Genomic DNA, 103,694 nt, shown 5'->3' on the forward strand with positions numbered 1-103,694 from the left:
TTTATTTTCTAATTAATAAAAATAATTCAAGTGTAAATTTTAGAAAAATAATAATAATAATAAAAGGAATTTAGGATCAATGTTCAAAACTGGTCTACATTATGGAACATCACAATATTGCTGAGAATATTCCATTATTTGTATTTCTATACATATTGATTTTGGATATTTGATTAATTTGGAATTTAAAATTAAATAAATAAAAGAAAATGTAGTGAGTCTTCCTTGGTGGGTCCCAACTAGAACTTATGATATTAGTTTTTTTTTTTTTTTTTTTTTTTTTTTTATAATTGAAGGAGTGAAATATGCAAATAATCACATACACTAAAAGGTTAAAAACACTTATTTTTTTAGGAAAAAAATTATTATCTCGACTTAGTCCACCAAATAAATTTATGATTGACTAATAGTAATCTACTGTATTAATTAATAAATTATTATATATCTTACAAATGAATTGTAAATTACTGAATACACCTTATATTATAATTATTATTATAATGTTGTAACCGATTTAACGATTTCGGCGATTATTATTAATTTTTTTCAATACGATGAATTATTATTGATTAGTCAATATAACACTGGGTAAATTAAATACACCTATAATTCTAAGCATTTTTCAGTGTCATTCACTAGTAAATTAAAATAATTATTTAATTAAGGGTCCCACAAGAAAGAACAATTAGGTTAAGCAAAATATTTGATTTAATAATATGGACCCATCAATTGTGATCTAAGTGAAGGTTACGTGTACAGCTAAGATGATAAGGTGCATGATTGAAGCCATGTGCTACACCACAGGAGGGTATATATGTATATATCTTTCTTTAGTTTAGATGGAGAAAAAATAAAAACAGAAGAAAAGCCGTCTCTAATAGGTAAGAACAAAAAAACCTAATCTGTACGTTATAACCAATAAACACTTAATCAACTATTTTAAAGGAATTGACATTAAAATGTCTAAAATGCCCCTAACCATTTTAACCTTATTTATTTATTTATCAAAGTTTGATTTGAAATCCTAAAAAATAATTCCTTATCATCAACTACAAATAATAACTATTTACTATAGTGGTTCTTTAATTTTGAGTATTAGTGTTTACTGTTGTGGTGTCATTAGGATTAGACATTGAGATAAAATATACAAATATGCCTTTTTAAGAGGGGGAAATGCATCTCCACCATATGTGGTGTAGTGCACACATGTTTATTTTTCTAATTTTCCTTATGGATTTAGCAATATTTGGGAGATTTTTTATTTTCTATGACCAATGGTATTCGAAAAGTCTATTGAGCTCTAATTATGTTCGATCCGAATATTGACAGATCCATATAAGGAGATGATTATCTCAATGTGATAATTTTCATACTCAAAGCTCAAATTTAATACTTGTAATTGTCGGAGAAATAATCTCAATCACTCTAGCCAGATAGTAAATTTAGTACTATTTAAGAGGTAACGTGTTCCAACCAACGATATGTGGGTTAATATAGTAAGCGGTCTCGATCCCTGTAGAATCTGTGAATTGTAAAACTATTGGAATTTCACATTTCATTGTTTAGTAGGAAAATGGAAGTCAAAGATTTGAAAAATATTTTTGAAATAGAGTTAATTGTGTTAAGTTCCACCATCAATAAAAAACGATGGAATTGAAAAAATTCCATCTCTGAGATGTGAATTATTTTTTTTCTAAAATGATGGAATTGAGACCATCATAAAATTCATCAAGTCTACAGATTATTATCTATTTTTTTCTTAATCAAAATAAAAGAATTTGATAAATTTACGGTATATTTAAATTTCATCACTCAAATTCCATTAATCCAAACAATCTCTATATTCTACGATTGGGAGAGGATTAATCCACATCATACCTCCTAATTCTATTTTAAAAAATTAAAAAAAGCAAAGTTTTGGAATTTCACTATTAAAAATTTCTATATAAGTTCTCTTATTGGACACATAAGACACTTTTTTTTTTTTTCTGCTTTCAGTTAAGCTTCTTTATTTTTTCTAATAATTAAATTATTATAAAACATTCTTTTAGTGAACATTTTTTTTATTATGATAATGAAAAAAAAAATCAAATTATCACTATTTTTTTTAACTTGTTTTTTTGAGTGCAGTATACCTCAAAGAGTAGTACGATTTCCCCTACCAAGTGGGGTCCTCCCTTCACTACCCCATGGGGTGGGCTACATAAGCTTTTCAATTTTTATTAATGTAGGAAAAATATTTAGCTCCTTCAATTTCATATTTATTTATTAACAATCTTATATGATATATTAATTAATATTCACTCACAAAATTATAAAATAATAGTGTAATACCGTGATATAAAAATAATGAATAACTAATTTACGTAAAATAAAAATGTATTGCATCCTTAACTTTTATTTGTAAAATTAGAGGTCGGAAATTTGAAATCGTCATTATTAAAATTTTTTATCTTAATACTATCAAGACCCGAATGTCGAAATGCAACGCAGTATATTAGGAAAAAAAAATCTATATATTAGTGGATATACAGATATATTATGTTCAATTTTGGGTTCCACATGTTAAATTTTTTTTTTTTTATTTTAACAGTAAATTCAGAATTGATCTTTTTCCTTTTCTATCTTCATTTATCTTAATTAATTAAAAACTAATGTTCTTTAAACTAACAAAAAGATTAAGAGATGAAGAGAGACAAAGAAAGACAGAGTGTAGTAGGAAAATAAGTGATGTTTCAACATGTTTACAAGTGCACATGAGTGATTAGGACTAAACCCTATTTTTATAACAAACTGTTAAGATATGGATCTCTCACTAATTAAGAGTGGGATTAGCTAAACCAATATCCTTCTTTTAGGTATGATCTTATATTAATTAATATCATACATAAATTCAATTATGGTGTACAAGGTTAACTGACTTGCAAATTATAGTTTAATTTTAAATGTGGAAAAAAATATAAATTTATTTGACATTGAAAGCAAATTATTGGTGGAAACTACTTTAAGTAAAATGTATTTTTTAATAATTTCTTTTATTTTTTTTATAGCAATATATATATATATATTGATGTTTGGAGCACAACAAGTAATAATTTTATTTCTCATAAAGAAATGGAAAAAAGGAACATACAAGAAGATTTCTTTTTTTTTTTTTTCTGAAAAGAAGAAGAATAATTTTTTGTTTTGATTGTTAATTGGTTGATAGTTTGTATCTCTCTTGAGGTTTCTATCATTAATTCTATGAGGTTTCAATCATACAGCAGGACTCGTTAAGATAATAGTGTGAGCATCAAACAATATGAAATTAATGGAGATAAAGTCCCTTTCACAGAAAAATTAAGATGAAGTCATTTCTGATTACAATGATGAATATAAAAAAAAATATTAAATTAAATTATTGAATTATGTATTGATGTTGAGACAATGAGGGAAATGTTCAAAATCTCATATATTTCTTTCATAATTTCTCAAGAAAAGTGTTTTTTTTAAACAAATTATACATTAAGTATCTTTAAATTAAATGATTATATAATTCGAAAAAACTTTACAGAATTCATACAAAAATTGAATTGAAATATAAAAGTTTTTATACATGTTATTCTTAATTATTATTGAAAAAAAAAAAAAACAATGCAGTAGCAACATATATTTAACGAACAAAATCTTAATTGCAAGTAAATTTATTTTACAAATATTTTTTTGAGTAATTATTCAAACCAGATGATGGTGGCGGTTTAATTAGTTTTAAGAACAACTATGAGTAATTTATCATTATTTTCTTGAATATTTTTGGATTTACTATTCCAATAGGCATTAGACTTGCTCTGACCCGAAATTTTTATTCTTAGCTAATGTTTGCAAGATAGGTCTACAGTTTAGCCTTCACCAGTTTGCCTTCCTTGAATTAAATTATAAATACTTTGTCCATATTAATTTAAGTTGCTAATTTCGCGTTGCATGAAATCACGTTTGTATAAAATGCAGTTGGTTTAGTTTTAATTTTTTACATTGAAATTTTTGGTTTGATTTTTATATTTTAAATTGATTATTTATAAATTTATGATATTAATGTAGCATTATATTATTCAAATGAATTATTTCAACAAAATAAATTTCATTTCACATTTCATGCAAGTTCAAGAAAACAAATCAACGTATAAAATAAAAGCTTACTCATTCTAATAGCATAATTTATATGATATGTTACTGAGAGATAAAAACTTGATATTACTAAGAATTAGCAATAATACCATTTGATCCATAAAATCGTTGTGACCATCTATAAATATTCATTAACATTTTTATAATTATTTTCCTATGGTATTATATATATATATATATATAACCTAATGATTATTGCAGCATTAGTTTTATAACAAATCACATGAGTTAATTATTTTGTAATGGATTTAGAACACGTAACACGACACGTTTAATTAAATGAATTGTAATGCATCGCGAATCAACACATTATACAGTAAATTTTAACTTCTGATATAAATGAATCAATCCGTTTATGACACCAACCATCCATGATACAAATAGTTAAAATTCATCAACTATATATGACACAGACAGTTAAAATTTAATCCTTGTCTAGTAATTTTATTTATTTGGCAAATTACGTTGGCAAATTATGACCCATTTTGATAGGGTTGCCTTTAGGTGTGGTTGATGCACAAGAGGGAGAGTAAGGTGGCCAAATTTTGGTTTTTGAAATCACAGCTATCAGTTCAAAACCGATTAGAATCGGAATCAAAATCGTACGGAACCGGAATCGGTTAGAACCATAATAATAACTTGAAGGTTGCTGTTAGATTCTGGTTCTAAGCTTTTTGGAATAATGAATCAACGATTTTGGAAACCGATCTGAACTGAGTTTTGCAGTCGGATCCAACACTTTTTTTTTTAATTTTTATCAAAATCTTCAAACCAATTCTCCTAACAACTATAAATGATTATATAATGTCTAGTTATGTTAAGGGTAATTGTGTAAGATTTTTTAGTTTTAAATCATGCGATTCGTTCAAAAAATTGATTGGAGAATCATCCGAACCATCAGTTTTGAAACAGTTAAGAAACCAAAACCGAAATCAAAATCTGCAGTTCCGGACCTATGGCCACCTCAGAGAGCTATAATATAGGCCATATACCGTAATTAAAAGGTGTTGGTATTGGGATTGTAATTGGTGGGAATAGAAAGATAGGTTGTAGAGAGATTGTTGTGTGTTGAGGCACTAGGTGTGAATGCCACCAGCCACCCACCTCACCCTATTGACTCCACTTTGTTGCATCATGGTTCATGCCACTCCACACCTACCCATAAGGATTTGTCCCTATAAATTACATTTTATGTACATTTAATAAAGAAAGGATCTTTTTTTTAACCAACTTCTTTAAGTGAGGGAAATGAAGATATGTGAAAATTTTACTTTTTTAATTAAAGATGCAAGAAGAAGAAATTAATCTAGCAGGCTCCCACTCTTCCTTTTCTTATTTCATTTTTTAAAAAAATGTCTAATTTACACTAAAAGAAAGAAATATATATATGTAAACTGAGTCTAATTTTTTGTTAGGTACATCTATTTTTATTTTCTTATAATTTCTAGCTAAAATTTACTCTCTGTTTGGTATTGAAATCAAAACGTAGAATTAGTGATGGATAATTTTATTATAAAATTTTGGATCGTTTAAGTTTATAGAATTCATTTCGAAATTTCACATTTTTTTTTAGAATTTAGTTTAGTTATATTCAAATCCATAGATTTGAATTCATAAAATTTAATTTTTATTTTTTATACCAAACGCAGAAAATTTAAATTTATAAATAAAATCTAAAAAATAATTTTATGGAATTCATTTATTCCAAATAAGGGTTAATCAAGTTGGTTGGCATTTATACGTGGTTTGTTTTCTCTTATCTTGTTGGAATCTCCAATATAGCAAGCTTGTTAATGTTGCTTGGCTTTTCATAGAAAGGAGTAATGACTTTCAAAACTCCTTACCAATACAAAAATTGTTGAATGATTCTAAAGTCAATACCAATCTTCTTGTAGATATATCTCTCTATATATGTCCAACTAAACTATTTCTAATACCTTTACCCATCATTTTAGCTATGAAAAATGAGTTATGATTCATTTAATTACTTTTTTTTTTTCAAAAAAAATGCAGAAAATGTTCTTTCCATTTATTTTAAAAATATTTATGATGGAGGAAAAAAAAAAATCACATATCACATAGGGACCAAAATGCTTTCTTAAACCCACATTGGGACCATTAATTCATTTTAATTGGGGCACACATAATTTCTTTTTGTTATTATAATAAAACAATATATATTTTCTTTAAAAAAAAAAAGGAAAGAAGAAGAAAAATTCACTCCATTTAGGTCAATTTTTTTAAAACTAAAGATATGTATATATTTATATATTTTTACTCAAGTACAAACAACAACTAAACAATAACATTTGATTAAGTCTCAATAGATAGGAGACAAAATTAGCACTATAATAACCACCAATTAAACCTAAAAGGAAGTGATTTGAGTAGATAATAGAAGCTTTAACCATATAAAATAAGAATCCTAAAGAAAGAAACATATATATATATATACCACAAAAAAAAAAAAAAAAAAATGCAAAGTAGAGGTGGGCTGTGATCAGGATTTGCAATTTTAGAGACACATGTCAATGGGGCCAAAGAATAAGTTAGGATTCTAATGAAAGAAAAGAAAAAAAAAAAAAATCATAAAGAAAGCTTTGAAATCCTAACTTTAAGATCATGCACTATATATTATTACTATTAATTAAATTATGTTTTTGGATTAACCTATCCTAGTTAATTTGAGACTAATCAATTACTTTCTATAAAGAAAGCAATTTAATTCACAAGTTTTCCATTAAGCCAAAGCCACAGAAGTAAAATCACAATTTCTCTCTTCACAATTTAGACCCACTGAGAGAAAAAAGAGTCCCATTTGATTAACAAAGTTTTGTTTTTTAGTCATTCCACTTAAAGAAGATTACAAAGGAATCCATTACTGAAATATACTTTTTTTTTTTTTTCCCTTTCCTTTCCTTTTTTTTTTTTTTTTTTTTTTTTTTTTTTTTTTGTTGGATAGTGTTGACATGTTGTTTGGGCCTACCTATAATGGTTTAGGCCTTTTTTTGACCCAGCCCAATAATTGTGGGCTCTTACTTTGTTGAATGTAATTAATGACTAATTAATTAGTTCATTGAGTCTGCATATTTTATTTGTCTGATAATATGATTCAGTCTCAAATTGCCTAATCCTGTTCATGTTGTAATGCCTAATTCTATTTATGTTGTGTCAGATTCATATTTAGCTGAGATTTTCTCCGTCACAAGGATCGAACATTTAACTTTTTATTTAACAGATTCGAGTCATTTCTATTCAAATTCGTGAGTACATTTACCATCGATATATCTTAACTTATTTTAATATAATTTTAAATATAAAAATTGACAAGTTGGTTGAATTTATAACATCTAAAATACATAAACTTCCGTAACAAGCCAACGAAGCTTGCACCTTGGAATTTGGCTATGGTGTAAACAGAAAGAGATATCATAATCACAACTTTTATTGAGGTTTGGGTCCGTCTGAAATGTGATGAGTACTAAGCATAGTATAAAATCCGACATCATAATGTACAAAAAAATGTATACTATGATTTGTTGTCTATTACATAGAAATTTCAAAATTTTACATTCATTCATTTATTTATTTTGTATTATTTGAGAGAGTATTAGGAATTTAAACTTTGAAGATTCTTTTTTTTTTTTTTTTTTGACAATTTAGGTTACATTATTATGAAATTTCTAGAATTTGATTGAAATTATTACTCTATCTTACTATTGAGAAACTATTACGAAATTTTTGAAATTTGGTTCCATAAAACAGCTTAATCCTTTTTGACCAAAAATGCTATTGTCACTGTTAAATACCTTTTGACTATTTAATCATTAATATATATAATAATATATTGTTATTATTTAATTTACTACATTACTATCAAATTATTATTTACTGCTTCACTTTATTTGAATAAATAACAAAAAGGACTCTTGTTGTGTAATTCGTATTGTTATTTCGGCTCATAAAAACTTTCAATAAATTAAAAAAATAAAATAAAATAAACCAATTAGTTTAATGGTATCAGATTTTATGGACTTTGCGGTAAATTTTGATAACGATAATATCAAAGTAGTAATTTTAGTCAAATAGTTTAATGGTACCAAATTTGAGAAACTTCGTGATAGTTTACCCAATGATTTATTGTTAACTAATAATAACTAATCATGTACCTCTGCGTTACGTTAGTACAACATATTGCTCTATTATATTTAAAATCAATTTATTCCTATAAAATAAAGAGAATTTACATTATTGTTACTATAATAAAAAAAATTATATTTAGTTTTTTTTATACTTACACAAGATATCCAGATTTGTATCCATTTCAACAGTCCACAAATCTAACTAATCATTGCTCGCTTTCGGAGGCAAAAGGGCTAGTCTAAGGGGAGTTTGCATTGTAAAGTATCGAATCCATAACCTAAATCATGATAATCAATCCCATAATTGCTATTTGCTACTAAGCTACCTCATTTAAGTTATGATTATTATTATTATTATTATTATAAGTAACCCACTGCGTTCGAATATCAACTATATATATATTGAGTTTAACAATTTAAAACATATAAAAGAACTAAGCAGGAAAACTTATTATTTTCTCCATTTCAAAACAAGTGTCTTTTTTTTTTTTTCAAAATAAATGTCGTTTTTATAATTTCAAGACTATTAATTTTTTCTTTCCTAATATACTCTTACTTATTTAGTATTAATTATTTAAATTTATGAGTGCACTTAATTTATTTATGATGTGATCATTTATTAAAAAAATAAAGACTTTTATCGTTTTAGAATGGGAATAGTCAATGATTTTATTAATTTTTTACTTCAATTCCATTGAAAAATATAAAAAATCAAAATAAAAAATAAAGTGTTTTATATATTTGTATGGATATAAACATTATGCCATTAAAGATTCTTCCCATTTGTACCTAAAAAAAAAAAAATCAAAATCTTGATTATATTTAGATATGTTATGTAATTGATGAGAGGAATAATTTCATTGTGAGTGGAAATTAGAATAAATGTCATATTATAAACTATTTTCTTCTCATTACTTGACAAATTGCATCTACACCATTAGTGTTTGAAAATTTTTCCCCCCAACTTCTAAATAAGGCTTGCTATAGAACTATAATGAAACCATATTATCCAAAGAGAAAAATTCTTGTTGTCTCAATAAAACTTTTTGTCAATAATTTATAATAATTGATATGAGAAAGTGGTTGCACACTTGCATTAGTTGCTTGCCTAACACTTAGAAATTAGAATGATTGTTGGAGTTGGAGATCACAATTCACAAATACATATCCTAATAGTTTCATTCTCTTAAATAAATTCTAATATTCTAGAAAAAATATATATGAACTAACTCCAATATTAAAAAAAAAAAAAAATACATATATCGAATTGATGGTTTGATCAAATTTTAACTGAATTGAATTGACTAATCGAAAAAATTGAATTATAAAAAAGTAGAAATAAAATTGAATCCGTTTTGTTAAGAATCAAATCAAATTGAAATATTTTGATTTTATTGTAAGAAAACTGAATTGTTCTAAAGAGAAAATGGCTCAAGATAGCCTTCCACTTGACTACTCAAATTACTGAAAACTTTTATGGTTAAGATGATTCAAACTCGAGATTTCTCACTCTTCACATCAGTAAGAAGACCAACCAGACCACATCTAATTAGCTGATTTGATTTATTTTTTTATTTGAACCAAAATTTGTAAAAATCAATTACTTCCATCTATTAAATTTTCTTCCCTAAAAACAAAACCAAGCTTATTGGTTTATATTAATTGTATAGAATATGATTTTATTAAGATGCTCATGAAAATTTAAACTATCAAAGAAAAAATTACAAGCCAATATGAAAATAAATAGCATAGGTCATTTAAAATATTCATAAATAAAATGTGATATGATGTTTGGACGGCTGAGAATATTGTACAGATAAAACCTAATGAATAGAATTTGAATAATTAGATTAGATGATTTATTTATTTATTATACGGACATAAAAACACAATGGCTGTAGTCACCAACAAGGTTACATAAGCTAAATGTAATTCCCCTATTAAAATATAGCTTACGCATCAAGACAATAAATGATGAATCAGCCAATGGATAGAGTTGCTAAATTTTCAAGTAAACTTCAATTTTCTTTCCTTGTCTGTTTATGGTAGGGTGACATAATCTTAAGTAGAACAAAATATTATATGAATCCTCAATTTATAAGAGCCAAATAGCACTAAATTTCTAAATCAATAATGATAATTTTAAAAACAAGTACAAAATTTGCTGGTGGTTAAAAAATTTACAAAAATAAAAATTCGAATTAGCTTTAATTTTTTTGCTTACAGGGTAATTTAACACTCGAAATATCTCACGTTTACAGGTTTTAAAAAGGTTAACATATGTTGTTTTTTTCTAATGGCTTTCATAACTAGAACAAAAATATATTTTTTTGAAAAAAAAGAGGAGGCTCATGTTATTAGTCGTATAGGGCCACTTGAAAAGGCAATAGCTAGTTGAAACTAAAACAGCATTGTCTTTGGTGAAAATGACAATAAGGTTAGAGGATTTCTATGGAATAAGATAATTAAAAAGTAGAAAAGGAACTAAATTATTGGATATAAAGGAGATTTTGCAATAAAGCTATTCCAAGAACAGGAAAAAAAGAGAGTTGGACAGTAGACAATGCTATTCTATCTATACTTAGGTCGGTTTGAATACGGAGTTGAAATTGGAGCTAATTTTGGAGATTGAGATTAATATGGGTGGGACCATTCCACATTTTTAGGTCTCTGATGCATCTGATTAATTTACATCTGGGGAGATAAGGCAAAGCCAATCTGCTCAATCGGAGTAGCTTCGGACCTACTGATTTGAAACCTTCTTTTGACCTTCTCATCGTGGATGAACAGAGAGATAGACATGTGTGTTTTAATTTTCAAATTGACATATAGAGCCACACAAAACATATTAATCCAATGGCATACTACAGTAATTCTAGCAATTGCAGTTATTTTTTTAAATCATTCTCTTATGTTAGAATTCAAAATTTCATTCACCAGAGATCCTTATATCATTGAACTCTTTCGTGATTCACTAAAGAATGCTTATATCACTCAGTTAAAACTTATTAGTAAATTTATTTAGATTTAGTTTCTAAGGTTTGATTTTAATTATTAATTTTGATTAAATAACTATACCATCTTAATATTGAATCTTTATATTAAATCCTCTCGTACAAGAATATTATTTTTTTTATCATTAAGTGAAAAATTAAATAGTAACATTATATCAAATGTTAATGATTAACAGTTAAAATGATAGAACTTAACTTTTTGGATTGAAAATTTTTCCAAACAACAAAAGATGAAAAAGCAATTTTAGTCAAATTTCAGGGACTTCATAATAATTTATCATTTATATTATATTAACACATATTAAATGCTGATGATTGAAACCATCTGATGAAACCCCCCCCCCCCCCCCCCCAAAAAAAAAAAAAAAAAAAAAAAGTGGCTAAAATCTAACTTCTTGGCATTTTAAGGAATTGTCAATGGCAACCTATCAGTTCAGATCCAGATTTCCAGCGGTCGATGGGATAGGTGTGAAGGGCAATCATTCCAGTTATCTGAGTTTCCCTCGACAATGCTGGAGAGGTTCTCAGATGCTCTTAGATCGGGGGTTGAGGTGTTCTAATCAAGTCACAATATGCAATATAACATTCCTGACTTATACCATTATCTCTGCAATCAGAGCAAATAATTTTCGACAATATATAGAGAAAACTTCTTATCTAAATTTCACAGAGCTGTTTCAACTTATTCAAACTGTTTAAGTGGATTATAGGACCCTATTAGATCTCAGAAAGCATATCCCAAAAAATAAAGCCAAAGGGAGAGATACACTCTTGCAAAGCTAGTTCTACTCTTTTTAAGTAAAGTCACTGCCAAATTCATCTCATCTGAGAATGCTGCTTGGTGGGGGAATCTGTCTCCTGGATTTGTTGTTTTCCATCAAAATTATGTGCCTTTGCGGTTCTTTCAGCTTCAGCTTTTTCAAGCATAGCCTGTATTTGTGCATTTGCGGTTTTTTCAGCTTCAGCTTTTTCAAGCGTAGCTTGCGTTTGCATAGCCTTCATCATCTCCTTCATCGACTTATCTTCCCCTTCAAGCTGCATCTTCATTATAATTTCAGCTTCCTTGTCAATTGGCTTAAAGTACTCTTCAATGGCTGCCTCCTACACATCAAGATCATCACATTTCAACATTAGATAGAATCAGAATCAATATATTATTGACAATTCACTTGCTTTTGCTGTTAATTGCATTTGAAACAGAATATATATATATATATATATATATATATATATATATTAGATTCTACGATCAGCAAGATATTTACACTTTTAAAAAGAATAAAATGAGAAGAAAAAAATAGGGAACAAATTGTGCAATAAATCAGTCTTTGAGGCATTGATTTCTTGTCTTTGGTATCAGGGTTCTGGGAGACCTAAGCTCATCCTTATCAAACCCATATGACGGTTGACAGGAGCAAACACTTGAGCCTTGTTTAAATGAATTACACAAAGAATTTGTAAAATTCATTTCTCATTCATATTTTCATGTTTGGTATGAAAGAAGATATTAATTTACCTTCTGAATTCAGCAAAACTAAATCAAACTCGATCATTCATAAATGAATTGTATACTTTAAATTCATTTATACAAAACAAAGAGCTACTGGGAGCAAAATTAGTTGAAATAATTAATAGCTTCCTCCTTGGGAAAAAAAACCTGACCTACGCTACCTATTCTAATGCACTATATACATGAGGAAGGCAAGAAACCCTGCCTGTCAGGTTGCAAAGTGGATGTTGCCTATGCTGTTATTAGGATGTAAAAACAAAGTGATTAAGGTGAGGAGTCCCTACGTCCATCGATTTGGGAGAAATTCCTAGAGAAGAAGTGATTAAAAATTGTGAAAACAGTAAAAAATCATATTTAAATTAAATAAACCACATTCCAGATTATGCCAACGAATGTTCCACCGAACCCAAAAATGGGGGAATGACCAAGGCATATGCTCTTTGCATAACATGCACATAAAACTATTTTTCATTTGAAATAAAATGTTATTGGATTCATATAAATCTCCAAAGAAGTGAACTAAGTAAAACTTAACGATTTTGATCCAATGATGCTGAAGCAATGTGGCTTATTAAATACAACTAAGAATTTTGTTCTCTCTTTCTGTAGTTGGGAGTTATGATGAAGAAAACAGATCAATAAAAAATTTGAATTAGGAAATCTTCTCCACAGAACGGACATAACCTTATTTAAAGACCCTTCCCTCAATCACATACCAATTCACTAATTTTTCAATACTTACAGTTTCTTCTAGCTTCTTGTTTAAAGTTTGCATCTCCTCAACCATACGGCGAACCTCTGATAATATAGCCTGCTCAGGGATCTTTCTCAAGGCAGCCTTTCTTTCTTCTGCCTGTACAGAGACTAAGAGCTCATAAAGATGGAAAGTATTTGGAAATAAAGTCATCAGGATTTTCAGAACCAAATTTCCACAGCAAATGCATATGATAAGCTGGGAACTGTAGATTTCAGAAAAGTTAAACGACAAAGAATAGGATGAATAGTCTGTTAAACAAAAAAAGAACAGTCACTTCAGTGTCTTTGGTTTTTTGAACATTTTGGTTTGATTCTGTCATATATCTAATTATTTTATTCTTCCAGTTTGGCTGAAAATACCTATACTAAAAGACTGAACCAACTGATTGCTAACACCAACCTTAAATGAACAAAAAGAACAGTACAGCTTCTCATTCTGTTAGACCAATAAAGCATGCTTAAACGTGATTATCATAATATCATTTCTGTTATACACAAAGATCTGGTCTGCCGACATAAAATAACTTAACTTCAGATTAGCAAAAATTTGGTTCAAATTAGTCAAGTCCTGGACCACTTGGTGTATTTCAACATTTTCCCTTTAATAGTCCCCAGAACAAGGCAAACGGTTATTGTTTGTTTAAAAGCAGCTTCAGAGTTGAAAACTCCTATTAGTTCCTATTAAAAGTTTAAACAATGTAATAATATTATATTGTTCAAATTATTGCCAAATGAAAACAAAGTTTAGTGCTATTAAAAACTGGCTCACAGAGAATGAATACATTGACTAAACAAGAAGCCTAGCATCTTTTATAGCTCCAAACACAGCGCAGACCACTATAATATCTCCTTAATAATGCATCGGCACTTACCATTGTTTCTAATGCAAGTGGATTTACCGCATGCAACACGCTGGAGTAACTAAATCAAAAGAATAAATATTAACAACATCTAAAAGACAAACAAATTCATCATAGCAACACAGCAAAGTAGATGAGGATAATTAAACTGACCTGTTGGAGACGCCTCTCAAGCTGTAATCTAAAATTTCGAATTCGACGTTCTTCATAACCAGAAAGAACCCTCACATAGAAAAGTGCTTTCCTCCCAAACTCCAATAACTTATTCATATTATAATTCAGCTACAAACATTAAATGTTACCTACAAACACATCTGCAAAGTTCAGTAACATTAGAATCATATCTTTCAGGTGTTAACAGTAGTACTATTATTTAAGGATAAGGAAAAAGGGTAGAACATCTCACAGTCCTCATTGCAAAATCAGTAATTTGGATTCTAAGAAAAAATATATATTTTGAAGACAACCGATCCCCAGAAAACCCCCTCTACCCTTCTCTCCCCAACATTACACCACAAATTTCTACAGTGATCCTTAGATATAGCCACCTGATTGCGGAAGAGGTCAATAGAAGCCAATAAAACTAGTAATGGAGAAAAAAAAAAAAGCCTGATACAGCAACACCTAAGCCTTTGGGCCGCCCGGGGGGGGGGGGGGGGGGGGGGGGGGGGGTTGAATACAATAGAATCACCAAAGAGCTCTATGAAGATTTTTATATATATCCATTCCCAACACTCCAAGATGTGCCACTTGCGACATTTGAGGGGAATTGACATAATTTTGCAAAAATTATTTGCATGGAGTGTAAGCTGAGTAAGAAATCATTTAAACATCTAGTTGTATGATAGGCATATTCTAACCCATTGCTGTTATGCTCCTAGGATAGTGCATCCTTCAAAATTTAATTCTGGCACCAAGCTTACAAATACTCGTGTTGTTACCCTAACTAAGATCCATTTTATTCCAAGGAAAAACCTTGGATCATCACTGTTTCCTCAATTCAATAACACTGGTCAAACGACTGCGTTAAAGTCAAATACAGAAAATGAAGGATAAACTGCCAGATTTTCATTTTTAATAATTTACACCAGCGAAAAGGTTCAAATGGTGGTATCCAGAGATAAATCAATAGAGATCAAGTTACTTCTTCATTAAGAGGCGATTAACATATTATCCAGGTAACTTAAACAGTGTTGCAACAGTAAATAAGATTAAAGAAAAAAGAAAATAATATCCAATGGACAGGTGGATTAGAAGAAGCTTGCGATTCACCATGCTTATTATCCCATTCAGCGGAAATATTAGCTTAAAACCAAGCTCAAGAAACCTGTTATTAAACTCAAACCCTAATGACCAATAATTTTATCCTTTAACTGTAATGTCAGACCAAGAGTATTACTAGTATGATAAAAGAAATTAGAATTTCATCTGTCATTTCGCTTTTCCCTGATTTTCAAGGCAACCAAACAGACAAGATGTGATTGAGATAAGCAAAAGAGAAAAAAACCTGGATCTGGACAGAAACTTCAAAAGGACTACAGAAACAGCTCCGCTGATAGAGGAGAGTAACCAGCAATCAGGATTGGAGAGAGGAACTTGGATTACTGGCTTGCTAATGGGTGAAGAACGACAAGAACCGAAGACAAAGGGGACCGGGAAACTGAGAGGGGATAAACGACAGCGTTGATCAATTGCCAACATATTCGTTTGGGTAGTACCTTCAAGAACCCAAAATACTACTCACGGCCCACGGCCCGCAGCAATATGCAATTCTTAATTAGTAAATAATACTCAATCCGCTTCATTAAATTTCACAGTTTTTTTTATTTTTTCCCATTTAAATTAAGTAGTGTTGATCATTTTATTTTAATTTTTTATTTAGATATCTGTGCTAAACTTTATCTCAATTAAACAAGCATTAATTAAAAGGTAATTAGATTACTTTTTTTTATATATATAGTTAAGGTGATTCAATCTTTTTTTTCTTTAATTCTTGTAAAAGGTCAAAAACTGTCATATTTAACAACGGAGTGGAAACTAAATTTAATGCAACTTTTTATTTGAAATGAATAAATAAATTGGCACCTAATAGTTTTTGTGTCAAAACGTTAGTATTGCTTTTGTTATCAGCTTCAATTTATTGCATGACATTAGGTGACTAACAAATTAGCAAGGACCAAAAAATTTTATGAATTAAACAAGTTCGGTTGTTTTTGGTTTTTTTAACTCTTTTGTCCAATTTTAACTTTTTAGCAACCTTGACTATAACTCACTACCATTAATATGCCTAATCTCAGTTTAGTTTCGATTCCTATTTTTATAATCAATTAATTTATGTGACTTTATTATTCTTTGTTTCTTTCCGCGGTTTCTATAGCCTTCGCACCACTATTCCTCGTTTATTCTGGAACCAATCCCCATCGTATACTTGTGATGGGTTGAGCGGAGAGATGTCAATTTATCAAGAAAAGAATGTGATGGAGCGACAAAACTGAAATGATCTGAATCAAGTCATTCCATATAACCAATGGGCCAGTGGCTATGGCTCATCGCCACAGACCCACAGCCCAGCACATTAATTACATAGCGATTTACTCCGGAAGTTAAACCGATACATAATATTCCAAAATTAATATACAGCAACTCGTAAAACCCACAAGCTTCTCTGCATTTGAAATTATCAAAACCACACATATATCTTGCACAAAAACAAAAGTACCAATCCTTCTCTAGTTACATTGATTAGGCTGCTAAAAGCAAAACTCTAAAGACAAACTGGTTCTTCTTTAGAGCAGTGCAAGGGTCAAAGAAGCATCGTGTTATTACATCTCAGGATTTAGCTCAATCTCTTCTTTTCTTCTTCTTCTCGTTCCTCTCTGATGAATTCTTCAACTGCAAAAAGTAGATCAACATTTTGTTAGTGTTGATATGCATCCGATATTTGAATGATTAGATCCGCATTTGCGCACTTAGTCCAACCCACCATAATTATGAGAATTCGCACAAAGACAGCAACAAAGTCAGTGAAAAGGTTCAGAGCATGCTTCACATAGTCCAAATCACCAACGTGAGCTTTCTCAATGATGTCCTGGGTGTCAACAACCACGTAGCCAACGAACACCAAAAGACCAAAGTATAGCTGCAAAATATTATCAAGAGCAAGGTAAAGATGCTGTTATGGAAACATAAGAAACAGCATGGAACCAATAAATGGTAGAAGTAGAAAGCATGGTTGCAAAAAATGTTGACAACTAACAATCCCCTCACCTCAAACTTGAATATAGCTGCAGATCCCCCAAAGATGGAGGAGGCAAACTGCAACCAGAGAAGGATGGACAAGCCAGATGAAAGCAAGCCACCAAGATATAGGTATTCTCTACGCCTTGCCAACGTGGCTGCCGCTGAGAAACAACCAAAGGCCACCGAAGTTCCCACAAATGCTGTGATCAGAACACTGTCACAAGGGTGAAATTTTATGTAAAAAAATTAGCACAATGCTCCAACAAAATGTAAGTTGGGGGATAATAATACCGACTTCGCAACTACCAAAATATCTACCAATTCAACCAGGTAACATATGCAGAACAGTATATAATACGCCAAAATAAAAATAAAAATAAAAAAGTGATCATTCTCAAGCACTGTGGGAGCGAGTAATTTTGAATCATCCAGTTCAAATCGATACCCAACTAAACCTGCAATTATGAATTCAGCAAGAAAATACACATCATAAAAATTGCTACCATAAATGACATGTACCTTGGATCGATCTCAATGGCCAAATCAATCAAAGGACCAACTGAAGCCCCTTCAAGAAGTGCAGCTGCCATCAAAAGAGAGACTCTCTTTTGCTGCTCCGACAAAAGAAAGAGGGCAAAAATTTGAGTAAAGACCCCACCCAGAAGAAAAATTCCTTGTGAATAAAGCAGAAAGCAAGATATCAAGATGGACGAAACCCTACCTCTTCATAAGGAGGTACAGAAAGTAGCCAAGCCATACATCCCAAGCACGCAAAAGTTGTCAGAAGACCACCAATATTCCACAGAATGTGCAAGTAAGCCCCAGCAGCCGATGCAACCAGTGCGCAACATAAGGTCAAATAGACCTGCAAGTTAAGAAATTGAAGCAACGAAAATTTCTACGATCAACTTGCTTCAAGTATTCAAGCTCCAAATATATTTGAGAAGTAAAAGTTCTGAACAGAAACAAATAGAGAAAAAGACTCTCGGACATATCAGAACGAACACTACATACAGGATAATTATTGGATTTAAAATACAAACCTAATTCAAGAAGAAATTCAACACATAAACATAATTTCAAATGTTGTATTCTTAATATTTCAACACATATATCATAGACCTCATATTTCTAGGTACGAAGATGGAAAAATGAAGAATTAACACACAAGAATATTGACCTAATATGATGCATTTTCAATGGAATACTTTTGCTAAGGAGCAGATCCAAAAAATTTTCCCACAGCCAAACACAATCTAAAAGATTCAAAAAAAAACTCCAATTCAGAAACATATATCTACCGCAAATTTACCTCAATACAGTGTAATCCACGGACAAACGAATAGCATAAAAGCGAACATGATTAAAGAAAGCTAAATGGTTCCAGTAATTTCTCGTCACGAAAACTCACTCAGTGATAGAACATAACCATATAAGACGGGAAAACCTATATGTCCCTTAAACTGATGGGAATTTAACTAAATACACGATTATCCTAATTTATACATTACATGGCACAAGATCTCAAGTCAAACCAAAATTATCCAATTCATAACAAATTATACCTGCTTAAGGTGAGTTTGGACGACAGGAGAGATCTGGCGGAAGTTCTTCAGCGAATCGTAGGTCCAGCTACTCCTTGAAGCCGATTGGGAGTCGAAGAACGACGCGAACGCGTCCATTGATTAGAGAAGGAGAGAACGAGAATACGACCGAGGAAGTGCGAGAAAATATGAAACAAAATGACAGATCGGTTGAAGAAGACGTTCGGGACGATTCTATGAAAAATTGAAGATGGTATATGTATATATATATATATATATATATATATATAATATACGTAATAAATTAAATAGGTATCAGTTGTGGGTTAGTTTCCTAGAAATTTCTAGGAATTTTTAATTTACATCCTACCCTTGAGTCCTTCCACGATTTCTTATTTCATGCTGGTACAATGACAATTTTATCCCGTTTGATTATATTTTTCCCAATTAGGCATCCGACCCGAAATTCATTAACTTGTAGAACATTCTGGATCTTCGATTTTGTTATTTAATGTTGAACATTGTTCAAAATTTCAGTATTTTAATCTTAGAATAATAAAACAATATAAAATATTAATTATTTCATTTTTTTTCTTTTCAGAATATATTTCATACTTTTATTTTCTTTGGCTTATAATAAAAAATTAAATTACTTCTTGAATTATTCAAAAGCATTAGAAGATTTTGGAAAAAAAAATATTTGTCAAATGGGGAAGGAGAAATGGGTCATAAAACAAAAACCTACGCAGTTCGTAGAATATCAGAGCCAGGTGCAATCTGGGAAATAAAAAAGGTCATTCTAGAGAATTCGCGGTTGAGTTTTGACTTGGTGTTTCTTTATTCTTTTTATTCCTTACCGTCCGATATCTTTTTTAATGGGGATGACATGGCACACGCAGTTGACAAGCAAGAGATCTTATGCATTTGCACGATAGGAACTCACTTACCTAATAATCAACGTCTTTATTAGATAATTAGATAGCTTTGCCACCGAGGAATATACCTCAAACCCTATTTACTAACGGAGAGAGGAAATTCCACCCTGGCAAATGCTACGTCTTACAACCAATACCATCATGCCATGTCACCATCAAACCCAACAACAGTTTATTGTGCATAAGACGGCATACGAAAAAGAGCTTAGCTATTTCTGCTCGAGAATTAGACAAATGTATACAGTTTCATCTGTGATTCTTATGACCAATAAAAATACAACATGCTAAGATTTTACTAGATAATATAGAAAAACAAAACGAAGGCAGTAGCACATTTACAGGAACAGCATTAGAGTAAGAGAATAGTATTATAGCTACAAACAGAATGTTAAACTAAAATTAATTGAAGTTTTGTGTACCATCTATTTATAACTGATCATCAACTTTGCTGATGAGAAATCTTCACAGGCACTCCATTTCCAGTGCTTTGTCCATGTAGAGGAAGACTAGTTCCAGTTTCCAAGCTGAGGCCCTGTCTTAGCAGCCTTTGCTTTCTTAGACCCTCATGGCATGGAACGAAAAACTCGTGTTTTAATGCATCCTCTGCGCTGATCCTCAGCCTTGGGTTCACTGTCAGGCACTTGTCCACAAGATCAATAAGAGAGCTTGGGATTATTTCATTGAATTCTCGTCTCTTTGTGTTTATTTTGCACCACTCTCTTAGACTCACTGATGGCAAAGACTGTAATTTGTATAGTTCCTGCAGGAAAATGAATCTTTTAAATGTAAATTTCAAATTCTGATGAATTTGTTTATAGTCTAGAACGCTGCTATGAACTATAACTACCGCTGGGAAAGACAATTCCCGGTCATGTAACTTTGAAACTTCCCATAGATCTTCACTGCCCCTTAGTTTTGCTATATCCTTTATGTTCCTGGAAACAGCAATTAAGTGGTTGGCAAAATAGTGTGGGTAACACAGAAGTAAGCAGAAATGATTTGGATTAGAATTAATAATACTTACTGCTCTGGATCACCGTAAAACGGTGTTCTTCCAATCATTAGGTAGAGTAAGGTTACCCCAGCAGACCAAATATCAACTTTGGGTCCTTGATGGGTAGATCTGAACAAGACCTGAAAGAACCAATATCTCATTACAAGATGTTACCCTTCATACTTTTACTATTGTTCATTACAGCTATTGCATCTTTTTCCTTTTTTTTTTTTTTTTATCAATTACTCTAATCTCTATCCAGATTTTGTAAATGTTATTCTAAAACCATACAATAGATGCATTAGAATAAACAAATACGAAATCTGCTAGCTGTTTAATTACAATCATAATAGAACAATTTCCACGCCAACTATGGTTCAGCATCATAACATGCACGAATCCAGATTTTAGTTTGCTCTGATACTTCAGTAGCTAGTTAACAAATTTTCCAGTGCTAAGTCGCCATTTAACATTCTAATTATCTATAATTTGAAAAAAAATTCATTGGTAGCAATTGAGAGAATAAAATTATGGTAGTTATACTAATGAAATGGTCTCACCTCTGGAGCCCGGAAACCTTTGGTTCCAACACATGGACCTTCTTTCTTGTGATTCCCATCTTCTAATGACAAAAAAAATATGATGAATACAAGAAAAGAACACAGCAGTGACAAATCAATCGCTGAAGTCATCAGACACAAACCTTTATTCTTAATTAAGCAGGTTGCAGGACTAGCAATTCTGGTTGAATGCAGAGGCATTGGGGTGAGATTAATAAGTATTTCATCCACTTTTCGAGCAGGCGCAGCAATCCTCTTTCTCATAGAAGCTGGAACACTTGATGCTTCATGATTTGGACTCTGCATAGCCTCTTGTAACAAGCTGATGAGTTCCTTCCTACCTTGGCATGGTAAAGGTTCTCGGAGCCTTTCTACTGAAGGAGTCCTAGTACTTGTTACATCCTTTGCGGAGGTTATGCCAGAGCCATCTGCTCCTTGACTTTTCATAATATTCCAACCACTCAAGTCATTCTGGGCCTTAGTTCTGTCTACAGCTCTCTTCTTCTGGTTCTTGGGTTCTAAAGTTGGCTTCAAGCCTTTCATTGACTTCAGATTGACTACATCCAAAGATTTAGAATTTGGGAACCTCCTACTTTTGGCAGGAGGAATAGATTTGGTGTTGGGAAGCGTATTGTGATTGAGGCTTACATCATTCCCTGTCTTTGATTTGTCTGCAAAAGTACAGAAGGAGTTTATCAATATCCTAACAAACAAAAGATCAAAGAACAAATAACTTCTTGCCAAGAAATCTTTGTAGCATAACTGGCTATAATTCTCTATAGTTGCAAAGCTTGGAAATGAAGACTAGCAAATAAAAGGTTAAAAAGGGTAGTCGCCAAAGGGAAAACATGCACAACAACCTACTTAATGGCAAATGCATCACGTGAAATGTTTATGTTTCTTTTTGTTAAGTTCACAAACTAGCACACCGAAATCTCTGTGCCAATATAGACCAATTTGTTCTCTAAATTAAACCCATGCTAGTGCTATATTTAAATATAGAAGCTCAGATAGGAATACAGACTCACTTGTTGTTCCATACTTTTGGCGAAGATCCTGTCAAAAGCACAATAAATACAAGGACGAAAGTCATTAACCCTTTAGTGTAACGATGACACAAGTGAAAAAAACTAAGTGGGCATCAAAATGTGTTTGAAAAAATATAACTAACCATGGCAAGGTTAAAATCAATGAGATAACCTTTATTGGCCTTGCGAGAAAAAAGGAAGTTTCCAGGCTTGACATCTCTGTGGACTATTCCCTGCAATATGAAAAGTAAAATCAAGATTCTTCATTCGTACAAATAACATGAAGTCGGGATAGGATTTATGTGGCAGCACATTTCACCTGCTTATGAAGACTAGCAAGCGCTCTGAACATGCAATATCCATACCATCGTAGCTGAAAAATATCTATTTCCTTCTTCAAAACCTTAAAGTTAAAGCAGAACTTACATCAATCAATTAGACCAGCAAGCTTTATCCATTGAAGGTTGGGATGATTACCTCTGGTCTATCATGCTCCACATGCTCCAGAACAAAGCAATCAGAATTTCCACTCTTAAAACAGCCTTCATACTTTATTACAAAGTTTTTCCCCCTGAATTAGTCAAATTAACTTGCATATTGAAGATTAGAACTTTCTACAATAAAAATTAAAGCACAAATTCTTTAAGTGAATTGCAATTTCCTAAAGTCTTACCCAAAGCGTTCCAGCATCCTTAGCTCATTGCTAACATGGTGCCTATGAGCATTTTCATGTGGGCCTGTAGAGCCCAAAGAAAAGAATTAACGAGGTATTTCTTTTATTGATAAATCATTATCACAAACAGTTTTTTTTTTTTTTTTTTTTTTTTTTTTGGGGTTTGGGGGGTGGGGAGGCCTCCTGAGTGAAATGGATCACTGCATACTGCAGTTTTCTCATCAAGAGGAAGGTGTCATGCAAGAACCGGTAATTCTACTAATAGTGAGCTGTGAGCCAAACTATAATAACATATTCTTGTATAACTTTGTACAAGTTTGCGAAAATTGAAGGATTTTCCGGTGCTTTCTTCATGGATTATCTTGCTTCATAACAGGAAATGAAATAACCTACAATCTTTCCACACATAGTGGCTAGCAGCCAGAGTTACACAATTTTACAGTAGACGATTTCCAGCATACTCAAAGATATGAACATGGAAACCATGGCTAGACATAATCATGCTGATTAAAATTTGCAGTAACAGAAACGGGAATAGGCAACAGCATGACACATAAAAATAATTCTACATACATTTGATGGCAACTGTGGCTCCATCACTCTTCCTTCGTGCTCTGTAAACAGTGCCATAACCACCTGGAAGCTTTTAACTGTCAATATCCATAAAATGTGAACAGATTGAGAAATATGGCAAAATTGCAGAAGGGAAAAAAAGCTTTAGTACCTGAACCTTCTTCCTCCTCTACAATATAAGACTCAAAATATGGTAGATCCTTGGTTTCAGTTCCATTCTGCCAATTAGCCACCGTTAGTTCCTAATCAAAGGAAATGGAGCTAACTAATAGTAGCACAAATGATGATAAGTGAATAAGCTTTATTTAGAACATGTAAACAAAGAAAGCAATCAACCACGTTAAAAAATAAGCATAGAAATTGCAGAGTAAAACTTACTAAGGGAGAAACAGGAGCAGCATTCTTCCTGCCTTCTTTAATATAAATATCACCACGTTTCTCCTTTGATTTTTGAGCCATATCAATTTCCATGAGATTTCTCTTAACCTCTTGCTTTTCCTTAGGAGTGCTTACTACTTTACTCCCCACTAAAGATTGATCAACATTTTGCTGTCTTGGTGGAGTCATTACATTCCCAAAAGTGAGCTTCATCTTTGCAGAGGGTTTTGACAACTGCTCCTGAACTACAGAGAGTTTAGATATTGGATAGTAGGTCTGGTTCTTCGCATTAGTTAACTCTTTACCCAAAGGTATTAACTCATTCTTCTTTGTACATACACTTTCAATGGGTACACCCAAAAGAACAGTATTAATTGGATGGTAGAAGTTTTCTTCTTGTTTAATGTTACTAGAATCATTTAATAACTCCTCTTCTTTGAGTTCAGTTTCTACTGCTTCAATATAACAATCATTTGCAGCATCACAAGCATCATTAGCACTTGCATGCACCATTGGTATAACACTGCTTTGCCTAAAATCTTCCCTATAAGAAGTAGCATCGACGTCTGTTCTACTTTTTAAATCTACCTCTTCTACTTCAGCTTCTTGGCACACAACTTGACTATCCAACGTTGTTCTCATAAGGGCAGATTCTTCATCCAGCACAGGTGCCATGATTCTTTTGTGTTCCATCCTTTCTACAATACTTGTATGTGTTCCGTCCTCAACTTGTTTGACATTCCTTCGTCTATAGACTAACTTATTTCTGATGGTTTTGGTGAATAAATCAGGTGGCGGAAGAATGTTATTTAGCTTAATAGACATGAAACTTGGCTCAGCATTTATGCTTATATTGACATCGTTAGTTACGAAATGCACCTGTATAATTAACACCATTTAATGGTCATTATGAAGAATATATTATCTGCACAAAATATAATTAGATAACAAGCATATTAAGCTCTAGAAAGACGCATTCAAGAGGGCATACTAATTACTAAGTAACTTCAAACTCTACAGTGCTAACTGTGCATCTATTCCTGATGAAATCAGTAATCATCAAACTCGAAGTTTAATTATCCTGAAATCTTAACATTACGAACTAGAAACTCGAGCAAATTTAATACCTTTGCACAATCATTTCGAATTCTTTTGGAACGCGGAGAAACTGATCTATGCTTCTCGTCCGCTGTAAAACAAATGTCAAAATAGAATCACAAATAAAATAAGTAAATAAAATTTCAGTTCTTTTTCTTTTTTTTGCTTCTTATTACCTTCTCCAAAATCAAATCCGATCCGCTTCCGCTTCCTTAAGTACATCCTCATGACATCCTCCAACAGTGTTCCGGATATATGAACTCTCTCGATCCGATTCACAAACGCGTCTGTCAAGTTGATATTGGAGATGAATCGTTGAAAAGCGAAGAGGCCTATGAGAGAGACGGTTACAAAAAAGCCGTTGCTACTATTGCTGCTAGTCAACGTAATTGGAGAATTAGGGATGGAGCAGAGAGATCGGATGATTTCAGGCGTTGCGCGGAAGAGAGTGCAGCGAGATGCGAGCTCGAGAGTTGAAGTTGGGCGGCCGATTGAGATGAGCAGGGCGAGGATGTACCATGCCTTTTGTGACTCGGAATCAGCAGTGTTGGTGACCGCGGAGACTGAGTCGAGCAGAGCCAGTTGGGAGTTTGGATGGTGAGTTTGCATAGCGATTTAGGACTGCCAGTGCAAAAGAGTAGAGGGAGCGAACAGGTTAGGGCTCGTAGACGGAGATGGAATATTTGCAGAAACGTGGAGAGAGAGATAGAGGCGCGGATTTGGTACATTTCAGGATTTTGAGATTTAGGAATTTCCCGCCAATTTTACTCCCTACAGAGTGGGAAAATACTGGACTTTTCGTTGAAGAAAATGCGAAATATCTAAAATGTCCATTTTATTTATATATTTATTTATTGAAAAGGAATGTACGTTTTGTTATCTGCCTTTCACCACAGAATTAAATTTAATCGATTTATCTAGCGTGAGTTGGTCTAAAAGAAAATTAATTCCTTGTCAGAAAAAAAAAAAAAAAGAAAAAGAAAATTAAGTCGTTTCTTTAAAAATGATTTTAAGAAAAAAAAAGCATTAATAGTAAATTTATAAAATTTTTTTAACGGAAAAACTACTTTTTCAATAGAAATCACGTAACTCCAAATGATTATTAATTGATTTTATTCAAATTTCAGTCCAATTAGAGTCATGTTTAAATTAGAAGACAGTTGCACACCAAAGCATGGTATATTGGTAAATGTTTTTCAATCCCTTAATTTTAAGAATAAAAGCAATATTATTATAATTAAAAAGTCTTATTTATTAATTATTTTATTTAATTTGTTGGTCATCTTTATTTTTATATAATATAATATATCGATTAGTCATTAGCTTCAAAACCTAGCTCATCTAATTGAAAATTTAATAAAAATATTTTTGATATTTTAATTTATGAACATAAATTTAAAATTTTGCATTTATTTTTATAATTAAAAGGCAAAACACATATTTAAGCCCCTAAACTTTTTGAGTTTCACCGATTAGACCATCAACTTTTATTTATAACATTGAGCACTTTAATTTTTATTTTTGAATCCTTATTTAACCAAGAGCAAACGAAAGTTGAAGCTACTAATACTAAAGATTTAACAATAATATAGCATGAGAAAATTCCAATTCCATTTTAGATGCCCAAATAAAGGAAAATAAAAAAAAAACTCGTAAAATACCAATGTCAAATTCTTCGTTTTCAACCTCTAATTCGTCCATTCTCATTGTTTGCCTTCTCTTAACTAAAAAAAGATCCAATTTCATGAACACCGGCTGCACATTTTATGACCTCAGTTAAGTAAAATTTTTAATCTGAACTGAAAAAAGAAAAAAGAAAAAAAGAAAACAGAGCTAAATGGCTCAACGTTGATAAATAAAAGTTTAGAGCTTAATGACCAAATGTATAAATATGCACTTGTACTTTACGGAAAAAATATTATAGCACTCCAAACTTTGTGAGTAATTTATTATATATCTGAAGTTAGAAATTTTTCTAATATTGTATTCACTCTTTATACGAAGCAATAATATTTTTTTGGTGTGTTTAACATTATTCACTTGATGTGCGGTTAATATAATATTTGAAACAATAATTTTCACATTTTTAATTATTAAATAAGTGTTTAATTAATATAATTTTAGAAGTTTGAATATTTAATAAAATCATTTTTATAAGTTGAAGTATTTAATCGGTACAATTTTATAAATTGAAGTGTTCAATATGTCAAAATAAAAATTGAGTACATGGATGAATTTATACATTTGACCGAGCTTTAATGATAAACCTCAATAAATTTACAGATTTCAAAAAACATTTCTTCCAAAATCAAATAATATAATTTAAAGCATAAATGATCTCCTACCGTATTGATAAAGGTAATGCGCTCAAACTAAAAAGATCTCAGATTCGATTTTCAGTAGTTTACCATATAATTTCAATTTTTATTCCTTCCTTTTAGTAGCTTCTAATAGATTGAAGCGTAAATGAAAATAAGGCTACATGGGTCTTAATTTCTCGAGCTTGAAGACGATTCAGGCTTTTTAACCCTACCACTATCTTTGTTCCTTGTTCTATAGTTGGTTTCAGTTTGCAATTTCTTAGTTACAACTCATGTACAAGACGAGGGCAACGGAATCTCAACGCAAATCCTAATCTTTTTTAGAATCAATGGCTCTACCCTGACACATGGTCCTAGCGAAAGCAAATAGACGCACCCGTCAACTTTAATAGTGATCTCGTGTTTGAAATTGAATGTAGAGCTACAATAACCAGCCTGTGAATTGCTCAAGACTAGATAAGAGAAAGCTCATTCAATAAACCTAACTAGCCAAACAAAGCTTGAGCTTAGTTTTTGAGCTACAGTAATACCTTTGTCAAACCAAACTCGAATTCGAGCTCAAGCTCATGAATTCAACTGAGCTCGGTTCATTTACAGCCTTATTCAAACGCAATAGTCTTTGATCGGATGCTATTTATGAGACTGCCACTACAATAGGAATTGTAAAACTCAGCTCATGAAATAATTCACTGGCAGAAACAGAGAACCAAATTTCAGAAATTGCAATAAAAAATTGCCACTTACCAATTCAAATTAACAGTAACATAATCAATGGAATGAGAATATATGACACGAACAGTAACATATAAATGAAATGAAAATATATTTGGCAAACCGACAGTTGCAACAATCAATGTACAAAAGGAATGAAATAGTAGACGCCCTTTTCATGCAAACACAACTTGTACAGTAAAATAGACAAGAAAATTTTTTATCTCCTGAGATCCTGTGGTGTCTAGTCATTCTGTGGATGGTGAAGACATTGTGAGGTTCAACAGGAAGCCAACCATAATTCCAATAAGTCCCACAACAAATGCAAAAGTGAGTGAGAATCCTGGATCATTTTTCCGAAATCTCCGTCTCTTCAGCATCTCCTGTAGGAACCAAAAGGAAGGAAAATTGTACAGAGAAGTTCATGCCTATTCTATTGAATAGTATATGAGGTATGAAATATGTGTGAACAGGAGGGAAATATCTCAAGATTATGTAAGAATTATCTCAAACCGATTTGTCCTCATACAGACATTTTAGAAGAAAACAAATTCCATGTCTTGGCAGTTTAATCATCCAATTAACCTTATTTTTTAAAATGAGAACTTGTAGGAGCCATCTGATGAATATGACTGCTTTAGTTTGACAACCGCAATCACATTTTTTCAAATATTGACTTACATACACTCTTCTAATATTCATAGTAAAAGCTGATGTTAATTGACTGTTGAAAATGGTGTAAATAAATTACAAAATAAGCAAATTTTGAATGGACTTTCCACAGGGTTATATCAGAGTTATGCTCACTCCAGGAAGGTGCTAACTGACAGCCATACATTTTTGTATATTAACAAAGAAAACAGCTGATCGGGCAATTAAAATAAAAAAGACAATATTGTAACAATGTCAGTTTAGCAGTCAAAGATGCATAGGCATTTGATACTTGGGATTTAATCTTACGTATAAAAGTACTAACATGTCAACAAGCAAAATAATTGATAAAAGAAGCAAACTCAAGTACTGCATGAGAACTAACCAGTTCTTGTTGCAGTTGCTGTGTACTTCGGATAGCTGCATCTCTTTCATCCTTCAGTCGCTGTAAAGCCTGATTCCGCATACAAAAGAAATTTCATAAAGTTATGATAATAAGACTGTTTAGAAATTATAAAATATGCTTCACTGTGAAGGGACTGCAAGAAACCAATTTATATGGTAAACTAAATAAGAAAAAATATCATGTTGTCCAATGCAATCTATGGTTCAAACTTCTGAATATAGACTATAGAGATGTCTGGTGTATCCCTCTCCTATAAAACTATAGATTTCATGCAGTTGTACTAGGTTAAACAAAAAAAATAAAGGTGAAGTAGATCAACAGCACATTTATTACTACGAGTAGAACAACTCAAATCACAGCAATTTTACAGGGAATGGATAATACAGCAATAATAGTGCTCAATGCCGATAAATCTGTGAACCTGTCCTGTGAACCTGTCCTTTTAATGTGCTAATAATATCCATTTAAACACAAATAAAATGATTCATTTATATTCTAACATCTTATCAAGGATTTCTTACTTGATGACCTTAGCTCTTTTCAAACCCTTGATAAGCAAGTAATCAAGCAAGATATGCAAGAACGAACACGTCAAACATTAGAGTGCTGGCAAGTCTGCCAAAAAAATAAAATAATAATAAATACATATAGAAAAACTCACGGGGTTAGTATCAGGATTCTTTGAGGAGCTCTTCAATGCCTCATCTTCTGAGTTTTCCTGTGCTGATGGAGCAGCATATACAACTCTAAGCTTACACTCCTCTATTATCTTTCCACTATTGTCCTTATTAAACTAGAAAAAAAAAAATATTTGAACAAAATTAATGTCATATCAATATGATAGTTAAACAAAGACATATTGTTCGCTAACTTAACATTCTTACAGTCTCTGCTGGTAGTTCATCAACATCAGTATGTGGAGGTACTGTTGTACTTTGCAATAGAAACTTATCTTTGCATTGCATGTCCGGAGGATATTCATGCTGGGCTTGAAGAGTAACTGCAAATCCATAAGAGAGCAGTTAGTTGAACTGCAACATCACGATTAAATGATTTTTATGACTAATATGAAGTATTGTAAGAACTGAAAGCATGCCAGCACATGCTGCACAAGCAAGTGGCACATTATGGACAAATCCAGCTGATACACTACAGAAATTTAAAGCTATTCAATCGAGACATCACCTAACAAACATCTAACAAAGTACACATAATTAATGCTAAACCATTATGAATTTCTTCAGATATCTATCTATATACCTATGTTAAGAATTACAGAATCTGTAAGGCGATGGAGTAAAAATAGCACCTCTTATGACACACGAGTCCCACGGCTGTACAACTCCAGTATTGGGCCTCACAAAGTACTTCTTGGGTGAAGTGGTTTTAACCTGGCAAAGAGGTAATGTCATCATAGTTAACTCTATAATGGATTTAATATATAAAAATTACAAATCATTATCTACGCAGTAATAGAGATGGTACCTTAAAAGCAACATGGTGCTCTGTATTGTTCACAACTTTAAGATCACAAAAGGTTTGCTTCTCCAGCTCAACTGCTCACATGAATAACACCAATTTAAGCTACGACGTTGTATAATCAAATCAATAAGAAAGTTATACCACTGATACGTACAAACAATGAACTCATAGTTTTTAGCATCAGCATTTCCAAGAATAATATCCATTAAAATGACAGAAGCATTAGAATCAGTTATTCGTACAAGAATGGCAGTACATATTTGATTTCATAAATTCCAGAAATCAAATAAGAAGTTGAGGAAAAAAACACGGCATTGCTGTCTTTCAATGTTCAATAATTTTCAACAAAATAAGTTTTTTCTAATCCGAGAAATTAAGCAAGTCTAATCCACTATATTCTCCACGCTAATAAGATTTTTCCAAACTTACCAAGTTCAGCCTGGCTTTTTAATTCATTTCTCTAAATTGCATTTCCATCAATTCTATAATCTACATAAAATTCCAGTCCCTCCCTTCTTGCACCACTGGCCCTTTCCAGCTTGTTGAGAGGTCTGACAAGAATGTCAGGGCACAGGCAATATAACTCACTGACGATCATAATTCTTATAGACACTTGAAGAACATATTATAAGCTCGCAATAACAAGAATGTAATAGCAGCATCTATACGGTGAAGGACTATAGAAATTCATTCAACATGTAAGAAACCAACCCTTTCCCCTGAGCTTCACCAAGAGCTAGAAAAAGAACACGTTATAATACCTCCTTGAACTGAACACCACACAAAAACAGAGTCGCAAAAAAAATTTTTATACATAGATGCCACGACCCAAAAAACCGAAGCAAAGTCACTTCCATCTTTTCCGACCAATTCCCCTCACCCTTTCATAGCAAATATTTATCTATCTATCATCACAATACATATTCTGTATAATTTTTCTCTGTTTGCATGGTGAAACGCTATCTTCTCACATGTGCATATCTACACAGAAGGCAAATTCTTACTGTATTCATTCCAATGTAAACACATAATCTAGTCTATTCAAGCAAAATTTCGGAGATTCCACGCAATCTGCTTGAATTGCAAAATTATGATCAATTAATAAACGACTATCACAAAATTTAACTCATCTTGAATGCAGTAAATGTAGAGAGAGAAAAAGAGAGCGTACAAATGAACTTGAGCTCATCAGGATGAACGGAGATCAACTGATTACCACCGCCGGCAGTCATATCGAGGCCACGAAAGATAGATCAATCTCAAACTAAGAAAAAAAATTCTCTCGCAATCCGAAAAATCAACCAATCAATGAACCAACGAACCAACCAAACTTCTTAAAATTACAACAAACAAAACCCTTTACATAATCAGAGCTCCAAAACCATCAATCAATGGAAAATCAGATGGAGGAAAACATTAATGCAACAAGCTGCAGATAGAGAAGTCGTAAAAGTGAAAGAGCGACAAATTTAGAAGCAGTAACATGTGGTTTAAACGAATATAGAAGTTTATTTCTGCAACCAAAATGACTCGCTCGTATTTCTAGGCACCTATTTCGGTTTTTTATCGGTTCAAGCGTTTCGTGTGTCTAAAAAGCCTGAAAGCGCTCTCTCTCTCTCCGTGTGCGGACTGTGGAGGAGATAGAAAGAGAAGGGAATGGTAGTTTGGTCTTTTCCCTGCAACCGGAGTACAGGAGAGGAGAGAATGGTAGGAGAGAGAGGATCTTCAATCGGAGAGAGGATGACACGTGTGGAATGAATACGTAGATGACGCCCGGTTCAAATGTACCAGACTGGACACGTGGGAGCCATGTGTATATTTTTTTTCTATTTAAATGGAAATTGGAAAACCAAGTTTAAGCTAATAAGCCATTTTCATATCTGATTTCAAACCAATTAGCAAGGGAAAATTTGTCAATTAATTTTAAAATTAATTAAATTTCATAATTAAGTTAAAACGAGTATCAGCCTTTTGTTTTCATAAATTAGTTTTATTACAATTATTAAAAATTGAATTGTTTTTATAATTAAATTTATTTTATTATTTATATTATTAATTCTAAATGCATGTCTGCATATAATTTTTTCAAATCAAATTCAAATACAAATTTCTCATATAACTTCATTAAAATACAGTTTATTGAAAGTTTATAAGTAATATTCTTAGAAATTGAAATCTCTTTCGTGTTCATCTCTTTCTATAAATTAAACCATCAATGGAGTTTCCTCTCAAATTAGAAATTAATATGTTACCCAAAACGTTGGAAGGTTAAATCCTTTATTAGAGGGAAGGAGAAAGGAACTGAAATGGTAATAACTAATAAGTTGTACCTAATTAACTTTTAGGAGCAAAACTTTGAGCCTCTATGATTTGCATCATATGCATTTTGCAGAAAGATATAAGTAACCCATGTTTGCTTGCTAAAAGTTACTTTAATTTACATAGTATAATTTTTTTTTTCTTTTTTTTCTTTTCAATTCTTATAAGCAAGTAAAATTTTAGCAAAGAGACACTTTTTAATTTGTTACCAATTAAAAAGATTTTTATAAATTTTAAAAGTAAATTTTGGCCTTCAACCACTCATCAAAAAGAAAAAAAAAAAAAAATATTTAGATGCCAAATTAGAATAAAACTTAAAAAATAAATAAAAGAGTTGAATGACAAATATAGATTATCGCCATTTGACATATTTATTATATTACATTTCGTTGATAATCTTGTTTATATATATATATATATATATATATATATATATATATATATATTTAAAGAGTTATGAAGCATCGAAATTTAAATCCTAATACAATGCATTAAGTGACCAGTAATTCTATTCGGCCAAATGTGTCATTTTGGTACTTTCCCTGTATTAAAATAAATTTTTTTTTTCTTGGCACATGAATTAAAAAATGCAATTAATAGTCTGAATTTTATAAAATGCTTATTTTGCCCTTCAATTGAACTAAAGAGCTTTTTTTTAAAAGGAAAAATCCAAATTAAAGAGTAATTGAGAGACAATTATACTATTTTTTTGAGTATTGAGAGATAGAGATTCAAACCTGGATGAATTGACAAGTTATATATGCACTTACCACTAAAGTATGTCTTGGTATGCGAAACAATTATATTATGACTTATGAATACAATACTAAATAAAGGTAGATTAAAAAAAAAAATTAAGTCTTAAAATTTTAAAATTGACAATTACATTGAAACAGGGATTATAATTTTACTTTCTTAAATATTGGGTTTGGGTTTCACAGCATACCTAATTCTGCAAGACGGCATTTCAAGATTGGAAAATTGCAGGTCTAAGATTACCACGACACGGAAACAAAAAAGGTTAAGTTAAAATGATTGCTTAAACGCAACAGCAATTAAGGTTATTCATGCACTTGTAAATGATTTTATATACTAACAGGAAACAGAGATACTAAACGGAATCTATAAGATTAATATATTAGCTATTAAATTATGTTCCATGATCAAGACATTATCATTATTAAATTAGATAGATCATATGGCAATTTGAATGCACCATTTAAAATCTAGGGCCTTCTTCAACAGAGACAATAGCTTTTCACATCATCTTTAAATCACAACATAACACGTTTAATATGAAAGTCAACACTCTCAGCCTAATCAAGAAACTGTTATTTTCATCAATCTTTTATAAGTTACTTCATCATCTAATGATTTGTTATTAGTAGATATACATATAGGCAACGTGTGAGAAAGGAAACCAGAAACAATCAGAAAAGCATACAAGGAAATTACCATGCCTAAAAGGTCCTGCGAATATGTATAATAGAGAACAACACAAATGGGAAGACAAATTATTCGATAATTGATACTGAAGAAATTACACCAAATGTTTATATATGCGTTTTATGGTTCCTTTAAGAGAAGCTGATTTCCTCTACAGATACCTAACTCTAAGCTTCAAGTAAAAAGTCTTGAGAATCAAGTAATACTAGTCTTATAATAATCATAATAAATAAATAGAATTAATTGGAGGAGAATGTTGAGTAACCATCACAAATTCAAAATCAAGCACAACCATTTTCATGACCCGAAGTCACGCGGTTCTCTTTTCTCTACTAGAATTTTACTATGTACTAGTATTTAAAAGCATTAGCATGGTTAAATGACCATAGATAAAAGTCAATCAATGAAATGATCAACTACCTTTCTATCTTTGGTGGGCCTCAAATAATTTCATCAAACAAAGCAACAGAAGTATATTTAGCACCTATTCCCAAAATTAATGCAAACAATTCAGCAGTTAACTTGCTTGTCTACCACAATATGTATTTCTAAAGATCATCACATAAGAATAAGATACATACTCTCTCTCTCCACAAACATCCACAAGCACACATGGAGAATGATGCTAGTTTGGTTATGATGGAAAGGAAGTCCAAACATACCATAAAGAATAGCAAATATTATAGTGATCTCTTCCTAATATGAGTAAAGGTGACCTCTAGGACCGGTTCATAAAAATAATAAATGCTTTGAAATTGCATATCTTGATGGCCAGAACTACTCATAACAAAAATTCAAATATGCTTTTGTTTTTGCATGAAAAAGATCAAATCATCTAGTATGCATAAAACAATTTCCTAACACAAAAAGAATAAAAATGGATACATGGAAATTCTGTCCTTACAATATCTCTGCAGCCAGGAAACTATTTTGGAGAAGGAAAAAACTGAAAACCAACTTTCTCAATGTTTTTTTATTTAAAGGTGGACAGCCTGGGAAGCTTGTCTCTAAGATAATACAACCTTGCCCTTCTGACCTTCCTGTGGCTGACTACTTTTATTTCCTTAATATTTGGTGAGTAGCTGTGATCACAAAAGATTAAAGATTAATCATGACCAAACTATTGATCACCAAACAAAGACAATTAACAAAGTAAATAATAGATAAATAAATAAATTCAGAGTCGAATTACTGGTGCTATGAGGGTATCAGTGGCATGGTAAAAAAACTTGCATGCTTAGTTTATATTCTCAGCATCAAATTGCACAAATGCATCACATGTCTCAATTATGAAAATTTAACATCTAACTTATTACAGCAAGGCATTAAGAACTCAGCTTTTATGGATAGGCCTAAAAATTTCAGCACGCACACCAATGACTGAAACACAATTGTCCAACAAATTGTGGTATGTTTAACACGTATATATCAATAGCCATGACTAGAGTTTCATCATGGACACTGATATAAACTTCCAAAAGTTGATGACATTATGAGCTCGTGAAATCTTTTATAATGTAAAGCATTGAGAACTTGATCTTTTACCATCTATCCAAAACTCTCTTGTTACATACAAAAAACGCAAACATAAATTGCTCATATACATTGCTCTATATACGTGAACATAAATATAGGAGATAAAATACTCACATGGGGAATACAATCTCAACACCTATGCCTGCGATAATCCTCCGAACTCTAATTGTGGTGTGAATGCCAGCATTTTGCTTAGAGATAACAATGCCTTTGTAGATTGACAACCTTCGCCTATTTTCTGGAACTTCCTGTAAGTTAAACCAAATAAATCAAATCTCAAAAGAGAAACACAACATCAGCACCCTAATGAGCACAAAAAGAGATGTAATTACCAATTTAATCTGTACTATGTCCCCAGTCCTAAGATCTGGTATTGGCCTTTCCTTCTCTGATGCCTCAACTGCTCTCTTATTCAATATCTACTCAATGAATACCAGACATATCATCCTCAGCAAAAAATTTAAACATACAGACTAAAGGAAAATAACCAGAGAATCAATTAAGTACCCCCATTATCTCCCCAAGCTTGATTCTTGGCTTTCTCGGTTCTTTCACTTTTTCTTCGGCCTTCACCTCATCACCTTGTTTTTCCTCTTCCTGTTCTTCTACTTCAGCATTTTCACTATCTTCCTGTTCTTCTAATTCAACATTTTCGCTATTATCCGCAACTTCACCGCCTCCAGACTCCTCTGATTCCGCTCTCGCAACGAACCTCTGGCTCGCAAAAGCGGAGATGATTGCGTCCAGATTTGAACCAATTGAGTTTGTCGAAAGCTGAGAAACCGAAACCCTAGAAGTTGAATTGCAGAGAGAGGAACCGCGATAGACTGTTGCAGAAAAGCCTAATTTCCTTGAAGGAGGAAACTGAGTAGGGTTTCTTGGGATCACAACTAGCGCCTGCAAACCACGAATATGAACAACAATAACAAAAGAAAAACACAGAAGTATTAGTGTATGGAGAAATTAGGAATAGCGCCTGCAAACCACGAATATGAACAACATATAACAAAAGAAAAACACAGAAGTATTAGTGTATGGAGAAATTAGGAATACCTGAGGAAGAATTTTGGAGCCCATTTTTTTGACAGGAGAGAAACCAGTGTTTCAAATAAGGGCAGAATCAAAAAGAAGCCATTCCTGTTACTGGTTTGAGTGGCTAAAGTGAGGAATGTAAGCATAGAGAATATGCCTTATCCAATGTAGGAGAGAGAAGGTACGCACGTGCGAGGACATGAACGGATCCGATTATTTTCCTAGTCGGGTAGAGCTCCGAGTCGGATCTTAAAACGGCATGAGTCAGGGTATTTGCACCTATGATACGACGACTCTTGCCATTAAAGAGAGTATATCGCGCCACGTTTCAACAGAGAACAACCCCCACAAAGCCTTACTGTGACATTATTGTCTGCGTGGCATTTAAGCATTTCGAAATTCCAGCGTCTTGCCACGTGTCCACCGTTGTGAGCTTCCTCACTCTCTCCATCCATCTCCCGCCATTCTCTCTCTCCCTCTCACCGAATCAAACTCTCTCTCTCTCTCTCTCTCTGTCTCTCTCTCTCCCTCTCTCTCTCTCTGTCTCTGTTAACCAAAATGATCTCTGCAATTTCATGAACCAAAGTTGATTGTTCGATGAAGCAATCTGGCTATGTTTCTTGTTTGATTAAGCTAATTATTTAGAGATGGCTAGAAATTTAGATTGGACGAGGCAAACACCGCCTGGAATTTTGCTTATAAGAAGTTTAAGAGGTAGAGATTGGAATCTAAAAACCTATAGATATATGGTCTTGTTGGTTACTTTCATAGCATATACTTGTTATCATGCATCAAGAAAACCGAGCAGCATAGTCAAGAGTGTGTTAGATCCTGACCCAAACACACCGCCTTCAGGTGAGTCCCCTTGGCCAATTGGTAACATCTTTATCAAAGATGAACTCATGGGCACAAACAAAAGTAGCCACTTGAAAAAGGGTTGGCATCCATTTAATGGACCAGACGGGACATCAAAATTGGGTGAGATTGATGTTGCTTTTCTTTCTTGTTACTCTTTAGGTATGTATGTTGCCGGGCATTTGGGTGATACTTTAGATTTGAGATTGTTTTTAACATCTGGAATGATTGGCAGCGGATTTTTTGTCGGGTTATTTGGTATGGGATACTTTTGGAAGATTCATGTTTTTTGGTTTTATTTGGTTATGCAAATGCTTGCTGGGTTATTCCAAGCCACAGGTTGGCCTTCTGTTGTGGCTGTGATTGGTAATTGGTTTGGAAAAAGAAGGAGAGGATTGATTATGGGTGTTTGGAACGCACATACTTCAGTTGGTAATATTAGTGGGTCTCTCCTTGCTGCTAGTGTTTTAGATTATGGGTGGGGATGGTCTTTTATAGCTCCTGGTGCATTTATTGTAATGGGAGGGATATTAGTTTTCTTGTTTTTGGCTGCTTATCCAGAAGATGTAGGATTTCCTTGTGCAAATGGGTGTGAACAAAAGGTAGAGCCTGCGTCTAGTGATATGGAAGCTGAGAGACATAAAGGTAGAAAAGGTCGAGTGGACAAGAATGATAATGTCCAGGCTGCATCTACGTCTAAGAGAGGCGTGGGACTTATTCAAGCTTGTCTCATACCAGGAGTCATACCATTTGCCTTATGTTTATTTTTCTCCAAGCTTGTGGCTTACACATTTTTGTATTGGCTACCATTTTACTTGAGCCAGACAGGTATTATAGTTTTTACCTCTTTTATACTTTTATACTTTCTTCTTTTGTCATCTGATTTGTGAGGCAGTTTTGGATTTAGTTGATGGTTTGTGTTATTGAATTTTTTCTTTTTTAATAGTTTTGATCAGCAAAGACTGAAAGGAATTTTTAGCAGTTGGGCAATGCTACAAGGAATAAAGCAATACACTGATGTATAAAGGCTGAAAAATAGACTAGAAGTTGCTTTAAAATGTGGAGGCTAGTAGAATAATTCTGAGAGACCAAATGAGTCTCATGATTATAGGTTTAACAGCTATTTGCTTTCTGTTGAGAATGCAGATGAATAGTGATTCTTGACATAAAAAGCTAGAATGTCTGCCTAATTGTTGCCAATAGTTTGGAATGTATTATCATGAACTATACGTAATGTCAAGATCTAATGTCGCTCTCATTTGATGGTGAAGTATAGGCCACATCGATAGTGCATTTTCAAAGAAATGAGCTACATCTATATTCCCAGCGAACTTTATGCTTTTCATGATCAACAATCCTATTTTTAGTTGACACTGTTCAAACTTGGGAAATGGCTTAGGTATATATCCTACTTCTCCATCCTTATACTCCCTTTGCCATGACATCATTTGGTGAATATGTGTCCCGGTTGATCTTTTGTTCACCCAACAAGTTATTGAGGTTTTTCATTTTCATCATAATCTAATTTATGATTTTTACCTGTAAGTTGAAAATGAGGAGTGAACCCTGCAATGCTCTTTTTATATTTCTTAAGGTCATTTGTTTTTTCTCAACTTATAGCTTTCATTTACTAAATGTATGCACATGCTTATGCATTAATGTCAAAGGCCTGTATCTTAATGATTGTACCTCCTTGTTAACATAGCTTGTTGGTGTTTTTTAGGATGGTTATCTAGCCCCTGATCAGCCTCTTCTCCCCTTTAATGGCTCATAATTTTTTCACTTTATGCAGAAATTGGTGGAGAGTCCATGTCTGTGAAGTCCGCTGGAAACCTGTCTACTCTATTTGATGTTGGGGGTATTGTTGGTGGGATCCTTGCTGGTTACGCATCTGATAAACTTAAAGCTCGGGCTATTACAGCAGCCAGTTTTATGTATGCCGCAATTCCTTCAATGTTCTTATACCGCGCATATGGTAGTGTCTCAAAGACTATGAACATTATACTTATGATGATTGCTGGCTTATTTGTAAATGGGCCATATGCACTCATCACAACTGCAGTTTCTGCTGACCTAGGCACACACAGTTCTCTTAAGGGGGATTCTCGAGCACTGGCTACTGTCACTGCCATTATTGATGGTACTGGATCAATGGGTGCAGCTCTTGGTCCGCTTTTCACTGGGTTCCTCTCAACAATGGGATGGGATGCAGTTTTTATCATGCTGATGACTGGGGCTCTTGTTGCGGGGCTTCTCTTATCACGTCAGGTCATAACTGAAATTTCTGAGAAAACTAGTATACTGAGGCAGTCACCCAGCGGACGTTTAATTCATGAAGGTATGTAGTAAACTGCACTGACACACATGTATACAAACAAAAACACAGATATTTGTATAGCCAGATGATATGAGTTTGGATAGTTTACTGGAGTTGAATGCTTACCTACTCCTCCATATGAAAATGACAAACAAAATAATTAGACTCTTGAGAAATTATCTGATATGATGATTTTAAACTAAAGATCATCTTGTTTGTTAATATTTGGAAAAATTTTCATTTGAATAGGTAATTTTGTTTGCCACTTAAAACCTATGCATCTTGTCATTGTTTATGTTGAAAAGTTTTTGTTTGTGTTGAAAATTGTATTCTTAGGAATAGAATTCCATCAAACCTTACAGCATATATAATCCTTGGTTTGTGAAATAGAAGGCTTTTCTTGAAATGCAATCTGCTTTTTGAAATTCTTTTTCAATATGCATTTTGTCAATGGACAAGATAAAATAGTATTACACATCAAAAATTGAAGTTAACGGAGTTTTTTTTTTCTCTCTCTCTCTGTTGCTATGTTATTGTTATGCTTCAACTTTTCCCCTTCTTTCTCTATGTTCATTCCATGGTAAGTTCAAATCAGATTAATGTTGAATTTTTTCTAAACTTTCCATTGAATTTAGTTCAGTAAAATCTTGTTTAATTTTGTTGATAAGTGTCATTTAACGGACACATTACATGTTAATTTGATTCAACAATGTAAGGATTCTTGATGTCAACTAATTAAATGATTGTGCTTAAATCAGAATAGTAAAATGAGAAATCATTAATGTATATTTAAAAAATATTTTCATGATCTAGGTTACATATCAAGAATATATTGCTTTCTTGATCTCTTTTGAGTAGAACCTAGTTTTGTATTCTTAATTTGTTTTTCATTATTTTATGATATCTTAGCTTGAGGTAACCCTTGGTTCAATGGTAAGGCTTTCTCAATCTTACCTGCCACATGCAAAGGGAAGGATGAACATATTTGATCCTTTTAGAGCCTCCATAAGTCTGTGCTTTGCACACCCTTACCCTTGATTCAGTTCTATCTGAGTAAATATTTCCCCTTCTATCGCCATGTGAATTTTGAATTAGTTGTCATTTCTTTTTGATTTTGCAGCTCCTGCATCCCAACCACTTTTAAGTGATCAAAGGTGAATATCAGGCGAGGCGTCGTGAAGATTTATTAGAAGTGAGAGAATCAAGATAAAAATTCAAAGGTAGGCTAACTGAAATACTTGAATAATAGTCTGAAACATTGAGCAGGAAAAATATGCTCTGTAAAATTTTGATTGGCTTTTGCCTTAGTTTGTATCATCCATTTTGTCCATTCTTTGTAATATACATAATGCATATACTTATGAAGACATATGTAGGGCTCATCAATTTTGGTAAGAGAACTCTCAATTTTCGCTGAGTTTCCTTGAGGACCCAAGTTGAATTGTTTCAGTGACTAAAACCAGACTTGGCGGCATTAATGGTTTTAGGTTTCTGTCTTTTCATAATTGAGCTAAATTTTTGGTTTTCAGTTATAGCATAACCCAGGCATGCCACTTAAATTAGAATATTGACAGCTCCAGCTCCTCTGCCTTTTCTTTTTCTTTCTTTTTTTTTTTTTTTTTTTTTTTTTTTTTTTTTCCTTAAAATGATATTTTCTTATTTTTCAAAAGAAAAAATTATGTTTAATATTAAAGAGATCTTTTTTTTCAGGTGTTGGAAATGACATGTCGTTTGCAGTAGTTTGAGGGGGAGGTTGGATTTTTTTTTTTTCCTCTTTTGGGTGCATAATTAGCCCCTTTGGACTTGAATGTCTGAAACTCAAGGCACCTTGAAAATACTCTTTGCCTTATTGGTTAGTATCTTCCACAAATATGGCCTTTTCAGACAACCTGCAACAAGCTGTTTTGTTGTCTAGAATTTGAAACAAAATATTGACATCTGTTCCTTATGTAAGATTCTGATTTTTTCCCCCCTCAAATTTAGAACATGCGAACATAACTTCATGGTTCTCCTCAAATACTGTAGCATTCATCTTTATAGCCATCAAATCTCCTGTTTTCCTTTACATTTCTAAGTTCTCTATCATTGCATGTTAATTTCCAGTGTTTCACTTTAAATTTTCTGAGATCTTTCTAAGCCAAACCAGAGACCATTGAAAGTGATTTTTATGCATTATCATTATTATTTTAAAGCCAATTTATATTAATCTATGCTAAATCGCGAGAAATATTATTTTTACTATTCTTGAAATATTTATTTGACAAAATCATTTTCTAAAATTCTCGAAATATTTCTTTATGAAAATGAAATCCAAACATGATTGGTAAGAAAAGAGAATTCACTTCAAGCTTGAGTTGGGTTTTTCCTAAGATTTCTTTTTTCTTTTCTTTTTTTATTTTTTATTTTTTAAAAGATTGAAAGAAACAAGTCTATAAAATGTGCAGAGTATTGAAATATAGGAAGTTTAAAGTAAAAAAGAGAAAAAGGAGGAAAAAGACCTATCAGCCAATCAATTATGTGGCACTGGCAGACATAAGGAAGCAGAGGATGGGTAGGCATAAAATATCTTAATCTTACCCTCAAAAAAATTAGAGTACCAAAATGCTATCTCAACAAGAGCGTTCTTTAAATATTAATTTCCATTATGTTTTATTATATGTTAAAGATTTTTCATTTAAATTATTTGTTTAAATCGGTCTATACTCTCATCTATAGGCTAAATACATGAAAGTAAAAATTTTTTATAAAAATATTTCTGATTATATACTAAAAAAAATAATACGAACAATTTTTTTAAAAAAATATTATTTTCATTTATTTGATCCATGCTATAAGCCGGTTTAGACAAACATAATTCTTCGTATGAAGCTTTTCGATTTTGGTCTTTTCATTGATTAGTCAATCTGCAAATTATCCATCATTGCTTTATTGTCTACCATTAATATGTTATGCTAACATTTATTAAGAATTTGTACAACTCACATTACACGTTTTGGAAAACATTGGAAGACCTCCACTTCATCCTTTTCCTAAACAAATTTTGATTATCTTCTGAAAAAAAAAAAAAAATCCCATCATTTTTCTGCTAAAATACTGTAGTAAAAGAAGTTACCTTTAATTCATTGTTATCGTTCTCCTAAACAGGGGCGAAGATATGAGAGTAAATGGTTGAAAGTAAAATAAAAATATATGGTGATCCTAATTCGAATCCAACAAATATCAAATAAATTTCTCACAGTGGTTAAGTCACTTGTTTTAAAGGTAAACATTTAACAATTAATGAATGACAGTAAATATGATTATTTCTTATTTATTAATTAAAAAATGTTCTTCTTTATTATGAAATATTTCATGGAATAAATAAATTTTCTTTGATAATTGTATCTTAAATTTGTTTCGTGAAGGGACTTTTCCTAATAATATAAAAATAAAGTATTATATTTACAAAGGAAAAACAATTATGTCAATCAGTGTTTGTGTTCTCACTAGTGTTAAATGGGAAGTTTCAAGTTTGTGTCCTCTGGATCATAAATATTTTCACTAATTTAATAAGTGAGTCGAGTAGAGAGTTACCCACAGTGTTATTTCAGTCAATCGAACCTTCCAATGAATAGAAAAAAAAAAAAGGAAAAACAATTATAGTTATGTTACATTAATAATCATATCTTTGGATAGCATTTTCGCTAAAATTTCATCATAAATTTTTAATTTTGTTGATGTAAAATAATTTTTTATAAATAAAATTACTTGTCCTTGTGCAAACACATAAGCATATTGGAAGAAAGAAATTTGTGCAGAGAATTCTAATGGTATTGGTAGCTAGTGGGTTGTTGTGGTGGTGATTGTTCGTCTCGTGAGCAAATCACAAGTATGGTCTTCACTCATTACCCATCTAGTGGGGCTAAACCCCCACTGGCCTCTAGTACGTGCAAGCACCAAATCACTAATTCCAAATGGCCCCATTTCTATATCTTATATTTTGCATTTTTGTGTAAGCCCATTGACCAACACACAATGTGCAAGTCAAGTGCACCCAACAAAATTATTAAAATGAGTCCCAATTAATGTTTTAGGACAATTTTTAATGAAACAACACAAATAAACACAAACTCAAACCACCACCACACGTCTTTAACTACTATTTTTCTTCTCTTTCTTTATTCTTTTCGCAAATAAAATTATTCATTCTTTTTTGAGGCATAGATGTTTCATGCTTTGCATCACCGTAGAGACACATTAAAATAATACTGAATTATTTAGAACACTTTTCACCATAGGAGCACTAAAAAAATATTAAATATTTATAACACTTAGACTGTGTTCGATAATAACTTTTTAGGTAACTTTTAGCGTTATTTTATTTCGGGTAACATAGCGTTTGAATTAAATTTTAAAGATTAAAGTAGTATTTTATAAAATGTTACCAGTTAAATACTACTAAAACAGCTAATAACTACCAAATCAATTAATTCTACCGAACTTATAGTTTATTCAATTCTTGACATGATAACAAATAAATTAAAAATTTGTAATTAGATGATTGATAAGTAATAATAACATCTAATTTCCCAAAATTTGAATTCTAATCACATAAAACAAAAAGTGAATTAACAACTTAAATAATTAAACTTTGTTTAATAATGTTTAGTAAGTATAAGCTGTTTAATTTAATGAAAGGGAGGAAAAATCTATATTAATTAGATGAGCATTTTCAAAGTTAGGGACTAAATTTTATTCATATCATTTTGAAAAGCTAAAAATTAAAACAAATCCATTGAGTATTTGCTCCATATGGAAAGATGAAATTTTTGACTTCGTTTGTGGAAAAAAGAGTTAAAGATGTTGGTAAGTCCTCCATTGTATTGATTTGACTCCCATTCTAAAGTGAATTCATGTACTCCTTAAAATTAATTCCTTATGCACCATTAACAAAAGATCAGTGCTCAAAGTCCAAATCCATTATGTACATATGTGTCAACCAATGTATCCAATTGTACAAAATGTCCATGCACTCACTTGTGACCATGGTTACACAATTCTCCAAACTTTCCTCTATATATCAAACTTGAGTACTCTTCTTCTTTCACTACTAGCTCTGCCTCTCTGTAAACAAATCTCTTTCATTCTTGTCCATAAAGCCCTAATTCACACTACTGAGTCATGGATCTGTCACGTGCCATGCTCGTGACAGCTCTATTAATGCTAAGTCTCATATCATCCTCCATTGCTCAAGCCCCAACATCTTTACCACCAATGCCCATATCAATGCCACCAACTTCTTCTGCAATTCCACCAGCAACTACTGCACCTCCGCCCATGCCGGTATCAACCCCTCCGCCCATGCCGGTATCTACCCCTCCTTCAAGCCCTGCAGCCACCCCTACGTCACTTCCACCAATGGCAGCGACACCTCCTCCTTCAAGCCCTGCAGCCACCCCTACGTCACTTCCACCAATGGCAGCGACACCTCCTCCCCCAGGCAGCCCAACAATGAGCCCGAGTTCAAGCCCACCACCATCGGCAGGGGCACCAGAATCATCACCAACGTCGGCGTCTTCTCCTCCTGCACCAGCAGCACCAAAATCTTCACCCAGTCCAGCTACATCTCCAGTCGCAGCGACGCCAGCTTCAGGAGCTTTCGTTCATGGAAACAACGTGGTGGGGTTGTTATCATTGCTTGGAGGAGTCGCAGTAATAGTATTTGCTTAGACACCCCTACATGGTCACATTGAAACCTTTAATTTAATGTAGATTAAGATATTTATTTGTGTATTCTTTTTCCTTTCTTGTTTTCTTGTTTTCTTTTTCCTTGTTCTTTTCGTTGATTCTTGGAGCTGCATTTGTGATTTGTAGCATTTTGACTGTAGCTGAATAAGGGAGATCACTGTGATTCTTGCTTGTGTTAATTTACGTGCTAATAATTTTTTTTTTCTTTCATGGTTTAATCTTGTGATGCACTTTTCTTTTGAAACTCAGAAATCAAAAATCAGTGCCATGTGGCGATTCGAGCTAATTAAGAGGGTCGAATTTTTTGAAAGTCAAGATTATTATGAAAGCAAACAATGTATGGATCGATAGAATTAAAAAAATTGATCAAAATTACTATTTTTTTTTTTCATTTCGCCTTAGAGCGAAAAAAGACTTAATAGCTCAAAAAAAGTAACAAAAAATTGCTTGACTAAATTCATTAATAATTTAGCTAAGTTAATAGGTCATTAAAGCATGCTTTTTAAAATATTAATTAGCGTTCAATGAGAATTGATTATTACAGCTTTTTAGAACTACTTTTCTAAATGAAAGGAGTTAGGTGGGTAGATGAAGAAGAGAGACACGTGAAGGGTAGGGAAGGGAGGATATTATTATTATGGGCAAGGAAGGAAAAGGTTAGAGGTTGCAAGCTGTTAACTTTATTAAGGTAGAATGATAAAAAAGATGAGGTGATGAAGAAATCGGCAGGGAGAAAGAGACAAATGAAGTGGTAGAAGCATAAGGTAGAAGATGGGTGGCGGTGGTGGGGGATATCTGTGTTTGGAACGAACACGACTAGGATAGTGATGCGCACATGGCGTATTACCCCACACTTATTATTAGTGTATGGTCTATGGACAGAGAGAGAAAGGCAAAGGCAAAGGAGGAATAGATTTTCTTCTTCTAGGTTAATAATATTTGTATTATTCCATTTTTTTTTATTTTTTCCTATTTTAAATTTAGGTTTCAATATTTATTTTTATGAGAGCTTAATAAAATGTAGGAGAGCTCATCACTCATATTATTACTTGAAAAGCATTTTTTATATAACCTTAAGAAGCCAAGTGCACTGATTATATAATTATTTTAAAAGTAAATGAATGGAGAATCATAAACTCATAGTGATATAAATACTCAATTAGTGGGTTATTAACCTAATGATGATATGATTAAGCTAGTCACAATAATTCAGGACCCCAGTACCTTTTTCTTTTCCAAGAGAAAAATTAAAAATTGTAAACTATGAAGTTATTATTATTTATTGCATGATAAATACAAAAAAAAAAAAAAAAAAGAGAATAAAATCATTTTTTAAGAAATAGGAATCTTATGCCAAATACGAAATGTGTCATTTCATAAAAAGGAAAGAAAAAAGTGACAAAAAAGCATTGGATTCCGATTAAAAGGGGTAATAAGCAAGAATCATACATAGGCTTTTTATCCTTTGCCTTTTTCTCTATAAAAGGAAGAAATGATGCTAAAGCAATCTATTGTGAAACCCATGCTATAAAGTTTTAAATACCCAGAAATGATAAAACTTAACTTGTTTAAGCTAAGTAGTTACAGTTGACAATGCTATGATCACACTCCACATTTTGAGGTAAATCCTATTGATTGCAATGTTTGCTATACCCTGAAAATCAAGTAAGAAGTACTGTTTGTTAATTAAGTAAGAAATATGCTCACCTGAAAGTGTAGCAACATAGTATTTATCGGCAAAATTATTCATTTTAATAAGTGTTAATTGTTTTACTAGCTGTGTTCGGAAATAGCTTTTTAAGCAACATTTAGCATTTTAAGTTATTATTTAGTGTTTGGTTAGAAGTTAAAGCAGCGTTTTATAAAAAGTTAACCTATATAGCATTTAGATTTTAGCGTTTTACAAAAAATTACTCAAACAACTAATAACTAAACGCTACTAAAACAGCTAACAGTTATCAAAACAACTAATTTTCTGATCAAACACTTAAGCTGTTTAACTAGTGTTTCATCAGACTGATAAAGAGAGTGATGTTCTATAATCCGCTCCTTCAAACTCTAAACGCTCATATAAATGCTATGTACAAATAATATAAATAATAAAGATAATATTTTAACTTTAGTCGTTAAAATACTAAACACCGCCTCAAAAGTTGTCGAAAAAGATCTAAGAGTTCCCAGCTGGGAACAACCATAGGCATAGCTAAATATCTAGATATCATATCATCATTTAGGGCTCTACTTTGTTGTCTAAGTTTACATGATAGGCCTTCAAGGCTTCAACAATTAATTCTAACAGTACATTATCATCAATCATTTTGACTATACAAGTATTTAGCATGAGAGTGGGCTCACAAAAAATATTGTCAGATCATTAGCCCACTTCACCAGAGAGTAGACTCATTTGTTTCCTTTGCCTATTTGCCTTGCCATTTTTTTTACTCACTAGATTGCATCTGACTTCTTTCTTTTAATTTTTATTTTCCAAATAACAGATATGTGAAAAATAGAATTCAAAAACAAGATTAAAAAATAAAAAAGTACACATTGGATTAGCCACGATAGAAAAATCCATGAATAGGAACTAGATTAGCCTCATTATTCATAAATTACATTGCAGCATTTGAAAAAATTAGAGGCATGCTGTACAAATGCAGAGCAAAACCAACAGACTACGAACTAGGAATAGAAAGCAGAGCAGGTAAATGAAGTTATCAGTACACATAAATCAGGTAAAATCAAATCACAGTCAATTGACTCGAGAAAAAAAAAGAAGTCCTCTTTGCAGAGTTGAAGATCCACAAATATGTATTGGGAAAAAAGCGAATAATGAAATCTGAAAAAGAAAAGGTTAGATTACCGTCTAGCTCCACTTTCAGAAGCTCTTCAGCTGTGTGTATATTTGATATTCAACTAATTCAATCAATCTGTCTGCAACTAAAACTGTATCTACTTTCATGATCAATAGCTTCTGATTATTGTCTTGTGATGGATGCCAAGCCAAGCAACAGCTAAAGGGGCATCAGTTAAGACCTTAGTGGTCAGGAAACTGAATGTCTTCTCTGGTGATCTTTACGTGTAATTTCATCTACCTTTTTCTTTGTTTTCTTCGGCACTCAAAACAATCAGCACATGTAGATTTATTTCTAGTGGAATAACCAGATTGGAGCTTGCTGGGTGATATTTTCAGGTCTTCCACCAGTATTTGTCGAAGCTTCTCATTCTCCGCCACAAGTTCTTCAATGACTTGCTGGTGTTTCAACACCTGAACAGATAGAAATATGTAGTTATTTGATAATGTTATTGACATACAATGAAAAGAAGACTTCTTTGACTTCTAGAAATGCTCGAACCCTTTGCACATATTGAAAGTGTGATTAACACAAATTCATAACATATTAACCCATACAAGAGTCTGGAAGCTTCCAGCATGGCGAAAGGAAATTCCATTCAAAAACTTTAGATACTCCAATTACTAAGAATTGCAAAATTGAGTGATCCTTTGAGAGTCCCATATTAAAAAGAAAAGAATGTTTTTGCTCCTGTGGTCATTTATCCAAATTTCCCTGGAAATGACATCAACATGACAAAATTCCTTTAAGGTAAGCAGAAAAGACATGAAATATTACCGTTTGAAGTAGGTTATTTTCACACCGCAAGCGTCCAGCCTATAAACATATCGCCAAAGCATTAGGTACAACATTTGAGACATATCAGAGCACATAAAATCCCATGTCAAGAGAAAATTAAGTCTGCAAAATGTCTTTTATGTTTATCAAAAGATGTTATTGTAAAGGGCCACGTGAAACATGCAAAGCACAAAAGATTTTGATTATCCATATTAACTAACTACTAACATGAAAAGAAGATGACAAATTTACAATCAATTTCCAAGGAAAAAGTTCTCTTACCCTGTTCTATTCTGAAATGATTGGAGGACATTTTGCCCAAATCCTGTCTATATTTCAAAATGTAAAAAAGGATTGATTTCTGAAGTTCAAACCAGTTCAACTAGTGTTCTTATTCACATAAGACAACTTTATCCTACGAAATCAAAATGGTAAATAGTTTGGTGTTAATCGTATAAACCAGTGATTAAAGCTGAAAATATGAATCGAGCATCGTGAAGGCATATCATTAACAAGTGATAAATACAAAGCATAATACCCTGCATAAGTTCTCAGGTAAGAACATCTCAAAGTTTGTTTATAATCAACCTACTAATTAAACAGACCAAGGGGGCAGATAATGTTGTTGTGCTTACCACTTCACTTAGATTGTTGTCCTCTTCCTTCAGAATTGGATTCTGCAGAAAACTACTAAGGACCTTTTCTGTTCGACTTCCAAAAGGTGTATCAACTAGGCTACTTGTTGGCGAGGAGTGCTCAGAGCTTGCATGTGGACTCATATTTCCATATCCGAGAATGCCTTGAGATGTTTGGTCCGGAAGTCTTGTTGCCAGTTGTGTGATACTTCCCAGTGGGTTCTGGATTGCTGGTCCATTCATAGCACTTGTGCCACTTTGCATAGACAATGGGAGAGCACCTTGACCAATCGATAAATTGGGAGCCACTCCAAATTTTGTCATCATTTTTGTCATCTCTTGCTAATGAATTTGACATTAAAATTCACATATAAACAGAAGAAGCATTATTTTGTGTGCACACTTCTGTGTTTGTATACACATATAAACAGAAGAAAATAATACATACTATGAGAAAGATTTGAATCTTCTGCAGCACCCCTGGTTTCACAGCAAGACCTGAGATTCAAAGACTAATTTTTTCAGCTATCAAAAAGTATATAATGAACAAATGAAAGGCAACTGATGCAGAATAACAGATGCCAATGAGCAATGAACCAACAGAAGGTCAGCTCAGTACAAACTGTCCATTGCATAAATACAATTCCAGCAGATCATTTCTAAAACTTGCAAATATTGATATCCATTAGCATCCATAGGTTCCTGTTGTTCCTTTATTTATTTAGACCCAAAATCACTCCATCTGATGCAACCCAAGAAAACTGACCTAGATGATTTATGATATAGTTTAGGCTATTACCAGATGCACACAAGATCTATTTCTACTCAATGGGAAACTGCAACCACTGTCTCAGAAAATGATAACCGCCCACGGAATAGAAACCGAGTTTGTCATTGAATAGCAGTCATAGTGAGTTCATATGCCAGTGGCATGAGCAAAGGAGGAACAATTGGAGGAAGAAGGCAATTTATATTTTAAATAATAGAGTTTGAGTAAATTATTCTATATTGTCTTATGAAATTTTTAATAACTTGGTTAGTCAATCAACATAGGATGTGATACTGTTCCAACAGAATATTATTCTACTTTCCTTGGACTGAAGCAGAAAAATCTAGAGGTAGAAATTCTTTAGCTGTACAGTCCATACAGATCCTTTATAACTAATAATGCTGCGCCCTAACCATGCCTGATGCCCCCAACCTTTATATGGAAGTTGGCATAGAGTTACTGCTCATGTACAAAGGCCAGCAACTGCTAGCTGTGATGGAATTCTGAAAACATATTATCTCAGGAAACATTTCAAAAATAACCAAATGTACATGTAACATAGGCATAGACTCAGTCAACAAAAGATATTAAAAGCATTGACTTGGAATAGGTTATATAAAAAAATGCATTCTGACATATAGGAAGAAAGCTAGATGATGATGACACGAGGACTTCTCATACCAGACTTATATGTTCCACATCGTGATGGAATCAAGTAATAACAGCTAGCAGAAAATTTTCCACTATCCATCTAAAATAAGTATAAGTAAATTAACAATGTAACCACATACTCATAAATCAGGTAATGAACAACAATGTGCTGTAGGAAAATACTACGAGAGAAAAGTAGGCAATGATATAATGCCATTACATACCGACTCCAAAGCCATGGCCAAAACCAACTCCACATCCCATGCCTACTTCAATTCTCTTAGCTCCCATCTTACGCAGCTGAAAATTGAGAAACACGAATTGAATGATCTTGTCAATTTTCACTAGAACACCAAATTTAGAAACAATAATAATAGATGGCCATAAGACATATTGACTTACAGCATTATTTACAGGTGTCCTAACACCAGAAAAGACATCAGTTGCACCTCTGCCCGCATTCATAAGTGCACCTACCATTGGTACTGCCCCTGCATTTTAGATTAAATCAACATTTACATATGCTGAACAGATAAAATATACAGAAAAAACATCAGACTTCCTTGGCAATGAAATTGCCTTTCAGTGAGACAAAGCAACATCAGTCACCTATTTTCATTCACATACACCTAAAGGCATGGAGCATTCTTAGCTATCAAAAGAGGGTAATGTTGATTCAAATAGTAGCCAGTTTTGAGGAATTAGCATTAAGCTAATTTAACTGAGTCTACTCCTATACATACCGGCATTGATATGGTGTGATAGAACCTAACTACCTTCTACATTAAAGTATCATAACTGGAGCCATAACTTAAAATTTTAGTCAGATATATTGCAGGGTGTGCTTGCAGGCTAACTGGTTCATTAGTCACTCTTTTTACTTCAACGGGATGATCAACTAAAAAAATTATCTGAATTTCAATATTTTGATTATAGAGACTTCAGAGAACTGCAGACCATTGGTCCTCTCCCAGGACTTTAACAATTCCAGGTGCCCTTAGAAGCACAAGAAATTGCTTGATCAACATTCTTCTGTCCTCTGGTTATAATGAGATATATAGCTCTTGAAAACAATTGACATTCCAGCTACATCTTAATAGAAAGTAGAAAACAAAGAACAAACAAAAATCACTAATATTAATCACAGCAGAAGTCATTTTCAACACTTAATGCAATTAACTCTCCCTGATCAACCCAAAAATTCAACTCACAAACTTTCTCCTCTTTTCCCACATTTTCTTAACAAAACTAAGCACAGCTCAATATTCTGAATGAAAACAAACGAAAAAAGAAAAAAGCAAGGAGACACGTCAAATGATTTTACATGGGATTCCAGCCAGAGATTTCTGATGGGTTCCACAATTCTTTGGTTTAAAAAACCCCCCAAAATTCATCTTTCCAAAGTATGCACACACAGAGATTAAATAGAGAAGAATTGAGAGAGCGAGGGATAGAAAGGGAGGGGCTACCTAGATTTATGGGGCTACCAACGCCAATACCAATACCACAACCCACGCCAAAGCCAGTAAATACTTGAAGGACTTTGAAAGTAAAGGGATTCTCTATTCTGATTCCCTGAAATGGCTTTGTCTGATTGCCCACTACAATGCTGTTGCTACTACTACTCTCCATTCTTCAACAAGCCTCCCCTTTTCTCTCTCTCTCTCTCTCTCTCTCTCTCCGTATGTGAATTTCCTCTATCTCCAAGCAATGCTTTCTGCCTTTTCTTTCTCTCTTTAATCTCTTTATAGCTCTAAAACCTTTTGCTCTTTCTGGTAAACCCCTGGTCTTTCCCGCAATGCAAAATCCAGGTGCCATTGCAGTGAGAGTCAGCTATGGTTTCTCTGCCAACAGGAAGAGTGTTCTTTTTGCAACTGGACGTGTGGCATCGTCTCAGAGTACCACGTAACTAATTATGTGTAAATTTAAAGGATGAATTACTGAAATGGGTCCATAATGCCTTCGTGAAATGACTAAAATGTCCGGATTGCCATGTAGTTAACAACTTGAGATAAGTGAAGTTGTACCTAACTAGTAAGTTAGTAACAGAATGTCAAATTGGGCCAGGCAGTTTAAAAGGTGAATGGGCTTAGTATTGCCCAATAAAGTTTAGGCAGGTTTATGAATTAGGGCACAATTGGGTTTGGGTCAGAGCCCAAAAGTTGAAATGCCTAATATTTGCTTGCAAAACTAATACGTGGCTGATTCATATTATGCAAGACTTAACAATCTAGTAAGTGGGTGAAATGTATTTATTTAGGGTTTTTTTTTTTTTTCTGACTACTTTGAATAGCATGGAACAGTTTGGTTAATTAAAGGTCTCAACCTCTCCAAGCTCTTTCCAATCTTCCATGGGGTACCAAATGGACCACATTTCAATTACAGCTTTCAATTACAATAAATACATACATCAATCCGCTTTTCAATCAAATTGATCTCTGACAACACCAAATCAGTTTAGCATAACACATCAATCTCAATTATTGGTTTCACATTTTCCACGTATGTATATATATATATATATATATATATATATATATATATGTGTGTGTGTGTGTGTGTGTGAATACTGAAAACTTTGAACTCTTAAATGCAAAGATAAAGCATATTTGGATAGTCAATATGCATATTAGTTGAGAGATAGAGATAAAGAAATTTGAGACCCAAATTGCCCATAAAGTTTTAAATTTGCAAAATCAATTATCTAAAACCCACGGGAGGAATATATACATATATATGGATGATTGACTAAAGTAAATTCTGTGTTTTTTTTATCTGAAATATTTATTTATTTTAATGTTAATTTATGTTAATATTACTTTTTTTTTTTGAACTGATATGTTAATATTACTTGAGGAATACAAAAAATGGCATATTAAATATCTAATTTCGTTTAATAGAAAGTGAATTAGTATAAGGATAAAGCATAATTATATAATATTCCATTTAAATTAAGAAAGGAATAAATTTGATCCTTTGCACTAAAGAATAGTAGTTGGTTATAGGTGGGCAAGCCGAGGTCAGGCATTGTCCCCCTGGCCAAATTTATGACTCAGCTGCCAGCCATTATTGATGCTCTTTAATGATGCCTTAGCTGATGGGCTAAAGAGCTCATGCTCAAACTTCCGTCCTTTCCATTTCAAAGATTTTTTTTTATTTTTTTATTTTTTACATTACGAAAAGAGATTCAAACTTAATTTATTTTTAAATTATTATGCATTAACCACTAAATTATATTTTTACGTGTCAAAAATCTTTTCACTTTTGAGTGAAAAGTGAACACAAATATATGGGTATTTTTATACCTCGAAATTGCATTGCAATGTTTTTATTATTTTTATATTTACTAACGTTGAAAAGAAATTTTTATAGAAGGATTTAGCAACGTAACTTAAGATATAAAAATGAGATAGAGTAATTTTAAAAATCTAAATCTTTATTAATATATTTGACCAAACCATGGGACTACACAGTGGATCGTCACGAGATCTATTAACAATTCATTCAATTAAAAAAATTAATGGTTGGACTTTTAATATAAAGAAGTTATAATATAAATAAATAAAACTATTATTTTTTATAAACGAAATTCTTATAAAGAGAACTATTAAGTGTGCTAATCATTGTTTTTATCGATTTAAATCACTTATCAAATATTAAAGTTTTGATGTAAGACATTTCATAAAACACACACGAATTCTAAAAACTGATGGGAGACGCTGCCCATCAAAACTAAATAGTTAGTTCTAACAACTATAGTAATAATAATGGGCTGCCTCTGATTGGAAAGAAAGTCTCTACATATGATATAGATTTTGGAAGCTACAAATCTTGATAGGTCATTTTATTTTATTAATAGAAGGTAAAGTGTCAAAATTTAGTGCATTTTTCTTGTTGCTTGTTAAACTTAGAATGTACCAAGTGACATCTACCTAACCAATAAATGCAACCGCACACATTATTAATTAGCGAGATAAGTGCTCTGCAGTGCACGCCAATTGCTCGGTGACTTGTTTTAAATTTATAACCCATCTGAAAAATTTAACAAGTTAGAGAAACAATTTAGTTCAAGCTCATGGATTGTGCAGGTTTATGCAGTTCAGTTTCTACGAGGAAAATTTTCTATTTTTCATCCAACATATCTAGTTGAGATCAACTTTAATCCATCCGTTAACTAAAGAGCAACTTTACATAGAAAACAGAAAATAAACCAAGAGGGAAATTTTTGTTCATGTTGGATTTGGACTTGGGAATTTGTGTCCCAAATTGGCCTCCATGTCTTAAATATATATATATATATATATATTATTGTATAATATCAGAAAATTTTTTTTATTGTGACCTTTTGCATTCACCTTCTGAGTTTTAAATTTATAAATGTATGACAAAGAGAGTTATTATCAGGTCAAATTTTGATCGAAGTCAAATTAATAAAAGAATAATTAAGTCGTGTTCAGCAATAACTTTTTAAGTAGCTTTTAAAGTTTTTATGAGTCAAAATACTAAATATTATTTTTGTAGTATTCAGTAATATAGTGTTTAGAAATTAAGATAATCTTTTATAATTTCATAAAAATTAACTCATTTAACGTTTATCTTTTAATATTTTATGAGAAATTTTATGAAAAGCTATTAAAACAGTTAACAGATAAACGCTATCAAAACAACTAAGAGCTACTAAATAATAGCTAATTTTTGAACAACTCTTAATGCATAATCAATCTTTGATTTGAACAACCGTCCATATTAGTTCTTCTTTAACATACATAAATGGAAAGGTACATATCTTTGAAACACATATCAACTTGAAAGAGACTTCTTACCAAAAAAAAAAAAAAAAAAATCAAACGTAAAAGTAGACATTTAATACTAGGTACATGTCCAACTTCACTTAAATTGCCATAATCATTCAAGTAGGAATTGTGATAATAAAGTTAAGCTCAGAAACACCCTCATTAAAAGATGGGATTGCCACAACAAATCCATCATTAGCTCCACCAATCCAATACGAAACCCTAGCAGGTGTATTGCCTTCTCTGAAACTTACCTCATTAGTCCCTAAATAATCCTTCAAATTTGAACAATCTATCACTTGATTACTCTTCAAATGGGACTTCCCGAGCTCATAATATTTCTTGCCATTTTCAAATTTCATAACTTGAGGAGATTCTTTCACAAGAAAATTGAAATCTGATGACATTATTTGGTTACCAAGTTTCTGCTCTGCCTCCTCGATGCAGAGCAATGCAAGATTCTTGCAGGAGTCATTCTTGATGTCCATAATTTCATTACTCGTGATCTTGAAAGTCAGAATTTGGCCATAATAGTCACTTGGAACAGGCTTAAAGCTGCCATTAACGTTTAAATTGGGTGGTTTAAGATTAGGGAGGTAAAATATAGGTACCTTATTGATTTCACCATTTTTGGAGAGAATTTCTTTTTGAATGTTTGCCCATTTTTGAAGAAAGTTTTCCATTATTAGAAAATCTGCCAAAAGAATGCTGCAACTAATCCCAATTGAGTATCCTCCACATTGGAAGTTTGTTACCTGCAAAAGAAGAGGGGAAAAAAAAACCCAAAATTTAATTTTTTGAAAGAGATGCAATAACCCAGAATTTAAATGATCATAAGAGGAGTTAAATTTATAACAATTGAAAATAATTTCACTTGCCTGAACATAAAAAAGTGGAGAAAACTGAGGATTTTGTTCATCGATGTTCTTCCAAAACACTAGCTCAGCTTCTGCAATATCTTTATCTCTGACATTAAGAAAATCTTGGAGGGTCGTACTAATTTTTGCTTCAAGAAGCCTAGCTCCACTGTCATTTGATATAATTTCAAGCTCTCCATCACCATTTTCACCTCTCCTTAAACGTCCACTAAGCATTGGCTGCTCTTTCAAAGCTCGACCTAAAGATTCCTTAATCCAACCAGCAACGATCCAACCCGAGTCATCCTCCATATCCTTATTATAAAAAAGGACGATGTTAAGGCAACCCCGGAAAATTCCTGACCCAATCGACGGTGTCTCTGTAACTGAAACCAGCCGTATCTCTCTTGGGTCGGTCACCTTGAAGGGTGGAACCGATTGGACAGCTTCGATATGGGCTTTGGGAACAGCATTATCAGAAGAGTAGGGCATTGCCATCTTAGGTAATATGAGAAAGCATATGACGAGTGGTTTGCTTTATAAGGATATATAAATATAAAAACTTCCCAACAACAGGAGCAAAAAAAAAAAAAAAAAAAAATTGTATTTATATCATTAATATTTGATCATGAAATTTCACCCAAAAAAAAAAATTATTATGAAAATTGCTATTTGGTCCCCATGTACAATCATTTGACTTGCTTTGATGATAATTAGTATCTTAATTTAATTACAGAGTTATGATTTTTACAATCCTGAAAACAATTATAGTAGCCAATGAAGTCCAGACCTAGGAGTCAAAGTTAATAGACAAAAATTGAAGAAAAAAAAAATTACATCATTGGTCCTCTGCCTTTTGTATCTTCTAAATTTAATTCCTATCCTCATCATCATTTAATATGTAATTTTTGTATTTTATGAATTAAATTGAATCGGGAATTTTAATTTATGAAAAATGGATATAAAGAAATTGAATCAAATACTACAAGAGGTGGAAAAACCGACCGAAGCACAATTAATTAATACATACATTAATAATTTTTTTTAATCGTATTGTAAATGTAAATTTAATGTAAAATATGCAGGTGAATTATGATACCAATAATTATTCATATATATATATATATATATATTAACAATTATTTAATTCCGTGTTGGATTCAAAATGTAGAAAATGGGGAGGAGGGTGATCTGGATAAAGTTCCTTTTTATCAGCAAAATATGTGTCAACTGCTAATTGGCTGGTTAATAGGTTGCAGTTGTAAGAGATGGTTAGCTGGTAAATCTGGATTGTTTGCTGGTAAACCAAACATAACATACTCTTTCCTTAAAAAAATTAAATTAGTGTAGTCCTGAATTAGTTAGTTGTAAGAGGAAAGGAAGGTACTTTAGACAAAATTGCAAATTTTGGTTACCCAAAATGGTACGGACCTTATTCTTTAAGTTATAATATTTTCTATGTCCATTTTATTCACGTATTAAAATTTTTAACTCTTTAAAATATTAATAAAATTCATTCATTTAACGAATGATCATAAAAATTATCATAGAAAAAATAATTGTTTACATATATAAATTTAAAAATATTGAAAACATTTTGAGACATCGAACAAAAAAGGTTGTAGAGAGTAGTGCAAGATGTGCTTACTTTGACTTAGGCGGCTCCTATGCTTGCTCACTACCCTAAGAGATCACGAGCGCAGGTCTGACTTTCCCGCCTAAGCCTAATGACCTTACTCCAAAAAATAACAAGCAAACAATATTGAGAAGAAGAACTTTTGTTTTTTCTTTCCAAAGGCATCGATGGTAGTGGCATCATGCTAAATTCTACTTTTTAGGAGCATTACTAATGTTTTCAGTTTAGCCCTAGATCATTATTTTCATTTTTTTTTTTTTTTACCACTAGTTGCAAAGTCTTACTGAGTCAACTAGGTAATCGACTCGAAATTACAGATCTGAGAAATTAATACTACAATATAGTTGGGGCATTGTTTGGTGCAAAACTTGGTTGGCCATCCTACAACGGTAAATTAAATGCAAATGCTGGTGATATAAATGGTGATAAAGTTATTTATCATGTGCCAAATACATGTAATTAAAATTTTAAATTATATATACCAATTTCGAGTCTCAAAAGATTTTATGATTTGTGCGCTTTTTAGGAAGATTAACCTTTTGATATTCAACTCACAATATTATATTCATTAATTAGATATTTAAAAAAATGTTTTATATATTATGTAATATGAGATACAAATAATTAATAAACTGTTTCATATTTTTACATAACAATACTTTTTCCATATCCAATTGATAGAAATACTTTCTATTTTACAAGAATTAAGAAAAACTAGTTGTTTTAATTAGAAATATAAATTTGTATATTTTTTTCCTATTATATCCTTATTTTAATTTGGGACAAATAGAAAAAAAAAAAATTGTGTCTATCAATTAGTAACGGAGAGAGTATCATTATATTTACCCAAATTGAGAACAATTGAGGAGGAAGTGCAGAGTTTTATTGAATTTATACAAAGATTTTTTGAACAAAAATTGTTTCATTTTTGAAACTTTATCATCAATTTATTGCAACGCATTGTAAGGGCAATTTTAATGATAAAAATTGAAGATATTTAAGTTTTACGTTAAAATTAAAATAAAAACTTAAATTGAATGTAATTGTAAAATTTGAGCTTGATTGATTAAATAATCATATAGTATTTTGGATTTTTTTTAATAGAAACTTGAATATTCTATATGTTCTCAAATTTTATTGTATACATAAATCTATAAAAGTGTAAATGAATAGTAATTATCTCAAATGAATACAAATCTAATATTAATTTAAAATTCAAATTTATAAAAAAAATACATTTTTGTTAAATTTAAATCTTCAATTTTTTTTTCAGAAAAAAAAACATCATTTGAAACGACTAATTATTTAAATAAAAATTCTAAATACATTTCAAATAAATATATCCAATGAGAAGTTGGGAGAGTGGAAACATTCACAGCTGGGAATTGGGATAATAGGCACAAAACCTTGTCAAAGTTCGGTTAACGTTATGGTCAAATAAATTCCACGGAGTCTCTAACTAACCACCAACTTTTTTTTCTAACCACCAACTACCTTATTATCTTCTCCATCCAACCTGAAAACAGCAATCATTTTTCCAACAGTATCAAATTAAATTATTTATTAAGACGGTTACATATCAGTATAATGATAAACTCTAAAATTGATTAATAATTTATAACACTAAAAATAATAACGGGAAAGACAATCAAAATATACTAACACAAAATACCAAATAAAATTGTATTGATAAGAAGCAAACTTTCACAAAACTTAAAGAAAGAATTAGTTACTTGATTTTTGGACTTGGTTTTTGCTTGGTTGGTTACAAATGAGGTGAGGGGTGATATTTATAGGCATTTACACCTCCTTAATGTACGGCTATGATTTACTTACAAAAATGTACGGTAGAGATTACATGGAGCATTCTAGAGTATGTGAGATATTTCATTAATCTTATGGGTGGAAGTATTCTAGAATGTCTTAGGTATTTACACACCATGTAGGCTTGGGACATCTATCTTTTGACTTATGGTTTCCACCTTTCAAATTGAAACTTGCTAAGTATTTAACTTATTGTTGTAGTCTATTTTGGTAGTTGTCTTCTCTAAACTAGTCGGTAATATTTTAATACAGACAACCTAACAAAACACAGATAAGCCGGTGAATAAAACCAACTTCAATAGATACGCATTAGCATGGAGCATCAAACCAAACTGTTGCTCTCCAATTTTCTTTTCTTTTCTTTTTGCAGACTCAACTAAAGCACCAATTCTATGGACATTTAGTCGAACATTTTCTGCGCATCACTCGTTCTGCCACGTTCATTTTGCATGTTCACATTCATTTTGCATGTTTGAAGGCGGAAAGCGTATAATTGAGGAAACCCTTCCAAAAAAAGGTACAAAAACAAATTTTATTTGAAAAATTTACTATTTCATTCTTATATTTTATGAAAATATTTGATTATACACTTGCATTTTTTAGAAATACATAATTTTATCCCTATTTGCTTTTGTCTTAATGTTATTCTTCTGTCTGTTAAATATAAAGATAGATTAGTTAACTTTATAAAATATAAAAACAAAATAGTTAATAAAAATAGTGACTAATTAGTTAATTTTGCCAAAATGTAAGCACAAGTATAAAAAACTATGTGTAAGTAAAGTAAAAATATAGACAAGTATGTGTTTTTAAAAAGGAACAGGCAATATTGCATATTACGAAAAACACTGAGATAAAATCATAATTTTCCCTTTTTGTTTAGAATGCAAAATTTGATGGGCCAATATCCTAATTCATGGGCCACTAAACTGCACGGCAGAATAGCGTTGTTTAAAATAAAAATGATGGGCTTAATTTCCAACCATAACCATAATCAAAGCCCAATGTCAAAGCTCACCAAAAATATCTTTTCCTTTTCCCGGTAAAAGTAAGGTTGAAAACCATTCCGTTTCCGTTTCATTTCCACCACTTAATTTCCATAACCCAACTCCTCCTATTCGAAACATCAATGGCTATAGCCTCTTCCTCTTTTCCTCTGATACCATTTCAACAAAGCCGATCGTCTTTTCTGGTCCGCACCAGAACTAAACCCAAGTCTTTCTCGATCATTAGAGCTGTGAAAACTGATGTTTTTAAGGAGGATATTGTCATTGTAGGTGCTGGGATTGCTGGCCTCGCCACTGCAGTTTCTCTTCAGAGGTCAGAATTCAGATTAGCCAATTAAGGCCATGTTTGGTGTAGCCTTAGATATTCAATTGCTCCTATAAATTTAATTGAATGGAATTCAATATAGTTATTCTAAATTCTAGCATTTTATATATAAATTTTATACTTCAAGCAATTTTATTTTATTTATATGAAGTAGTAGTTGATAAATTATGTTCAGGCTTGGAATTCGATCCTTGGTGGTGGAGCAGGCAGAATCACTTCGAACTGGTGGAACCTCACTTACCCTTTTCAAAAATGGATGGAGGGTATTGGATGCAATCGGAGTTGGAAGTGATCTCAGGAGCCAGTTTCTTGAAATTCAAGGGTGTGTATTTTCCTCTTCTGCTTTAATTGTGCTTTTTAGACATACATTATGAATGTTTTTAAACTGTACAACTTGTTCATGTGATCAGCTGTGCAGGATGGTGGTGAAGTCAGAAGATGGAAGAGAGCTTCGATCTTTCCGGTTTAAAGATGAAGATGAAAGGTATAGAGTGTGTTATTAAATCTAATTCAATCTGACTAGAATTTGTTTTGATTTCTGATTTGCTAATTTGAATCACTTGATGGCTTAGCCAAGAAGTTCGTGCAGTAGAGAGAAGAATTCTTCTGGAGACTCTTGCCAATCAGCTGCCAACAGATGCTGTCCGTTTCTCTTCAGGGTTGGAAAAGATTGAGAAAAGTGAAAGTGGAGAAACTTCCCTGAAACTAAAAGATGGAACCCAGATACTTGCAAATGTTGGTTAATCGAGTGTTGCTTTTCTGTTTATACAGTTCATTGTCAAAGCTGTTCATAAGCCATGCTCAATTTTTGACAGATTGTTATTGGCTGTGATGGTATTCGATCTCCAGTTGCCAATTGGATGGGATTCTCCGAACCTAAGTATGTCGGGCATTGTGCATTCCGCGGACTAGGGTTTTATGCCAAAGGACAGCCATTTGAACCGAGAGTGAATTATGTCTATGGAAGGGGATTACGTGCCGGATATGTTCCTGTTTCTCCGACCAAAGTGTACTGGTTCATCTGCTTCAACAGCCCATCTCCAGGTAAACATAATCCAAATCCTGCATAATATGATTTCCGCTAATCAACAATTAATCCTTACTATAACTATAATAAAATTATACTGTAAATTGCAGGTCCAAAAATTACTGATCCATCTGAGTTGAAGAAACAAGCTAAGGAATTAGTCAACAACTGGCCTCCCGAGCTGCTTAACCTGATAGATCTATCCCCAGACGAAACATTAAGCAAAACTCCTCTTGTAGATCGTTGGCTATGGCCAGCCATAAGCCCTTCTGCTTCATTGGGGAGGGTTGTGCTGGTTGGAGATGCATGGCACCCAATGACTCCCAATCTAGGACAAGGTGCTTGTTGTGCATTGGAGGATTCTGTAGTTCTAGCAAGAAAGCTTGCAGATGCTATTGCCTCTGGACCCGCTCCTATAGAAGAAGCTTTTAGGTCATATGGGAGCGAAAGATGGCCTCGTATCTTCCCATTAACTATTCGTGCAAATCTTGTTGGATCACTGTTGCAGTGGGAGGACCCAATTGTTTGCAGTGTTAGGAACAATGTTGTCATACCTAAGCTAGTCAGGCTTGGACCAATCATGGAACACACAAATTTTGAATGTGAGCCTCTGCTGAAAGCAAATTGATGAAACTTCAGGACAAAGAGGAGATACAAAGGAGAATAGGAAACCAGTGAATCAAGAGCCCTCTATATGTTGTAAATGTAATTCGTTTTTTTTTTTTGATAAAATGTAAAAATATATTAGATCCCAGAGAGAGAATATACATCAATAGGAGGGGCATTCCCCAACAATAATAGACACCACAAGAACAAGAAAATCAGTAGTACAAAAGAGGAGACCAAAACAGGTAGGTCTCAAAACTCGATAGCAATGCTAGGGAAAATTTTATATAAAATCCGATAAACCATAATCTGGATCTTAACAAAAATGTCTCTCGTGGAGAATTTTTTACCTTCAAAGTACATCTCATTCCGACATTTCTAAAGCATATAAACTGTGGTGACAAAAGCTAATTTGAAAGCAGTTGCCTTCACTCTAGTCCCCCGCTGCTCATGATGCAAAATCCTTGCTGAACGTGACGGAGTAGACATCTCCCTCGTAATGCCCAGCCACTACCTCACTCTCATCCAAACTCCTGTTGATACCGTGCATGAGAAAAAGAGGTGATTAACAGACTCTGTAGTATCCTGGCATAGTCTGCAGCGACGATCAATCTCCAGGAAATCAAGTCTGTCCATGGTCGGTAGTCTGTTACGAAAAGCAAGCCATGCAATGAAAGTAAACTTCGGTGGGATGTAAGACTTCCAAATCAGTTGCATCTATGGGAGCTTCTCCCCTTTGACTCGGATTAGATCATAGACTTTCCCAGAGCAAAGCTTTCCATTCACCATAAACCCTTGGAGGACTTCAATAACATGAGCCACACTTCCGCATCTGTCAATCAAACAATCACGAATTTGGGCTAGCTTCTTCAGAAGTTGAGAATCTCTTATGTGAGGTTGATAGTCCCAAATACTTCTCCCATCTAAATAAACACCATGAACCCATTTCACCCATAATGTATCCTTCTGCATATGCATATTCCAGAGAACCTTGACAAGTAGCACCTTATTCCACACACGACAGTCTCTCAACCCAAGTCCTCCCTCATCCTTTGGAAGGCATAAGTCATCCCATGCAACTTTCGAGAACTTACCCCCCCAAAGGAAGACTCGACACATAGAGGTTATCCGGGCAAGAAGCGTGGTATGAACTGGGAACACCTGTAGCCAAAAGGATTGAACCCCTTGAATGACCGCCTTGACCAACTCTAGCCGACCTGCATAAGAAAGGGATTTGGCATTCCAAGCCGTAATAAAGTCCTCAATAGTACGAATGAGGGGGTCAAATTCCATTATCTTCACCGTCTGAGGGGAAAGGGGAACCCCCAAGTAGCGAACCGGGAAAGTCCCTTCCGGATAAGAAACAATGTGGAGAATCAAATCCTTCTCAACTCCAGCCAGCCCTCCCAAAAAGATGTTAGACTTCGTTGGACTCATCACAAGTCCAGAAGCCTTCTCGAAGTCCCTTAGAGTCTGCACAAGAGTACTAACCGACCATTGATCACCCCTAGAGAAAAGCATCAGATCATCTGCAAAAGCGAAATGAGAAATGCAGAGCTTTGCACACTTCGGATGGAAGTTGAAAGCCCCATTTCTAGTTCTCAAGCTAAGCATCCGTGATAAATACTCCATACAAATAATGAAAAGAGAAAGGGACATAGGATCTGTCGAAGGCCCCTAGCGCCCTTAAAGTGACCATGCAAGGAACCATTTACCATCACTGAGAATGAGGACGTGGTGACACACTCCATAATCCAAGCTACAAAAGTGGACGGGAAACCAATCCCCAGTACAGTCGCATTAAGAAAAGACCAGGACACTATGTCATATGCCTTTGAGATATCCAACTTGATCATACACCTGAGAGAAATACGCTTCCTAGCATATCCACGGGCCAACTCTTGTGCTAAGAAAATATTCTCAACCATACCCCTACCAGGGACGAAAGCCACCTGCGCTCGATCAATTATCCCATCCAGCAGGGGTACCATTCTATCATTTAGGATTTTGGTAATAATTTTATATAGGACATTGGTACATGAAATGGGCCTGAAGTCCGAAACCCCCTGGTTATGGGTCTTCTTTGGGATAAGAGAAATAGCTGTATGGTTTACCTGTTTTAGGATTGAACCAAAGACGAAGAATTCCTGAACAGCTGCCACAATGTCACCACCAATCAAGGACCACTGACTCTTAAAGAATCCTGATGAATATCCATCCGGACCCGGTGCTTTATCACTCTCAATATCAAAAAGCGCCTGCCGAATCTCCTTTTCTGTAACCGGCCTAACGAGGTATGAGTGTTCCTCACTAGGCACACATGGCCCAGATGACCAGACATCGAAGTCAACGGGATCAACAGAAGGATTAGTGCCCAAAAGCCCCTTATAGTAATCCACAAGGAGTTGAGCCACCTCGTCCAACGAAGTAGTAGAAGACCCATCTGCTCTCATAAGATTTGCAATAAAATTCTTAGCACCCCTCTTCTTGACAATGGAATGAAAATACCTGGTGGATTTGTCTGCCTTCATAATATGGTCACACTTTGCTTTCTGTTTATAAAACAAGCACTCTGCATTTTCAAGAAAGCTCGCCTTCCTTAGTTTTTCTGTCACTAACTCCAACAGAGCAATATTCGTGGGATCCAGCTGAAGAGACTCATAAGCACTTTTGAAATCATCCACTGCACACCTTGTTCTTTCAGAAATATTTCCAAACTCATTTTTGTTAAGCCTTTTAAGAGGGGACTTAAGAAATTTGAGTTTGGAGCATATGATGTACCGAGCCGATCCATGAACATGCTGACTCCAACAATCTGCTACAATGTTACGAAAATCCATGTGCTTAATCCACATATTAAAAAACCTAAATGGTTTATACCCTGTACCAGCTGTCGAAATAAGAGAAGTGATAATCGGGGTGTGGTCTGATCCTGGCTCCATCGGCAGAAATTGAGAGAAACAAGGGTAGGCCATAGATCTCCATGCTGCATTCACCATGACCCTATCAAGTTTCGCCCACATTTGTGCCTTATTCCATGTAAAGAACAGTCCCGTAGAAGCGACATCCTCCAGACCAAGTCCCATCCTGAAATTAACAAAATCATTAAGAACATACGGAGTGGGATTGTTGGATCCCATTCTTTCATCCACAGACGCAACACAATTGAAGTCCCCTAACACAATCCACGGAGTATCAAACCCATCCTGCATGGCTATGAGGTGGTCCCACAACTCACGCCTCTTCACCACACTATACAAAGCATACACCACAATAACCTGAAAGGAAATATTAGTAACACAACAAGTCACACAACACCGAATATATTGTTCTCCAACAGACACCACCTGACAGATAACAACACCCGGGTCCCAAGCAACAACAATACGGCCCCCCCGATAGACATCAAAGTTATGTGCATGATTCCACCCGGGGAGTTTATTAAGTAAAAAGAAATCAAGATTTTCATGATTTAGCTTGGTTTCAAGTAAAGCACAAAAAGAAATTCCATGACTGCGAATTAGGCGCTGAACCCCTCTTTGTCTAGGGGATGAGTTCAGCCCCCGGACATTCCAACTAAGCATCTTCATTTAGAACGTGAGGCCTTGGCGCCTCCATCTCCATAATTTTCGCCATTTACAACTCTAGAAGGAACAATAATATTCTTGCCATACTGTATAACATCATCATTAGTAGCCACCAATTTACCATTTACCTTGGTATGCCAATGTAAATTGGAGATTTCTGCCGAAGTGCACTGCATGCCGCCTAAAACTGCTTTTTGTTGTTGCTTGCCATCAGGCCTGCTAGAACCCACCAAAGGCTGCTTCAAGCCTCTATTACTAATTGTTGCTTCTAGGGGCTGTTTGTTGCCAGGATCCTTGGGGGGGTGCTGTTGAGTACTACCAAGGACTTGGCCTGAGAAGGATTGTGCACTGTTGGGAAGCTGGCCAATAGGTGTTGTGGTACGTCCATCCTCAACACCAACACCCTTAAGTGCAGATTCAGCATCATGGGCAGGGACAGAGAGGGGCTTTTTTCCAGATAATTCCTTTGGTTTTGCAGCAACTAGGTCCTCCTTTTCTATCTTCTTACGATGGTTCTCTAAGCACTTACAATTAAAACAATGATGGCCATATTTCTTACAAAACCAGCAGTAATTAGGATAAGTCTCAAAGTGCACTTCCTGGATATAGTTGACTCCCTTTGGCAAACGAACAGTAAAAGAAGTAGTCGGTGGTTGGGAAACATCCACATTCACCAGGACCCTTGCAAATGCTATTTTTTCAAGCGATTTCGTTATTTTATCCGTAACACAAGGCACACCAATTCGGGATGCAATTTTGCTTATTGCCTCTGGTCCCCAACAATTTATAGGCAAGTCATGAAGTTGTACCCAAATTGGAACCATCATAAATTCATCATGTTTGAAAGTGAAACCATATGGTAGTTCACGAAGGAAGAGGGATTTTCCATACAAAGTATAGGGTCCCGAAGCAAAAACTGATGTACGCTCTTCTTCGGTTTCGAAGCAAAACACAATCCAACCCCGGTGGTGAGGTAATATCTTACACTGAACACCCCATGAATCCACAAGGCTTTGGACAGCCCACATCCCTGGGAACCTCCCCGTGAAGCTACCTACAGCACACCAACCCCATGTCTTTTCAACATTCACCAAGTCCCCTTCATCCAGCACAACTTCATCTCCCACATCAACTTTCTGTAATTTGAACCCTTGGTTTAGGTCTCGATTGTCCTTAAACAGTCGAGCGAATGTTGGTTTGTCTATTGGAGCCTTTTCTGTGTCTCCTTCATTCACAGGCATTTTAGCGAACACCTGGTGGCCTGAATAAACCTCCTCTTCATCCTCAGTTTCATATGCTATATCCTTCGAGTTTTCTTGCGTATCTCTATCACCAAGCGTACAAGACTTAACCACAGAAGACTCTACCTCCTGAGAACCATTGGTTTCAATCGTATCACCTTCTTCAATTTGCTTTGCGTTTGACGCTCCTCCATCTACAGTACGCTGTTTTGATTTCTTCTTCTTTTTTCCAGAGGTGGGAGAGTTAGACTTACTTTTCTTCACCATGTCAATAAGCTAACACACCCCAAATTCAGTCCAGCACCTCAAATTAGAAAAGATTGGAGTTGGAAATCGGATTTAGAAAAATGAATGAACAGTGTTCTAAAATCCTAGAGAGAGACACTCTCGTCCATCTCTCTTCCAAGACTTTGTAAATGTAATTCGTTGTATACACATTTTGATGACTTTGCGGTGTTACAATTTACAAGCACATTGTTATTTCAAGTTTTAATAACACAATAGCAATAGAAATAGAAATAGAATTACAAGCGTCCCATAAAGAATTTTCCATGTTGTGTCCATCTATGTTGTTTTTTGGTAACGAAAGAGAGAACTTATCATTTTTTCCAGATAAACACCGAGTATCCTTATTCCTTCATTCAATCAAAACTAATTTACCTGTTAGAATCTCAAGCAAAAAAACCCTTTTTTAACCATAGAACTTCTACACACATGCTTAAATATAATATTGAAGTTCAAACATCTGTAGCAAACCTGTACAAACATGTATAAATATCATCCTTTAGAGCAAACTTCTACAAATATTTTTTTGTAACCCTTTAATAGGATGTAACAAACCAGCTGTTTTTGTTCCATTGAAGTGCTCCCGCTGTCGCTCTAGGAGGCTCTGTGGCAAACTGCTACAAGAACTGATGCCATCATCAAGTTTATCGACAATTATCAAACCCTTGACTCTGCCAACAACAGATGAGTTATCTTATTAGAAAATGATCCAACAAAGTAAATGTTTGTACATGATTTGCACATAAATTTAAGCTATCATTTAATGAATTCACAGTATGTCTTTAAATGGGATCATAGTTTTTCTATTCATAAATGAGTTATATTTTGGAATGGCACATCGGCAATGAAAATTTTGCAATCTACTTTAACTCTAATCTCATCATGTCAGAACAAATTATATTTCTTTACAATGAATATGGATTCTAATAATTTAACAAACATTTGGCAGAAAATCATAGAGGAAAAAGACAAGAAATGGGATCATCCACTGACGGTCAGATTCTGCCAAGATATTTGCAATATAGAAAAAAATGACAATTTTTCAAAACCCACCCCACATCATTAGAATAGAAAGGAGACAGATGAACCAGCTATAGATAAATTGGTAACTCAGCATCTACAGTTGAAGAACCAAAACCCAAATATAATTATATATACAAGTCAATAATTTCAACTTCCATTCTTGAAAATTTTAGTCCTGTCCCTAAAGATTATGTGTGATAGACAAAGAACAATTTGGATTCATTGGACAATTATTTCATGCTCTTGAGCTTGAAAGTATATGGGAAATCATTGATTGTTCAAGTAGTCCAAGGCTCCAATTTATCAAGCAGAAGGTAACATCAAAAAATTTTGAAAAAAGAAATATTAAAAGGCCCGACTGAATCTGAATTTAGGGGAATGGGGTCATCTAGAAGGTATAATCATAACCTTGATCCAAAGTATCTGAAAATAATAGTAAAAAGCCTAACAAGGATAAAGTACCTATAATGTAGCTATAAAGCAACAAGAAAGCAACAAGTTTAAGCAATCTCTTCTAACTAATTAAAGAAGATATCACTTGAGCAAAAAGAAAGCATCAGTTGATCAACTACAAAGTCAATAGAAAGAAAACAATAACAAAAAGAAAAAGAAACTAATCAAAACTCACATCATCATAAGCCTTAATATGAGATACTTCTCTAACCCTTAAAAATTAGCATACTTATTCCTTAACAATTTAGTATATGCCCAAATCCCAACTACCAGAAAACCCATTGATAAAAGCTGTTGAGCAAATACAATACCAAAATAGTATTTGGTTGTTTAGCAAGAAAGTAGCGCCATAAACATACTGTTATATCAGTTGATTAAGCTTTCAGATTTATTAGTAACTGAACACTTCAAACCAATAAATTAAAACTAGAAAGTTAATTGAAGTAATTGAGAAGCAGATAGCTTTCTGTTAGTGCCTGGATTGGAGAAGAACCAAAGGATGATGGCACAGAGAACTAGAACAAGAGGGATAAGATGGATTGCGTTCTCTGCAGATCGGAGACGAGACCTCTCCTTCTTAGCAACGTCGGAAAGAGGATGGTATGTGGGCAGTTGTTGCTGGTCCTCGTCTGTGTAATTTTTGTTTGTGTTCTTGAAGGATTCTTCAGCCACACGAGAACTGCTAGATGATCTCTGCATCTTCTTTTTCTTCTTCTTCTTCCTCCTCGGGTTAGAAAGAGAAGAGAGAAATATGGAGACGGAAAGCAGTTTGGTTTCCGAGAAAGTGTTTTTCGGTTTCTTGGTGGGTTAAATACTTAATAACTACTGTCGATTCCCCCACAGCCCACGCACGAAAGGAAATGGTTCAGGCGAAAAACCTTTGTTCGGCAGAAAAAAATCCCTCAGGCCTCATCATTTCAATTTTTTTTAAAATGTCCAGAGTAGTATTTTTTTTTTAACTTTTTTTAAAATCCATTTAATTTCTTTATCATACATCTTTTCTAAAATTTTTATAACACATTAATCTCTAATATTAATAGATAATTAATATTTTATATTAAATGATCATTTGTTTAATGTAAAAATTTAAAAACAAAACACTGAATTTATATACTTTATTCCTATTATTTTTCATTTATGGATACTGGATTGTTTTGCACAAATACTTTAGATCTTACTTAATTGCATAATCCTAATTTGCAATCAATAATTAATTTTGGCATGCTAGGATAAAACCATGATGTTAATAGAATATTAAAAATAATGAATGATGGGTTACCAAAAGAAAAATGATGGAATGGTGGAATGGAAATAATTTGATAAAAAGAAAAAAGAAAAAAAAAAAAAGGATAAAGAGAGAGAAGTGTGAGTGATAATTACGTAAAAAGAATGCGTATCATTAATTCATTATTATTCTTTTAAAAATAAAAGGTTGAAATGTATATTCTCCAACTTGTAAAAGATAAGCACTTCTTGACTCAGTAGCAAGTGCTTATGTGATTTAATAATAAATTTAGGTTCCACTTTCTTTCTCAACACTAAAAAAAGAACTTGTAAAAGAGAAAAAAAAATGTTTGTTTATGTAATTTTTGAAAGAGAATTTCACGGTAGAGGGAATGATTTATAATTACACCATTTTATAGAATAAATATCAATTTAATTACTGTTTTCTTTTTGAGATTGATTTGATTACTGTTACTCTTTGCTCAATTTGTAATTATGGTAATTTTTCTAATTAATTGTGTTTTTTAATGGATGAGTATAAATAATATGGCATGCTGAATTAAAAATCTTTTCATGTTTTTTACTGCAATAATCCGATAGACTTCGCTTAGAACTTCACTCTGTATTTATATTTTCATACTATTTTTTAATTAGTATTAAACTGATATTATGAGTGCGCTTTTGTGTTTCTATCAAGATCTACGAGGAAAAATAATAGTATTAAATTAAAGCAATGAAGTTGAAAATAAACAAATAAATTTATGTTAGGTTTTACGGTGAATATGATTCAAATTCAAAATCTTTCATTCATTATATTAGTGAAAAGATCAACTAGACCATACCTAATTGGCAATGTTGAATAAAAATTTTATTTATGTAAACAAAGTATGATTCAATGGTTTGATGAGCTTATGAGTACTATCTTTGCTGTATAAATAGGATATAAACAAATCAACTTGTTTATGAGCTGCTCAGTAGTTGGTTTAAAAAAAAAAAACATTTTTGATAAGCTTATTTAATACACAAGCTAAATTCAAATTCGAGATTAAATTTTTAAAATTATAAATAAAAATCAAATGAAATTTATATTTATATTTTCAATCTAAACAGTTATTTATATTTATATTTTCAATCTAAACAGTTATTTTTATTCTGGTTCAAGCTCAAACTTAACACTATTTAGCTCATTAATTTATAGCACTATGCATAGGATCATTCTAGTGAATGGGATTATGATAAATGAAGCACTAGTTGGATAGAGTGAAATAAGATTTTGAATCTATTATCTATGAGTACTCTTTTTTGATATTATTAATAATTTAGCCAATTAATCTTTTCAAGTAAAAACAAAAAAGCGCTGTGCATAGGATTAGGATTATTCACTGATAAATGTAGACATTATGAGTTAATCAAGAAAAATTAATTATCCCCTCAGAACCTATTCTAGAACTTCTATTTAAAGCCACCGTTTTAGACCATTATAAAAAAAGGAAAAAAATATCTTTACGTGCACGTGTCTTACAGGAGCGCGTTAGATTTACTTCTTTTTGTTCTTATACAGATTCACTTCCTGACTTCTTTTTCGTTTACGGCGATAAGTTTGTTGCTACACGCGCATCCAAGGCTCGTGGACTTGAATCGTCTTGATTTGTGAGCCACATGATTTACCGCACATATATGCAGGTTCGAAGCAGCTTGTTCAGGCAGGCAACAAACGACTAGTTTTCGAATCTCAATCGAAACTTCTTCTCAGCTGCGACCAATTTCCTATTTCTAACCAGTCGGCAAATTTCCTAATTTTAATTAGATTTATATACTAATTAAAAATTTTAAATATTATTTCAAGAATACCACATTCTTATATTTAGAATGTACATGCCCATTATCTATTAGCCTTATCAAAATAATTACCACTAAGATTATTATTTTCAATTTAATATTTTTATATGATTACTGTGTCACTAAATACTCATTCGTGATTTAAATATTTTTAATGTAATCACATTGTTATTAATTACTCATTCATTGTTTTCAATAGTTGTAAACTATCAACAACAATCAGCTAATCATATGAGGTCTTTTTCAATAATATTAACTGTTTTATTATTTTATTTATTATATTTTAAATATTAATATACAGTTATGTCATCCAATAATATAAATTTATTATAGTACACTGAACTGGCTGCTGTATGAGTGATGAAAATTTAATTTAATTCCTCATAATAGGCATGATAGTCTTTGGCGATGGTCGTTAGCTTTTGAAGGCCGCTAACTGCAATATTAATTAATTCAATTTTTTTTAATTATTAAAACAAAATAGCAAAAAAATTCACAGATTTTAAATCTATTTATTCATATCAATTTTGATTCAATTATAATTTAGAATCGACATGACAATCATGTCTACATAATAAAATGAGCTTTATTTATTTATTTTCTCATATATTTTGGGTTTTTAATTTCCAATTAAAATGAATTACAGAATCTCTGTCTCTATGGCAAATTCAATTTTTATATTAAGGTCTTCGAAAAAGAAAAAAAAAATGCTTGTCTACCATATTATAAAAAAAAAGATTAATCAAATTCAAACGTTTAGCCGTGATAAAACGCATCGCCTATTTGTAAAGGAAGGAGATCAGATGAAGCAAACTAGTTGGTCAATATTACATGGACAATTTCGTAATTTGCACAAATTTGGACAACACGTGGCAAGCATTTGATACTGATGATACGTCATAACCACTTCAAATAAATTCCGACAGATTGGGTCCTTTTAAGTACACGTATCTCTCGCCTCTTACCCAAATTTCCTCGATTGCATCTTCCGTCCCTTGTTCTTTAAAAAAACTCTCTTCTCTCTCTCTCTCTCTCCTCGCCGGCGACGATCCCAAGCTCTGTCGTATCTCCCGGCGATTATTGCATACGGCGTTTAATTTCTCTCTGGAAACATAATCCTTGAACTGTCTTTCCGGCATCTAATTATAATTCTCGAGATTTAACTAATCATCTCACGCTAGAATCATGAATCCTGAATAGTAAGCTATAATCTTATCCTCCTTGAATCTCTTTATTTTGATTAAATTATTTGTAATATAGTTGTGATTAGCCTGGATCTGGAATTATTAATTCGCTAATTAATCTTTTTGTTCATAACATGTTTTGGTTGTTGATGTTTGGTGGTGTGTTTATTAAACTTGATTATTGATTTATGTCTTTGATTTGGTAGTGGCTTGATTGCTTAGATCTAGGTGCTTTGACTTCAGATCAGTTGATTTGATTTATTAGTTTTGTTTATTTATGAGAAATTCATTTGTAATTTATTGATTGGTTTTGAAATTTTCAGTGATTACTTGTTCAAGCTTTTGCTAATTGGAGATTCAGGTGTCGGAAAATCTTGTCTACTTCTGAGGTTTGCTGTAAGTTTCTATTACATGGCACTTATAATCAAATCTACACGTTCTTGATTGTTTTTTTAATTGAACTGAGGTTTGCTGTAAGTTTCTATTACATGGCACTTATAATCAAATCTACACGTTCTTGATTGTTTTTTTAATTGAACCTTGCTTCATCCATTGTATTTTAAAATTGGAGAGAAATAGATTCTGTGACATGATTTTGTTGATGTTTTTTATTTTCAGCTTAATTATAAGCTCTTAACTAAACCGTAAACTTAATTTTGGACAAGAAATGAGGAATGAAGGTGGTGATTGTGGAACTGAATGGTTGCATATCAAGTTGGATATTGTTGATTATCTTTGACGTGCTTTTCCATTTTATTCATTGTTTTTTTTTTCCGGTAACCAGGATGATTCTTATCTCGAGAGCTACATCAGTACCATTGGAGTTGACTTTGTAAGTAATTGTAGTTTGTAACTGTCACATACAAAAGCTTTGCCATTTTGTCGTTTCCTCAACTGATTCTTGTATAATTGATTTTTCATACTGAATTGTATCGTGTAGAAAATTCGTACTGTGGAGCAGGATGGGAAAACTATTAAACTCCAAATTGTAAGTTATGAAATCATCTTATTAACATGTCTTTCTACTTTATGTTTTTCTTTCTAAGCTTCTGGGTTGATTTGACTGCAATCATATTGAAGTTCCTTGATCCTGATGGTGTACAACATGTATTTTTTTTGGGTGATATGGGAACAGTTATGGGAATTTGTTTCTTACTACTTTGCTAGAAATATAGTTATTCTGATCGACTTCGATTGATTTTCCACGGACTATTATGGCACATTAGTAGTAAGTGTCAGAAGTTTGCTAAATGTTGTGTATCCAATGATAAACGTGCAGTGGGACACAGCAGGGCAAGAAAGATTTAGGACAATCACAAGCAGCTACTACCGAGGTGCCCACGGCATTATTGTAAGTTCTGCGTTTTCTATTTTAACTGTAAAGTTTCAATGCTTTGTTTCTCTCGCGGGGTTCACTTATTTTGGAGGTCTCTTGGCTAGGTTGTTTATGATGTTACGGATCAAGAGAGCTTTAACAACGTCAAACAATGGTTGAGTGAAATTGACCGTTATGCAAGTGAAAATGTGAACAAGCTTCTAGTTGGTAACAAGTGCGACCTCACAGCAAACAAAGTGGTCTCGTATGAGACTGCAAAGGTAACATTAGTTGTGCAGATTCCTTCATTTGCTTGCCCATTTGTTGAATGATTCGTTCAGTTACTATTCAGTACTCTCTAGAAGTTTTTGTTGTTGAAGTTGCAATTTTCCTTCTACAGGCATTTGCTGATGAAATTGGAATCCCTTTCATGGAAACAAGTGCTAAAAACTCCACAAACGTTGAGCAGGCTTTCATGGCTATGGCTGCTGAAATCAAGAACAGGTGCTCTAACATTCCTTTTCTCATGTTATATGAATTGTGTGTTTACTAGTTTGGAGCGGCAGTCATATAACGAACGTTCTATGTTAGGTCATGTTTTACTGCTTACCTCTTTTTTTGTGTGGTTATTTTCTTACAAACAGGATGGCTAGCCAACCAGCAATGAACAATGCAAGGCCGCCAACTGTGCAAATTCGAGGACAGCCAGTCAATCAGAAGTCTGGTTGCTGCTCATCTTAAATGGGAATCGATTTTAGTCGGCTTGTGATGTTAACCATGTTCGTTGTGGCATGTAAAACTAGTTCTCTCGATGCTTAGATAAGAAAATTATTTGTTTATGATTTGCTTTTTCTTATCAGTTGTTCGGCAGTTAAAACTTCCATTCTTTTAAATGTAATTCGATTTTCAGAATCATTTGTACAAATCAGGAATATTGGTGAATCCCAGTATTTACCTTCTTTCGTTCATCTACTCGTCTGATGTTGTTTTCTTCTTAGAATCATTTCAAGTAAATGCAACTGATATCCAAAATTTGGTTAACCCAGTTGGAAAAAAACTTTGGTAATTGGAATTCACAACATCATCACCTATTGCGAAATTTCTTTAGCTTTAGCAACATTTCTTAATTCAAAAATAACTCCAGTAAAGCTAATAAATAAAAATAATCTCTCCAAAAAGAGAAACGAGGTGCAAATTTATGAACCTACCAATAATCACCACAAGAGCAAAGTCCATCCTTAAAATGATGGAACCTTATATTATCTCTGACAATGATCTCTCTTTTTTCTATCGCTGATATGTATTTTATAGCAAGATGACAATCCCCACATACTCTCAAGTTTTTGAACACCCGAATTGGAGTCGTTAATGGTAATTTGATAAGGCCATAAGCAATTGCCAGCTTCTCACTGTGCCATAGCAAAAGCTGCTCTTTCTGCTCTTTCCCTACATCATGTAGTTCAAATTCAAGATCCGGCACATATCCTGCTAACTTCATTTTCTCCTCTAACTCGTTCAGTTTCCTATGTATGGAAGCTAATTCCAGATGAACCCTATCACTTGACCGGAACTTATGAACAGCGCTCTTAACCTCGAGCCAACTATACCCAGGGGTCTTCACTACCCTGCTACTTTTCATTGATTGCCTGATTCTGGCAACTTGGTCCCATTGATTCTGAGCTGCATAAACATTTGCTAGTTGAACATAAGCCGTTGCGCTTGTCGGATCAAGATCAAGCAAGTTTTTTGCAGCAAACTCAGCTATCTCTATGTTCTTGTGTATCCTGCAAGCACCCAATAGGGTTCCAAATATAGAAGCATGAGGTGTAAAAGGCATTCTCTTTATCAAATCTACAGCATCATCTAACTTACCAGCTCGACCAAGAAGATCAACCATACATGTGTAGTGCTCTGGCTTAGTTTCAATTCCATAATCACTCACCATAAAATGAAAATATTTAACCCCAAGATCAACCAAACCTGCATGATTACAAGCCAATAATACTTCAACAAATGTGATCCAATCTGGCTTAATTCCTGCCTTTTTCATTTCTTCGAACAAAGATAGAGCTTTCTCGCCTGCTCCATGTTGAGCATAACCAGAAATCATTGCATTCCAAGTAATTACATCCTTCCGTGGAATCTGAACAAACAATTTCAAAGCGTCCTCCAAGTCTCCACATTTACAATACATGCTAACCAATGATGTCCCTGCAGTTGTATCGCTAGACAATGGAGATTTACAAACAAGTTGATGAACTTGCTTTCCCAATTGCAAAGCAGACAACTCGCTACACCCTAACAAAACGCTACTTAAGGTAGCTGAATTTGGTTTTATACCAAACTCTAACATTGCTTTGAAAAGCTTTACACTATCTTCAGCTCTAGAATTCTCAATGTAACCTGAAATCATTGCATTCCAAGTAACCACATTCTCTTTGGACATCTCTTGAAACGATCTCTCTGCTAACTCAATCCTCCCAAACTTCATGTATCCAGTTATCATCGCAGTCCAAGCCACCACGCTCTTAACTGGAGCAAGTTCAAAAAATTTCATAGCTGAATCCATATCTCCACACGCTATGTACCCTGAAATAATAGCATTCCATGTAATGGCGTTTTTATTAGGCATTATCAAGAACAAATCGTGCGCTTTCTCCATTTGCCCATTATGAGCAAAACCCGAAATCATTGTATTCCAAGAAGCTGTGTCTTTATTAGGTATTCCATCAAAGAAAGCTCGAGCTGTTTCCATGTCAGAATTATGTACATAACAAGCTAACATTGTGTTATAAGATATAGTGTCTGGTTGAGGCATTTTATCAAACAGTTCACGGGCTTCCTTCATTTTCCCGCGCCCTTTGGAATAACCAGCTAAAATTGAATTCCATGTAACTGTTGTTTTAACTGTCATGTTATTGAACAGAGCGAGAGCTGAATCCAGATCGCCGGACCTGATATAACCAGTAATTGTCTGGTTCGATAAAATGACATCATTGGGTTTACCGTGATTAAGCGTTCTAGTTCTATCGAAAACTGTGGGTTTACTGGAAGAAAGCAAGTGGGTTTTTGGTGGTGAGCTGGAGTTATTATCTGATATGGAATAAGGCTCCGGAAGAGAGGAGGTGGAAAGAGAATTTTGCTGTTTGGTTGGTGAGAAAATTCTGAAACAAGGAAGAGAGAGCAGGCATCGTTTTCTAGAGAAACTGTACATATTCCTGTTTCTTAGTATTAACTTGTAAAAATCTGGGAGAACAGAAAAAGGAACAGTGGGAAATTCTCGAGCTGTAATATTGACAAAGTAATCGAATTGTCTTGACAATATATAAGAATAGTCTCTAATTTATAATGCTACTTTTCATTTTCTGGTTTTAAATAACAATCAACAACACAAGACAATCATTAATGTCTAAATTTGATAAAAAAATATTTAATATTTATGATGAACAACAGATTGGAAAAGCATCTAACTTTATCAAATTCAGCTTTGAATACATAAATTTACTCTCTGACTTTGTAGCGTTAAATTTTACCGGAGCAGCAATCGTTGCAGCTCTCTAAATTTGGCCTTGCCTTAAAATTTGACCGGATCACCAGATGGATCGAGACCTGTGTCGAGAAGGTAAAAAACAAGATTTTTTTTTTTTTACCTTCATTTTTGATCAACCTGTTTATTGAATTCTTACTGATGGAAGTGATGGTGGGATTGATTTAAAATTGAATTACGGACTTGAAGAGAAAGAGGATAAGCAGCAAAATTTTTGACAAATAGTAGGCAAATTTGATATCTATTTTTCTTCCGACCATTGGAAGAGGAAAATTATCTCTTGATGATTAGCAACATGCAGTAGATTGTACTTAAAGTTCAGCAAAATGCATCCCCCTAAAAATTCAATGTACGAAAGTTTGAAGTTGCTAAATTGGAAGGTAGATTTGTGCAACCAACCGCCACTTGACAGTCTATACCATTTCATCAAACCCAATAATGTCTCGTGCTAAAAATTGAAACGGCAATACTTAAACCATCACTTTTATCTAAGCAAAATCAACCTACATTTATCATTCTTCAATTTGTCACATGAAATGGTAAAACCACCTCAGGAGCTTATAAAAAAATTCAATCTCCAGGACATTTAGATCCATAACTTCGCCACCAAACAAATGAAAAGTGTACATTAAGTTGGAAGCAACAACATTGCTCATTCATTTCTCTTTAAGCATCAATTTAAAATAACTATTAAGAAACACAGCAGACAGAAAATTTAGAAAGGGCTACAAAGTACTTGACCTAATACAATCCAAAACTGATGCCACTACTCAGTCCAAGACAATAATGACTCCATATCCCTAATTTAAACCAAAATGGAAAAAAAAAAAAAAAAAAAGATGGGGGTGGGGGGAAAAAGAGTATGCATGCATATCAAAGTCGAGAAGGAATCCCAGGCAGATACCCATGGAGGAATATCTAAAATTTACACCCAAACGACTAAATGTTAAAAAAAAAAAAGGTTTATAATGCATGAAATAACATTTCCTGTTGACAACCTCTGAATCAAGCTCCCAAGCACATAGCAAAGGAATTTCAGACTGTAGATGCCCTCTGCGACCATGAAAGATGAAGTAACATCTCACTTGCCACCCAAGGAGGGGAACTGCCCACGATCTTCAATTGAGGGGGCTGCAACATCACGTGCATTGCCTCCAACATATCCACCTCTTGAACCACGGCCACGGCCTCGACCACGGCCACCAGAGTAGTATTTCTCTCCATCAGCAGGCTTCAGGAACTCAGTTATGCTGACAGACTGCAAGCAAATACATTTGCAATCCATGCAGAGAGCATACAAAGATATTACTGAACAAGTAATGATCAATGATTATGTTTATTGCAATAACAAGTTAAGCCCAATTGAAAACATCCAAGAACGGCATAAAATAATGTGATAGCAAATTAAACATATCCACCTTTTTGGCTCGGTCTTCTTTGTCAGCAGCATCCTTTCTCTTGTCCTTTTCAGAACCCTTGGAAACAAATAATTGCATTTCAGTGTCTATTTAACTTTTTCAAAGTAAAAAATCATACATCATTCAAGGAGTGAACACTGCTCTTACCAGTTTGATAAAGATGTCATCATTGCCCTTCTTGTTTGAAAGCTGAAGCATGGAGCCAAACTCTTTCTCCACATCAACCTTTCGTTCCTCAGTCTTTGATGAGAGCAAAGCCTTCCTCTTTTCTTCAAGAATTTTCTCATACTCTTCCAAGGTCATTTCCTATTCACAAGAAAACAAATAAGTACATCTTCATCAAATATTGTTGTACAAAACTTATAGTTAAGATGCAAAAAAAAAAAAAAAAGAAACGAGATGATTTGCATCTTTTCAACAACATGATCAAGCACTTCACTAGAGTGAACTGTTCACCTTATTGTAGCAATGGAATCAACAAGGGTACTCAAAGCAAGATTAATCATACTCGGCGGCAAAAGATTATATTTAAATCTGTGACCCCAAGCAAACTAAATCTATTCACCCAGAATGCCACTCAGAGAAGTTACATCCTTTACAAAATAACGTGTGTGCATCAATTAAAGATGTTTTAGCAACAAGCAAAGAAAAGAAGTACAATTTGAATCATCAATATAAAAGAAGGAATTTACCAGAATTTGAAAATTTAGCTTCCAAAGCCACTAGCATAGTTTAAGTAAATAGGAAAACAGGTGCCTTAATTGAAAATTTTGGAAAGCAATTCTACAATCCCACTATTCCAAAATGATAAAAGAGATGCACATTGACAAAGACGGAATAATTTTAGAAAAATGACCCACATTTCATTCATCCAATATTCTTGCTGATTTTAGAACTCGTTTAAAAGGAATAAACGACTAAGCAGTATTAGACAACAGTAGTTTCTTGAGTGTGTAAATTAAACAAAACACAGCTACCTCAGCTATGAGGACATCTACAGTTTTAATAGATCCCAAACAGCAGACTCGAACATTAGCACAAATTCAAATTTTGTTAGAATCCATTAAACAGCTCAATTTCACTGAACCAGTGACCAAATTAAGAACGACATTTAAGTTTAGCTTACAACGAGCCAATCTGCAGTGCAGCAATAGTGCTATTAAAACTTGGAGAATTGTAGCAACAGTTGAAATAATTCAATCGTTTCACTGAACCTAACTATGAAAATGCAGATCAAATGAAACCAAAATACATCTGGTTCCAGAAAAGACAATGTACCTTGTCCTCCACCTTTTCTTCTGGTTCATCTGCTGGACTTTCCTTGTTGGCATCTGCAGCATCCTCCTCTCCTGACGGCTTCTCCGCAACAACGTTCTTTTCAATTTCAGTAACAGGTTCCTCAGTTTCCCTTCATTTAGCCAAAAATAAAAAAGTAACTGTAGATGTAAATATGAATGCCTTAAACCACAAATATAAGCTCTCTTATAAGACCAAAAGTTTTAGGAACAAATTGGATTGGCACAATAGGTTACTTACTGTGCTATCTCATCAGTAGGAGTCCCCCAATTACCACGACCAGCTCCATCACGTTTGATCTCATTCCTGTGAAATGATGAAGAATAAACAAGCAGAGACAAGCAACCATGATTAATAACTTGGAATAACATAGGTGGTGTAGCGGATTATGAATGATCATTTCAACAAGCACTAACCCACGACCAGTGCCACTGCGGCGTTCATACAACCTTCGTGGACGTTCACCTTCTGCAGTTTCCCCATTACTAAAACCACCTCGGCGACCTCCACGGTAACCACCACCACGAGGTGCGCCATAGTTACGCCTCTCAGATGGCTTTCCTGCATCTCCCTCTTCAGAAGGCCTGAATCCTCCAGTGAATCCATTGTTGTTACCATAGGTAGCTTCATTGTTATTAGAATCCCGATTAAATCCACCTCCACTTCCACGTCCACGGACAGAGCCACGTCCACCACCTCGACCTCCTCCACGGCCACCATCAGTCTTAGCTTCCCTCACTACTCAGTAGGATTAAAAGAATTAGGATGCACAAACAATATATATGCAACTTAAACTCAAGCCATAATTTATCTCAAATAGTACCAATTTTAAGTAGAATACCCATAATGTAAAACAAAAACTGACAAAACCAAGCCACATAAGATCCAGACTAGAAAATATGTTAAACAAAAGCAATAAAACGATTAAAAGGAATTGTGTAAAGATGAGTTAATACTGTGCGCACTAATCAGATGGTAAAAAATCACCACATCTATTAGTATGGAACAACATGGATACAGCTTCTAATATCATAAACACCCAGTCAACTAAATCCAATAAACACATTGAAAAACAATTGGTTTATGACTCTATACAGTCAATGCAAACATGAAAAATCAGCCAAGACAACTGACAGTTAATACATTCAATCAAATAATGCCAAAGAGAGAAAAAAAAATTAAGGAGGAAAACAGGAAAGTATATGTATTGGCTCCTAACCCTTTCGGAAAATCCCTCCGCAAAATAAATAAAAATAACAATAATTATCTTTATCAACATCTCATGAACTTGAACTTCAAAACAGGTAAGAACCTAATTTCATCACCATATAATACAAAAGCCACTGATAAACAACCGATATTTGCTAAAAACATATAGAAATCAACTATACACTTTAAAATTAACATTTCTAACACGAATCGAATAAGAAGACAGAATAAACTCTACAACTAAATAAAAAGAGGATATAAAACGAATCGAAGCTCACCAGCCTGAGCAGGAGGCGGTGGCTTGGTAGGAAGCTTAGCCGGCTTAGCAGGCTGAGATTGAGCTTGAGGCTGAGCTGGAGCCGACGGCTTCTTAGGCTTTTCCACCTTGAGCTGAGCCGCAGCAATGAGCAGACTGGGGTCTTCATTGTCATCGTCGCCGAGGAGATCGAAAGGGTTCATGGTTGCCATTTGTTTAGATAGTCGAATAGATAGACAGAGATTGAAACCCTTCCTTTTTAACTTCTATTAGTTAAAAACAGCAGCCAAGAGCCTCTAAAGCTTGTTCGAACCCATGATTGATAAACCGATCTAAGTTTGAATCGATATTGTCTGAGGATTGTTCGGGAGGTGAGATAATGAAGACGAAATGATGAGAAAATTGAAGAGAGCTTTAAGGTAGTGAGGAAAACCCTAGCCAATGCGGCAGAGAAATAAGAGTGAGACTCAACCTAATCTTAAAAACCCTAGTGGGCAAGGATACAGTACACTAGGTTGCATACTATAATTTGTGCTTCTGTTTATTTTGGCCTTTTTTGAAGAAAATACGTTGACGGCTAATTTTTTTGAAGGGTATGTTGAAGGCTAATTAATGTAATTAATCAATAAAATTAACATTTATGAATAAGATTTTTTCCAAATAAGGAATGTTACCATATGTAAAATCTAACATTAACATCAAATATATATGTTTCCCTTGGTTAAAGAAAAAATGTGGTCTCACTCTAACATTTTTATTTTCTATTTTTTATTTTTTTTAGGTTTCTAATAAATATTCTTATACCTTTTTAGGTGTGATACTAATTTGGTTGCCAAATTTATATTTATCTCTCGTTGTAAATATTTTTTACATTTCTATTTCTTAATTAGTACTCTCTGAATAAATATAGATCATATGTTATATTATGGTTAATAAAGCAATTAATTCTTTTGAAATATAATAAAATATTCGTTAATTTAACTAAATATTTTTTAAAAATTATAAAGATAATTATTATATTTAATATAAATAAAAATAAAATTGAAAAAAATAATATTAATATCCTCAAAACAGATTATTTTTATACCATGTACCGTGATTATACTCTATAATAATATGTTTGATATATCAAAATTAAGCACGGGGCAAATACGGAAGCTACAGGCTAAAATACAAATAAATGTATGTATTGTAGATTTTTAGATTTTGCATTCGGACAAATTAGAGAAGATGGGAGATGGATTCGTGGATAAGTGATGCCTACTGGTCTCTTATCGGATAATTCCACAAACTACAGAAATACCCAAAATATGTGTAAAAAAAATAAATAAATAATTGAAGTTATTGTCACAACAAATCTTGTTAACAACAGAATCATTAATTTTTTTAATGGTTATAAATATATCAGAATATTATTATTATTTTAGAGATTTATTAATCGTATTTCTTTTTTTATTGAATTTCACTTGTCTTTCTCTCAATAAATAGGTAATATTTCCACTTGTCATCAAAACAATTCATGTACAGTTATTAGAATAATAATAAAAAATTTGATTTTCTGTTAAATTAATTATGTCATGTTTTTAATTTTTAATAAAATACATTTTAATTGGCCAAACCTTAAAAAGACATTAAAGAAAAATAAAAAGGAAATTTTGGATTGTCAAGAGAGTAGTTATCTTACAAAATGTTGGATTATCAAGTTTTGTGGATTTTATTTAGAATTTTGATATATGTTAATAGAATTTGGTTTAATTGTGTTTCATTCAATAAAATTAGATTCATAGAAAATTTTAATTTTTTTTTATTTCAAATATAAAATCTTTGATTTACAAATTAATTTTGTGAAATTTATTTATTTCAAACAAGGGGCTAGAGAAAATATAGAGATAAAATTACAAGAGGGTCACCAAGAAGAGATATCTATTTGACTCATGACCGCAAAGATCATTTCTTTAGAATCTTAACCTACTCTTCTCCTTACCCAAATGAATCTGTCCATTTCAGAAAATCCATTGTTAGGCAGGCATTTTCTCTTTCATTTTCTGAAGAATATCCCCATGTTAGATTTTGTTCTCAAATTGGCAAATTTTTTTCCTATTTTGTAGCTTGGGGATTCCTTGTTTATGGGTATTGATCAAATGACACGAATGGGTGATTTTCTGTCACAGCTTTGAATGTGAATCACTACTCGGGTGTTGGTGGGTCAAGAGTTACAATTTACATTGTTACCAAGCTCAAACTTACCATATTTAAGCTAATTAGAGGCTAAATTTCAAAAGGCATATGTACAAAATAAATTATAAAGCCTATTAAAGACCTGAAACTATAACAACCGAGATTTGAAATGGTGATGGGAAGCAGCCGACCAGGTATCGAAGCAGTGGTGATAAACGTAAGTATTCAGTTGATCAAATCAAATTAACTCGGTTTTAGTTTATTTAAATATATTTTATAATAATTGAATTCAGAACCAAAATGTATAAAAATCAATTCAATGCAAACCAAATTAAATTAAGTTAGTTCGGTTTTGAGTTCAATTATTACAAATAAAATTAAATATTTTGAACTTAAAAATAAATTCAGTTAGTTATATACGGTAACTAAACCAAATAGTTTTATATATTCAAACCGATTAATAATTGAATTTTTAAAATAACAATTCGAAAATCCAAACAAAATGAGTTGATTTGATCTGATGTTTAATTAGAAACCATCAAACACTTGCCTAGAAGCTAAAAAAAAATTAAAAAATAAAGGGTTAAAAAGGGAACAAATCAACTTTGTCCATTTTTGTGGGTCTGTCGGATATGATTCCGGATTAATAAGGCCAGTTGAGTCGGACACCAAATGTTTAAAAAAAAAAAAAAAAAGTTTACATGTGTCACTCTTACCATTGGATTGAAGTCCATTTAATAAAATTGAACCCTAATTGGTAAGGAAAGAAAAAAAAATACACCCATTCTTATCAACTGTACTAACTTGGCTACTCATAATTAATTAGTAGTATAATACAATACTACTAACCATTGAAAAAAAAAAAATCCTTGGTTAAAAAAAAAATCATAAATAAGGACTCCAACTATGGCAGGCCCAATTGAGCCCAATCTCCCAGATGACTCGAGTCATAATTGGGAGCTACTATTTTTATGAACTGGGTTTTGGGCTGGATTTCCAACAAAGCAACAAACACAAAAGTTTATGTGCTGTACTTAAACAGGCCCAATATTGTTTGGGTCAAGTGGTTGACCCTTCCATATTGTGTTCCTTCATGCCTCCACATATATGGTCCTTTACTTCCCTTTTTCTTTTTTCTTTTTTTTTTTTTTTTAAATCAAGTCATGCCTGTTAATGTACAGTGATTATGTATTTGCAGTTCAGTTTTCATTGACAACCCCATGTTAATCCATAAACTTATGAGTTTGCCTTTTAATTTTCTATTCAATTATCTCACGGTGTCAATTATTGGACTCAATTGAAAAATTCAAGAATTTAAAAGACCTAAGTGAGCGCAATAAAGATGAAGGACCAAATTGAATTTTTGCTAAAAGGCCAATTACACCATTGTCCAAGAATTTATTATTTCCTTAAACTAAAAAATAAAAAAGTAGGTGTATTCAAAATGTGACTAAAAAAAATTTTAGTTCGAAAAACTGAGGTATAAATAAGGAGAAAAATTTTGAAACTCGTGACACCCCACTTTGACAAAAATAAATTATACAAAATTTTTATGGTTTTTTTTTTTTTTGAATTTTCATATTCCATGTTTGGAATATTAAGAAGATTTACTTTTTCCAACATATTATTATATCAACTATTAAGGATATTTCGTTGAAAAAATTATAATTCAATTTCAAATTTGCTTCAAACGTAATATATATATATATATATAATTTCGAGATATATAATGCTAATGAAATTGACAACACGAAGGGTATAATAAATTTTCATAAAGTTTACATGCTACAAAGTGTTTTCCTAAAATTTTAAAAGGTAAATTTATGGATTTAGCCTAAAATTTTTCTCTTTTTTTTTTTCTAGATTTTGTTTCAAAATATTAATTTAATAGAAGTTCTAAATATTAATTTAATATAAAAAACAAGAAATATTAAAATAGATAAATTGAAAAGAGATGATGAGAGTTTCATCTTCTGACAACAAAACACTATCAATCTGGATTCATGAGTCAAATTCAAATCGATATTTCCAACAATACAAGGAGTGGGGAAAAAGCTATATGAAAATAAAAGAAAAAGAAATTGGTATAAAAATGGCATATAAATAAATAAATATATATATATAGAAGGATGTTTGTATCACAATAACAGGTTTGACCTACAAATTGATGATGCCCAGCATGCGTCAGGCTTTTGATATGCTGGCGCCTAATTCAAAGAGCATGGCCGGAGCGATGACTTTTTTTTTTTTTTTTTTTTTTTAAATAAAAAAATAAATAATTTAAAATATAACCTATAGCTCATTTACTTAAAATGTCAATTAAAAGATTACTTATATTTCATAAATTAAAATTTTTGAACTTAAAATTTATGTTGAATATAATGCGTCATTGAATTTTTATATAACCCTTTTATTATTCAATGGTGAAAATTTAATTTCAAAGAAGCGTCACATAATGAAAATTTAATATTTATTCTAATTTACGGTATTTTAAGTAGTAGTGCTAATTTAGTAAAATGTCATGATAGATAGCTCTTCTAATATAAAATTTAGTTGTTTCCGGTACATCATTATTCGCACATAGAAGACAACTACAACAACTATATACCATAAGTATATTTTTGTCATTTGATTTTTTTTTTTTTTAATATTGACAATTTTTTTTTTAAAAAAGAAAATTTTATTGGGAAGGACTAGGGAGACAACCAGAAGTGGAGAATCCCTGCCTTTCAAGATTCAAACTCAAAGCATGTGCTTTGCTTGTATATAATTTTTTAACATTAGACCTTTGATCATTTAACAACTTCACTAAACTTCTCTTCGCATTTGCTCTGAAAGGACAATTCGAAGCTCTAAACCCATCCACCAGATGTAAGTAAGCCTCCAAATCATGACAACATGAAACATCTGCATTGGGTTTTAGATACGGAGACATTTTTGTATCAACACGTAGTTCAGCACCCACATGAGAATACGCCAATGGCATGTTGTCGTTTAGCTCTTCCACAACTGGTAATCCAGGAACTCTAGTTATGACGTCTTGGCTATTCACGATTCTTAAGACCTTGACGTTTTTAGAATTTATTTGGTTTGCGAATCCTCGGTTACCTACTCTAGGTCCGCCGAAGGAAAAAACTGCGACCGGCGGCATTTCAGAGGCACAACTACTTAAATCATCTCCTACTAACAGAGCCAAGGCTGCACCTAAACTGTGGCCTGTGACTGTAATGCTTAGGGTCTCCTCTTTGTATGCTTCTTTTAGCCTTTTTATCTCTGCAACTACCGATTCGGCTAGACTCGGCACATGATCTCCGCTCGTTTTGTACAAGCTCAAAAACCCACATTCCACCTTCGGTTGTCCATGGGTCGACTCATGGCTCCCAGGCATGTCAACTAAATGGGCTCTCATATTCTCAGCCCATTCAAGACACGTGGCAGTCCCACGTAATGCTATAACTATATCCCTTCTTCCCATCCTTTGGATCTCCCTCTTATCGTCACAAACTGCAACGTACCCGACCCAACTTGATCGTTGGGTCATCCACCCAAGATCCGGTGCTACTTCATCCACCCACTTAGGCAAACCGACCGATGACGTGGCGTAAAGACTTTTTGTAACCTTGTAAGACCTATCAGGCAAAGCCACGTGTCTAGGCAACGGCGCTGCCTCTGTTGACATGGCAGGATTTGAATGGAAAGCATGATACGCTGCTTGGACGAATTCACCGTATCGCACCACCTCTCGCCGGAGATTCTCATCTAGCGGGTCAAGTAATCCGACCCAATCATTACTTCCGTGATACTCTCGCCACCGTGAACCGAGATGATTCCTCGGAGAATACTCCTCAGTTTTGGATAATAACCGCTGAAGGCGGTTTAAATGCCGAGGTGACATTTCCTCGGCCGCTTTCATTTCCGGCCAAATTCTAGCCAATTTGAGTCCTTCAAGTAAAGCTTTACCTTTGTTTGCCAAAATCGATCCATTATTATTATTACTGTTAGTATTAGAAACTCTTTGAACTGGTAATGGATCAAATAGGTTTGGCTCCGGATTAGATTGTTTTTGAAGAATTTTATCGAGATTGGCCATGTGTTTCTTGGTCAGTTCAGTCGAAGTAACCGGTTTCAATGGTGACTGCTGGCATCTGAAACTGTTTCTTCTGGCCTGAAAGAGGTGGAGATTCTGTGCCGGAAGTGTTGCTCCGATCTGCATGGATTATTTAGAGATTGAGAGAAGTCAAAGGAGGTTGATATGTGATCTAAAAGGATAAAACTGCCAGTCGAAACAAAATAAGATGTAATGCAACAATAGGGGTATTTATAGACAGATGAATTAGTTCATGTTACCTAAAAAGCCCTTCAACTTATAGCTCAATAACAACAAAAACCAGCCTCTGTTTGTCAAAAAGTAACATTAATCAATATAAAGTAGAGGATGTTAGTTTGAGGGTCATAATTGGGAACTTGAAAATAAGGTGTGATTGTGATATCCGTGTTCAGAAAAACTGAAATCGCGTTCTTTCTATAATTTTTAATAATAATCGCTTCATAAAAGTCTGCCAACGAGTCGTGAAAACGATGTCCTTGTCGCGTTCTTTTTCTTTTTCTTTGTTTTTTTTTTTCTTTTCTCAGAGACAGGAAAGTTTAATTCAAATGACAACTTTAACCTTTGCCTGTTCTCATAGGATTGGCCAATTTGGTCGAAAAAAACCCTTCGTTGACATTTTTGCACTAAAATAAAGAATAATTTATTTAGGTTTAGGTGATTTATTTTTGGATGAAAAAGTATTTATTAATTTTTTAAAATTTGGAGAAATGAATAAGTGGCCGGTGCGATGTACGGAGGGAAGAGGACTCAATCTGAACGGTGAACCTCTCTCTTAATAAAATATTTGAACTACCATGTTAAAAGTTGTTTGCTTGTTTTGTTTTATTTGAATGTTTTGATCAAAGAAGAAAAATTTTAACATGTTAAAAAACATAGAATGAGAAATCTATGCATTGGAGATATTTGGTTGACTTTTGCTTTGACAAATTCTGTTTTATTAGCTCCCTCAGAATAGAGTTTTTTTTTTTTTTTTAATCACAATGTCAAACAAGTACTAATAAATCAAAGGCTTTTAATTAACATAATGGATAATCTATACTCAAAGTTTAAATAAAAATTTAGATTTTAATTTCCTCTTCTCAATATTTTATAATCAATTCAACATTCTTAGTAAGTCAAAAAAAAAGTTCAAAAAATAAAATGATGAATAAATTACAATTTTAAGCGAATTTTATTTATAAAATTAGTATTTCATACTCAAAAGTCATCTCTGTTGAAAGAATTTTATCGAATAGTTTATGCTCAAGCATGGAAATACATGTAGACGGTGACAGAGCCAAAATTGAAAACAAAGGGTAATTTTTTTTTTTGAAAGTTGGAAGGACTAAATTAAAAAAGTACACTATTTTAAAGAATAAAATTCAAAATTTTAAAAAATTTAAAGGTAAATTTTTGAAAGAAAAATTTTGATGAGGGGGTTGGGGCCCCTTCCTCCATTAGCGCGAGTAGAACCTAAAAAAGATGTATTTGATAGTACTTCCTTTGTCTACAAATTTAAGTAACGTTGGAGTAGAGTTTTTGTCCATAAATGTTATGGTTTTGAGAATATTAAAAAATAATTAATAATTTTTTAATAATTTTACTATTATACACATTAATCATTAATGATATGAGATAAACAATTTAATCAAATTTATAAATTTTTTATTATAATTTAAAAAAATTAATTATTTTTTTTATTCAGGAAATTATATTCCGGACAAGGACAGTAATTACTAAGAAAGCGTCGCCAGAAAGTGGGAAGATAATATATCAAACGTTTTCAGGGTAGCGGACAATAGTTGACATATAGCATATTAGTTATTTATTAGGAAAAGACGTAAAGTACCAAAAAGAAGTACCCGTTAAAAACAAAAAATATATGGATAATTAGACATAAGATAAAAAAACAAATGTTTTTCTCTTGGAACTGTTTATGTTTTTTTGAGCGAAACATCGTTAATTTCATTAACATGATAATTCCAAAATTAGCATTGTGGTCCGATGTAATTGAAATGATTAATTGGTTAAATTTCAGAAGTTAGAAAAGGTGGCGGAGTTAATTACTTTTCAATCTCCACCTGGCAATTAATAGCTTTTTTTTATAGAAAAAAAATAATATAATTAACATCTTTTTGAAAAAAAAATTCAAAAATTAGGCAGGGAATCCTTTTTTTTTTTTTTTTCACAATTTGATCTCCTAAATAATTGGACCACAATCCAAATGAATTCCCTCCACAATTTCCTTCTCAATTCGTAGAATAGGAAACGTAGGGAAATCAAATTCCCAAAAGACATGTAATAATATTTGAAATGTCGCAATTGATTGATGTCAAACATAATGTCATGTCTTCCTGTTTGGCTAAATTGTGTCAAAAGCTTAAGCAATGAGACAATTGAACAAAATTAAAAAAAAGGTTAGTTTTGATTTAGTCCCTTTTATTACAATTATCCAAATAATTAGGATTGGGTGTGGTAAAAGGCGCTGAACATTGAACATTGAAAATAGAATAGAATGGGTTTTCAATGAAGAGAATTTCAAGTCAAATAGATATGTTTATGTTTATTATTACGTGCAAGTAGACTTATGCATGCGCTTGCTGGTCATGCAACGCCATTTACATAGCAAGAAAAGCTATATAAAGCTTAATTTTTCATTCAAACCCTAAAAAGGGTTTGAATTTTAGTAAATCAATTCAAAAATTGACGTCTCCAAATATATGAATAGTTCAAACAAATCGATTTGTGTTTTTTTTTTTTTTTTTTTAGTTAAATTTTAGTAATAAAAAACGTTACTCAATTAATTTTGAATCAGTATATGATAAAGTCCTTAATCCAAAATCTTGTCATATCAAAGGCTAAAATCTCCAAGCATTCCACTAATTCACTAGGCAATGATTAAATACATGAAGGATTTTCTACATTCATTAATCTCTATTTAGCTTAATTATAATCCAAACACGTTTAATTAACTAGTTTAGTGGAAGATTGATTTTCTAATGTTAATTAATGAAATTAACTTTTGAAAAAAAATATTAATTAATGAATTATCATCATCATCCCGTCACCGTCACTTTCAGCTATTCACATGAGCAAAATGTGAGCAAGCAATTGGATCCTTAACTGAATTTGTTCACTCATATTTGTCCCCTCATGTTTCTCCCTTTCGTCATCATTCTTTTGTTTTGAAGCAAAAATCTGGAGTTCGGACCCTCATCTGAAATCAAAGCCTGCTCTCGTGAGGACCACAGTGAACTTAAGGAATGGATTGATTACCTATATCTATGTCAGGTCTATGAATCCACTCGCCGACCAAATAAATAAAAAAAATTTTCTTAAAATGATAATATTTTTTATCTTTCATTAGGAAAAATGAAAATAGAGTGAGAACAATATTTAAAAAACTTCTATTTTTTATTATACACGAGAGAAAGAAGACGAAATTAAGATTTCTCACTCTTTATGTTATTGTAAAAAATAAGAAGATGGACGAAACCCCACGTAGACTTGAATAGCATTATTAGGAAGTTCAAAATACACTAAGTTAAGTGTAGTATTTAATTCATATTATAAGACAAGAGATCTCAATCTCATGATATCACTATATTAAAAAAAAGAAAGATACCCTAATTTCTGTGGTCGAACTTCAAATTCAACGCTGAAAAATAACTTAAAATAAAATATCAATAAACACATGCATGAGCAAAACATGTGAACCTAAATAATAATTCGTATGATTCTGCCACGTCTCCTCTCCACTATGTAACTTGAGTGGCCCGACAGACAAGATTTGATTTGCCAAAACAACAGGAAGATTATATAAAGAAAAGGAGAGAATTGAAATACAATAATTCCAATTGGACTAAATGCTATTTGTTACTTATTTCTTGTTTGGTGCCAGACAAATGGTTAATGAAAGGTATCTATCTATACAAAGCCAAAAGCCAAAAGCCAAAACCCAAAAACCGATAGCCAGTGTTTTTTCACTTTATTTTCCACTATCGACACTGACGACAAGTACTGCTGCATTTGCAACTCTAAACGTGTGGTCCACTGCACAGTAAGTAAACGTGATTTTAATGGCGTTTTGTTGAAAGTAAAAAAATTAAAAACTAGCTGCTAGTTTACTCAACATCACTATCAATTTCCTTCTTTAGAGTGTTATAGTTGATAACCACATTCTTTGGAGTGTGACAGTTGATAACCACATTCATCAATTCATTATCTCCTCTTATAATTATAGTTATTAATTTCACCTTTCTAGCAGTAATTTTTTTTTTTTACTATAGACACGTTTATGATTATTACCTTACTATTTGGTGGTGTTTTATTTTAATTTAGTAATCTCAATTACACATCATAGAAATTAAGTACAATTAAGTTGTTCATTTTTATATATGCCAAATGCATAAGTTGAAGATTGTATTTTACACACACACAAAAAAAAAAAAGTTTGTTACTTTGGTTTAATTAAACACTTTAATTTATTAAATCATATATATTAACACTTCAACTTATAAAATCATTAATTAAACTCTTTAACTTATATAATTAGATTAATTAAATACTTATTAAGTAATTGAGATATATAAAAATATTGTTTTTAAAGTTGTACTAACTACATTAAATTAATGTTTTAAATATAAAAATAAAAAATATTAAAAATTATTAGTGCTAAGTGTGAGAGGTGTATAGTATTACTAAAATTCTTATAATTTAAAAGTAAAATATATTTTACTGTAAAATTTGGAGCGTCAGGAGTTTTTTCATAAAAAAATTGAAATTTATATATTTTGCTTTTTATATATAATAAAGACAGCTGAAAATATAATTTCAGCTTAACTTTATGGTACTCTCAATTTTTGATTTTGATCCATCAAATACTTTAACTTATAAAAATTATGCAAATTTCAACTTGTAAAAGTATATTAATTAAGTACCTAAGTTAAAAAATGTGAAAATTATTTTTAAAAAAGGTACACTAACTATACATCAATTCAATATTTTATATATAAAAATCAAGAACCCTGAAAATAATTATTGTTAGATTGGATGTGTGCAATATTATTAAAATTTATAAATTCAATTATATAATAAAATATTCACAAAATTTGTGTATCATATAATTAAAATTATAAAATTTAGAGGGTGAATTTTATATATTTGACAATATATAATGACGCATGCATGAGCCATACAAAATCTATGCAGTTAATTACGCATGATTTTGTGGCTATATATGTATAAAACGAATATAATTAGAAACACGTGGGGAGGAATCACCTTACTTTAAAATAGTTAATTAATAATTAAACTGTATTAATCTTGCTTTGCCCATAATTAAATTAACATTTATAGCTTAAGCACGAGCAACGTGACACAACTATTACTTTTGTTTAACCATAAAATATATGCCCTCTTAGAAATACTTAACAGATTGTGGTTTATATTAGCCAAAATTCTATTTACTGCTGCTGCTGCTTTCAACAAGAGTGACCACCGACCTGACGTTTCATAGGAAATATATTTACTAAGGAGTTTAAATTCAATGACATCAGATAAATCTGAACACCGACTCTTTTATTTTCAATACGGATTTTGAATTTCAATAGTTAAATTTCATTATTATTATTATTTTTTATATTATGTTTTCATAGTGGGGTGGTACCTACCAACACATAAAAATTGAAAAGTGAAGCAGAAATGTTAGAAATATATACATTTTAAGGGGCAAAGAGTCAATTTCATCAACTGAAAATGGTTGCATGTTTCTCTCATGAGAAGTTTTTTAATTCCTTTTGTTGTGTTTAATTATATGGAAAAAGGAAATAATTAAATAATAAAAACGAGCAAAAAAAGGTTTAATTAGTTGGTTCGAGGAAATATGATCGATCCAAGAAAATTATGGATAGCTTACAAGTCATGACCAACAAAAGCAAGTAACGTCATTTGAGAAAAACTGTATACTATAACTTTATGTACACAGCCAAATTTTGACCAAAGAGTAATATATAATATATAATATATAATATATCTTGTATCCATAAAATTAAAAGATGCATAATTACAAATTAGTCCTTGAGTTTTAATTGAATTTACTATCATGTTCTTATTAGTATTTTGTAAAGTCGATACTTTTTTTCTTAAGGTTTAGTTCTAATAATTTAATGGTAAGTGTGATGACTAAATAGAAATGCTATATAACAACACAAAAATAGCACTTTTTAGATAGAATATGATGAGTAATTAGTTGAAAGGAGCTAAACCCTATACCAGAGATAAATTAGTGATTTTGTCAAATAGTAGGGATAAGATTGTAAATTCACTACAAGTCAGGACAAAATAGTTAATTACCCTTTAAGGAATTGCCACCTAATCATGAGATTAATACACGCACAATATCACAAATCACAATAAAATAAACTTTATGACGTCAATATTATTTAGTCAACGTTTAAGTGATTATTTTATCTTACAATTAGAGATTATTTATCTATTTTAACATGAAAAATTTATAGGTTGAGAATGACTAAACCGTACATGACGGTGTTTGACTACACATTTGGGCAAGTCTTATCTGAAATTGTTAGGACTGTTTGTATATAAAAGCATTTACTTCTTTCTTTAAACAGTTTCCATTTTTCAATTTCTTGTTAGTTAGGGTTTGAAACTGCAGGTATATCATCAGACATAATTAATATAACATTGAAATTAAGAGCTGGACAGGCAAAACATGAGAAACATTGACTAGGGTTGTCGTGTTGAATTGTTTAATAATATTGATAATACGCGCTCTTTGCATTCGAATATGAGTTATTTAAAATTTTTGCATAAAAATTAAAAAAGTAATTATTTTTTCTAAATTATAAAAAAAAATAATATTAATTTGACCAAATTATTTTTATATCAAAACCAAGAGTTAGTCGTAAATGTAATCATTATATTTAAATGTAAATAAAGACAATATTACCAAAATAACATTTATTAATCCTTAAAATAAATACTCAAAATGAATTATTTTTTATGACAATAATCATTAAAAAATGACTTATATTTTAGGATAAAAAAAATATCGAATACTATTAAGTAGGAGTATTTTATATTTATGCCACCAAGAAATTACATATGGAATATAATTAAAATCATTTGTATTTTCTTTTTCAGGTTAAAAATGATATTTAGAGAAATTTTTTTAATATTAGTGCATTTAAAAGGAAATATTGTTCATTTCTGCATATTCAACTATAGGACTATATTTATCTAGATCCAGTCCATAATCCCATCTATGAACTAAAATAATAAAAATATGAATTTTTAAAAATTATTTCTGCTTTAACTTTTTTTTTAAAAAAATATATAGTCAAAAAATCAGCTCAGTTTATATTCAAATAATTTTCAGGTTTCAGACTTTGTTTTTATATTACGTATATTATTACGTGTACATCAAATCTCCTCACAAAGTTGACCCACATGTTGCCGCCGTTTGACCTCAATAGTTTTTTTTCTTTTTTCAAAAACATCCGTGGAAAACAAAATTAAAATTTTATTTATTTAGGATAAATTGAGATATTATATAATTAAAAATCTCATATTAAATAAACACTACATCTATGTCGAGCATATGAGTGCGAAGAACTATCTAACTAATTGATGAATACTTATTTTTTAAGAGCAATTGATCCAAATTAATGTAAGCCTAATTCACATATATTTTAATTAATAAATTCTAACTTTTTACTCAATTCACCTCAACTCTTCACGTTTAATAATAAAATATGATGCTATTTTTAAATTAATATATATATTGAAAAATAATATTTAAAATAGGATTTTTGAGGTATTTATTTTATAATATTGTGAATGCCTATTGCACGCGTAAGTCAATCAATATTCTACTACGGTTTCCTCTTTCCAGGAAACTTGATCAATGAACAACCAGAAACATAATAAGCTTAACTTAAGTATAAGTAACTTTTGAAAATAAAATATTATTTGACCCCACGTGATCCTATTTTTGACTGAGAATAATCTCATATTTATTTATCTTAATTAAAATAAAATTTATTTGCCCCTCAAGAATTAATTGTCACCTTCAAGGAACTTACCAAATGATATATATATATATATAGAGGTGAAGATAAATAGATGACGAACCAGTGGATTTAGAGTTAATATATATATACGTAAATGGTAAAGATTTGTTGCTTAGAGCACAAGTTTCAGTCAACGTCTAAAGTTCGCAAAAACTATTAAAATTACAAAAATGAAGTGTGTGATTGATTGTAAGTGCCAAATAAATAGTGCGCAGACGCGTTGAACAAGAAAAGAATTTCTGCTAGTCTATATAAGACTATACTAACAGTATGAACATATCACATAAAGTTATATTATATAATATCGTGACCCACATGATGCGAAGGATTACCCAACTCCCAATCACCAAAAAGAATATGTAGTTGATAAATAATTTTATTTTTCATCTTTAATTATTGAAATCAGACCATAAATAAAGATTTTCTCCTAGGAATCCACATTTTAATTTACATAATTTGTCTTTAATAACACTGTTGATTTGCGATATCTCCTATATGTTAAATCAGAAAAAGGAAAGAGCGTCGATTGAAGAGGAAAAGTTTATTTAAACCGGTTCATGACCCTATTTATGCATAAAATCAACGAAATTAAAAATTTTTATTGAAACCGCATAAATTTGGAAAAAAATGAAAATGATAAAGTCAGAATACTTTTGAAAAAATCCATAGTTTCATTAGTTTGATCTATAAATAGAGCCATGGACCCGGTCTAGATAGATATTTTCTGACTGAATATATATATTTAAAATTCCACATGTAAAAAGTTGTTAATAAACAACAAACAAACTGTTAAAAACTGAATACACATTGTTATAATTCCATATTGTTATAAACAAGTCAACTGAGACTTGTTAGTTAATTGAATGTAGAAAAAATTAGCATGAGTGTGATAGAATTAAACACCAAGATTAGCAATTAATGACATAATTTATGTCTAAAGCCAATTTCGAGCATGGAAAAAGTCATGCATGCGAATTTATATGGGGAAGATGATACACAAGGTCAAGTAATTGAATAAGGCTTAATTCAAATTAATCAAAAGTGCATAAACATGCTTTGGTATTATATTTTCTCTCATCCTGAACTCTAATCAAGTCATACAATTCACACGCGTTTCTCTCAATTGTGCACCACGCATAGACTTCAATATATGCTGGTCTTTATTTATTCAATTTTATTTTCTAAGAAGAAATGCATGTAGAATTTCATTTTCTATCTTATTATATTACAAAATAAAGGTCTTAGTAAATTGCGTTTAGGGTTGCAATCCTTGAAAAAACGCTATTTTTTAGAAGCACCTATAAATTCTAGACCAGACTAATCTCGTATTCAATCTATTGCCTAATGTAAAAAAGACATTACGTACTGTTACTGCTGAGATATGACATAAGTTGTTATATCATAGATTTGAAAAAAAGTGCACATATAAGATTAAATCAGAGAACACGAATTGTACAAGAATCAATTTTTGCAAGCTTTGAAGAATTGACCAACGGCTATGAAATTTACGCGATTTGCTTTGTGCCGCGTTTAAATTTATGAAAATCTGTTATGATCCTACACTTTAACATTTCAATAATAATTATATTCATTATCAAAATAAAATGTAAAAATATAGGGTCATAATTGAACTATTGCATAGTTATTTTATTTTAGTAATAGACATAATTATTATTAAAACGTAAAAGTGTAAGGTTATCATAAATTTTCATAAATTTGAGGATGTCACGAGACTGTATATTTAGCTATACCAACCCTTGTGCTATAACATGAACACATGGCACCATTAACATCTTCCACAGCGTGCATGTTGAGGTCTGCATTATTGAAGATTGTTTGACTTTCTATTTTCCTTTCCTACGTTTTCTAATTTAATATTATAAATGCCATTCTTTTTCTTGTTAGGTAGGGTTAACAATACAACAACTTCGACGCACAAAACTATATATATTAGGATATAATTATGTCTTAATCTGATATATTTATATAACTAATCACAAATTACAGTGGGTTGTTTGCTGGTGCGTGTATGGTGATTAGTCACCTTTCACCATTCACCAAGACTAATTCATGGTCTCTGCTTCCATGGCTACAACTTGCCATGACAAAATTGAACATGGTATATATAAATACATAGTCAAATATTAATTGACTTTTTATGCCATTTTTTCATTGGAAGAAGCTGAGAGGATTACAGAGATTTTTTTTAAAAGAAAAGTTGTGTTTTGACATTCTATTAATTGACAATAGGTATAATTTCTTATGCACAGAAAATTGCATATCTTGTGTTTTGACAATTCATTAATTGACAAACTGACAGAGCAATATTGTGTCTTGACATTATAACAATTGACTAATCAACTAATGAGAAGCTAACCCCATTAATCTTAAATAGGTGTATGTATGAAATAATGAATATGAAAGTTATATATATATATATATATATATATATAAAGTTAATTTTAAAGATCAAGGTGTGTCAAAACCGTCTTTAAAAATATTTTTTACGCGTCCTTATTCAATATTTTCGAGACAACATTCTTTTTTTTTTTCAATAACTTAAAATAATCATACCAGCCATATCCACAATACAAAAGTTAGTGCTTGAAGAAAATAATTGTATATTCTGATCTGTTTTTTTCGATAATACTAGCTGTTTTGACAATTAATTATTGTAATAAGGTAAAATATTTCATGATCTATCCTTTAACTAATAAACTGTAAATGCTAATATAAACATCATGTTACTGAACAATATAAATAATAAAGATAATTGCATTTCTATGTAAGAATTAATCTCAAATAATTCCACAATAACCTAGATTGTGCAAACCACTAGATTCAGCAAAATAGATTGAATAAGAAAAGGTTGCGTACCTGACATCGTTGTTCGTCGATCTTGATGTGTAGAATTAGGTTTGCAGCCTTCCAGAGAATTGAAGAATCGATTTAGCGGAAGCAATACGAAAGGAACGTAAAACTGAATCGTATTCAACTCCTCTGGGGACCACGACCTTTATACACCTATAGGGTTAGTACAATTCCTATTTCGGTCCTTTAACGAAATAGGAATTATATAATGGTCTCTACACTTAATATCTATAATTAGTTGATACCTCAATAGTCAATTATTCACAATCAAGACCACATTTGAAATTGACTTTACAATTGGACTGCTGTACATATTTAATTTTACATATTAAGCCCACAATAGAAAATTAAATCCAACAATCTCCCACTTGGGCGAACATATGTTAAATAAAATACATACACCAAAATGAGCTCAACAAACGCAGTCATACAAGGTATCCAAAAACAATCTCGTCCATTAGTTATATCGATAAAGAGCTGAAGAAACATTCGCCATAGATCTCATGACTAAGTTCATCATCAACTACATTACCAATATCCCTAAATGACATAGATTCATTATAGAAGTGTAGCATGAAAACTACATGCAATGTGATCATCATGTCTGTTTCCAACTGGTCACAAACAAAAGTGAGATCAAGCAAAACAATAATAATAATACAGAGTGTAACCATCAACCAAAATGAGTACTCAACAAAATTTCATAATAAAACATATCCAAAACAAAATAGAGCATTCAAAAAACATAACGTATACATAAAGAGCAAACTCCCACTAAAACTAGACAGTCTCAAACAAAACGATACCCATATGAGCGTTGTGCTCATGGAAAACTTTCGTTATCACTGCCTTTGTAAGCGGATCCGCAATCATAGAGTTTGTTCCAATATGCTCTAAGGATATCTGTCCACTCTGAACCCTCTCCTTCACAGCCAAGAACTTAATCTCAATGTGTTTTCATCGAGAAGAGCTCCTGTTGTTGTTGGAGAATAAAACGGCTGACCTGCTGTCACAATACAACTTCAGTGGTCTTTCTATTCCACCTACTACACGCAGCCCAGTGACAAGGTTTCTCAGCCAAATAGCTTGATTGGATGCCTCATAAGATGCTACAAATTCAGCTTCCATGGTGGAGGTTGCTACTAGAGTTTGTTTCACACTCTTCCAAGAAATAGCACCACCAGCCAATAGAAAAATGTAGCCAGATGTGGATTTTCTACTGTCTTGGCATCCAGTGAAATCAGAATCAGTATACCCAATGATCTCAAGCTGATCTGATCTCCTATATGTGAGCATATGTCCCTTAGTCCTCTGAAGATATCTCATGACTCTTTTGGTTGCTTTCCAATGATCCATTCCTGGATTGCTGAGATATCTACCTAACATGCCAACTATAAAAGAAATGTCTGGACGAGTACAAACTTGAACATACATAAGACTTCTTACAGCTGACGCATAAGGAACCTTTTGCATTTCCTGAATTTCAAGTTCACTCTTTGGACATTGTTGATTACTAAATTTATCACCTTTTGCAATAGGGGTATCCAATGGTCTAGAATTCTGCATACTAAATCTCTTAAGCACTTTATCAATATAGCTCTTTTGTGATAATCCAAGAATACCTCGAGAACGGTCTCGATGTATCTGAATCCCTAAAACAAAAGAAGCTTCACCTAAATCTTTCATCTCAAAATGCTTTGAAAGAAAAACTTTGGTTTCATGCAGTAAGACTTTACAATTAGTAGCAAGAAGTATGTCATCCACATATAAGACCAAAAAGATAAACCTACTCCCACTGAACTTATGGTACACACAATTTTCAACAGCATTTGCCTCAAAGCCAAACGAGACAATTACTTGGTTGAACTTAAAGTACCATTGACGAGAAGCTTGCTTGAGTCCATAAATGGATTTCTTTAATTTGCATACCAGATGTTTTGGATCTCCAATTACAAAATTTTCTGGTTGCACCATATATATTGTTTCATCAATGTCGCCATTGAGAAACGCAGTCTTAACATCCATTTGATGAAGCTCAAGATCAAGATTTGCAACTAAGGCCATGATTGTCCTAAAAGAATCCTTCGAAGAAACTGGAGAGAAGGTTTCTTTATAGTCAATCCCTTCCTTTTGAGTAAAGCCTTTTGCTATAAGACGTGCTTTATATCTTTCCACATTACCTTGAGAATCCCTTTTGGTTTTAAATATCCATTTGCAACCAATGGGTTTCTTTCCTTCAGGTAATTGAACAAGATCCCAAACTTGATTGTCTTGCATAGACTTATACTCTTCGTTCATTGCCTCAATCCACTTATGGGAGTCAGAACTCTGCATGGCATGATAGAAACTAACTGGATCATCATCTATCATGTCTACAGTATCCTCATGTTCCTGAAGAAACACTATATAATCATCTGGAATAGCACTTCTTCTCTCCCTAGTAGATCTCCTCAAAGGCATTTGAACAGGCTCTAATACTTGAGGTTGTTGAATTTGTTCTTGAGGAAGAATAACATTGTCTTGAATTGGATCTTGAATAGCGACAGGAGCAACTGGA

The 103,694-nt window shown here is 32.6% G+C and overlaps 14 protein-coding genes across 23 annotated transcripts; 4 read left to right on the forward strand and 10 right to left on the reverse strand.

Annotated features, from left to right (window-relative positions):
- Window positions 1-11,893: 11,893 nt before the first annotated feature.
- LOC105632341 (transcription factor IIIB) lies at window positions 11,894-16,133 on the reverse strand. Of its 4 annotated transcripts, none has more exons than XM_089720745.1 (5): window positions 15,954-16,133; window positions 14,600-14,748; window positions 14,459-14,507; window positions 13,573-13,683; window positions 11,894-12,421 (listed from the first exon to the last, which is right to left on the reverse strand). In XM_089720745.1, exons 2-5 carry the CDS (start codon window positions 14,653-14,655, stop codon window positions 12,137-12,139), a joined length of 501 nt encoding a protein of 166 aa, XP_089576871.1. In that variant the 5' UTR covers window positions 14,656-14,748; window positions 15,954-16,133; the 3' UTR covers window positions 11,894-12,136. The 4 variants fall into 4 exon arrangements, with proteins under 4 accessions (XP_089576871.1, XP_089576870.1, XP_012070089.1 ...); XM_089720744.1 differs by having other exon boundaries at window positions 14,600-14,760; XM_012214699.4 differs by lacking the exon at window positions 14,459-14,507 and having other exon boundaries at window positions 15,954-16,132.
- An 810-nt stretch (window positions 16,134-16,943) lies between these two features.
- Window positions 16,944-19,486, reverse strand: LOC105632340 (bax inhibitor 1). The gene is made up of 6 exons (XM_012214695.4): window positions 19,252-19,486; window positions 18,408-18,551; window positions 18,206-18,297; window positions 17,714-17,900; window positions 17,430-17,585; window positions 16,944-17,338 (listed from the first exon to the last, which is right to left on the reverse strand). Exons 1-6 carry the CDS (start codon window positions 19,366-19,368, stop codon window positions 17,288-17,290), a joined length of 747 nt encoding a protein of 248 aa, XP_012070085.1. The 5' UTR covers window positions 19,369-19,486; the 3' UTR covers window positions 16,944-17,287.
- Window positions 19,487-20,357: 871 nt separating this feature from the next.
- On the reverse strand, window positions 20,358-26,221 carry LOC105632339 (Protein kinase superfamily protein). Of its 4 annotated transcripts, none has more exons than XM_020678632.3 (15): window positions 25,646-26,221; window positions 25,499-25,560; window positions 24,372-25,250; window positions 24,145-24,235; window positions 23,994-24,056; window positions 23,421-23,484; window positions 23,225-23,318; window positions 23,067-23,150; window positions 22,891-22,980; window positions 22,748-22,775; window positions 21,863-22,390; window positions 21,720-21,778; window positions 21,190-21,299; window positions 21,013-21,100; window positions 20,358-20,925 (listed from the first exon to the last, which is right to left on the reverse strand). In XM_020678632.3, exons 1-15 carry the CDS (start codon window positions 26,076-26,078, stop codon window positions 20,605-20,607), a joined length of 2,994 nt encoding a protein of 997 aa, XP_020534291.1. In that variant the 5' UTR covers window positions 26,079-26,221; the 3' UTR covers window positions 20,358-20,604. The 4 variants fall into 4 exon arrangements, with proteins under 4 accessions (XP_020534291.1, XP_089576852.1, XP_012070083.1 ...); XM_089720726.1 differs by having other exon boundaries at window positions 24,145-24,211; window positions 25,646-26,220; XM_012214693.4 differs by having other exon boundaries at window positions 21,720-21,781; window positions 24,145-24,211; window positions 25,646-26,220.
- Window positions 26,222-28,589: 2,368 nt separating this feature from the next.
- On the reverse strand, window positions 28,590-32,791 carry LOC105632338 (Plant VAMP (vesicle-associated membrane protein) family protein). Its single transcript, XM_012214692.4, has 7 exons — window positions 32,212-32,791; window positions 31,044-31,114; window positions 30,868-30,949; window positions 30,443-30,558; window positions 30,220-30,351; window positions 29,538-29,606; window positions 28,590-28,884 (listed from the first exon to the last, which is right to left on the reverse strand). The coding sequence occupies exons 1-7, from the start codon at window positions 32,270-32,272 to the stop codon at window positions 28,750-28,752; spliced, it is 666 nt and encodes a 221-aa protein (XP_012070082.1). The 5' UTR covers window positions 32,273-32,791; the 3' UTR covers window positions 28,590-28,749.
- A 2,746-nt stretch (window positions 32,792-35,537) lies between these two features.
- On the reverse strand, window positions 35,538-37,553 carry LOC105632337 (large ribosomal subunit protein bL19cy). The gene is made up of 5 exons (XM_012214691.4): window positions 37,395-37,553; window positions 36,849-37,238; window positions 36,674-36,760; window positions 36,456-36,589; window positions 35,538-35,887 (listed from the first exon to the last, which is right to left on the reverse strand). The coding sequence occupies exons 1-5, from the start codon at window positions 37,416-37,418 to the stop codon at window positions 35,779-35,781; spliced, it is 744 nt and encodes a 247-aa protein (XP_012070081.1). The 5' UTR covers window positions 37,419-37,553; the 3' UTR covers window positions 35,538-35,778.
- A 127-nt stretch (window positions 37,554-37,680) lies between these two features.
- On the forward strand, window positions 37,681-42,610 carry G3PP4 (Major facilitator superfamily protein). Of its 2 annotated transcripts, XR_001046770.4 has the most exons (4): window positions 37,681-39,056; window positions 40,021-40,566; window positions 41,666-41,765; window positions 42,256-42,610. XR_001046770.4 is itself a non-coding variant. In XM_012214689.4 (3 exons), exons 1-3 carry the CDS (start codon window positions 38,021-38,023, stop codon window positions 41,701-41,703), a joined length of 1,620 nt encoding a protein of 539 aa, XP_012070079.1. In that variant the 5' UTR covers window positions 37,682-38,020; the 3' UTR covers window positions 41,704-41,962. The 2 variants fall into 2 exon arrangements, 1 of the variants encoding a protein (XP_012070079.1); XM_012214689.4 differs by lacking the exon at window positions 42,256-42,610 and having other exon boundaries at window positions 37,682-39,056; window positions 41,666-41,962.
- A 3,005-nt stretch (window positions 42,611-45,615) lies between these two features.
- Window positions 45,616-46,451, forward strand: LOC149497178 (arabinogalactan-protein family). Its single transcript, XM_089720369.1, has one exon. The coding sequence runs from the start codon at window positions 45,706-45,708 to the stop codon at window positions 46,252-46,254; it is 549 nt and encodes a 182-aa protein (XP_089576495.1). The 5' UTR covers window positions 45,616-45,705; the 3' UTR covers window positions 46,255-46,451.
- A 2,383-nt stretch (window positions 46,452-48,834) lies between these two features.
- Window positions 48,835-53,799, reverse strand: LOC105632335 (dynamin). Of its 3 annotated transcripts, none has more exons than XM_012214687.4 (7): window positions 53,426-53,791; window positions 52,359-52,447; window positions 52,181-52,256; window positions 50,985-51,034; window positions 50,537-50,878; window positions 49,902-49,940; window positions 48,835-49,537 (listed from the first exon to the last, which is right to left on the reverse strand). In XM_012214687.4, the coding sequence occupies exons 1-7, from the start codon at window positions 53,586-53,588 to the stop codon at window positions 49,361-49,363; spliced, it is 936 nt and encodes a 311-aa protein (XP_012070077.1). In that variant the 5' UTR covers window positions 53,589-53,791; the 3' UTR covers window positions 48,835-49,360. The 3 variants fall into 3 exon arrangements, with proteins under 3 accessions (XP_012070077.1, XP_012070078.1, XP_089576493.1); XM_012214688.4 differs by lacking the exon at window positions 53,426-53,791 and adding an exon at window positions 53,281-53,419; XM_089720367.1 differs by lacking the exon at window positions 49,902-49,940 and having other exon boundaries at window positions 53,426-53,799.
- Window positions 53,800-56,662: 2,863 nt separating this feature from the next.
- LOC105632333 (HXXXD-type acyl-transferase family protein) lies at window positions 56,663-58,137 on the reverse strand. The gene is made up of 2 exons (XM_012214686.4): window positions 57,628-58,137; window positions 56,663-57,504 (listed from the first exon to the last, which is right to left on the reverse strand). Exons 1-2 carry the CDS (start codon window positions 58,102-58,104, stop codon window positions 56,866-56,868), a joined length of 1,116 nt encoding a protein of 371 aa, XP_012070076.1. The 5' UTR covers window positions 58,105-58,137; the 3' UTR covers window positions 56,663-56,865.
- A 4,001-nt stretch (window positions 58,138-62,138) lies between these two features.
- On the forward strand, window positions 62,139-64,223 carry LOC105632332 (monooxygenase 2). The gene is made up of 6 exons (XM_089720532.1): window positions 62,139-62,386; window positions 62,574-62,720; window positions 62,817-62,882; window positions 62,971-63,133; window positions 63,214-63,442; window positions 63,536-64,223. Exons 1-6 carry the CDS (start codon window positions 62,196-62,198, stop codon window positions 64,051-64,053), a joined length of 1,314 nt encoding a protein of 437 aa, XP_089576658.1. The 5' UTR covers window positions 62,139-62,195; the 3' UTR covers window positions 64,054-64,223.
- A 10,405-nt stretch (window positions 64,224-74,628) lies between these two features.
- LOC105632329 (GTP-binding protein YPTM2) lies at window positions 74,629-77,150 on the forward strand. Its single transcript, XM_012214682.3, has 8 exons — window positions 74,629-74,882; window positions 75,191-75,263; window positions 75,652-75,699; window positions 75,808-75,855; window positions 76,147-76,218; window positions 76,308-76,463; window positions 76,583-76,686; window positions 76,827-77,150. The coding sequence occupies exons 1-8, from the start codon at window positions 74,869-74,871 to the stop codon at window positions 76,921-76,923; spliced, it is 612 nt and encodes a 203-aa protein (XP_012070072.1). The 5' UTR covers window positions 74,629-74,868; the 3' UTR covers window positions 76,924-77,150.
- A 202-nt stretch (window positions 77,151-77,352) lies between these two features.
- LOC105632330 (Tetratricopeptide repeat (TPR)-like superfamily protein) lies at window positions 77,353-79,521 on the reverse strand. Its single transcript, XM_012214683.4, has one exon. It carries the CDS (start codon window positions 79,394-79,396, stop codon window positions 77,387-77,389), a length of 2,010 nt encoding a protein of 669 aa, XP_012070073.1. The 5' UTR covers window positions 79,397-79,521; the 3' UTR covers window positions 77,353-77,386.
- Window positions 79,522-80,575: 1,054 nt separating this feature from the next.
- LOC105632328 (Hyaluronan / mRNA binding family) lies at window positions 80,576-84,356 on the reverse strand. Its single transcript, XM_012214681.3, has 7 exons — window positions 83,931-84,356; window positions 82,860-83,181; window positions 82,684-82,749; window positions 82,426-82,555; window positions 81,295-81,453; window positions 81,148-81,204; window positions 80,576-80,987 (listed from the first exon to the last, which is right to left on the reverse strand). Exons 1-7 carry the CDS (start codon window positions 84,118-84,120, stop codon window positions 80,811-80,813), a joined length of 1,101 nt encoding a protein of 366 aa, XP_012070071.1. The 5' UTR covers window positions 84,121-84,356; the 3' UTR covers window positions 80,576-80,810.
- Window positions 84,357-88,593: 4,237 nt separating this feature from the next.
- PLA-I{BETA]2 (alpha/beta-Hydrolases superfamily protein) lies at window positions 88,594-90,385 on the reverse strand. Its single transcript, XM_012214679.4, has one exon. The coding sequence runs from the start codon at window positions 90,297-90,299 to the stop codon at window positions 88,767-88,769; it is 1,533 nt and encodes a 510-aa protein (XP_012070069.1). The 5' UTR covers window positions 90,300-90,385; the 3' UTR covers window positions 88,594-88,766.
- Between the last annotated feature and the right edge of the window lie 13,309 nt (window positions 90,386-103,694).

This window comes from Jatropha curcas, chromosome 4, assembly GCF_041381405.1.
Source record: "Jatropha curcas cultivar XTBG-Jc1 chromosome 4, XTBG_Jcur_1.0, whole genome shotgun sequence".
Lineage (NCBI taxonomy): Eukaryota > Viridiplantae > Streptophyta > Magnoliopsida > Malpighiales > Euphorbiaceae > Jatropha > Jatropha curcas.

What these genes read in the sequence shown, in the direction of transcription:
- LOC105632340 (XM_012214695.4), bottom strand. Translation starts at nt 19,368, where the DNA reads ATGGACGCGTTCGCGTCGTTCTTCGACTCCCAATCGGCTTCAAGGAGT. An exon ending in GCCATTGAGATCGATCCAAG is followed by an intron (nt 17,901 to 18,205) that starts GTACATGTCATT and finishes CCCTTGTGACAG; the next exon opens with TGTTCTGATCACAGCATTTG. An exon ending in CAGCTATATTCAAGTTTGAG is followed by an intron (nt 17,586 to 17,713) that starts GTGAGGGGATTG and finishes AATATTTTGCAG; the next exon opens with CTATACTTTGGTCTTTTGGT.
- LOC149497178 (XM_089720369.1), top strand. Translation starts at nt 45,706, where the DNA reads ATGGATCTGTCACGTGCCATGCTCGTGACAGCTCTATTAATGCTAAGT.
- LOC105632328 (XM_012214681.3), bottom strand. Translation starts at nt 84,120, where the DNA reads ATGGCAACCATGAACCCTTTCGATCTCCTCGGCGACGATGACAATGAA. An exon ending in ATGACATCTTTATCAAACTG is followed by an intron (nt 81,205 to 81,294) that starts GTAAGAGCAGTG and finishes TTTGTTTCCAAG; the next exon opens with GGTTCTGAAAAGGACAAGAG. An exon ending in AAGAAGACCGAGCCAAAAAG is followed by an intron (nt 80,988 to 81,147) that starts GTGGATATGTTT and finishes ATTTGCTTGCAG; the next exon opens with TCTGTCAGCATAACTGAGTT.
- LOC105632338 (XM_012214692.4), bottom strand. Translation starts at nt 32,272, where the DNA reads ATGACTGCCGGCGGTGGTAATCAGTTGATCTCCGTTCATCCTGATGAG. An exon ending in ATGAACTACCAGCAGAGACT is followed by an intron (nt 30,352 to 30,442) that starts GTAAGAATGTTA and finishes TTTTTTTTCTAG; the next exon opens with TTTAATAAGGACAATAGTGG. An exon ending in AGCAACTGCAACAAGAACTG is followed by an intron (nt 28,885 to 29,537) that starts GTTAGTTCTCAT and finishes TGGTTCCTACAG; the next exon opens with GAGATGCTGAAGAGACGGAG.
- LOC105632329 (XM_012214682.3), top strand. An exon ending in TCTCGTATGAGACTGCAAAG is followed by an intron (nt 76,464 to 76,582) that starts GTAACATTAGTT and finishes TTCCTTCTACAG; the next exon opens with GCATTTGCTGATGAAATTGG. An exon ending in GCTGCTGAAATCAAGAACAG is followed by an intron (nt 76,687 to 76,826) that starts GTGCTCTAACAT and finishes TCTTACAAACAG; the next exon opens with GATGGCTAGCCAACCAGCAA.
- LOC105632332 (XM_089720532.1), top strand. Translation starts at nt 62,196, where the DNA reads ATGGCTATAGCCTCTTCCTCTTTTCCTCTGATACCATTTCAACAAAGC. An exon ending in GAACCCAGATACTTGCAAAT is followed by an intron (nt 63,134 to 63,213) that starts GTTGGTTAATCG and finishes AATTTTTGACAG; the next exon opens with ATTGTTATTGGCTGTGATGG. An exon ending in CTTCAACAGCCCATCTCCAG is followed by an intron (nt 63,443 to 63,535) that starts GTAAACATAATC and finishes TGTAAATTGCAG; the next exon opens with GTCCAAAAATTACTGATCCA.
- LOC105632330 (XM_012214683.4), bottom strand. Translation starts at nt 79,396, where the DNA reads ATGTACAGTTTCTCTAGAAAACGATGCCTGCTCTCTCTTCCTTGTTTC.
- LOC105632333 (XM_012214686.4), bottom strand. Translation starts at nt 58,104, where the DNA reads ATGGCAATGCCCTACTCTTCTGATAATGCTGTTCCCAAAGCCCATATC. An exon ending in CTCCACTTTTTTATGTTCAG is followed by an intron (nt 57,505 to 57,627) that starts GCAAGTGAAATT and finishes CTTCTTTTGCAG; the next exon opens with GTAACAAACTTCCAATGTGG.
- LOC105632339 (XM_020678631.3), bottom strand. Translation starts at nt 26,078, where the DNA reads ATGCAAACTCACCATCCAAACTCCCAACTGGCTCTGCTCGACTCAGTC. An exon ending in AGAGGAGGAAGAAGGTTCAG is followed by an intron (nt 24,057 to 24,144) that starts GTACTAAAGCTT and finishes AAAAGCTTCCAG; the next exon opens with GTGGTTATGGCACTGTTTAC. An exon ending in CTGCTTAATTAAGAATAAAG is followed by an intron (nt 21,782 to 21,862) that starts GTTTGTGTCTGA and finishes TTTTGTCATTAG; the next exon opens with AAGATGGGAATCACAAGAAA.
- LOC105632335 (XM_012214687.4), bottom strand. Translation starts at nt 53,588, where the DNA reads ATGGAGAGTAGTAGTAGCAACAGCATTGTAGTGGGCAATCAGACAAAG. An exon ending in TGGTAGCCCCATAAATCTAG is followed by an intron (nt 52,448 to 53,425) that starts GTAGCCCCTCCC and finishes TCTAAAATGCAG; the next exon opens with GGGCAGTACCAATGGTAGGT. An exon ending in GGACACCTGTAAATAATGCT is followed by an intron (nt 52,257 to 52,358) that starts GTAAGTCAATAT and finishes CTCAATTTTCAG; the next exon opens with CTGCGTAAGATGGGAGCTAA.
- G3PP4 (XM_012214689.4), top strand. Translation starts at nt 38,021, where the DNA reads ATGGCTAGAAATTTAGATTGGACGAGGCAAACACCGCCTGGAATTTTG. An exon ending in ATTTTACTTGAGCCAGACAG is followed by an intron (nt 39,057 to 40,020) that starts GTATTATAGTTT and finishes CACTTTATGCAG; the next exon opens with AAATTGGTGGAGAGTCCATG. An exon ending in CGGACGTTTAATTCATGAAG is followed by an intron (nt 40,567 to 41,665) that starts GTATGTAGTAAA and finishes TTGATTTTGCAG; the next exon opens with CTCCTGCATCCCAACCACTT.
- LOC105632341 (XM_012214699.4), bottom strand. Translation starts at nt 14,716, where the DNA reads ATGAATAAGTTATTGGAGTTTGGGAGGAAAGCACTTTTCTATGTGAGG. An exon ending in TTGAGAGGCGTCTCCAACAG is followed by an intron (nt 13,684 to 14,599) that starts GTCAGTTTAATT and finishes GTCTCTGTACAG; the next exon opens with GCAGAAGAAAGAAAGGCTGC. An exon ending in ACAAGAAGCTAGAAGAAACT is followed by an intron (nt 12,422 to 13,572) that starts GTAAGTATTGAA and finishes CTTGATGTGTAG; the next exon opens with GAGGCAGCCATTGAAGAGTA.
- LOC105632337 (XM_012214691.4), bottom strand. Translation starts at nt 37,418, where the DNA reads ATGGGCTCCAAAATTCTTCCTCAG. An exon ending in GCTCCAAAATTCTTCCTCAG is followed by an intron (nt 37,239 to 37,394) that starts GTATTCCTAATT and finishes CGTGGTTTGCAG; the next exon opens with GCGCTAGTTGTGATCCCAAG. An exon ending in GTTGAGATTGTATTCCCCAT is followed by an intron (nt 35,888 to 36,455) that starts GTGAGTATTTTA and finishes TTGTGATCACAG; the next exon opens with CTACTCACCAAATATTAAGG.